This window comes from Ochotona curzoniae, unplaced genomic scaffold, assembly GCF_017591425.1.
Source record: "Ochotona curzoniae isolate NIBS_2020 unplaced genomic scaffold, NIBS_Ocur_1.0 contig_2723, whole genome shotgun sequence".
Classification (NCBI taxonomy): Eukaryota; Metazoa; Chordata; class Mammalia; order Lagomorpha; family Ochotonidae; genus Ochotona; species Ochotona curzoniae.
The window spans coordinates 25,646,856-25,789,435 of record NW_024465573.1 but is presented as its reverse complement, the minus strand read 5'-3'; the positions used below and the strand labels follow the sequence as shown (position 1 = coordinate 25,789,435).

Below are 142,580 nucleotides of genomic sequence, written 5' to 3'. Positions count from 1 at the left end.
TGCATAATAAAATAATAATAAAAGAAAAAATCATTCTCCACCTGCAGATAAGGACATGAGGCAAGTTTATAATGTTTTAGGTACCTGACCAAGAATTAGCTAGACCAAGGTGTGAGCTAGTTTTAATGCTCTAATCTGTGCTGTTTTCTGGTGCATTAAGTGGACTACCTTCACCTCCAAAAGTGCTCTTAGCATATTTCTGAAAGTTATAGGAGGCAGACTACCCCTAGAAACTGATCTTTTCCACTACAACAGATTACACCTCCAATGATGAGGCAGGCTCAGTGCCCTGATTTCTGCCTCTTATCCTTCAGAACAGCTTCAGTTGCTCAGTATGACAGGCCTGATACGGAAAGTGACATTGTTTGTGACTCAGGGGACAAGCTACATCATCAGAGAAAACCAGATTCGAAGCTCTGTTGTGATGTTCCCAACACAGTTTTGGACAATTATTACTCCGTCTCTTGAATTTCAACTTCCTCATCTGTTTGAAAATGTTTCCCAGGTTGCTGTGAGATGTTCACTCAGGTAATCCATATCAAGTCCCCATGCCACGGCTGGCAGATACTGAGGGCCCCATAAATGCCAACTATTAGTATTGTTACTATTGACATCACTTAAAAATTTGTCCAGCTTGCTTGAAGAAGAGGGAATGGCTAGGAGACAGAGAAGAGGGCTGCAAGATGGAGGAGGAGCTTTTTGCCTTCTGCCTTCTAATTACGTGAAAGGGAGCAGAAGGGTGTTGGATGGGAGTGTGTTACCAGTTGAGCTCTCAGGAAAAGGCTGAGATAAAACTTGGGGTGCCAGATGTTACACAGTGATAACAGCTGTGAAAGGAAGAAATTGAAATGCTGTGCAATCTTAACAAAGCCTTGGCCAGCCAGCTACGGGGCTCTAGAGAGAAGGTTGCTTATGAGAGGGTCCTGCGGCAGGCTGGAAATCCTGGGCTGTTCAGCCACTGAATACTGCCTGCTTGCACATTCCTCCCAGGAGGGCAGTGACCAGTCACCTAGAGCTATGCCTACCACAGCTTAGAAGCATCCTAGAAAAAGGAGCTTCTGATCCAAATTGTGAAGGACAAACCACCGGGTAATAAAGTGGGAAGAGTGGAAAGTTGGAAGTGACAGAGGATGCACCTGTGTCAAAAATTGGAGGAAGCTGACAGGTTGCATGGACTGCACTGGAAGAAGCAGAGCTCAGACTTGTGGTGGGAATGTAGCAAGCTGAGATAAGACTGGAAAGAGAGGAAATAGGAAGAGCTTCTCAGGGCCTGTGGTCTACACGAATCAGTGTAAGCAGCATCCTAACAGCCACAGAAATGTATTTAGGGCTGGTTTTAGGAAACTGCTGCGGTCTCCATGTAGAAGCATATGCTGGCATGTAAGGACACCCCAAAGAGAGGGAAGCCCCCAAAGAAGGGTGTCCCTCTACACTGAGTTGAGACCTGGCTCATGACTCCCTTAGGCATCTTGGGCCACCAGGAAGAGGCAGGCAGCTCTGTGGCCTGAGGAAGGCCTGGTAGCTTCTGCTTCCTCACTCTTGGAAGAAGTACTTCCAAGAAGAAGCTACTCTACAATGAACAAGTCATGGCCAATCCTACTTCATCTGTATTCTCATCCATTTCCCCCTTCTCTTATTTCATTGAGGAGAATCCCAGACATTATGTCATTTACCCTGTAAATATTTCAAGCTATACCCCTACTAAAAATTATTGCCACAATTTTATTGTCACCTAAAGAAACTTAACCGTTCCTTGATTATAAGTAAGTGGTCATTGCTCATTTTCTAGTTGTCTCCAAAGCACCATGAATATTTTTCACAGTGGTTTCAGTCTGAATCTGAACAAGGTCCATTTCTTCTGCTCGGTTAGTGGATCTTTTAAGTCTCTCTCAGCCTATGTTCACGTTCTGTCCTCTCTTCCACCTGCACCACAACCCTGATCCTTGAAAAAGAAAAAATTTTTTAAGAAACTGAATCATTTGTTTCATGTCATTTCCTCAGTTGCAGTTTTATTGTTTGGATCCCCAAAAGTGTTAGTTCAACAGGTTCCTCTTTATTTTTTTTTCTGTACCAGTAGCTGCATGAATGAAGATTTAAATCAGAGAAAATGGAGTTTTCAAGAGGATCAGGGTGGAATGACATTTACTACTTGAAATTCACAGGTGTCATGGAATCTGACCAACATGTTGCTAGCAGATGGGGATTCCATCATGCATGGGTGACGGCAGGGACTGGGGAGTTACTGCGAAAATTAGCTTGTATTTTGCACAAGTGCCCAAAAAGCCAACAACCACAATTGCCATCAACCCTCTGGCATTGACAGTCAGCTTAATTACAACTGAGACCATGTACAGGGGCTATGGATCCTTTCTTATGAATTCTGCAGTTTTTTGTCCCATTGGCACACTCAGGGGATTCTCTGTAATACAGCCACTACTGCTAAATATCGAGAATTTTCACATCTGTGATCCATCTCAATTTACTTTATGCACCAAATATTATTATGTGTGTTGCTAAGGAGACTAGACTTGTCCCCAGTGTCCTTTGCGTAAGTTCTTGAGTCCTCCTTATTGAAAAATAATGGCTCCCTGACAGCCATTACTTTATTTTGTAATGACTTTGTTCTGCTTGCTTTTGGTAAGGGAGAATGAGATAGGCCAGTTGTGAACTTAAAAATCAACGCACAGGGTGGCCATTGTGGCATTGTGGTACAATGTATTCAGTTGCTGCTTGTAATGCTTGCATCCCATACTGGATTGCCTGATTCAAGTCTTGCCTTCTCGATGTTTTTAATCCAGCTTGTTGCAGATGCACTTGGAAGGTAGTACATGATGGCTTAAGTATTTGCGTTGCTGCCATCTGTGTGGGAGACTTAGTTGGAGCTTCTGATCGCTGGCTTTGTCTTGGCTACTGCCAACTGTTGAGGTCATTTGAGGAGTGAGACAGCTGATGAGAGATTTCTCTTTCTGTCTCTTTCTCTCTGTCACCCTGTCTTTCAAATAAGTTATATATTTCTATATGTGTATATATAAAATATGTGTATATGCATATATGTATGTGCATGAGTGTGTGTATATACATATAATATCAATATATCAATATATTTGATATAATGTCAGTTTCCATTTGTGAAGCGTGGCTACCTGGGCTCTGTGTTTCATTACAATTATCAGACCTTTTTTTTCCACCTAGAGCCATTACATGTAATCATTCCTTCCCCAGTTTATGGGAACTATGCCAGTATAATCATCAGGCTGAACTATTTAAAGGGCTGCCAAAATGGAAACAGTCTGGAGTCTTAGAGTACCTCAGTTTCCCCTCTCTGTTGAAGGTCCTAATGATTACTGCTGATCATGTGTGAAAACAGACATGGATCAGTAATAGTAATTACTAAGGTCCATATAACACTCTGACCCAGTTGCTATTTCACTTGTTCTGTAAGGGTTGCGGATTAGAGAAAACTTGGTGAGACCATTATTTCCAAATTTTCTTTTTCTTCTTCCTTTATCTAGAGGAAGGAGGTGGGTAATGGGAGAAGCCACACCCAGCCCCCCAACTGTTCAGTAACCAGGGATAGGGAACCCACTGCAATCCCAGGGTGCCCGATTTGCTCAGGTGATTTCAATAGTTCTGAAATGCTGTCGGTCTCGCCACTCAAAAGATGAGGAAATCCTCCCAAGCTCCATTGGCTGACATACTCCTCCTTAGAGTTTCCATTTGCCCAGATATTTTCTGTCAATGTTTAGCTGGGGTAATTGACCAACGTGTTCTTCTGCCCTTCTTCCTCTGCAGGCTCCAATGGACTGCCATAGCCTCCATGTGCGTCTGGATATGCCATGCACTGCTCTAAGCCGCTGAGAAGACCCAGTTCTGTCATATGCATTGCATGGTGAGACCACAGATCCTGTGATTCTCCCCATGGTTGGACCTGAGTCGAGAAGTTCTGTGGAGAGGAGCCCAAGAAAGCCTCACTGAGGTGATCGCAGATCTCACTCATGTGTGCTTGCCATTATGGGATCTGGCTCTGTCTGTCTGTCACTGAGTTGAGCCTATGCACCCACTGGTAGTTACAATTGCTGGGTCAATTCTGTCTCCAGCCTCGCCTCTTACATAAACCAACAGATAGTGCAGCCCAGCCCAATCCTGCCCACCACATATTGTGCCTTCACATACACCAGTGGAAACTGCAGCCTAATCAGAGTGACCTTCAATAACCCTCCACCAGGCCTGCTCTGAGCCCTAGTTCTCGTGCTTGCCAGTATGCACAGCAGACTGGTCCCACATCCCATTCAGCTCTCATACATGTCAATGGGTGTTGACTAACTCAACCCAACCAACCCCACTATCCAGCCCATACTAATGCTGGTAGGTGCTACCTGTCTAGCTAGGTTTGCCTCCAGTCTTGGTTCTCATGCTCATCAGTGGGAGCTGCAACCCATCAGGGAGATGCCCACGTTTCCTACTGGGCCCACTCACAGTCCCAGATCTTGCACTCTACAGGTGGTTCCATGGTCTAACTTCACAGGATTTGCCCCCAGTCTCCAGTTCTCATGCTCACCAGTGAGGGCAGTAGTCCAACAGGGGGGCCCCCCCACAGCATCCCCACCACTGCACAGGGCTTGCATCCTCCCTGACCCTGAGTCTCATGTACTGCTGGGTACTATGGCCCAGTCTGGCATGGCTCTCTTCACCTTGGCATTAGCCTGAGGGTGCTATAGCCAGACCCAACCTGATATGTCCCCATTTCTAGCTCATGCTGATGGGTGCTGCTGCCAGAATAGGTGTTGGCCAAGGGGCACTGCAGCTATGTGTAGCCCAGATCACCACCCCCATTCTGGCTCTTATGCTCACTGGTGAGAATCACAACCTGGCCAAGTTGTCCCCTTAGCTCCCCAACCAGGCCTGTTCTCGACATCTTGTGTGTGCCAGTGGTTGCTTTGATCATGCTCAATGACTAGTCTTACTAGTCTTACCCCAGCCCTAGCTTTAGTGTGTGCTGGTGACTTGGTAGTCGGCAGTAATCCATGCTAACTAGCCCAGCTCAGGTCTCCTATGTGAGCTGATGCATTTGTCTGACCTATAAAGGTCCTCCAGCTTCTGCCCTCCAAACCATTCCATCTTAGCCCCCTCACTTACCTACAAGTACAGTAGCCTTGTTGATGGAAATCTCTCAGAAGTCACTGCTCACCTGCAACATACTCCCTCAATGGTTCTCCCTCATACCTATCCCATTTCCCTGTTCCCTGGTCAATCACAGTCCCCACACCTGCGAGCACATGGGGCCCATGGTGCCAGAGATTATTCTCAAACGGGCCAGCAGGAGCAAGCTGCCAGGTTGGGGGACCACAGCAACAGAGAGGGAGTACTGAGCAAGACGCCCTCCTATAAACTTTTTAAATGCCCCTAATATATATGCATGTGTATAATAAGTATTACATGAAAATGCAAGACCATAAGTATCTGCTTCCCAACGTTGTGCCTGAAAGTAGAGTTTATAGGATGTGTTGATGAGTGTTGAGCACTATTATCTTTTTATTTAATTTATTTATTATTATTACCAACTCTTTGTCTTGGTCAGGAGTGTTACCTGAGATTTCAGATGATGGTTGAAGTTCTACAAAACCTGATCCCCTTTCCTGATCCCAAGACCCCACCCTGTCCAGTCTATGGAAGATAAGAGAAGGTTCTGTGTTTCTGATCACCGTGTACTTTGTGCTTGCTTCAGCAGCACATATACTAAACACCGTGCACTTCACCTGAAGGCCAGGTCTTTCCTCTACCCCAGAGGATCCAAGGGGTCTGCCCCGCTATTGGACACCAGGCACGCAGGCTTTAAAGCATCTGGTCATTCTCTGGTGGATCTTTGTTTTCACTTCCCTTTACTTCTACAGTGAAGGCTGGTGTCAAATTTAAGTCTTCTCTGTCTCAAAATACTGCTGTAACACATCACAACCTTGTGCACTTCAAACAAGCCACATTTATTCCCTTCAGTTCTCTCATACTTTCTGTTTCAGATGTAGGAAAGTAAAGGTATCAGCAATGATACATTCTTCCTGGAGGCTGCAGGGGAGAATTTGTTTCCTCACTTTTCCTAGTTCTAGATATTGCAAGCATATTCCTTGGCCCAGGGCCTCTGCCTCCATCATCATATCACTGTCACATGTCTGCTCCAGTTGCCGCTTTCTCTGACTCTGCTCCTCCTGCCTTTCTCTTAAAATGGGTCATTAGGGGAGTCCAGCATAATCTCCTCAACCCCAGATCATAATTTAACCATATCCTCAAAATGCCTTTTGCCACGAAACATAACATATTCAGAGTCTAATGATTAGGAGATGAAAGCCTTGGGGCAGGGGCATTATCCAGCTGCCAGAGACCGCACACAGCTTGCTGCACTCTTGTCTGATCCTGTGAGGACCACATCTGCCTCTTGCTGCAGGTGAACCCCATCATTTCCTCTGGAAAGGTCAATCCATCCTTCCATAACCCCTCGCTTCTTGGATTCTTAAGTGTGGCTCTTTCAGTTCTCATGAATGCACTCGACTGTTTTTGCAATGCATGCTCTGAGTGAGGGTGACTAAATCCAGCACTCTTCAAATCCATAGTTGTCCCTCATCCTCTATGCAACAGTGTTGAATTGGTGCAGACTCCCCTTCCACCCATCTATTCCAGGACTAGAGAGAAGACTGTAGTGTCACATGTCAAAATGTGTAAACAAACTGACAGACACTTTCTTTAAAAAAAAAAAAAAGCCACCGTTGCTGTGGCAACCAGAGCTTAGTGGAAGAGATTCTCTCATCTATTTCCCACCTCTCTGTACATTTCCTCAGCATTCATTTGCAGGTGTCTCAGGGGCAGTCTCCTACCTAGAGCAAGTCTTCTTTCTTTCTTTCCCCTTTCCTTGTGTGGGAAAGGGTCCAGATTTCCTGAAGCTGGTAACAGAAAAGGTCTGGGTTCATTTCCCTGCATGGGAGCTCCAGTTTCTCCTGTCTGGCTATTTCTGGGAACTGTGCTTCCAAATGGTTTTCTTTGCTTTCAAAGCCTCTAAATTAAAGTGAGCTTAACCATTGTGAACTAAGAACCCAGCTGGCTTCTCGTTTCAAGGTCACCTTAAAATCTGTAAAAGCAAAGACATTCGGCTTTCCTCTGAATGCTGTGTCCCCACTAATAGCAACATAAAGGGCAATTCCTTGATGTCTTGCTTTCCAAAAATGCCTTCGTTGACCTGTCCCATTTGACTCACAAAACTACAAAGCAGCTGGGTCATCTGTCATCAGCCCCCACTTGGCAGATCAAGGAGCTACTGCCCAGGAAGCCTCTCTTACAGAGATGATCCATGGCAAGAATGAGGTCATTCCAGGGCTCATTCTCTTTGGAAAGGGCGGCTCTCTCTTGGGCCCACACTGCCAGGTGGCTATGAGACACACAATTGTGGATTGCCACAGTACAGAGAGAGCCCAAACCCTGGAGGCCAGTGATGCAGGAAAGCCCAGGTGTGGCTCCACAGTCTCTGAGACCCTCACCAAGAAGCTATCTTTGGTTCAGGTTTCTCTTTATGAAATGGAAACAGTGCCCCTGCCTGCCTCTGAAAACTGGACAATGCCACTGAGCATGTTTTCAGAATAAGACATGCCAGTTATAGCAAGAACCATGTGGGTTGTCATTGGTGTCCGTATTGAGAAAAGCTGCTCCATTGGCTAGCTGCAGCGCTGATCCGATGTAGAAAGCCTGGTACAGAGCCTGACACACAAAGGCTCTACAGGCAGTAGTCATTATTCCCATTAGATGACACCTGGTAACTTTCTGTTTAACCTCAAATTTCATATTCCTCCCAGGGTGGGTTGGAAATCTCGGTTGTCAGAGAGAGAGAGGCAGGCTGGTAGATATCTCACAGCCTCACAGAGTGGTGATCTGCAGTTCAGGCCTGACAGGGAGACCAGCCGAGGCCACATCTCCTGAGCACAAGGGCCTTGTTCTTGGCCTTCAGATTCTTCTGGTGAAGTGACAGGGCCATTCAATGACTGCAGCTGTGGCAAATCTCTCCCCTGGTGCTCCTCTCCCAGCCTGCAGGTCTTCTGTGAGTGAACAGGCAAAGACTTTCTCTGCGACACAAATCCAACACTCTAGCATGAATGGCTTTGCTATTTGGGGAGGCTTTAAAATCCTGGGCTTAAATGAGGCTCTGAACGTCTATGGAATTTTCGCTATTCATGCCCCAATTAACAGGAATACTGAAGAATTGTTTCCGTGTGTTCCTCCTGGACAAGCTGGAGGTGTCCATGACCCAGCCCTGGTGAAGCGTCACGTGGGTGGTAGTAATGGGCCTATTCTCTTGATATTGGTAATAAAGTGCCAGAATGTGAGCGTACCTCAAATGCTCATGGAAAGTAGATTTGCAAAATCAACTTATTTGATGCAAAAAGTTTTAAAATTCATGCATAATTTTTCTAATAATACACACTTTCTATAAATTTTCTGAATTCTTCAAAAATCTATCATTCAAGATACATCTTTTAAGCTTTCCTTTGAGCTAGGCTGTGGCAATATATTGATATAAATAGAGTCCTGGACTTAAGGAACCCATAGGATGTTATGGGATGCCCATAATTGACTAAGCAAGTATAATACATGCAAAAAGTGCATTAGAAACTGGAAAGAGACATTTCATTTCATTTGGGAGTATGTGTCAGGAAAGCTGGGTGAAGAACCAGGAAGGAGGAAGCTATCCCTCCGTACCCCGGGAGGCAGTGGGTAAGATGGCTCATGTGTTTGGTCCTCTGCCCTCCATGAAGGAGACCAAAACTGAGTCCTTGGCTCATGACTTTGGTCTGGGCCAGCCAAGGCTGTTAAAGGCATCTGGACAGTGAAACAGCCTATGGAAGATCTCTTTCTCTACTTTTATCTCCCTCTCCTATACCTTTCTAATAAGCATTTTTTAAAAAGAAGAAGCTAAATATGGAATCCAATGAAATAGTTGAGAGTCAAACAGAGCACAGAGATCCACAAAGGAAATGGAGTAGTTGCAGCAGAACGAGGAGAAAATGAGACCAAGAAGCAAGGAGAGAAACTCAAAGAAGGCGTTTACTAGGAATTACAAAGTGGAATATATCTGCTCGAGTTGGCAATTGGATCAATGAAGATAACTGAGGGAACAATTTCATTGGAGTGCCAAGGGGAGATTCAGATCTTGGAGTTAAAGAGAGAAAAAGTGAAAACCAGGTGTTTAAACAACCTTGGCTCAGACAGCCATTTGGTGAAGTAGTTGGCAAGAACATGTAGATACTCAAATCCCATACTGGAGAGCGGGATTCAAGTCCTGACCCTGCTCCCTGTTATAGTTCCTGTTCATTCACACCCTGAAAGGCAGCAGGGCACAGCTCCAATGTGGGAGATCCAGTTGGAATTCCTGGCTCCTCGATTGGCTCTAACCTGCCCCACCTCTGGATATTGTGGGCATTTGGGGAGTGAATCAATAAATGAGAAAGATATAAATCTATCTTAAAAAATATCCTTTCCTGGAAATGTAATAAAATCTTAAATGTGGCTAAATTCAGCCCTGCTTATACATCACACTATTCTATTTTTGCTTTGAATATGCTAAAATACTGTAACATGACTATCACTGTGCCCCAAGAGTGACCACCTGTCAATCAATGGCTTCAGTTCCCATCTCCTAGGCATACCTTTACCTCTGCAGCTGATTCAGACCTGACTGGCTGATACATAACCTCTCAGTCCAGTTCTGCACAATATCCAGCTTGTCCAATTCTGATCGCAGAACCAAAAGCAGTTGGCTTACACTGGCCCAAGGAACTGGCTGTGGTGAGGTAGATGCATGTTTTCTTAGGTGGTTCAAAGTTTTTAAGTCAGTGCTAAGTTAAGAAAATATAAGCAGGGGCCAGCACAGCTGTTTGGCAGACTAATTCTCCGCCTACAACACTGATATCACGTAAGAATTCTGGTTCAAGTCCAGGCTATATCACTTCCTAACCAACTTCCTTCCAATATGCCCAAGAAAGCAATAAAGGATAGCACAGGTCCTTGGGGCCCTGTACCCTTGTGGAAGATCTGGAAGAAGCTCCCGGCTTCAGATTAGCTCAGCTCTGGCAATTGTGACAGCTTGGGGAATAAACCAGCAGATGGGAGACCTTTTCTCTATCTCTCTTCTCCCCCCGTAAATATGTCTCAGATAAAAATAAATACTAAAACAAAGAAGGAGGAGGGGGGAGCAGGAGGAGAAGGAAGAAAGAGGAGGAGGAGGAGAAATGGCATGCAGCAGCAAGCAGAGCAGCAATGCCAGATTGTGTCTAGGCAATTAAACCATGAGAACAGCTTTTGCTTCCTGCCGATGGATTTATTACCGTCTGCTCTTCACACTTTTCCTTTGTGCTGTTCTGTTTTATCCCATAATGATAAAGAAACTCTGCACGCACTTCTTACACTTGTAGGATTGTCATCCTGACCACTGCATGAAACAGAGACTGGACCTGTCTTCTCTGTCCTTGTAGATGAGCAAAGTGAGTCTGGGCAGGGGGCATGACCTGACTAAGGCTACACAGTGAATAGGTAGTAGAACCATAACTATAGCTGTGTTCTCTCACTCCCAGTCTAGTATTCTCTCAAACACACCACTCAATTCCTAAGACACACACAAACATTCCTCCACACCAGGTGGAAAGGCCTCATTATGATCTGCAATCCCCAGCTCTCTAACAGAGATATGCCCTCTTGCTGCTATTTGACCTAACTTTCTCTGGCTCAAGTCTTACTTGGGTAGGGGGAGAGAAAGAAATGGGTTCCCTGTGTCTTGGCTCTGGGTCACCACCTGCTCCTCTGACCCGTGGTTCCCTGTGGAATTTAGGGAGGGATCAGGTCAGCCATAGCAGATGAGGCCCAAACCAGAAACTTGGGCTGCAGCTCTGTTGGCTTTATGGAGCATCTGGCATCAGGCGGTCCTCTGCGCGTGATTTTGCCTGCATTCAACATCTCTTCATGCGTGAAGCCCTTTGTGATTACTTCTACACAAACCTTCCTCTCTTCAGACATGGTAACAACCTTTCTGCCTTTAGTCCTGCCATTGATGTGGGCGCCCAGCTGGGTGGAAGTGTTGAGGAGATGAGCTTGGCCTTGTGGTGAGACAGTGTGTCTTTCCCTTAGTCTAGCTGTGGCCATCCACCAATACCCGAAACCCACAATCGCTGCCATGAGCCTCCCTGCAGCTCTGAGGGAGGGAAAAGGGCATGAAGGGAAAGCAGCTAGCTGTGTGCAGCCTCATCATTATCTCATTTCTTCCAGATATACACTGCTGCTTGCTCACAGGTACAGGGAGTGCATGTCTGCATCTGGGTTGTTCTAGAGGGAGGGTCTAGAGTGGGTTGGGAGGGAAGCTGTGGGACTGAGAGGCACTTGAGTCTTGGCTGCAGGTCTGACGGCTGCACTAGGTCCTGGTAGGAGCAGTAATCCTGTTTGGAAGGTAGTCCATTCCATGGCAGAGGTTGGCTGTCTGTGTGCAGTGCCCACACTGATCCGACAATGTGTTGACATAGCAACTACTCCCTCTAGCTGCTAGAAAACGAAGGTTTCAGAACTGAGCTGTAGGTCCTGCCCTTGCCTTGTTGTCCAGGGATGTGTGGGTGAGAGAACCTCTCTTCCAAATTTGACAATTCCTAGAAACATTGAAAGTATATCAGTAAATGTTTGAAATGCATCTTTTAAAATAAAGCCCAACGACAGTCATTTATTCTTTGCAAAATGCAGAGCAAACTTGTAATGTATCTGTCTGGATGAAAAGGAAAAGTGGTCCCTATCTTAGGTTAAACCAGCATCCTTCCAGGGCCAGCAAACTCTTACAGAAGGGGAAGAGGGAAGCAGCCGCCCTCAACTACACCCCAGTCTGCAATTCACTGGAGTTGGTTTCCATCCCAATCTCTTCCTCCTAGGGGCCTGGTAGCAGATGCAGGTTGAATTTCCCCCCAAGAAAAAAGTAACAAGGCTGTGAGCTCCAAGCCCAGCAGCAAACTCGTAGCTCTTACTCTCCAGCCAGCGAGTTTTATCAACAACTAGTGTACTACCTTTATCTGCTGGGTTCTGTGATGCCCAATGATCCTAGTCAGAAAGAAAGAACACAGACCTACAGTTCACAGGCCCTGCAGGACCTGCCAGTCTGAGTCCTCCATTTTTAACCTCCCCCTCCTACCCTGATTGACAAGCATTTCTTATGCATCCATGAACACTTAGAGCTCACAATATAAATATGGAGATAGATCCTAAGCATTTTAATAGAGTGCAGAAATATATGCTGCAACAAAAAGCCCCCATCCCATCCCTATGGTCTTGGCTTCTCATTCAGATTAGGGCAGCCTGTTAGTTGCTCCTGGTCGTGCTTACATCACATTTGGTTGGCTTCTATACAGATTAAATTGTAGTCATGTTCTATGTGAATGGCGCCCCCTGTGGGCACTCAAGGTAGTGGCTCTGCTGCTCTCATCCATCGCTGGTAGCTCTAGCTGTCCTGGCAGGGGTGCTTAAAATGCCATCTCATAGCTTTGTCCTTGAGCTTCACAGAATTGCAGCAGCCATTTGGAACTAGTAGTTGTGTTACCATCATAGAATCAGGAAACAGGTTGTGATAAGTTGGAAGAGGTACATATGCTGCTGTAATCGTTTTCCGAGCAAACCACCTGCCATGCAATGCATTCACTGCAGCAATAGCTGCAGCAGTTGATGGGCACTTCACATACACATTGCCCTGACCTGGATTCTTGTCAACATAAATGTGAATCACTCCTCCATGTTTATTACATTCTTCAATCACATCATCCTTAATCTCTGTATCCCACCCAACTTCCTCTGTTTGAGGGTTAAACATGTTAGAGAGCTGGAAACACTGTGTTGCAAAGTGGCTGAAGCAGCAGCAGCTAAAGTGAAAGTTTCAGTCTGTTGGGTAAGTCTTGTTTGCAAATCTATACCAAAAGAGAGAATTCTGTCACAGCACCAAATGACAAAGAACCACTCTTTTGCAGTGCTTGCTGTGCTGCACAAACCAGTACCCTCTGCAAGTCGTGCCTTTAATTGCAGATGACCAGTTGTTCCCAAGTCAATTCCAGTCCTTTCCAGAGGTGAAGTGAAAGATTGTCACTTAGGACTCAGACTATATTACAGCTCATGTCCTTGTTATCAAATTATATATTTGTATATATAATATATTATAATAATAATTATATATTGTGCTAAGGGAAACTTAAGAATACTACAATGTGGGGTCCGCACAGTAGCCTAGCACTGAAGTACTCACCTTACATGTGCTGAGATCCCATACGGGTTCTGGTTCTAATCCCTACAGCCCAACTTCCCATCCTACTCCCTGCTTATGGCCTGGGAAAGCAGCCAAGGACAGCCCAAAGCCTTGGAACCCTGCATGTATGTGGGAGAGCCAGAGGAGGCTCCAGACTCCTGGCTTTGGATCAACACAGCTCTGGCCATTGCGGCAGCTTGGGGAGTGAATCAATGGATGAAATATCCTTATCTCTGTCTCTCCTCCTCTATATATATCTGAATTTCCAATTTAAAAAAAAACTAAATTCTTTAAAAAAGAGAGAGAGAGAGAGAATACTACAATGTGGCAGCTGTTTGGCCTGCCAATCAAGTCACTGGTTAGAATAGCTATGCCTCACACCAAAGTACCTGGGCTTGATTGCTGACACCAGCTCCTCACTCCAGCTTCCTGCCAATAGAGATCCTTGTAAACCTCCATGGTGGCTCAAGTAGTCAGATGCTCAGCTCTACATTCCTGATTTTGACCATAGGTTATCATGTAAATAAACCAAAAGATACATTTTCTCTCTTTTCCCTTCCCTCTCTCTGATTTCCTTCCTCTCAGAATACACACACACACACACACACACACACACACACACACACAATTAAGATTTATTTATTTTATTTGAATGTCAGAAAAATAAAGAGACTCTTCCATCTGTTGGTTCACTCACCAAATTGCCACAACAGTCAGAGTTGGGACAGTCTGAAATCAGCAGCCAGGAGCTTCTTCCTGATCCCCCACAGGATAGCCCCCACAAAGCTATCCTCTGTTGCTCTCCCAGGCTGTTACCAGAGAGCTGAATCATAAGTGGAGCAGCCAGGACTTGAACCAGTATCCACATGGGATGCCACAGGCACATCAGCTTGTTATGCCACAGCACTAGCCCCCATTTATATGTTTAACCTCATGTGTTCAGTATGTCACCTGTTCCACAAAGTATATGTGTCTGCTGCTTTGAGAGAAAGAAAAGAGAGAACTAGGAAGAAACCATCTTGTTTCATATTATCTGACCCCAGAATTTGGTACAGCACTTTGCACCAATCATTTCCTGTGTGTCAAAGTAGTTGCAGTGGCCTTCCCAGCTTCCAGATTAAATTTATCTAAGCCAAGATTTGCAAAACATGTGTGAGACTACAAATTCTGCTATGGTTGTGTCTGAAAAACACAATCTGTCCCAATAATCAAAATAATTTTGGAGTGGCATTTATACTGAAGCTGATGTGCAAATATACATTAGACCTCGTCTGCCTAAGCCTAGCTGTAGGATCATAAGCTCATTTCCTACCTATTCATTCCTATTCTTTTCTCTGTCTTCTAAACTTTGAGAGTCCCAGGGCTCTTGTTTATGAATATTCACTTCCCTTTTGCCATTATCCAGTACCAAGGATCTAAAAAAGTAAATCTAAAGCTTAAAGCGTCCCTGAATTTTTCCTTTCCTTCTTACTTTTTAGATAGATAGATAATAGATAGTCTAACTGTATCCTTCTCCCAGAACTTAATATCTAAAGGTTTAATGGCCTACTCTACATGGTTTGAAAGGAGTCTCAGTTTCCCATATTGAACTCTTATGACCCTCCCCTCTTCCTCCTCCAGGCTTCTCTGGCTCAGTGAAAGAACCCTCAGGCAACATAGCAAGGGACCCAGTGACCTCATGGTGTTCACCAAGTAGCTCTGCAGGTTTTGCTGCATTTTCCTCTTCTAAAACCAGAACTGCCAAAGTCTAATCAGGGAACCTAAACAGGGTCATCTGGCCAGCTCAGTGGCTCCCCGGGTACTACAGTTGGACAGAAAAACTCAAGGTACCCACTCTTCCAGAAAATGGGCTCCAAACAGGGATGACTGAAATGTGGTCTGGGATGGGCCAATGGTATTGGCGCTGTGATCCATGGCAGCTGCCACAAAGGAGCTTTGAGAAGAAATGCAAAGGAAAATGAGCCCTCAGAATGCATCCATTTTCAGAGAAGCCTGGACGAGGGAGGAGTGTGAGGTAGAGAAAAATGTGAACTAATCGAGAATAACACAGCTCAAAACAAATTCAGGCTAAGCAGGAGAAAGGAACAATTTCATCTTCTGCAATTATTCTGCTAATGAGCTGCAGTGGAAGAAAGGAAAGAACCCTGACATGCTTCTCCAAGTGCCCTGGAAAGCAGTCTGTACCAGAGGAACACTGTTTATAAAATGCATAAAAGGAGCAGGCAGGCTCCAGGCTAGCACTGTGACTATCTGATTCACTGTGTAAATCTGTCATTTGTGTTTATAATGCAACTGGAGAGGCAGGTGGTTCCTTATGAAGCAACGCTTCCCAGAAAGCACATGACATTCCCGTACGCCAGCCTACAGCAGAAGAAAACATGATGCCTACTCTTTTTCCCTTTGAGAAGGCTCCTTACCTGAACTTGCACAGGACCTGGGATCTGGATTGTGGCATTTACAAGATAGGTAGAAGAGACTGCACCATCTCTAGTCTCAGCACTGACTGCAGCCCTCATCCACACTCTCATGACTTTGTAGTCTTTATTATGGTTTTCTTGTATGTGCCTTTCTTTGCCTTTTTTCCTCTTAGAGTTTCGCCTTGTGGAAGACAATGACTTTCTGATGTATCTTTGATTTTCTGATGTTCAGCATACTATCTGATTCTCACAGGTGAGAACAATAATTAATAAGAGTTGTGTACATTAAAAAAAAATAAAAGGCAGACCATATCTTTTAACAATGCTCATGGTAGATATATTTGTGGTTTCCAAGTGTTTACTATGTGTTAGATACTCAACTACCAAGTTTATGTTGGATTCTAAAACCAGGAAGAATGCTGCCCAGCCAGCATGAAGTGAGGTCGTCTGCCAATGTGTCTGTACTACAGCTCAAAGGTTTCAAATAGCACAACAGGACTGAAAGAGGAAATTGCAAAGGCAGAATTGTCCATAGGAGACACGTCACACAACATTGACTAGGAACATACTACTGGTAAACTTGGAACTAAATGTTTTCAAGTAGCATTTAATTTTCTCAACACCCCTGTGACTGTCATAACTTTGTGAACGAGGAAACTGAGGCACAGAGTCCATGGCAAGCAGGCTGTGGATTCAGCCTGGGACCCAGGCGGTCTGGCTCTCAATTCTTCACGCTGTCAGGAGCAGTCATTTCCCAATGAAGGTTTCAACAACCAAAGAGATGTGTACACAAATTCTTAGAAGAATGATGTGCAAATGACAAAACCTTGATGCTGGGGAGAAACTAAAGGTTGTAAAACATGGGCACTGCTTGAGGTGACTTCCAAACTGCACCCATTTAAATGCAGCCAAGCCTTCGTGCCATGGCCATGCTCCTCTAAGTCTGTTCCCAGGCAGTGATGAGACACAGCAGGAGGACACACAATTGTCCTCCCCACCAATTCCTTTAACCTTCCCAGGTTGTCCCGCAATAAACCTCTCACATATCTAATTCTCTCCTAGGATTTGATTCTCAGGGAACTCAAAATGGACAGAGAGACATCAGTGAAGTGGAATGAGGACCACCTTTTTCCCCCTTTTTTATTATAATCTACTTTAGAAGACTAAATGTACATGTAAAAAGTTGTTAGAAATCCATTTAAGGCATCCTTATCATTTCAAAAACAAAGCTGAGGAGTGGGCATGAGGCACAGTAGTTAGAACAACATAGGATGCTGACATCCCATATAACATCCTGGAAAGACAGCAGCTGATAGCTTTACTCAAATCCTGGCCACACGGATGCAAACCCCATCTGAGTGTCAAGCCCCGGCTTTGGCTGGGTCTGTCTCTGGCTGTTGTGGGCATTCAGAGAGTGAGCCAGCACTTGGAAGATCTCTTTGTCTCTCTTGCTTCCTTTCTGCCTCTTAAATAAATAAGCAAACAAAGTTTAATAAGTAAAGAGTTTGTAATCTGCCTATGAAAACAATGTGATACAAAATGGGGGTGGGGAGCAGGGCTGTGGAAAGAATCTGGGCCAAGGCAGAGAAGGTCTGAGAGTGGCCAGGAGACACCGGGAGGACAGCTGGAAGGCAAGTGAGGAGCCCACGGGCTCCAAAAGTTAGGATGATTATTTTAGACTGAAGACACTTGGTATTCAACAGAGCTAAAAGCAGTAGCTTCTAGGACAGGGGCTGCTGAGCATTCCCTCCATAGGGCAGGTCACCCCTGGGAGCACACACCTGACACAACCCCCAGGAGTTTGTTGGCCCAGAGGAAGACTCAAGGACTTACTGGTACCTGCATAAACAGCAGCACATGCTGCCTTAACTCCTTTTGTTCTCCTGAGCATTTATTTGTCTTTACCAAAGAAAACTCTTTGTTCTTCCTCCAGGCACTCTGTCTCTTCACTTTCTGTTCCCTTCTAAAGCAGATCTGTGAGTCCCTAACTTTAACTGTTTAAGATGAGGGTTAGTTTCTTACGCATAGAAACAAGCCTTTTTCCTGCTAATCTGTCTTTTGTCAGGTTAATTCCCAGAGACAAGATCTCAGAGTTTAGACTTTGCCTCTGTACTTGTTAGTGAAAGGGCCAGGCTGCTCCCAGCCTTTGAGGGACTCACCAGTCCCTGGAGTAGAATCAATCCTGCTCCTCCAGGGGAGCCACTTCTTTTCCTGGGGTCCTAAGGAAAGTCCCCACAGGTCCTGGAAAGAAGACCACAACTGGTGTAGGGACAAGATGGTGGGAGGGGATCCTGTCTTTTTTTTTTTTTTTAAAGATTTATTTTATTTTTATTGGAAAGGCGGATATACAGAGAGGAGAGACAGAGAGGAAGATCTTCCGTCCGATGATTCACTCCCCAAGTGAGCGCAACGGCCAATGCTATGCCGATCCGAAGCCAGGAGCCTCTTCCGGGTCTCCCTCTTCTGGGTCTCCCCGCGCGGGTGCAGGGTCCCAAAGCTTTGGGCTGTCCTCGACGGCTTTCCCAGGCACAGGCAGGGAGCTGGAAGGGAAGAGGGGCCGCCGGGATTAGAACCGGCGCCCATATGGGATCCCGGGCGTGCAAGGCGAGCACCGTAACCACTGTGCCACCGCGCCGGGCCCGGGGATCCTGTCTTAAACATCATCCCATGAAAGCTCCTAAGGGATATGGCCCAGGGCTGCTTTTCAAAATTCTCTGCAGTGGAGAACTGTTCAGTCAAGTGATTCCTTGTGATTCAAATCCTCTGGGTACACAGCACAGCTGCCTCATGATCTGGCTTCATTTAATGAGCAAAAGCTCACAACTTCTAGATGAGATAAAGAATGGGATGTTCATCTCTCCAAAAACGCATGTGCTCACAGATCTGACTCTTTGGGTGATTGGAATGGTGGTAGCTTTGGCAGGGTCTCAGGTGTAAGTGTTGTGTGTTGCTGCAGGGAGCGTGAGCCCTTGGCAGTCTCCTTGAAGGGGCAGGGTTCAATTTATCTTTTGAAAGTTAAAGGACTGAATCGAGACCCCTGCCTGAAAGTGGTATAAGGGAAAATAATTTCCCAGTAAGCCCCGAGTGTGTTTGCAGGGCATGTAAAGCAAAGAAAAGCGGTGGACACCGTGTCTTATTATTTCATTGTGTCAACTGGTGCCCTTGAGTGCTTTTCCTGAGGTCAACTGGCCACGAAGAGCAGAGACTTGACATATAGGCCCTTGCTTTTTCTACTTAGTTAATTTGAATGATAAGCCCAGGCACCTTTTCTAAGACAGAGCTCTGCTATTGGATCAGATTCCTGGGCTACTCTCAAGTCATCAGTAAAGCTTCAGCCTAACTTGAGAAAAGCGAATTGAGCTTTATGGAGAACTCAGGTGAGGAAAGCTAACGGATTCCAGGGTGATTGAGGTATTTCTGCATCTCCCCAAGTGTATGACTCACAATCGTATCCATTTCACTGGCCTCACAGGCCCCATTCCTCTGAACTGAGAGAATTAGAATAGAGGGATACTTTTCACAGAACATTATCTCCACATGAAGCGAGGTTGTTATTAATCTCCCTTTGTGCTTTAGCAATGGGAAACTGACAGCTCCTTCTTTTCTGTGAGGGCCAGTGCAGCCTGTGGATGGAGATTAAATGATGCCCTGACTTTTTCAGGACACACACTTTCTCTTTTAAGCAAGGAACTCCAGGGAAGGTAATGTGCTTTGAAGAAACAGCAGGTATCCAAAAGCAGGATGGGTTAACTTTCCTTTTTATTTTTTCAATAATTTATTTGAGGGAGAGAGAAAGCTCCGATCCTCTCATTCACTCCCTAAAATGCCCATGAACTGCAAACTCAATCTGGATTGCCCACATAGGTGGCTGGGACTGAGCCTAGGATGTGCACCACTGGGAAGCTGGAAGTGGGAGCAGTGCGGGGACTCGAATTCAGCATTTTTTTAAAAGATTTATTTTATTTTTATTGGAAAGGAGGATATACAGAGAGGAGAGACAGAGAGGAAGATCTTCCGTCCAATGATTCACTCCCCAAAACGGGCCGATACTATGCCGATCTGAAGCCAGGAGCCTCTTCCGGGTCTCCCACGTGGGTGCAGGGTCCCAAAGCTTTGGGCCGTCCTCGACTGCTTTCCCGGGCTACAGGCAGGGAGCTGGATGGGAAGCGGGGCTGCCGGGATTAGAACCGGCACCCATATGGGATTCTGGGCGTGAAAGGCGAGGACCTTAACCACTGTGCCATCACACCGGGCCCAAGGTCTGTTGCATTTTCTTGGATTTCCACATCAGCATGAAAGCAAGCTGACACTCACTCTGTTATAGCTATTACCTGGACTCAGTCCCTATAGTCTGCTATCTTGTTGAAGGTCATACTGTTAGAATGTGCTGCAGCTAGACTAAACCCAGTTACACAGAATTCTGCTCCTTACTACTGCAGACTTATTGGAATCACTGTGAACACAAAGTGAAAATGGTATTTGAGGACCTAAGAGAGCGATTTAAGTATGCTCCATGGTGCTTTGTAATGCAGGCACTCACAGCTCTTTGACTATAGTTTCAGAATATGGAGATGTCACTGTGGACTAACAGAAACTGAGGTAAGTTAGCTTCACTTGTGTCTTAGTCCATTTCATGCTATGACATAAAGAAGACCATAGGTGGGTCTTTTACAAAGGACATATTTTTACTTCTCACAGTTCTGAAGCTGGCAAGTCTAAGATCAAGGTGCTGGCACAAGGTTTAATATACTCTGCCCCCAACATGGCTCCTCCAGTCCTGCATCCTCCTAAAGGGAGGCACCATGTGCTGTCACCTGGCAGAAGATGGACGCGCAAGAGCAGGGAGGGGCAAACCCCCTCCATTAATCCCCTTTCCCAAAAGAAACCACTGATTTCTTTGTTATTAATTTTATTTGAAAGGCAGATTTACAGGGAGAAGGAGAGAGAGAGAGAGAGAGAGAGAGAGAGAGAGAGATCTTTCATCTGCTACTTCACTCTCCAAATGGCTATAACGGCCCGTGCTGAGCTAGGAGCCAGGTACCACTTTCAGGTTTCCCCTGTGGGTGTAGGGTGTAGGGGCCAAAGGCCTTGGCCCATCCTCAGCTGCTTTCCCAGGCCATAAACAGGGAGTTGCATCAGAAGTAGAGCAGCAGGGACTCTAACCTACATCCTTGTTGGATGCCAGTGACACATCACAGAGCTGGCCCAAGGTTGATTTCATGTGACAGAATCTGGAAGCATTTTTAAGAGGATGATAGATTTAAGCTGAACCATGGAGGAATGAGCACCATTTTGGATAGAGTTAGGGTGGGCAAAGTGGGCAGTTGAAGGAGAAGGGATTATATGAAGCAGGGCAGAATATTTGAGGAAGGACAAGCAGACTGACAAAGGATCTAAGTGCAATGGTAGGAAATGGAGCAGTTTAGAACAAGCTGCAAGTGTTGACCTTCCAGACATGTATTCATAATACAACAGAGTTCTCAGAATGAGAGCCTTGAGTTATAGGGGCAAAGGTTATCTTTCTGCATACCCAACATACAGCGCCTGAACCTGCTGTCTCCGTGGTCCCATCTACATCCATCTGCCCTCCATTCTTAGTCACCACCAAAGCTTCCTGTCTTACCTTGATTGCTCTGCTTTAGGATGGAGCTTCCTCCCACTGAGTCTGAGTCCAGACTCTTGGCCCATCCGCCACACAGCAGCCTCTGGAAGGATAAATACAGGCCTCCTGGCCGGCAGCTGAATGTTTCCTTCTCTAGGTAAAATAGAATTTCCCTCAATAGCTCCCTACATAGTAAGCTTCTAAATGCATCCTGTGTTCTTTTTTAAAAAATATTTATTTTTTATTGTAAAGTCAGATTTACAGAGAGAAGGAGATATGAAAGATCTTCCGTCTGCTGATTCACTTCCCAAGTGGCCACAACAGCCAGAGCTGAGCTGACCCAAACCCAGGAGCTTCTTCCAGGTCTTCCACACAGGCTCAAGGCCCAAAGGCTTTGGACTGTCTTTGACTGCTTTCCCAGGCCACAAGCAGGGAACTGGATCAGAAGTGGAGGAGCTGGGATCTGAACTGATACCCATATGCAATCTTGGCACATGCAAGGCAAGGACTAAACTACCACACTGGGCACCACATCCTGTATTCTTGCACTGTGTCTCTCACTGAACATCTTCTTTTACTTCTTCTAATGTGGATCTTTGCACTTGGATCCATTGCCCCACCTCCTGCATGTCAGCATGCACCCCTTTAGCCGCTGGAGATGCAACAGTGAAGAAATGAGACACCAGAGAAGGTGGAAAGAGAAGCAGGAAAGAGCTAGGGTTATCAATGGTTTGCTGTGCACCGAGCACTCTGCAAATAGATTAATCTGATATGTCCTAGTTCTTGAAAACTGGGATCCCTGTGTCTCTTTTGGAGACCAGAAAACTGAAGAGGCACAGGAAGATGAAATCACTAGGCTAAAGTCAAGTAAACATCTGTGATCTGAACTCACCTCTGACCCCAGAGAGGCAGACAGCTGTATCAAAGACTAGCTCTGGGTATGTCCCATCTTTGACTCCCCACACTTGGCACAGTATCTGTGTATGGCAAGCACTTAGCTGTAAAGCACATTTTATTACACTTGGGCTCTGAAAGCACTGTCAGTGTAATCAAACAGCCCTCTTGAATTTCATCCTCTCTCTCTCCCTCTCCTTCTCTCTGCTTCAAAACCACAGACTTTCCCGCTCAGGTGATGTTTTGCTTTCCTGGTACGCTGCTGGGCCTTGATGCTCTTAGCCTTATGACAATCTATGAAATAATTATGTTCTGATTGACTGCACATGTTTTTATGAGCCTTTTCTAGTGGCCTAGCTCAGGAACTGATCAAGGATGGATGTGGTTGTGTTCATCCAAGCTGATGGATGCACCTGCAGCCTTCATTAATTTTCAAATGGAAGCAAAACTTAAACTCCAGAAGAATATTTTTCCTGAGTTAAGCGGCCTCAAACAACTGTTTCCTTGGCTGGGATAGTCCTCAGTTACATCACCAGTTCCAGGTTCCTCTGAACTGGAGCTCCCTTGTGGTTGGTAACAAGATCAGGATGAAAAAAATAAAACAACAAAAAAGAATCAAAATGAGCTTAGAGCTTTCTGCTCTCTGAACTCCCCCATCTCATCTCCCTTTGTACTTGAATCTCAATGAAAGAGTGGAAAATGCACCAACTGTGAGTGCTATGTTCCTCTTGAAGCTCTCACTCATGACTCCTGTTATCTACATAACACCTCGTAACTCAAGTGCCAGCACATTCTCTTGATAAACTGTCTGGCTTTTCCCTTTTCCTTAAGCATCTTGCTATCCCAAAAAGAAAAGAAAAATAACGGAAAAGGAGGTGTGGAGACTAACATTTGCTGAACTCTTAGATTTTTTACAGGCACAATATCATTTAAACCTTCACAGACTTTAGCATTTGCATGACAAAGGCAGTTGAAAAAGTGGCAGTATTTCCCAAAGTCAAGGTGCTGGAAAAAGCAGAGATAGAAAGAAGAAGGGCTCCACTTATGAGATGTTTATTGAATTTGAGTTGCTATGGGCCATAGGTGGGGGGGAGGGGCTTGATGGACAATTGGGATAAAAAGCTCAGGATACAAATGCAGGCTGGAGATGCAGTGTGGAGACCAGCAGTCTGAATCTTTTGCGCCACTGCTTTCTGAAAGCTCTTAAACCAATTGGAGCAAACATCTCCCTATTTCCACTTAATGTCCACATCATTCACAGTTCTCCAAACAGCATCATTTTCAAAACGCAGGGGACTGCGACTGTTACTGTGCGTCATGCTCAGAATGTCAAGGCCCACACCTTGAGAGACACTTACAGGAAGCTCTGCAGCCTGTCCTCACAGGTGGGGGAACAATGATGTGACTGCCTTTTAGGGTGCGACTCTCAGCTGCCCTCCTGGCCAACCTGGACTCAATATGATTTGGGGGCAAATGTCCAAACCTCCTCATGTGAGTACTGCTTGGGTACTCTGAGGCTAAGATAGTATTGTTCACAGTGGAGGGAAAAATAAAGAGATAGAGAAAGAAAGTGAACAGTCCAAAAAACCAGGTGATTTTTTGGATGCACATTACTGTGAACTTATCCAGTGTTATAACAAAAACTCCACAGAAAGTACCTAACCCTATTTTGCTATGCTTTTTCATATATATATATCAGACACAACAGATTAACAGTAACTAGAAAAAATTACAATTATAAAAATATACTGTTATAGAGCCTGGTGTGATGGCTCAGTGGCTAAATCTTCACCTTGCAAGTGCCAGGATCCCATATGGGCACCAGTTCGTGCCCTAGCTGCTCCACTTCCCATCCAGATCCCTGCTTGTGGTCTAGAAAAGCAACTGAGGATGGCCCAAAGGCCTTTGGCCCCTGCACCCACTTGGGATACCTGGAAGAAGTTCCTGGCTCCTTGCTTCAGATCAGCTCAGTTCCAGCTTTTGTGGCCATTTAGGGAGTGAACCAGCAGATGGAAGATCTTTCTCTTCTATGTAGATCTGCCTTTCCAATAAAAAATGAATACAACACATACACACACATATGCAAAAGAATAATGTGCTCTATGACATTAGGAAAGCATACAGGTTCTAAATAAATTTTTAGTGTACCATGAGATGTTCTCCAAGCTCATTTATGGTTCAAGCCTGAATCCCAGCTTGGCCAGAATTATGCTGTCTACCTAGATTATGTGGGAATTCTAAACCCACAGAGCCATCCAAAAGTATTAGAATATCTGTGCTTGGGAAAGAATTTTAATGTTGGGAAATACTTATTCCTTCTGCATCTTCTCACTCACACTTTCATACACACATGATCAGCAATTGAACATCAAAAATAGGGACAGTAAAGTAGCAATTTTTCAAAAATTTAGCATCAGCAATAGGCTTTAAAAATATTCATCTTTGTGTCTTATCCCTAGATTTGGAGCCCATGAGTCTGGAGCATGGCCTGAGCCTAAGAGCTATTAAAAGTTGCAGGGAGCGCAGGGTGTTTGGCCGGTTAGGAGGTTGTTAAGACACGTGCATCCCACATCAGAATGAGGGCTCGGTCCCCAGCTCCCCCTGCAGCTTCCTGCTACTGCTACAGACCCTGGAGTGCAGCTGCGATGTCTCAAGCCGTTAGATCTCTGTCCTTCGTGTGGGAGACCAGAACTGGGATGCTGGCTTCCAGCTTCAGCCATTATCCATCCACACTGTCTGAGAACTTGGGGGAATGAGCTGGAGAATAAAGATAGCTGTCTGGTTTCTTTGACTCTTAAATTAGAAAATGCCTCTAGGTAGCTGATATGTGCAGCCAAGGCTGAGCACCACGGATAACAGAAGAGAGCTTCAAAGAACAAGAAAGAGATCTTGAAAAGCTTAAAAAGCCAAAATCAGACAAAAGAGCAGCCAAATTTTTGGAATGCAAGAATTAACAACATTCCTTATAGAGTAGAACAAAATGACAGAGATCAAAATATGAGAGAAAAAACAAGGATCAGGGTTAATGTACTGTGAAAATTCACTAGACACAGTGGGTGCCTTCCCTACCACGGAGCCGCGGGCCTGCAGGAAAACACAGGCCATCGGTTCTGCTCCAGGAGCTGTCTCATAGGCCCAGCCCACTGAAACAGCCAGGTCAACTCTCAGTATTTTTAGTGAAACCAGTTTTGGCCTGCAAGGATGACTTTAAGATTAGCTTTACAAAGTAACTGCTGCTGTTTGCCAATCAGAGCTCCCCAATAACAGACAGTGCCAACACACTTTTTTTGAAAATGGTTCTGTGTAGATTTACCTGTTTAATAACATCCTCAACCTTTGCTTTGTTCTTCAGACATACCCCGGCCTGTGCATGTGTGCCCAGACTGCAATACTATTTCTTGCATTGCCAAAAAAGTTTTCTCTATTGTATATTAATCTCTAGATTTTGTGTGACTTTGACATCTATCAACCAATTGGAGTTCTGAAGAGCAACAACAGAAGAAACAAAAGGGATTGTTATCAAAGAAATGAGAACATTTTCCAGAATTGAAGCCTGTGAGTCCAGAGTCCTCAAAGGACTCACTGAGGATCAAGCAGGATAAATGACAAAATATTCACAGCTGGGGACATCACTGTGCAATTTCAGAACAGCAAAGAAAGAGAGAAGATCTTAAAAGAAAGCAGAGATTAAAAACAAAACTAGGATATGCACTGTAAAAACACATATAAAGGAGATTGACATCAGAATTTTCAAAAGCAACCGGAATTTAGGAGAAAATGTAGCAAGTTTTAAATTATGATACAAAGTTATTCAGTTATTTTAATCTTATACTCAGGAAAACTAATGTGTGTGTGTGGTGAGGGATAGAATAAAGTTGAATGTACACATAGGCGGATTCAGCATGTTAGTTATTTCAGAAAGTACTCCACAAAAATAAGGTGGCAAATTAGAAAAGAGGAAAACGTGGGAACAGCACAAGTAGAGGATTCAACTCATTGAAGGCTAGCTCAGAATGGCATGAGTCCCTAGGCCATCACTTCAACTGCAAGGTACTACTGTTAGAGAATTGCTATGTATCTCATATAACGCAACATTTTTTTAACTGAACAAAAATATATTTTAAGGGAAGAAAAGAGTAAGAAATTAAACCACAGTATTGGCATTTTGAATGTTTCTGGTTATAATTTTTTAAAAGTAATCAGCTTTCATGATTTGTTTCCTTTATTATCATTTCTGCTCTTTTTTTTTAGTATTTATTGATTTTTATTGGAAAGCCATATTTACAGAGAGAAGGAGAGATAGAGAGAAAGATTTTCCATCTGCTGGTTCACTCCCCAAGTGCTGCAATAGCTAAAGCTGGGTTGATCCGAAGCCAGGAACCAGGAGCTTCATCCAGGACTCTCACACGGGTGCAGGGTCTCAAGGTTTTAGGCCATCCTCTATTACTTTTCCAGGCCACAAGCAGGGAGCTGGGTGGGAAGTGGAGCAGCCGGGACACAAACCAGCATCTATATGGGATCCTGGTGTGTGCAAGATGAGGATTTAGCTACTAGGCTACTGCATGGGGTCCTATGACTTCTGCTTTTAGTATAATGCTTAGGCCATCCTAGCTAAATATTAAACATATATTTCCTAATACTTCTCTCTAGCACATTAGTTTTGCTTTGAAGTCTTTAATCCACATAAAACGTATCCTAGAGACTAGTAAGGCAGCTGTAGAGAATATCTGTGTGCAGGCACCCAAGGCCTTGTAAACATTTTATAGGCAAGATTTGAACTACAGCTCACCTCCATGGGAGGTTTTGATAGCTACCAGGGCCTACTGATTTATTTAAAGATTTGTTTATTTGTATTGGAAATGCAGATTCACAGAGAGGAAGAGAGAGAGAAAGATCTTTTGTTTGCTGATTCATTCCCCAATTGGCCACAACAATCAGAGCTGAGCTGACCCAAAGCCAGGAGCCAGGAGCTTTTTCCCAGTCTCCCATGTAGGTGCAGAGGCCCAAGACTTTGGGCCATCCTCAGCTGCCTTTCCAGGCCACAAGCAGGGAGCTGGATGGGAAGTAGAGTAGTCGGGACATGAACCAGTGCTCATATGGGATCCTGCTGCTTTCAGGTTAAGGATTGGCCAATTGAGCCATTGTGCCAGACATCCAGGTTTTGATGAAATAAGACACTGTTGACCTTGCCCCTTTGGGTACAGCTAGAAACCATGAAATGTAGCTGTATCTTGACCTTGGTTCCTTACTAGGTTGTCCAGCCATTAGTTTGCTAGCAACTGGTCCTTTTTTCTCTTGTTTTGGGATTGCCCTCCCCCAAGTCCAGGGAACTGTATCTTTGGCAATCTTCTTCATTGCTCAATTAAACACTGAACTATCTGAATCTATTCCTCCACTGGCTAAATCTGTCAACCTTGTCTTGGCCTTGTGCTTGCCAGTAGCAGTCTATTTCTATCAAATGGCCACTAAAATTTTCCTGACATCATTTACTGAATGTTTCATTTCTCTCTGTGTTGATTTCCTAAGAAGTTTTCTTGTTTGTCAGGAAAAAAATGGTTTCTGGGGTCTTCCATGACCAGGTCACTGTATTCATAAGTGGGCAAGGGAGCTAAGGCAGAGTGGTTTAGAGGGGAGAATCCAGAGGTCAAGACACATGCCCATGTGGGAGACCTGGGCTGGGCTAAGTAGCATCACCTGCTGCTCACAAAAGCTGAGACTGAAGGCATGCCTGGCTTTGCTAGGCTGCAGTAATTGCCTCTAAGTGTTGGAGCAGGGCGAGGACCACATCAGGCTGGGCTGCAGTATCCACTGGAATGTGAAAAAACTAGATCTGCTGGTAGACCCTGTGGGGGAATTGTGGGCTCTCCTCTGTGGGACTGCAGCACCCACTAGTTTACATGGTGACTGGCAGAGTCAGCCTGGACCATGGAACTCACCTGATAGGAACACACCTGATATTTGTCAGGGCTGGGGCTGGGAGAAGGCTGGGCAGGGCCAGACTACAGCATCCACTGGCGCTTGCAGGAGCTGTGACTGAGGGCAGACCATGGGAAACAGGGCTGCTGCCCCTCACTGGCGCATGTGAGATCTGGGGCTGAGAGCAGGCCTGGTAGGGGAAACTTGGGGGAACTCTCCTACTAGTCTGCAGTTCCCTCTGGAGAGCATGGCAAGTGGGGCTGGGTGTGGGCCAGGCCTGGCAAGGATGCAGCACTCATCAGTGTTTGCGTGGGTTGGGTCTAGGGACAGGCCAGGCTGGGTCAGGCCTTAGCACCTGCTGGCATGCATGAGAACCAGGACAGGGTGTGGGTGACGTCTGGCTGGGCTGGGCTACAACACCCACCAGCGAGAGCTGAGTCTGCAGATAGGCCGTTCTAGGCTGGGCTGAAGTACCCACCAGCATGTGCAAGACCTAGGGCTAGGAACAGGCTGGACAAGGTGGCAGCACCTTTTGGCATATGGCATAAGTGAGAGCAGGTCTTCTGGTGGGTCAGGCTGTGTGTACGAGAGCCGGATGGGATACCAGCTAGACTGGCAAGGCTGTTGCAGAGGCTAGCACACACAAAAACCTGGGCTGGGGATGAACCTGGTGGAAACTATTGGGAGTCACCCCAACTAGGCTGTGGCACCTACTGCTCTGTATGTGGACTGCATCTATGGCAGGCAGGCTGGGCTGGGCTGTGGCATCTGTTGGTTTGTGCGAGATATGGGGCTCAGGCAGAACTGACCAAGCTGCATTCATCAGTATGTGTGTTGACTGGTGCAGGTGACAGATCGTACTTGACTCTGCACTGGCTGGGGCACATAAGAGTCAATCCGAGATCACTCCAGATGAGGCTTCTTGGGAGACTCCCTGACTAGACCTCTGTACTCAGACCCTGGCCACAGAGAAAAATCATACGAACTGTAGTCTGACCGTGGGGTACATGAATCTCCTCAGTTGTTGATGTGCCCGTGCAGTGGACTGCATGTGCAGCTGCACATGGGGGACATGACACCCAGCAGAGGACATCAACTGCCTCGTCAGAGGACGGAAAGCAGAACAGGTTGGACAATTTTCCTGGCCAAGCATTGCAACGTGTTCCTGAGTCTGTGGATGCCCTAAGGTGGACTTTGTCAATCACTGGATCTTATAAGATATTCTCAACCTTGGAGCAATGAAGCCAATGACTTCTCAAGACTGTCAAAACTGGTCCCGGCGGCGTGGTCTAGTGGCTAAAGTCCTCACCTTGAACGCGCCAGGATCCCATATTACAGTCTCTACTCCTCTCTGTATATCTGACTTCATAATAAAAATAAATAAATCTTTAAAAAAAAAAAAGACTATCAAAACGACCCTTGGAACACTCTTTTCTACATCAAGGTCTGGGGGTATCATCCAAGGACCGTCCCACATCCCCAGGTACTGAAGTGGTTTGGTGGCAAGGAGCAGTCCCTTCTACCACTTCCCCTGCAGACACAGGAGAGAAAAAAACCTGAAATATGTGTCCTTCTCATCTTCCTCCATGCCTGACCGCCCCCATCCTAACTGGAGGCCCGCAAGAGCGTGCATCCCTCGCAACTGTGTAAACACTAATATATATATGCCAAAGATATATGGGGGCTTGTTGAAAGAGCTACTGTTGGCCATTGCTGGGACAGTTTTTACAACAAAGCAAAACAATATCGAATTATAACTCAAAATATAATAAGTCATGAGTCAAAAAATATTTCTCATATATGGAATTATTTTGTTTCCAGACCTTTTACTATATCCCGTTTTCCCTCTCTCTGTTCTCGGTCCAAAACCATACTAATAAAAATAAATCTTTAAAACCAAACAACAAAAACAAATTTCCCAGGCCTCTATTCTTTTGCCTTTCTCTCTGTACATACAGGTCTGTACCAGGAGGAGGCAGTAGAGAATCCCCTGGGAGGCAGGACCTCAGGAATCACGGTTCCACCTATTACATACTTCACTGTGCCACCAGATTTCATTTGCAAAACCCACATCCAAAGACAAAATTATTAGCAATTTCAAGATGGCAATGACTAAACATTATACCCTGAGCATTATACTCTTGCCAGGAAGCTGGCTGGAATCTTCAGTTAATATTTGTTTACCAAACAAGTTAACACTTGTCTCCTCTTGCTTTTGAGTTGATTGGAAATTTTGGAGGAGGGCAAGGACTAACTCCCTCAAGAGCCTCCGATGGTTCTGTGAACTCTATCAGGTCACTTTTAGCCTTCAGCTTTGCAGCTGTTATAAAGGAAGAAACTAAATAACAGCAAATTGAAGCCAGAGTCTTAAATGAGGTTAAGGACATAAAAGTGGTGAAACTAAAATCTAGTCCAAGAACCTTGGGGTTCAGTGCGCCTTCTGCTCCACAGTGCTGCTAACTAAACAGCTAAGATCCGGGCCACAACACGTGGTATTCCGAGAGCCCTGGCACACTCAGCAAGGTCTCAGATGTTACAGAGAGGGAGGGGAAGGGAGCTCTAACCTGGGGTGTTACTGCCATGGCATCCTTCAGCTCCATGTCCATGAGCAAGCATCTCAGGCCACACCGATGCCAGTAAATGCGCTATCATGTTTCCCAGGCCCCGTCTGTTCTAGACAACTGTTCACTGGACCAGCTTTGTTTCAGAATACAGGAGCTCTGCTGGCTTGTAGGGTTGTAAGGTCAAGAAGACCGTTTTCCAGGAGCGTGAATGACCTCGAACTTGTGCTACACAGTCTCGAAGAGCAAGGTGGATAGCTGAATAGAGGGGAAATCAGGAGAGCTGGACAGGAGGCACTATTTTACTTAACGAGTCTATTTCATTTAAGTTTCTGTGACTGCCATTTCTAATTCTAGCAACCAAACAATGCATTAAGTAGGTCAGATCAAGCTTGAGAGGCTAAGGGAAGCCTTCAAACCTTTAGCCAGTCTATTTTATGATGATAAAGGAAGGAGGGAAATGTACCTGGCTGAAGTCCCTAACGTACACCTCAGATGCTCTACAGTAGTTAACCCCTACTATGCTCCCTCTAGATTATTGCTACTATTTCTTTCCTACTGTTGAGAAGATTAACATAAAGAGGGAGTCAAGAATAATTGGAATCTTAGTCCTTTCCCCTTACAGTCTATAATTTTAACTTCTTGTTTTTAAAGACTGATTTATTTTTTACAAAGTCAGATATGCAGAGGAGGAGAGACAGAGAGGAAGATCTTCCGTACAATGGTTCACCCCCCAAGTGGCTGCAAGAGCCGGAGCTGAGCCAATCTGAAGCCAGGAGCCAGGAACTTCCTCCAAGTCTCCGAGGTGGGTTCAGGGTCCCAAGGCTTTAGGCCATCCTCGACTGCTTTCCCAGGCCACAAGCAGGGAGCTGGATGGGAAGTGGAGCAGCCGGGATTAGAACCGATGCCCATATGGGATCCTGGCGCATTCAAGGTGAGGACTTTAGCTGCTAGGCCACCGCACCAGGCCTGATTTTAACTTCTTAACTTTATTTTCCTTCTCTATAAAATAGCAAAACTAATCATGCTTGTCAGCTTGAAGGATGCAGCACACGTGAGCCTAGTAGAAATTTAGTATTTGTTCTGAGTGAAGCCGGGCATTACACCCAGGCCCAATCTGGCATCAAAGCTTTGGCTCTTCCGCCCAACACCAGCATTCAAGGGTATGACAGACACCTGTTACTCCTACACAACGTGCTTTCACGAGGACACAGGGCAGATTACCTGCACTGAAAACCTGAGCATGAACACACCTGTGTGTGTCCAGGGACGATGACTTTGGACGGACGATGCTTTACATCAAAAAACCACAAGGGCAAGGATAAAGAATCACTGACATTAGCCTTCCTCTGACTCCTCCTGAACCTACCAAACTCAGAAGCTCAAAGAAATGTTTCTTTGAGTAAAGTTGCACCCGAATCAGCTGCCTCAGTTAGTGTAAGTTACTCTGCCTTTTCAGATGTCACAAAAAGAGAAAGAACAATAGATTCAGAAATCTAGTCATGCCGTTTGCATCTGTAAGTATATTTTGTGTAGTTTTAACTGCGCACATTTTCATTACATGGGTTTAACATGTATTAACTTTGATCAAGGCACTTAGCATTAGTGTCATTCTCTAACAGTTATTCCTTCTCTCTACTAATTTCATTATGAGGATGATGGAAAATGAATGTAAAAGCACTTTGTAAGTTGTAAAGTTGGAGATTAAAATATGATTTTCATACTACTGAAGGCTTATAAAAACTAGCTGAAATATTCAAAAAATGTTGTATAAGGAGCTTTTTGGAAAAACAGAGTATTAAAAGTGGAATCAAAATCTGGGATCCTTTTCCAATCTACTGCTTTTTCAGGCTACATACAAGCCTGTCCAAACTTCTACCAAAGCAAGTACTAAGGTCTTAAAAGGATTTAAGTTCATAACAAGCAGCAACAGGCCATCTTACTGTAAAAGCTTATTTTTAAACCCTTAAAGCTCAACAGCATTTACAGTTGGAATCCTATGAATGGATCTTTATGGTATGAAGACTCAACTTCTGGTAGAAATTTTCTATTGGTTTGGCTCTGGCCACCGTCATCTGACCCATCCTGCTGGCAAGGCACTCTGGGGACTTGCAGGTGTGGGCTTACAGGAGGTCCTAGGGAATGGCACAGGTCGAGGAGAGCAGGGACGTGAGGAATGACTAATGAGGCACTTCCATAGACAAGGCCACTGCACCTGCAGGTAAGCAAGGGGGCGCTGAGACTGAGCAGTGTGGAGGAGGGAATGGGAGGACCTTTAAGGGTCAGACTGAAGACCAGATCACATGGGAAACCTGAGCTGGAGCAGTTAGCATCAATGATCACCAAATACCACTCACTGGTGCACACTATAGCTAGGGCTGGGGGCCTATCTGGCAGGGGTGGATCACAGTACCCACCAGACAGAGTTGGAACAGAGGATGGGTAATGTTAGAGTAGGCCATTACACTAATCAACACAAGGGAGAATCAAGCCTGGGGAGAATCTGAAGGAGGATATGTGGGCTCACCCCTGTGGAACTGCAATCTCCACTGGCACATGCAAGATCTGTGGCTGGGAACAGGCCTGGTTAGGGAACTAAGGGGACACCCTGGCTGGGTTGGGGTTCCCACTGGTGATGGCAACAGCCGGAATGGGACCACTGGGTTGGGCTGGACATAGCTGCAGTCTCCCTCAGCAAGGGTGTGGACTGCATCTAATGTGTGCCAGAATGGGCCAAACTCCAGCACCCACTGGTACTCATGAGAACCAGGGTAGGTATAGAACAGGCTGGGCTAGGTCTCAAATCCTGCTGAACCACATGACAGCTGTGTCTTGACGTGGACTAGGTGTGGCTGGGCTGTTACAAGCAACAGTAAAGAACCGGAATGGGTGTGAGCTAGTTGGCAAGGACACTGTTCCTGTCAGGACAAGAGGTGGACAAAGTCAACCTGGGCCAAGGACACAGCAGTGTGTGTGAGAAGAGCTCTGGGAACTCCTTTCTCAGGACACAGTCCCTGCAGGTGAGCGTAAGAATCAAGGCAAGGAGGCCCATAGCAGCTCAAGTCCTGGCTAGTAGGAGCCAGGATTCCATATGGGAGCTAGTTTTTAATCCTGGCGGCACCCCTTCCCATCCTGCTCCCTGCCTGTGGCCTGGGAAAGCAGTTGAGGACGGCCCAAGACCTTGGGACTCTGCACCCATGTGGGAGACCCTAAAGAGGCTCCTGGCTTCAGATTAGCTCAGCTCTGGCCATTGCAATTACTTGGGGAGTGAATCAACAGATGGAAGATCTTCCTCTGTCTCTCCTCTTCTCTGTATATCTGACTTTCCAATAAAAACAAATAAACCTTAAACAAAAGAGAGAATATCAAGGCAAGGAGCAGCCCAGACAATGCCAGATTATAGTACCCACTGGCATACATGTGGGTCAGGTCTCAGGCGGGCCAGACTAGGCCAGTTCATAACACCCACTGGCAGACCTGAGAACCTGGACAGGGTGTAGGACAGGTCAGGTCAGGGTGCAACATCAGCCAGTTCACATCAGGTCAGGGACTTGGGGTCAGCTGGGCCTGGCTAGGCAGCAGCACCCACCAGCATAAGCTAAAGCTGGGGGCAGGCTGGACCAAGCCAGGCTGCAGCACCCAGTGGTAGATGCCAAGGTAATGTGGGCCATGCCAGTCTGGGCATGGTGGGTGCTGGGTCCGTGAGCCCTGAGATTGGATTCTGGGAAGACCCAGGTCACCTGGTCCAGGTCTTTGGACTTGCCTGTGCAGTGGGTGCTGGGTCAGCCCCGGGGGCGGGGGTCTTATGGGGCCAGAGTTACCTGGCCTGTGTGGTAGGTGCCAGGTCTGAGTGGCAGAGGCAGGGGTTCCAGCAGGCCTGGGTCCTTCGGCCTGCCTGCACAGTGAGGTCTGTGAGTGGGGGATCCAGTGGGGCTTGGTGGGGTGGCTCAGCACGCCAATGATGCTGGGTTAAGCTCATTGGCTACCCAATGGTGTGCTTGCAGAGGCGTCTGAGGAATGACACAGCCAGGGCTGTGCAGCAACCTGGGGTCCCACGTCCAGGATTGGTGGTCTGACCATAGAATGCATGTGTCAATACTAGCCCTCTTCAATGGAAAAGATGGAGCAGTGCACAGCAGGTCCTGATGCACATGAAGATATGGCAGCCCATTGGGGCCTGTAGGGAACATCTGATACCACAGTAGAGGAAGGAGGACAAAAGAAACTGGACAACTACCCCAGCCAAACAATGACAGCAAATATCTGGGTGAATGGTGACTCAATGAACATTGAAAGGGTTTCCTCATCCTTGGATGCGCGAGATCAACAGCATTTCATGACTATCAAAACCACCAAAACCACTCAGAACCCTCAGAGCATGTGCCACATCAGGACCCTGGATTGGTATCTGTAGCCATTTCCAGTCCCTGGGTACTGGGGCAGTTAGGAGGTTGGGTATGGCTTCTTCCCTTATCTCCCTACTTCCCACAGAAAGAAGAAATAGAAAATTTGAAACAATGATCTTACCCCTGCTTCCCTAACCCTCAATCCTTTCCACCCTGATCAACTATGTAAGCATCATTAAAAAAAAAAAAATTCTGGGGCTCTGTGCAGTGGTCTAGTGGCTACAGTCCTCACCATGCACACGCGGGGATCCCATATGGCTGGTGGTTCTAATCCTGGTGGCCCTGCTCCCCATCCAGCTCCCTGCTTGTGGCCTGGAAAAGCAGTTGAGGATGGTCCAAGGCCATGGGACCCTGCAACTGGATGCGAGAAGGCAAAAGATGGCCCAGGTCCTTGGTTCCTGCACCCAAATGGGATACCCAGAATCTCCTGGCTCCTAATCTTAGACTGGCCCAGCTCTCACTGTTGTGGTCAACTGGGGAGTAAACCAGCAGATGGAAGATCTCTGTCTCTTCCTCTCTCTGGGTAATTCTGCCTTTTTTTTTTTTTTAAACAGAAAGCTCTTTCAAAAGCAACATGGCAGCTAGATGCAAAGGAGAAGCAGGTGAGCATGATGAGCCTCCTAGACATGCTTCTGGAGCTTTCATCTCTGACCATGAAGTAACAGAGTGCCCGCAACTGCTTCCCTGGACACAAGCCTGGGCCACTTACTGACGACTCTTCCATGCCAACATGTGGCCCAAAATGGAATCCTTTTAATCCTTCATCACTTCTAAAAAATGCATGGAGAAGATATACATTAACCTATCTCAATCACTGTGAGAGAAGCAGGGGGTGGCAAGAAGTTACTGAACAAAGAAACACGAAGCACACAGGTTAATTTTGCTTTTAAAAAGAAATTATGCAATATTTTATAAGCTGAATAAATTGTAACAATTTGAAATGCAAATTCGGTTACTGAGATTAAAAATATTTATTACAAGCAGAGATCTTTGTTCCATATTAAAAAGAAAGCATAATTGGGAACATTGTGAATGGAATCTGGGTTAAGACTAATTCCAAATCCAATATAAAACAAGGTATGAATAAAGAAGTTATTTTGGAATTTAAAATTAGGAAAGCCAATATATATAAATGTGTATGATTTAGATGACAAGAAAGGGGTAGGTGGAAGAAACTAACCAAAGCCAAGACAATCCACAATATTTCAGTCCTTTAATTAAGCACATAAAACTGTACTACTTAATATACTTCTCCATAAACTTCTTGTGAAATTCCGATCGCAGTGTATCATTTACAAATCTTTTGTCTTTCTTCTGATCATCTACACCTTTTGCACAGTTCTTGAAGACAACATCATCGTCCCACCTAAAGGGGGGGAGGGAAAACAGACACCCTATAATGTTTGTTTTAGAAGAGTAGCACTTATACTGGGAAGCTGTTTTTACACAGAAATATGCTTGACTTGCCCGTCATTTGATGCAGCAATTATACCAGGAAGATTAAAGCAATTCTTAATCTTGCTCTATTGCAGCAGGAAAAACAATTTTTATTAGGGGACAGAAGATGCTTACCATTTCCTCAACAAAACAAACTTTGAATTGCACAGCAGAAACACACAGAGACCATACTCAGGAAGGCCCTCATAATATAGACATGACTAGATGAGAGGAACTGATCAACTTACTGTAGTTTAGAGGATGCTGTTTTGAGGATTTTACATGATCCTGTTTACCAGTTATATTTGATATTAGCTAACTATAACATTCAGAGTACAGAGCAGCAACAGGCAAAGGGACTGACCAGGTATAACAAAGGCTCATATTTGGCTCATATCTATATAAACCATGGGGAGATATTACTTCAAGAGTTCAGGATAGAACTCTGGATATTGCTGGTTGGACTTCATACTGCAGAAGCATAAAAAAACAGCCGGGACAGTGGGCTATAGAACAGATGTTGGAGAAAATAGAGCAGGATTCCATAATATGACCCAGCATATAAGATATAAACTCCATCCCAACCTTAGTCTCCATTCTTCTCCATCTCTAGTCTTTCAGTTGTTAGGGTCAAATACCTCAACTTTTGATAAAATGTCCCTTGTAAGCAAATCCTTCTTTGACTATACTATTGCCTCTGCATGCAGGGAGGTTTTCACAGCTCAGACCAAGAAGGAATGACTAGGCTTTTATCGTCAATGGGTAAAGAAGCCAATATGGGGTTTAGAAGAGCAGACAGCTCTTACGAACTTCACAGTTCAAAAGATCATGCTGCTTGCCGCATCGAGGAAAATCTGGGGGTGAAGACAGGGCAGTGAGTGTACAAGCAGGAGAAAATCAGGAGGTACTGCATGGAGTGGTGAGAAATCATGGAAATGGCAATATTTAAGCCTCCAAGATGCCTTTTCACCAAGCCTCCTTTCACTTAGCTTAGCACTTCCTATAAAACTTAACCTTTCTACATGCCATCTAAAACACTATACACACTGATTACTGTTTACAGTCCTCCCACTTCTAGCCATCTACTTCCTTTAAACACGCATACTAAACACACACACACAAAAGATTAAGACAGCAGGCCTGGGAGATTTCTCTCCTTAGGAAGGCCTGCTTCCAAGGTTAGCCCTTGCCTGGCCTCTGGAATCAGGTTTCCTGAATCCTCACCATCACCGTGCCTACAGGGTCAAAGTCACATGGTCTATGCTGAAAATTTACTCACCCTTGGGGAAATCTGGATTTTTTTATAGGTGCTATATCAAAGCTGTCTTACATGACTAACTCCCAAAAATCTTAGGGACTGAATCTTAAATAGGTTCCCTGAGTCAAAAGTACAGTCATGCTACTGCCTTTCTGTTGCTGGGAGAACAGGCTCTGTATGACTTCTCGTGGGGGAACACCAGCCCAGACTCCGCGTTACTGCCTAACGATTGGCTGTGTATCTTTCTGGGTCAGCCATGAACGCAACTCAATGCTTCTAAGTCTGAACCTCAGGAGTGGTTCTAGGGACTCTTGATGCAAAGAGTATAAAATGTAAGTTCTGTGGAGTCCAAGGTTCATCTCACTACTCTGTCCCTCATGATTGGATATACAGCTTATTCCTTCTCCTCTCACTACTCCAAAACCCGGCAGAAGAGTATCAGTGAAAGGGGGGTTTCCTTGAGGCTTCACATAATGCAATTTGTTATCCAACTCATAACCCACAGATCTATACAATCCACTACCAAACAGTACCTTCTTTTAACTTTGAAGTTGGCCTGAGGCTGGGAGGGGCCGGTAAGATTAAGCAGAGGGTTTCCACTCAGAATGTTTTCCATACGGATCCTCTCTTCTTCAGCTTTTTGTTCTTGTTCCTGTTAATTACAGGGTAAGATTAAATTATATTAACTCTGGGTCAATTCTCTTATATTCCATTCATGAAAAGCAAAATGAAACACTGTTTTTTTATAAGAACAGCATCAAAATATTTGTTTTGATTGCTACTTTTTGTTTTGATTGCTATTACTATGATAGAAAAGTCTCATCAAAACGAAGTCATTCAAAACATTATTTCATATTGGTCATCATACAGCTATTATTCATTTCCAACTTTGATATGCCAAGTTGGTTATTCGAACCTATTTTCTCTCTTAAAGCACATTCAACACGAACTACTTTAAATTTTAGGAGAATATATCAAGAAATATAGTAATGTATCATTTTATGATGTAATAACACAGTATAAACCAGCGTTTCTGTGAAGTAGTTAAACCTCTTGCTAGGCCCATATTGCTTGTTGGAGTGCTGCTCCAGTTCCGGCTACTCCTCTTAAGATCCAGCTCCTTGCTAATGCATCATAGAAAGCAGCAGATCATGGTCAAATACTTAGGTCCCTGCCACCTATGTGCTACAGATGGCATTATAGGCTCTTGGCTTTGGCTTGGTCCAGCCCTGCCAACAGTGGACATTTGCAGGGTGAAGCAATGGATCAGCAGATGGAAGAGCTCATTGATTTCTTCATAATCTTTCTCTCTCCTTTTCTCTACCTTCCCATCACTTTGCTTTCAAATCTTTATTTTTTAAATGAACATTTTAAACATAAGACACAATTGGCAATTGGCTTAATTTTAAAAGGGCGGTACATAACTGATTAAAAAAAAAATCACCTCATTTGAACTCCTCTTTCTAGAACTGATAACAAATGATTAACAGATTCCTAAAATAAAACAAATCACCATGTAAGCTCCTGATTTCCAATGGGCTAATCAGACATTACAAACATCTGGGTATGAACCAACAGACAGGAACTGTTTCTATGCTTCCCAAACAGATAAGAATTAACTACACAGTTAACGTGCACTTATTCATTTACCTGAGGGATATCCATTTTGTTCTTATAATTTACTGCTTCTATTTTTGTATTTCCCATCCTTCATCAACTTAGTTAAGTATTGCCTTTCTTGTCCTGTTTCACTATCGGGCGGAAACACAACCTAGGTGTGCCCTGTGGTTGACAGGACTTGAGTTACTTAAGCCACCACTGCTGCCCCCTAGGCCTGCAGTGCCAGGAAGCAAAGCCCTCTGAAGTGTGATGTGAGCACCTTAACCACTAGGCTAAACCCTTTGTGCTCCTTGTCTTTCTTTGCTCTTTCAATTTTGGCACTGACATCTTCAAAACCTCACATCAACCTCTCCTCCGCTCCATTTCAAAGTTAGGAATGTACTGTCTGAAAGCATGAGCTACAGCTTACAGGTCTAGCTGATAACAAGTTATCTGAAAGCAAATTTAAACCCAGTTTTGCTATATCTTGAAGAGGACAGAAATCAAGTACTTGGTACATCAAAGAAAAAGAGGCTGCTCGGATGTCATTTTTTAAAAAAAGTTAGTCATAGGGGCCCATGTTGTGGCACAGCGGGCTAAACTGCTGCCTGCAACACTGGCATCTCTTATGAACACTAAGTGCTCCATTTCTGATCTAGTTCCCTGCTAATGCTGGGGAAGGCAGCAGAGGATGTCTGACTCCTTGGACCCCTACATCCATGTGGGAGAGCTCCTGGCTTGGGTGTGGCCCACCCTCGGTCATTACACAATCTGCAGAGGGAACCTTCAGATCCACGGCCTCTTTGCTGCTCTTCCTCTCTCTCTCTTTCAAGTAAATACACCTTAAACAAAATAGGAATCTTTAATGATAAACTAATTTTCTACAAATGTTATGGATGCTTTCTTTTACTATTCAAATATCAAAACTGACTACTTTTATGAGGACAAATAAATGAGGTGGAAAGATGCACTATGACGATAGTTCCTTTTAAGTCACTGCTCAGACTTCAGGCAAATAAAGCAGCAATGATCTATCACAGTTCTATAAAAGCCTTATTTTTTAAGGAATTACACTGATGACTGAAGTGCTAGAAAACCAGTCCAAGTATGTAATGTATATAACATACAAAATTGTTGGCTGCTTCATGCTTGAACTATTCTTTCCTTTAGTCACAGGGTAACTCCTACACAGCACAATGAAGACGTGTAGCCCTCTTTCTGTGGTCAAATACAGGCAAAGCATTAGTTCTCTGGTGGACCCGCCAAGGGGCAAATCCATTTCAGAGCTGTGCTGTTCTGACAGAGCCGTATGGCTAGCCAGTCTAAAACATTTACGATTTGATTCTTCCCCCATAATGTGCAAAACCCCAATACCAAAGCTCATTTGTTTGAAGATGTCTTTGGGGATACTTATAAAAACAGTTGATGGAAAGGGAAAAAGAGCACATAAAACTATCACACGGTTTCAAGAAACACTAAAATTCTTGTATGAGAAATACGGGTAAAGCACAAAACTGCAAGACCCTCTTTCGAAAATGCTTGTACTTCATGGTCACCCAAAAGTATTTTAATCACTTGCTTTTGTATCTAGAATTGTTTTGACACAAAGAATTTGGAATGAGTGCCCTCTAGCGGCGGTCAGCAGGTATTGGGAATTTTCCCACAACTTCTAACTAGATACTAACTATTCTGAATTCTTTTCTGACCATTGTGACCCACACACTCACATTTCTCTTAAACTTACAGCATTAATCCAAGCCAGCATCCTTTCCCTTTTCAAAACAAGACAACAAACCTCAGCAATTATTAGCTCAAATGAAAGGTTACATAGTCTATAAATGAGCTACACATTTACTGAAAACAGGAGCAGATCTCTACTTGAATGACAGTGTGTCAGATAGAACAGGTTCATAACAGAATTCATCCTCTCTTGATGTCAAAACATGTTCATTTTCCTGCACTATCTGTACTAATTATGGCACAATATTTACCCCCAAACCAGTGGTATCTTTACTGTCACATGCAATTGTTCAATTCTACATTCTTAATAGTTTCGATTCTAACTCCTACTACACAAGTGAGAACTCACTTAATTAAATGTGAGGATTATTAGAACAATCTTACAACTTAGTTTTCCAATCTTCCATATTTTTTTTGTCAATAGGCCTTTTAAAAAGAACATCTGATTCCCTCAATCTCCTGATGGAATCAGATGACTTCTTACCTCTTTCAAAACAAAATCTACACTTTTGTAGCACTGATTTATAAATATCCAATGTGCTTGCCTTTCCAATTTTACCTGTTTTATTCAACAGAAATTCTTTAAACAGTGAAATGCATAATTCAAAGTTTTAGCCATCTTTGAGTAAGATAGTCTTTTTAAAACATAAATACGTATTTAATGTTTTTTGAAAGGAAGAAAGAAGGATTTCCTATTTGCTGATTTATTTCCCAAACACCTGAAATCATCAGGGCTGCGCCACGCTGAGGGCAGAAACTGGGAACTCAAGCCTGGTCTTCCAGGGACCAACGACTTGGGCTTGCACCTGCTGATCCCGACGTACACGCAGGCCAATGCCATCAGTCGGAAAGGCAGCACTGCACGAGGTACTCCGCTGTAAGGCGCAGTGTCCCCAGCAGCACCGTGATCACCGTGTGAGCCCTCACCCCGGAGTGAGACTTTCTCTTCTTCCGTTAAGGAAATGACCATTCTGAGTACCGACAGAAGTTAGGCAACCTGCCCTGAGTCACCCAATATCTGTTTACAGCTTGATTCAACAAGTGCCCAGGCAGGAGGCAGAGGCAGGTAACTTCATCTGCCACGAGTATAAATGTTAAAAAAAAAAATCAGATTTCTAGATGTATACATGTTATCGTGTTCAAATGTAGTAAAGAACATTTCAAATGTAAGGTATTATTTGGATTAAAAATATTTTTAGTTTAGTATGTGTGAGAAGACAGGGAGATAAATATAGTTAACACTGTGATTACCTTCCTGGCCTGCTCTTCAGCTCTTTCTTTTTTAATTTTTTCTAGTTCTGCAAGAAGATCTGCTGTGTCATCATCACTCTCCTCTTCAAAATCTTCATCTTCCTCCTGAAAAGAACAGTGATGCTGCAGGAGACTGGTAAGGAAATAAACACGATGCATTCCCCACTCTCCCCAAAACTGCCCTGCCAAATAACCTTGGGGCAGAATTAAGTTTCCCAGTGGGAAAGATAAATGCATCTTATTTCAAGATCAAAGCCTACAAATAGTAAAATGTCAATCACTGAGAAAACACTCTTCCAATTCACATGGCAAAAACAGAATTTATCTGAAAAGTTTTCCAAAACCAAAGGGAAAAACTTTACACAAAAACACAGTACACATGCAGAATGAGTCATTCCAAAGTGTTAAAACAGCTCAAAACAACTTGAAACTAGGAAATAAAATACAATCAATTGTGCAAAAAGGATTTTAAATTGCCAGAAAAAAATATTTTCAAATAAATCACGATTAAATTTCGCTTAAAATTCAATTTTACTTACTTACTATTAGTAGCTCCATCAGTCTAGAATCAATCACCTATACACATACACAAATACCATCCACAAAAGGCCATTCAGATTCTTTTTCACTGTAGGGTCCCACTAAGCTTCAACATTAACGGAGAGAGCTGCCTAGGGAAAGCCCACTGCAGGAGTGCCCTGTGAGTAACAGGGTAATTCAATCTCCAGGCTGCAGAGAGGATTCCACACAGCTTCCACTCTGGCTTCTTTAAAGATCAAACTTGTATGCGACGTTTTTCATGCAAAAGAACATATTTTGTTTTAAAAATAACTGCAAAGTTCTGTGTTGAGCTTAGTGTTACATTTGAGTAATAGTGAGTAAAAAATAAACACATCACTTCTTAAAGCCAAAAGCTTAAAACTGTATTTCTGAAAGCACAAAAAAGAAAAAAAGCCAAGATAAGAGACCCAAGTGGGAATGGGAACTCACGTCCGTGAGAGGGTCGTCCGCATCGAGGTTGGCGGCAGGGATCTGGTCTAGGCGAGGCTTCTTGGAGACTGAGGAGGAAGTTGTGTGCTCTAGGGGAAGTCAAACATCACTTGGCTTACTACACAAATACACATCTCTTACAACTCAGGGACTCTGGGCACAGAACGGCCACACTAAAAGCATCACAGAAGCATGGACCATACAGTGCCTGGCAAATAATACATTTGGACCGATATTTATTGAATGATTTAATGAAAGTATTGATCTCATACAGCACTGCAATCTCCTTCAGGAAACTGAGGGAATATTTTATACACACAGGTAACAGAAAGCACCATCAGCTCTAATCCAAACACACAGGAGAGCACTGCCATTCACACTGATATTTAGAAACACACAAAGAAAATAATCAGGCATCTTCAATTTCTATGTGAAAGAAAAACGAGGGAGAACTGTATGATGACCGTCTGGGCTGATGTTAGTACCTCGGGTTGGCCGATCTCTGTTTTTCTCTCTTGCAGCAGCTCGCTCTCTCTCTTCCAATTCTCTCCTGAAGTCTCGGTTACGGACCTCCTCAGGGGCATCCTGAGTAGCTTGCCTAAATTATAAGCAAATTGAGGTCAAAATGCTGCTATAAAGGAAAAAATATATATGTGTGTGTGTGTTTAGATGTTGTTAGCATTACTCTCAATACACGGTCTGTCCCGTTAATAATGTGACTGCCATGCTGACTAGCGTGACAAGTGCAGGCAGCTTCTCTGGGAATCCCATTAGCTGCCGTTCCATCTCCACGTGGAAACTCCTGGTCGATAGGGATTTCTGCTAAAGCAACACGATAGCACTTTAAAATCACAGGGTATAATTTTAGTCTTAAACCTTGCATTGCATTCTGTTCCTATAAGAACTGATTTCATTAAAGCCGATTTGTGCTATTCACATCGTGGCCGCGCAAGTCAATAGCTCAGGTCCACCTCGTGAACAAGGGAAACACGGAAGGCTTCACTACCTATATTTGATCTTGGTGTGAGAAGGTAAGTCTCTGCTGGAATACTGCTTGGAGAGCTGGCTCAAGTCACCTTCTCCTTTTCCTCTCCCACCTCTTGCAGGTTCAAAAGTTGGTCTGGCTGCTGTTGTCATCTTCAAGGCTTTGGGTGAAAAAAAAAAAAAAAAGAGGCAAACTGTCATGGTGTAAGGTATTAACCAACATCCATCCCACAGGGCTAATTTTCAAAGCCTGTTTTAATCATTTCTCGAACAAAAGTCCTGAAGGAAACCAATTCTAGGTTTCATTCTGGGGTGAAGCCACGAGGCTGTGTTCCTGTTCTCCTTCTGGCGCCGATCTCCCCTCGCTGACTCTGTAGAGTGGGGGGCTTCCTGTCTTAGAGCCTTATGCGAATTATGACCTGACGTGACAAAACCCTACACATACTCAACGGAAACCTCGAGTCTCCCAGCCAGACTCGCCCAGGAAGATACAAATTTTAAACATCACCGACAAAACGGGGTGTCCTAGAAGTGTGCGGCCGGTTAAGCGCTGTCCGCCGGCCTCGCCCCAGCCGTCCCGGTACACACGGTCACAGTGCAGGGGACGCTCCCAGGACCACGGCCGTCCCTGCAGAGTCCGTGTCCCGGACGCTGCCCGGCAGGGTTCTGTGCACGCTGCTCTGGCTTCCCCAGGGGTGACAGCCGGACGCGGAGAGGAGGACCCCGATGTCGGGGACCCCGGCCCCTCCCAAACCCATCAGCCTGGTCAGCCGGGAGCCCGCCTCGGACCGCCACAGGGACGCGGCGGATCTCAGTTCAAAGCCGTCAGCAAGCTTCGTTCCCCGCCACAGGAGGAGGCCCCTCCGCCTGCCGGCGCTCGGCACTCCACCAAGGCCGACTCTGAGCCCGAACAAAGACCCGCCAGCCGCTCACCTGGACCGAGGGCCGACGCTGCCGCCGCCGCCGCCGCCGCCGCCGAAAATCACACAGACGCCATTGTGCCTGCTGCTTCCCAGCAACCTCTGCGCCTATCGCCAAGACCAGGAAGCAAAAGCCAAGCGCTGACACCGCCCTGGGAGGCGAGGCGACGACCAATCCGGGAGCCCGGCGTGACGACAGCAGGGGGCGGGGCCGAAACGGCCGAGGGGGCGGGCGTTTGAAATCAGGGCTTCCGAGCAGAGCTGGAACATCACACTAAGCTTCGAGAGCCAATTGCTTAATGTCTGCAACGTCTCTCCCTTCCCCGACCCCGCTCCCAGACTCCTTCATTCCGGCGCTGCGCGGACGGCAGACCCGGGGTAGCCGGCCGCCCGTCCCTGTTGGCGGCAGGCAGCCAGGAGGAGGATTTCCCGCAGCAGCCTGCATCCAACGGCTCTGTTTCCGTCCTTTCTCCTCAGATAGATCCATCCAGCCTAGGAAAGTGAGCTGCGGAAAAAACTAGTGTTGTCATTTAATTGGATATGAAGAAAGAGCAAAATATGTACGGGGGCAGCCACGATCTTTATAAAGGTACCATTCCTGCCAAAATATTAAGACTTCAAAGCCAAGGTTGTATTGGTATTGTTTGCTAAGGTTTTTTGTTTTTGTTTTTCTGTAAAATGCCCTTAAATTCTAGCAGAGGGGGAGATGGCAGTATTAGGCGTTCACGACCTTGAGCGTTTAGAACGGTGGGCCCAACCGCCGGGAGCAGCGTGCGGTGGAATTATTAAGATGGCTACTGAAGCGTTATGTCAAGTTTTAATAAGACCAAGCAAAGGCGAAAAACAGACAAAAGCCAGATACCAGTCGGCTGCCCTCCTCCCCCGTAAAATAAGCACCCTGAAAGCCGTGATCTGGTTTAGTCCTTCTTGATATTGAGTCACACACAGTAGATGCTCAATGTGTGTAAAACCAGCGAAAGTCACTCTCCCAACTGCGTTTCAAAGGTGTCTCCCTACCCAGGGCCAATCTTTGAACAAGTGAAACAAGAAGCAGTAGAAAAAGTCCCATTCTCTGTAAGAGTCAAGATGAAGGTCTTGATTTCTTTCAAAGCCACTCCTCTCCGAGTCTGGCACGTGTCAGTCAAGGATGCAGCCATTGTATTGGCAACTCAAACCTACAATCCCCTGGCACCTACTTAGATTCCCTTCCCTTCGTTTCTCTGATGGCCCTTGCTCTTTCACAGGTCTTGTCAAAATTTACCCTAGGTTTCATTCCGCAGTCAGCATCCCGGCCCAACCACTGTGCCCGTCTCCCACCTGGATTGTAACTCATGATCTGGCATTCCTCCCCCACATAAAATTCCACGGCACCCCAGCACCGCTGGAGTTGGGCTCAACAGTCCCAGTCCTACACTCTGAGCGCTCGGTGGCTCTAGGTAGAGCCAAATGGGCATTTCTGTTTTACCAACCAAGGGGAAGGGAACAGCACCTTGCTTGTTGATTTAGACCTTCGTATTATCTCTTCTCTGCTCCCTGCACACCAAGACAACAATGGCCAGGTTGCACCTCCTCCGAGGCTAGCACCTCAAGGAGGCTTTCCCTGACACCTGAGTCTGTATTCCCATCCCTCCATCTCTACCTGAACAGCACCTGTGTTTAATCTGTGCCTTGTGTATTACCTTGTTCCCTGTCTGGGAACACTGGCTTTGCAGCATAGCAAAGCTAGTGAGCCAAAGCCTGTCTTGGTTCTAAACCAGTTCAGCCCTTTTGTAGCCTTTAGGGAAGTTGTGTTCCCTCACTGTGTCCTCTGAGCACAGCTTCCTCCTACATAGAGTGGAGATAATTCTAGTCCTTGGTTCTTAATGCTTCTGTAAGGATTAATACTTGTAAAGTTGCATAGAATTGGCTCAGCAAACAGTACTTGCTACGTAAATGCCAGCTGTTCCTATTATTAATAATATTTTATTGTTATTGTCTATCTTCTTGTATTAGAACGTAAGTTCCAGGAAAGCAGGAACCTTGTCTGTCTTGTGCACCGGTTGTTTCCTCTGCAGATAGAGCTGTGCGCGGCACATAATAGGTGCTGAGTAAGTATTTGTGGAATGAGTGAATGAATTCATGAATGAATGATGCACTATGAAATAGAGGAATGTAGTAGCAATGGCAGGATGATGACACAAAGAAAATACAGTTTGGCCAACTGCCCTTTCAACCCTGAATGGATCTCTTCCATTTGTTTAATTCATAGCTTACTACCCAATCTTTGGACTGCCAACTGTGACCATGTAACAACACTGTAATTTTATTAGCACAAACACCCAATATAATCAGACCACAAAATTAAGAACTTTTGACTTATTGGTTCGACAGTATAAAAACCTAGGAAATTGCTTACTTATTTGACCTGAATGTACTAATAAAATCTTTTTATTTAAGCAGTTTCAAAATATCTAGAAGGGGAAAGAACGTTTACTTAAAGCTAAACATTCACTTTATAATCTAACACTGCTGACCAAAATCATATAACCTATATACTATATATGCTATATATGAATACTGTATAATAATTGAACTTTAATTGTGTTTGCAATTATCTTACATTTTCCTCATCTGCAATGCTATTATTCATATTCCTTTCTTTCGCCAAGCCTGCATGCCTTTCCCTTCTATTTCATTCCCTTTCCCTTCTATTTCATTTTTCCTGTTAGTAAATATCTTCATTTTCTGGGGAAATAGAGGCTCTTAAACAAGCACTCCTCACCTCTTCTCTCTATCGATGTGTCTGCTCCCTTTGGCTGTGCCTGTGTTATCATTATTCGGTTGTTACTGGAGACGAGGTGACTTGTACTTTGAGTCCTAACCACTTCCCCCTTCTCACTGGCTGGCACCATGATGTACTTCCTGCTTCCCATCAACTAGGAAAACATCTCTTTCATGTCTTTCTTACCACCTTTTAGGCATGAAGTAGTATATGTTAATCTTAAACATGCTCCTTCATTTTAGACATGAGAAAGAAAATATTTTAATTTAGTAGGAAAATAATGTTTTCTATATTTGAAACTCCAAAACTGGCTTGTATATGGGAAAACAATAATGTGAAAGTCGAGCTTCAAGGATTACATAAAAGCAGTACCCAAAGGGAAGAAATGAGATCCCAAAATCCTAGAAGAAAATTGTAAAATTATTTCTAAGTAGATTTCTAGAGTTTGAAAAGATTGTTTGATCAAAGTGGAATACCCGAGTTTCAAAACATATAATTTAAATTTTGTTTCTGTGTAAAAATTATTTGGTTGTAGGAGATGTCCAGAATGAAAATCTACAGATAAAAACTGGAGTAACAGTAAGATTTTCTAATGTCTTTGACATTTAAGGGTTACTGCTACAACAGTAATACAGATAACATGAAAAATGTAAACCCAATAAAAGTGAAGAAAGGATGCAAAAAGTTCCTTTAGAAAAGACAACATAAATGTGACAGCAGATAACATGAGGTGCCCAACCTCCTGGAGAGGAAAATGAAAATTATCACATTGACAACAATTTAAAAAAAAATGCAGTTGGAGGAATTAAGAAAAGGGACAGGCAGTAGGTCAGTGGGAAAGACACTTACTGCCTGTTGCCCTTGCAGCAAAAACCCACATGCTCACAAGGGCGTCCTGGGTGTGCACCTGGCTCTCTGTTCTCATCACCTACACTTCCGGAACACATGCCTTCCTGGTGTGGTTTGAACATGAACCTTTGCTCGCACTGTCAAGCCCTTGCACTAGCTATTTCCTCTGCCCAGAATGCTCTTCCCTTAAGCTCTTTGCTGCTGGGGGAAGGCCAGCCAACCCTGACAGTCCTTTGTAAAGTTGAGCTGTTTTCCCCAACTGTCCCCTAGCACCATGAACTCCCTATCTTCCTTGTCGTGCTCTTTCTCTTTCTTGTAGCATGAATCATCTATCTCCCTGGATCCTATTTAATTCCTTTACTGTTTGTTTCTCTTCCTCTTCCATGTACAATATAGGTTCTGTAAGGTTAGAGAGGTTTCTGGTTCATGGAATAATGTAGACCAAGCATTTGAGAGCATGGCTGATACTAGCAGTTACCCAGAAAACGGCTTCCAAATGAGTGAGTGAATGAGTTTTAACAGGAAAAAAAAAAAAATGATATCCTGGTAAAAATTACTACCTCGATCTGTTTCATATTTTGAAAAGAAAAAAGTAATTTACATTCTACCACTCTGAAGTCTTGATTTTACACAAGGACATGACAAGATCCAGAAAGATTATTTCTAGGCTCCGTATCATCAAAATTAATCAGACATGCCCTCAATGCAGTGAGAATGCTACTCCACTCTCCAGCTCTTCCCATTGATTGAGTTACTCCAATTCTAGTTACCCCAGCATTACAAAGGTCTCACACTATAAAATGTGTAACTTACTTTAAGGCTTTTACTTGGAGCCAGGAAAAATCTTAATACCCGTGAGTTAGAAATTACCTTTAAAACTAAAGTAATATGAAAAATGGAATATTCTTTGAATTTTTAACCTGAAAATCACTCTCATTTTCTGATGTAAAATGCCAGTGCTCTAACCTGTTTAGACAGTGAGAAGAATAGGGAAGTAAAGCAGCTTACCTTCTTCCAACTAAATCCTGATTTTAAAATAAAGACACCATGGGGCCTGGTGCGGTAGCGTAGTGGTTTAAGTCCTCGCCTTGAATCGAGCCAGGATCCCATATGGGTGCTGGTTCTAATCCCAGTGGTCCCGCTTCCCATCCAGCTCCCTGCTTGTGACCTGGAAAAGCAGTCGAGGATGGCCCAAAGCCTTGGGACCCTGAACCTACATGAGAGACCTGGAGGAAGCTCCTGGCTCCTGGTTTCAGATTGGCTCAGCTCTGGCCCTTGCGACCACTTGGGGAGTGAAACATTGGATGGAAGATCTTCCTCTCTGTCTCTCATCTCTGTATATCTGCCTTTCCAATAAAAATAAATTAAAAAATAATAAAGACACCAGAGTTTAGGGAGATGATTCCTTGGAGGTGTCTTTCAAATAAAATGTCTTTTGCTGATGCTGCAGACTAGGTTATTGGTTAACAACTTGGCAGTTTATCTGATCTCTTGACATGGCTACTGGCTATTCTCTCGTTACTAGGAAAATCAGAAGAAAGGCAAAAATCAAAAGAAAGCCAAAATAGCACATGTAAGAGAACTTCTAGAAGTCCATGGAAAATGGGATTAAAGGCTAAGTTTATTTTGTTACAAAGAAGTTTTGCAATCCATGATAGTTTTTATCTATAAACTTTTCGCCTTGTATGCATGACTTTCAGGGTTTTTTTTGTCCCCACATCAAATTATTTCGTGATTTTAGTTTCCATGATTTTTTTTAAGATTTATTTATGTATTGGAAAGTCAGATATACAGAGAAGAGGAGAGACAGAGAGAAAGATCTTCTGTCCAATGATTCGCTCCCCCAGTGACCGCAACATCTGGTGCTGCGCCGATCCGAAGCCAGGATTCAGGAACTTCTTCCAGGTCTCCCACGCGGGTGCAGAGTCCCAAAGCTCTGGGCCGTCTTCAACTGCTTTCCCAGGCCACAAGCAGGGAGCTGGATGGGAAGAGGAACTGCCAGGATTAGAACCGGTGCCCATATGGGATCCCGGATCATTCAAGGCAAGGACTTTAGCCACTAGGCCACGCCGCCAGGCCCCTCCATGACTTGTTTTGAAGTACCTTTATAGAATTAAAAGATAGAAAAGACATGCCAAACAAATTCTAAACCAGATTTATTATATAGTAGAATTAAATACCAAAATCATTATTTATATTGAGTAACATTAGTAGAAGCAAAGAAACACATCTTAACTACATTACAAGGAGAAACCAAAGGATGTGTTACATTTATAGACATGTATGTAACTAACCACATAACTGGGAAAAATCTGCAGGAAAAAAGTAAAGAATTTAAAAGGAGAAACTGCCAAATCAGTCAGAGTTGCAGATCTAGCACACAAATTGACAACACTGACCTAATATTTATGTTGTATATGTGGGGATATATATTTATTACATGTGCATGCTGCTATTTATATATGTATATAAAATGTTATAACTAAGACCACACACATTCTTGTGGTTTAGGCCTGCCAGCTAAGCCCCGAGGTCACTGAGGGTGAGGCGATGGTGCTCTTTGGCCACAAGAAACACCCAGGGATAAGCTGGTGAGGAATGTCCATTCATTCAGCCCAAGTTCCAGGTTTATACAGGTCTAAGACAGGCAAGGGTAAGAGGGAGTTTTCAGGCGGTCCCTTCGCCCAGTAATGACACTGTGATTGGATGAAAGGCACACCTAATCCTGTTGAGCTTCCAATCATATCGGGGTTGGAAGTCACACCCTAGACCAGGGCAGGTAAGCTCTGGGTCACGCCCACCGGGTGGCAGGCAGAGACCGGAGATGATTTCCCACAGTGGAACACTTACAAAAATCAAGAATAAAATCCCAAAATAAATTTCAACAAATGCCTGTATATGAATGCCTAAATTGTAAGTCTTGTCAATTTGGGGATGTTATGTAAGTGTTCACACTTGTATGTTAATGAGTCATATTCTTTTTTTGTTTTGCATTTTTCCTCGCAGGTAGTATATGGTATGTGTAGGTCTGGTACATGACATAGAATTTTATTAGGTAGAAGTAATAGCACATGTATTAATTCTAGTAATGCTCTCCATTATGGTGATTTTGTAGAAGGTGTCACTACAAACATTCCTGTAGATGTGCAAAGATGCACTCGTGTGTGCATTTCACATGTCTGTCCCATCAACAGGATGAAAGCTCTTATTCTATAACACGATGGTTAGAGTTCAATAATCGTACTGCACTGGATACTGATGTTTCAATTTTATCTCATCTATTAAATATGTTGTAAAATATATTTGCAATGTTTACAATTACAAATTCATTGTCCATTTGAATTTCTTATGCAGGTCATCTAAGTCATTTTTTTGGTTTGTCATCATCTTAGGAATTTTTTTTTAATGCTTGGCGCACCGGTTCTATACATATATATACTGCACATATAATTTTTCACTTCCTGGCTTCCCCTTTTGGCATATTTTGATAGGGATAAATCTCTAATTTTACATTAGTTTGATTTTCAATCTTTGCTTGTTGTTTTAGCACATGGTATGTCTTGTGTGAAGTCATAATGATATTCTCAAATGCTGTTTTCTAAATGTTTAATAATCTTTTATCGTTTCACTAAAAGTTTATTTTTGTGCGAGATGAGATGGGGGAGTCCTGAGACCTGGTGGAGCAAAGCTTCTCAGCCTGATCTTTAATGAGCGTGTATTCTTGGATCTTTGGACTGCACTATAAAATTTACAAGACGATGGTCAGGTCATTTTTGAGATTTCAATTGAGATAATATTCCATGTAGGAACATAGAATAAGAAGAATTGGCATTTTTACCACATTGTCTTAGTATTTCCTAATGGGTTATATTTTTTTGATTTTTAGGATCATCATGATATTCTAAAGTTCATTTAACGTATGTGTTTTCCACAGGCATTTGTTATTGCCTTTATAGAAATCTTGCAAGTTTTTGTTAGCTGAAAGTGTTCCTTTAATGTATAATGTAAGCGGCATTCTTGGATTTTCCTCATCTAAATGTTCCTGCTATTTAGAAATACTACATATGCTGCTATATATTGATTTTTAAGTTCAGAGACCTTCCCTAAATCTGTTAACTGAAATGATTCCCACAGAGATTTGTTGGGTGTTTCACACAGAGAATCACATCATCTGCCAGCAACAGCAGCATTGTTTCTGCTCCATCATTCTCCCTTTCTTCTGCTTTTTTCTTGCCTTCTTATCTTGGTTTTTCTAGGATGGTGGGTTGAATAAAAATACTTATTATAGGTATCCTTGCCTTTTTCCTGGTTTGCAAGGAGGAACTCTCTGAAGATTTTGGGTAGATTCACTTTAAATTATTAACTTTGTCTCCAGTTATTTTTAGTTTGCTGAAAGGATGGTAGATTTTATCAGCCATTTTCCCCCTCACATCTAATGAGAGCATCTTTTAACCTCTCCATGTGAACTATTTATTGTTTTGACATTTTCTACTAACCTTTCATTCCTGTATTTAACTCATGGATCATAATGTTTTTGTTTATGGGATCAGTTTGCTCAGATTATTTTCATTTGCATTTAGTTTGAAGTATGTCCTAATTTCTATTTTTATTTTATTCTCATTTATTTATTTGGAAATGTATTATAAGAAATTCTAACTTTCCTAGTCATCCTTTTGATATTTTTAATTTATTGGTTGGTTTTTTGTGAAAGAACATGTTGTGATGTTTTTCTGCGTTTGACATTTATTCATACTTGATTTATTATAAAGTTTTTATGGTAATTGAAACAAATCATATCCCAAGGTTTGGAAATACCGTGAATATTTTTAACTACTAGATGTGCTGGTCGGCTCTTGGTTCATTATTGTTGCTGGGTCCCCGTTGCTTTCAGAATTGCCTCAGATTAAGTGATAAATGACAGGATGTAACTTAAGTTTTTCTAAAAACATCAACTGAAAATCTGAAATGAATGTAGAATTACCACTAACTCATTTAACATGCATGCATTTTAGTAGAGTTCAGATCTAGTTATTTAGGATTTCCCTTCCTGTACAGCTTGAAAGTAAAAAAGCTATGAATAATGGAAAAAGAAGAGATACAATTTAATCTTCTTAGAAATTATGATTTTCGGGCCCGGCGCGGTGGCGCAAGTGGTTAAAGGTCCTCGCCTAGCACGCCCGGGATCCCATATGGGCACCGGTTCTAATCCCGGCAGCCCCGCTTCCCTTCCAGCTCCCTGCCTGTGGCCTGGGAAAGCAGTCGAGGACGGCCCAAAGCTTTGGGACCCTGCACCCGCATGGGAGACCCGGAAGAGGCTCCTGGCTTCGGATTGGCATAGAAATTATGATTTTCATGGAAACTCAGAGCCAATGGTCAGACTAGAAGATCTATTAGGAAATAAAAGGTACAATGTTTAAAAGGGGGATATATGATCAATAAATAATGATGAAAGTAATATAAAACTGTATTCACTTATGACATACTCAAAAGGATATAAAATTCCTCAAGATAAATCTAAGGACATACATTGGGTTTTTTTGGACAAAATTCTGGAACCATATTAAGGTATACATAACAAAATCTGAATAAATAAATATCCTGGATAATGCATAGAAATTCTCAGTACTGAAGATAGAAGATAGGAAAATATATCTCAAATGTTTCTTTAATTTCAATGTAGTACTAATTCAAATCAATATGATTTTAAAACAAGTTGACATGTTTACTATGAAAATAAAGTGAATAAGAATACGGGGACTTGCCTTACCAGGTCCCTGAGCTAAATATAGCGTTGTGTTATTTAAAACAGTGTAATACTGATAAAGAAATGAAAAATTGGAACAGATGGAGAGCCATGCTGGGGCCAGCATGATCGCATTGCAAGAATACTTGTCTGCCTGTGACACTGGTTCAAGTCCTGGCCACTCGACTTTTGATCCAGTGCCCTGCTAATGAACTTGGGTCTTTGCACCCACATGGAAGACCCAGAAGCTCCTGGCTCCCAGAATCAGAACAGACAGCTCAGTTCGGACTGTTGCAGCCATTTAGGGTTGTGAACCAGCAGATGAAAGACCTTGATCTCTCTGTCTGTCTCTGTAATTCTTCCAAATAAATACATCTCTAAAAAAAAATTTAAGAAAGGAAGGAAGAAAGAGAAGAAAGGAACAAAAAGAGAAAGAAGAAGAAAGAAACAAAGAGAAAGAAAAAGAAACTAAGCAAATCCAAGTGAAAGGAGAAAATGAAAAAGATTCAATCCAAAACAAACTTTAGATCCCTGCTTTTCATCAATAAAACATTCTGAGAAATAAAAAGCTGATAGAAAAATATGACCTTTATGACTTCAAAGAAGAGCTGAATAACAGGACGTAATAACAGGGCGTAAAGAGATGTCATAATGGAAAAAATGAACAAATGTGACTACCATTTTTTTTTCAAAATATCTTTAATATTAAATCAGTTTTTTAAAAAGTAAAAGATAGGACCTGGTGTGGTAGCCTCGCTGCTAAAGTTCTTGCCTTGCATGCACCAGAATCCCATATGGGTGCCAGTTCTAATCCCAAAGGCCCCACTTCCTATCTAGCTCCTTGCTTGTAGCCTGGGAAAGCAGTCGAGAATGGCCCAAAGACTTGGGACCCTGTACTCTCATGGGAGGCTCGGAAGAGGCCCCAGGCTCCTGGCTTCGTATTGGCTCAGCTACAGCCATTGCAGCTCCTTGGGGAAGTAATCATTGGATAAAAGATCTTCTTTGTCTCTCCTCCTCTCTGTGTATCTGACTTTCCAATAAAAATAAAATAAATAAATAAATAAATAAAATCTTTTTTAAAAAATAAAAGATAGAGCTTTCAATTTATAAAACTGTAACTCAGAAATATTCCGTAAGTCAGTGTGAACACAGTATCAGCAGCAAACAGCACATGTGATGATGATGATGATAAATGGGGATAAGCAGATTTACTAACCAAATTGCCAGCACTAAAATGGTGGCACTTTATCAAGTGCTGTTGGAAGTGTGCAGAAACAGAAATTTTCCTACCTATTCGTTAGGACAGTCACTAGTAGAGAGATTAGACATTGCCCGGTGAGATGCAGCATGTAGATCACACTGAGAAGTACTTCAGGTTTCCCCCCTAGAGCTATCACAATGACATGTGTAAAAGGCTTTTCCTGTCATATCGCTTATATAGAAATACATTCATAAAATATGATAGACTAAAAATGTACACATGTGTATATAGGACTGTGTCTTGAAGTTGGTTTTGAATTTAAAAATTACAAAAATTTAGTATGAATTAGTTACATAAAATAAAAATAGCGGATGATACACATAATAGCACTTTATTAATGAATATACACATACAGAATGAAAATACATCAAAAGATGGAAAGTCACACCAAATTCATAATTATATTAATAAGGAGTGGCAAGGAGCAGAAGATTTGGAATTTGGAGCAGAAAGAGCCTTCTACTTTATTGAAATATTTGTTTCTTCTTTTTGAAAGTATGCAAGGCAAGGCAGAGATCTTTTAGGATGCCTCTTTTTACCACTCTTTTTCAACATTATAATGAATACTTACAGTCAGTGTAATCAAGCAAGGGAAAAAAACAGGTACCTAGATTGGAAGGAAGAAATACAGCTATCTTCATTAACAGATAATATTATTTTATATTTAGAAAATCCATTTAAAAAACCCTAGAACTCAAAAAGCTTAGCATAGTTGCAAGATACATAGATCAATATATGAAAAATCTACTGATTCTGCACACTAATGTGTAATCTGACATTTAACACTGGAAATTACAGAACATTATTAAATAAAAGCTGAATAGAGATATTCCCTGTTCATGGTTCAGGTGACTTAGTGCTTCTCCAATTGAACTACAGATCCAAAGCAATCCACATCATGATTCCTACTCACATTTCCTCCCCTCACAAATTAAAAGCTGTCCCTAAAATTCATATAGAAAATTAAAGTATCCAGGATAGTGAAACACTCTTGATTAACAACATGCTTGGATGGTTCATGCTTCCCTATATAAACCTTAGTACAGAGCTATAATAATTAAGACAGTGGTACACACACAGACATGTGGTTCAATGCTATCAAATTGAAAGTTCAAAATTAACTCATGTTGTGGTCAACTGATTATGAACAAAAGTTGCAAGATAATTCAATAGGAAATATGCTTCAACAAATGGTGCTGGAACGACTGGATGTCTATATACATCATGGATTTGGATGTCTGCTTCTCACTGTGTACAAAAATTAAACTTAAATTGATCATATACCTATGAATCGTCTAGAAAACAGCAAATCTTCATGAACCTGGACTAGACAAGATAAAGTTAGAGGCCACAAAAAATAGATAAGTAACAATAGCAAAAACTGATAAATTGGAAATTCATCAAAATTCAGAAATTAACTTACTTCAAAAGATATAATCAAGAAGGCAAAAACAAAAGCCCACAGATAAAAAGCTGCAAAGTATATATTCAGTAATCAGAACAATATAAAGGTCCTATGTAACTCAGCAGTAAAGCAAAAAACAAATTTTAAAACATAAACAAATATGCTTGAGCGGAAACATATTCAAAAATACAAGAATAATCAAGAATGGTGTGATAAAGGTGCTCATTGTCAACATACCAATTAAAACTACAAGGATTGCGCCCGGCACGGTGGCACAGTGGCGCCGTGGCTAAAGTCCTCCCCTTGCACGCCCCGGGATCCCATATGGGCGCCGGTTCTAATCCCGGCAGCCCCACTTCCCATCCAGCTCCCTGCCTGTGGCCCGGAAAAGCAGTTGAGGATGGCCCAAAGCCTTAGGACTCTCTGTGTGGGAGACCTGGAAAAAGTTCCTGGCTCCTGGCTTTGGATCGGCATAGCATCGACCGTTGCGCTCACTTGGGGAGTGAATCATCAGACGGAAGATCTTCCTCTCTGTCTCTCCTCTCTGTATATCTGCCTTTCCAATAAAACAAAATAAATCTTAAAAAAAAAAAAACTACAAGGATTAATGCTTTATAAAACTGGAATTGTGATGACAAAAACAACAATAACTTGGTGATGTCAAAGAATTGGAGCTTTCATATATTTTAGGTGAGAGTGTAAAATATTGCAGGTGTTTTTGAAAACTCAGTTTCTCCTAATGTTAAACAGTTATTGAGTGGCCCAGTAAATTCAATTCCTTGTATCTCCCAACCCCTCCAAATGAAAAAGTATACCCACATATAGCACACAAGTGTTTATGGAAGCCTTATTTATAATTGCTTACATATCAAATCAATGCATATGTTCTTAAACTGATCAGTGGAAACGTACCATGTATTATATCCATACCATACAGTATGGTTTGGTCGAAGAAAGAAAGTGCTAATAGGTACAACATGGATAAATCTCAAGAACATGCTGAATGAAAGAATCCAATGACAAAGGCCATGTGTTATATGGTTGAATATATATTAATTGTCTAGAGTAGATAAATCTATGGAGGTAGAAAGTAACTCGGTGGTTACTTGGAATTGTGGAAGAAATGAACTGACAGATGCTAATGGGAATAAAATTCCCTTTTGAAGTGATGGATGTGTTCTAGAATTAGGTTGTGGTAATGACTGCCTAAATTTGTAACTATGCTAAAGCTATTCAAGTGTACACCTAAAATGGATGAATTTTGTGCTACGTAAGTTCTCAATAAAGTTGTTAAAATTGCTTGAGGAAAATATGAAACATTAAGATATCAATTCCAGAGAGTTGGGATGCAGATTTGTCATAGACTGCATTTCTTGTAACTTTAGTATTTCTCAAAGACAAAAACTCACTATGAATTCCTAAGCACCAGTTTCAGTTGAGAGGAATATGTGAATCAGAGAGTCTTTTCAATAAATCTTAACCTTCAGTTACCAACAGGTGTCTTCATCCCCAACAGAAGTGCACTCTGAATGAAGCCACCAGTTAGTTATACATAGCAAATATAGCCCTTGAATGCCTAACTTCTAAGTACAAGCAAAAAATATACTAAAAATGACAGTATGTTAAGCATGGAAACAGAAGCCAAAACATCCTGGAAGGGTGGATTTAGAGAAAACAGATGCAATGTAGAGATAAAATAAAACTTTTAAATCTCTGAAACTAATATTCCTTTTTTTAAGCCTTTTTTTTTTATTAATTACATTGCATTATGTGTGACACAGTGAAACTAATATTTCTTAGTAGCGATGAGAAAATCTGCATCTATGGACAGTATCAGAAATCTGTAATGAATATTCAGAGGAAAATTTGGAAAATTTAAAATAATTGAAGTATTAGAAGTTTGGAAAATAACAGAAGAAAAGAACATTAGGAAACAGAAAAACAAAGAAAATGAGAAGGTCACGCAAGAATTTCCTGGGTTGTTTGTTTTGTCCAACTAATTGTGTTTTCTGAAAACAGAGTGGGAAGGAAGATAGCAAGCAGAGGATACATGGCAATTTCAAAGTAATGAAGATCACGAGTTTCTATATTAGAATTCTTGAATTAACAAGAGTGAATTACCAATCATATATCTTAATGAAATTTTAGAAAATAGAGAACAAAGGAATGTCCTAATGTTCACAGAATAAAGGCAGGTTGTGTAAAGACGATCAGAAAACGAATTGGTGTGCATTTCATGTAAAAAATGAAGACATCTTCCTACTTATAAACTCTGGTAAACAGTTGTGATATCATGGAAATTCAGTATCTTTAAAATTCCCTTTTTTTTGGGCCCGGCAGTGTGGCGCAAGTGGTTAAGGTCCTCGCCTTGCACGCCCGGGATCCCATATGGGCGCCAGTTCTAATCCCGGCGGCCCCTCTTCCCATCCAGCTCCCTGCTTGTGGCCTGGGAAAGCAGTCGAGGACGGCCCAAAGCTTTGGGACCCTGCACCCATGTGGGAGACCCGAAGAGGCTCCTGGCCTCCTGGCTTCGGATTGGCATAGCATCGACTGTTGCGCTCACTTGGGGAGTGAATCATCAGAGGGAAGATCTTCCTCTCTGTCTCTCCTCTCTGTATATCCGCCTTTCCAATAAAAATAAAAATCTTTAAAATTCCCTTTTTTATTTGAAGGCATTTTTCACACCATGAGTCCCTTCCCCACCACAGTTGAAGCCAGAACTCGGCTAACAGTGAAGACTTGGACTAGGACCTAGGTACACCAGTCAGATACTTCCATGGAAGACCTCAAATTAAAGAAATATGAGGAAATCTGTTTTGCAAACATCCATTCCTGGAGAGGTGGTGTGAGGCTGCATTCTAAGGCTGTAGTGGCATATATTCCAGATGGAAAAAGCATACCACAGTATGTCTTGTTGCATAATTTTGTTCTTGTCCCTGGATTCACAATCCTCAAATCCTACTTTCTATTCCTCCTACGGATTCTAAGAGGCACTTACTATCTTCTCAGAATGCTCCCGGTGGATATATTTTATCAGCACTAGGGAATAAAACCAGCAAAGAGGAAAGAGGATTGTAAGTGACAAAGAAGGAAAAGAACTATTCTGGATTAGAGTGAATCTGGATACAGACTCTGTGACAACCTAAAGACGAACCAATTCAGATTCAAATAAACAAAAGAAGATTCCAGAAAGAATATTCCTGTGAAATTTGCTTCTATACATGGTGGGCTGTTTGAGTGGAAAAGACTTACATTTCTGGAAATGAATCTACGAGTGAATATCTATCTAAACATCTAATGCCACGTTCCATGATAGTAGAAGCAGGGAAGACTCAACTCCACATTCAGTGTGTTCTATGTCACAAGGAGATCATAGCCCGACATTGAAATGTTAAATCTCGATCTCTGGGATCAATGCCATAGTTAAATCTATGCTTTCATGCCTGATGCACCTTCCATTTGTCTTTCTCCTCTGTATCCACCTTCCTGGATGTTCCTAACATAAAGTATATAACAAACATTGGCCTTTGTAGGCCCAAAGAATGAAGGAAAAGCCGTCTTTTTTGTTTTTCATATAGCTAATCAATAATGGAATTTTGAAGCTTGTGGGGGCAGAGACTTGCGGATGCCTTGCAATGAGAAGCAAGCATATCCCAAGAAGGAAATTGTCATGTTAGATGAGTACCTGCCAGAGGTGACAACTATCTATCAAGTTCAATGCCTTCTGGAGGGAGAGCTCCCACCTCAACAATTTGTGTTAAGCACCAAATGACCCAATGACCCAAACAATAGTACTGAAGGAGTGCAGAGGACAGAATCCTCACTAAGTTTATGTGTGGTAGAGGTGAATACATTCTGTAGCAGAACATTTGCTTGACCTATAATACAGGAGTTATAACACAGGAAAAAAAAATGGGGTGGGAAGAACTTAGATGGGCTCAGTGACCAGATATACAAGTAGAGCCAAAAGTATGAATAAGGAAGCATTGCGAGGGACACTTGGGAAAGCAAAAAGCAATGAAAATTGTGATTTGCTCTCTCTCCTTTAATCCAAAGTCCCACTAGAGTGGACATAAAAAGATTGCTGTTTTAAGAAATAAACTTAAGGGCGTGATAACCTTGTGGGAAAAGTCCTCGCCTTGCATGTGCTGGGATCCCATATGGGTGCTGGCTCAAATCCCGGTGATCCTGCTTCACATGCAGCTCCCTGCCTGTGGCCTGGGAAAGCAGTCGAGGACGGCCCAAAGCTGCGGGACCCTGCACCCACATGGGAGACCCAGAAGAGGCTCCTGGCTCCAGGCTTCAGATTGGCTCAGCTCCAGCTGTTGCAGAGAGTGAATCAATGAATGAAAGATCTTCCTCTCTTCTTTCTCCACTCTGTATATCTGACTTTCCAATAAAAATAAATCTAAAAAGAAAGAAAGAAACTTAAAAGATGGTAAGTGACACAAGGGAGTCGAAAAATTCTAGAAAATCAAAGTAGGTTGATTTATTAAGTCCTGTAAAATTGGATCCTAAACTGTCAAAAAAAAAAAAAAAGGAAGGAAGGAAGGAAGCTGAGAAGCAACATGGCTGTCTCTATAGAATCAGAAATGCTTAAGGGGTTATGGAATTAAGTACCTCTGGCAGAGGCAGGTGAAATGAGGCTAGAATTGGGTATAACTTCAGCTCCTCATTCTTCCTCTGGCCAGTTCTCCTGCCCTTGGCTTGGCAGGAGGTTGAGCTTCATTTTTCTAGAGTAGGTAAAAAGGATGATCTCTGCCCTGGAAGATTTCAGGAACCATTAGACTGTGTTAATCATATGAGAAGCAAATTAGGTGAACTTGGCACAGTGAGTAATGGAACTTTAAGACATCTTTTCTATTTAATTTGGAAGCCAGATCCTCTCCAGTATAAATATTGGAGGAGTCTTCACTGAGGAATATGACCAAATCTACAAATCCAAGAGTTCTCCTAGGAAACAGGCCAGGTAGATTACCAAGGCAGAGTAACAGTCACTACTCCCATCCATTCTGAGTTCTCACTCAGCTTTCTTGAGCTGTGATTTTCTATGTGAACCAACCACTGAGGATTATAACATTTTGGGAAAACCTTAAATTCAAAACGGATCAAATACAGTAATGGACAGAAAGCAACATCAAAAACAGATGTGAAAAAAACCCAAGATTTCAAAAATCATTTATGTTCTAGTATTTTCAGAGAGGTAAAACAAAAACAAAAACTAAACAAAAAACCAGCCACAAAGTAAGAACAAAATGTTAAGTATTAAAGGAAAAAAGGCATATACTCATATCAAAAAACTAAGAAAGGGGCCAACATCCCATAGCAGACTGCCCAATTCAATACACAGTTGCTCCATTTTGGTGGCAGTTCTCCGTTAATGTGCCTGGAGCAACACATAAAAAGTGATCAAAGTACTGGGCCCAGGGGAGTAGCCTAGTGGCTAAAGTCCTCGCCTTGCATACTCAGGATCCCATATGGGTGCCAGTTCTAATCCTGTCCACCCCACTTCTCATCTATCTCCCTGCTTGTGGCCTGGGAAAGCAGTCAAGGATGACCCAAAGTCTTGAGATCCTACGCCCGCAAGAGGTTCCGGGCTCCTGGCTTTGGATTGGCTCAGCTCCACTGTTGCGGCCACTTGGGGAGTGAATCATCGGACAGATCTTTGCCAGAGTCCAGCTCATGCTGAGTTCGGAGCTCGAGAAGGGTGCGTGGAGTCGGCGATAAGAAAAGACATGGCCACTGTCACTTGGTGCCCTCTTGCTACATCTCAAGACGACACTGTCCTTTTATTTACTCAGACACATTACAAGCCTCTGCACGAACGTTTGATTTATTATCTTTAACTTCAGAACTAAGCCAGCATGCATAGATGTTCAATTAATTTTTACTTCATGGTCAACCAGGTGCTCTTAAAGATCATTCTGTAAGTTACTGTACTCAGTTTCTTTAAAGCAAGCTATTATTCATTCTTCAGAAGTATCCATTAGGTGACAGCCAGAACTCCAAGGCCAAGGCACAGATGGTCACCTACTAATCAGTAAAACATTTCTACTACATTTTATTTTCACATTTATTATCACTTAATGGGAAAAATACATCAAAAGAGAAAAAAACAAAGATCTAAGACAAAAAGTTTCGAACATTAAATCCCCTTCATTTTTTTAAAATCCCCCTTTAATTGCAGGCTCTACAACCTCATACATGATCAAACAATAATCAATAGTATATCTCTATGATGTTAATAAAATCACCCCATAATTCCTCTAATTAAAAAATTATGAAAGTAGCTAAAACAACTACATTTTCTATGCTCTAAAGAGTTGCAGTGACAGGCTAGCCTTTAAGGCCACAGTAAGTATATTTTTTTGCCATAGCAGTTTCAGCTCATATTCCCATCACTTCCATTAGTTTGTAAAATTCTTATCAAGCCATTTCCCAGGAGGCATGCTATATGGTTGGGCCCAATTTCAGGGCAATGGGTAGGCATACAATAAGCTGTCCAGAAACGGCATGGGTTTAATTGTACAGCTAAAGGCCCACTCACTTAGACGTTATCAATAACATTAACTCTCAAGCTCATGTTGGTTGCAAAAGCCATCTCACAGGGGCAAACAATGCCTCAATAGATTACAGAATTCTTAGTGGGTTGGTTGAGTGTCCATGCAAAAAGGGGGTGAGACTGCATCAAGGCAGTCAGAGAGAAATCCGCCAGGCCCTGCCAAACAGCTGGAAGCTCCCCGGGCCCCGCCAAGCAGGGAGCTGTTCTCTTCACACCTTCGTGTCATCCACACCTACCGCACGGACCCCAGCAGATCTTTCTCTATCATTCCTTCTCTCTGTATATCTGATTTCACAATTAAAAAAAAAATTTTTAAGAGTAAATCAGCATATAAAAAGAAAATAATACTTACCTGCCTCTAGGTAAGAAAATAGATTCTAAAACAGAAAATATTGAAATGGATACAAATATTTTATTTTTATTATACCCCACTTTGCATGCTACACACACACACACACACACACACACACACATCTCTTCCTGGAAAGCTTAGGGGACATCCTTTTTTTAAAATAAAGGGAGAAAAGGCTTTATAATTTTCAAGAATCTGTCAAGTTTCTGACACTAAGCATTATTTTTTTTTTAACCATTCTGATAGGAAGAAAATAGTTTTCTTCAAATACCTATCTTCTTCTTTTTCTAAACAAGTCGTCAAAATGGATAGTTCTTTTTTTTTTTAAGCTTTATTTATTTTTATTGGAAAGTCAGATACACAGAGAGGAGGAGGAGTGACAAAGAGGAAGATCTTCTGGACAATGATCTACTCCCCAGGCAGCCATAATGGCCAGAGCTGCACCAATCCAAAGCCAGGAGCCCAGAGCCTCTTCTGGGTCTCCCATGCGGGTGCAGGGTCCCAAGGCTTTGGGCCATTCTCAACTGCTTTGCCAGGCCACAAGCAGGGAGCTGGATGGGAAGTGGGGCTGCTGGGATTAGAACTGGTGCCCATATGGGATCCTGGCACATGCAAGGCGAGGACTTGAGCTACTAGGTTACTGTGCCGGGTCCCAAATACCTTTCTTTGTTGTCGTTCCTTAGATGAAGATTTTGATGTTATTGTGGGTCAGAAAAATCTGAAATGGCAGACTATTTATTGGTGCTTGTCACTTCATTTGAAAGAAGCAAGAAGACAGTCTCATACAAAAGCTTTTTGAGACCACCATAGAATAGAATTTGAAGCTTATTTTAATTGAATATGCAATAAAACGTGGGGGCTTATGTTATAGTCCTAGTGAGCAGTTTATTATTTCTTGAGGAGGAAAGATCTTCAGCATAGTATTTAACTTTCAGATACTGAACTCTCTAAACAATGGCACTTTTAAAAATTCTTGTAAAAATTCTTCAGGCTGCTGTTGTAGCATAATGCATTCCGCCACTGCTGGTGATGCTGGTGATGCTGGCAACCAATATGGGCACTGATTCCAAGTCCCAGCCGCTCCGCTTCTTATAAAGCTCCATGTTAAAGTGCCTGGGGTGTCAGTGGAGGTTGGCCTGAGTGCTTGGGCTCCGGCACCCACAAGGGAGGCCCGCTGGAAGTTTCTGGCTCCCGGCTTTGGCCTGACCCAGCCCAGGCCATTGTGATCAAATGGGAAATGAACCAGTGATTAGAAGATCTCTGTAGCTCTCCCCTTTTCTCTCTCTGTAACTCAGCCCTTCATAAATAAAATGGGCCTTATAAGAAATATTTATTCCAGAGGTATGGAGAGAAAAAAATAAGAGTTAAAGAAAAAGAAAGGAGGCAAGGAAGGAAGAAAGGAGGAAAAATACTGCTCCCATTTTCTGATTCACTCCTCAAAGCTACAATAGTCAGAACCAATAGTTAAGCCAAGGCCCAAGTCCAAAAGCTCCAGATCCCCCAGGTAGGAAGCAAGGACCCAACTATGTAAGCCATCAGCTGCTGCCCGTGGGAAGCACTTGAGCAGGAAGCTGGAGTCGGGGACAGGAGTCAAACTCAGGCACTCCAAAATAAAATATAGGTGTCCCAAGTGGTGCCTTAATTTCTGTATCAAATTACTGCCCCACTTTTTTCTTTACAGCAACTTAAATAATGAAATAGCTGATTCTACGTGTAATACACAGAATGTAAAATAAAATCACTAACAAAAAATATTTGGGTGCCATTGTTATGGCATAATCAGTAAAACCCCTGCCTGCAATGCCAGCATCCCATATGGGTACTGATTCATGTTCCAGCTGCTCAGAGGCATTGGGAGATGACCCACTGTCTGGATCCCTGACACTCATCTGGGAGATCCAGATGAAGCTCCTGGCATTTGGCTTCACCTTGGGCCAACCCTGGCCATTGTGGCCATCTAGGAGAGTGACCCACCAGGTGGAAGATAGATCCGTGTGTGTGTGTGTGTGTGTGTGTGTGTGTGTGTGTGTGTGTTTCTCACTGTGTAATGCTTTAAATAACCTTGTGAAAAGGGAGAAAAATAAAATTTTTAAATGTAGGGTGAAATGGGGAGATGCCTGTGAAATAACAGGCAATTTTGTCTCTAGCATGAATGAGGACACACAGTTCATGGGAGAAGCGGAAAGCTGGATCCTTTACTTCTTTTATAAAGAAAGTAAGAAGAACCCAGGAAACATTGCTGGGATTTAAAGAGCTTCATAGTAGACTGCAGAAGTCATTGACAATATGCCTTGGAGAGAAGGATCTGATAGTTGATGGCAACTAGGACCACTGGCAGACTTTTCACACATTGGTAAAAATAAACACATCTGAAGGAAAATATTAGTTTCAAGAAGAAGAAACTGATCAATTTGTTCTAAATATGTTAAGATATTCTGTGAGCCAGTGAGGTGTATAGGGAAAGTATAACCCCAGAAACAACATTCAGGGGGAAATTTGATAATTTATGAAGAACAATTTCAACAGCTTGTTGTGGGCAGAGGAACCAGAAGCAGAATGGGGAAGAAAGATGAGAAAATGGCTTGTGAATATAGACTTAACTTCATTTGTGACTTATGTTTTTGACATGTTTGGTGCTGAAAGGAAAGCAAGAGAAAGGTCAGCAGCTTAAATATGAATAATGTCGATGGCACAATGGCTCAACTGGCTAATCTTCCAACTCCAAGCATGGCATCCCATATTGGTGCTGGTTTGTGTCCCAGCTGCCCCGCTTCCCATCCAGCTCCCTGCTTGTGGCCTGGGAAAACAAGTAGAAGATGGCCAAAGGCTTTGGGAACCTGCACCCACGTGGGAAACCTGGAAGAAGCTCTTGACTCCCAGGTTTGGATTGGCTCAGCTCTGGTCATTGTGGCCATTTGGAAAGAAAACCACTGGATGAAACATCTTTCTATCTCTCCATCTTTGTAAAGTCTGCCTTTCCAATGAAAATAAATGAATCTTTGAAAAAAAGAGATTGATAAGTAGTGATCTGATAAAAAGACAATAATGATTATGGGTACTGATCATAGTCCTGGAGTAAGCAGGGGTGTTAATTAAAGGAGTTGAAATGGATAGATCAGACCAAAAGAGGAATGTCTCCACTCTTAGTAATCATACAGAAAGGTGGATATAAACCAGAGGAAAGAAAGAAGTATGTACCAATTGACCTCACCTAATTGGTTCTTTAACAACAAATTTCCAGTGCCTATTATATGTAAGGCATTTCATAGATCCTTTGAACAATGCAGTGTTGAAAAGGGGGAAAATGCTCTCAAAATGTTTTTAGGTGAAAGACAAGATAAATATAGGCCTTCAACTCTATAGAGATTGATAACAAATGCTCTTTAAGTTAAATATCTTATTTTTTCCATACCACGGAGATGCCATTAATACTAAATTCATGCTTCACTGTGCTATTTGAAAGGGATAGTGCATAGAAAATTCTTAAGAAAGGGTCTATGGGAAATGAAGTGTTAAAAAAAAGTTTCTTTTCTGGTTTGGGGTGCTATTTACATAACATAAGGTAAAAGGGAAATGTGCCAAAAAAAAAACTATAGGAGATTTAAGATGTTGGGTTTTGTTGTTACAACAAAGGTAGAAAAACACTCAAGTTTATCTGTTCAGGAAGGTGTGTAAGTCAATATTGAGAACAAAATGTTGGAAGAATATGGGAATTGTAAATAATTTGAGGAGTAATAACATAAAGTCAAATAATTTAGGAGTACTACCGGACATCTGTAAACACTCGGATATCAACTGCCCCTCATTTGAAAAACATGTTCCAAGCATCCTTTTTTTTTTTTTTTAAGCCTACATTTCCTTCTTTCGTAAAACAATTATTTGAACTAATGGAGAAATTCACTAGTACTAAATTAGAAGTACCAATGAATTAAGGACTGTTACACTTCCTTTACCATCCATATGTTCTCAATTCCTTTTTAGCCCAGCACCTACCTAATGGTGGCGTTTCGTTACAGTCACACTGTTGCTCCTCTATCCAATCCTTGGACACCTCCATCATTCTCTGCCTAAGTTAGACTAGCATGGAAAAGCTCTGACACTCATTGAAGCTTAGCATTTTCTTTCTTCATGTATTTCGAGTGGCATTTTTCTCTACACAGAAATTCACTTTTTAATTGGTCTTGGTAAGGTTGCTACCAATTGTGTAAGTCATGGGAACAAATGTCCTAAAGTCATATGGCATTAGTCTAACAATCAAATCTATATCCTTGATATTTCTTGGATACTCCTTTCTGTTTTAAATAACATGCTGTCTTCAGCTGGATTTTTAATACATTTATTTTCAATTGTTCCTTTCATTTACATTTTAAATGATCCACTGTCTCTTACCGTGGTTTATCATTTATTTATTTATTTTTATTTAAAAAGTATTGGGACAAAGATCTCTCATCTACCATTTTACTCTATAAATGCCCACAATAGCTAGGATGGGGGAGGGGTGTGTCAAGCTAAAACCAGGAGACTGGCTCTCAATCGGAATCTCACAGGTGGGTAGCAGGGACCCAGCACTCAAGCCATTATCTTCCGCCCACCCATCAGGGTATTACAGTTTCATGAATTATCAAGAGATTAGCATTACTTGAAAATCTCATCTGTCCCTACGTACAACTTATCTGTTTTCCATAAAACTAACAGACAAAAAAAATTCATTATGCTGTCATTATGTTGACAGTTTGATTCCTAACAGGTTTGGATAATTTTTGTTCCCTATTATCTTTATAATCTATATGCCTGTATTTCACCTGACTTCCTCATTGCTTTATGGAACTCCAAGTCATGAATATACATCAGTGTGTTCATCCGTTCTACTGTTGATGGGCATGTGGATTATTGACAACAATTGGCCACTAGAAACAGTATTAAGAACATTCTTGGAAGTGACTTGGAATGTGCAACCATGGGCATGTGGATAGTTACACAACAGCACATGAACGTGGTCCATTTCAGAAAACAATGCCCTAAGAATTTTCCAAAATGATTGTAGTGCTTAACATTCACTCTAGTAAATAATTTCTGCTCTACTCCACAACTGTACCATCCTTTGCATTGATAGTCTTGTAAATTTTAGCCTATATTTCAAAGAGTAGTTTTATATTCTGCTATTCACTTTGTAACTTCCTCATGACTTTCTCCCAAACATTAATCTTCAATATTTTTGTATTCTTTCTTTCAGATTGTGTTGCAGACACTGCCCTCAGTTACATACTCAACTACATTGGTCTCACCCACCCAAGTCTGGCTGATCCAACAGAACTCCTGGAGACAGGGAGAAACATAAGAGATTGCGGACTCACTGACCCTCTGGGCCTCCACAAAGCTGCTACACTTAGTGAGTCCCCTGGTGTATCAGCAGTCTAAAAAGATTATTATTTTCTTTGCAAAAAAAAAAAAAGTTGACTGGTAGGTCTTGCTGCCTTATAGAGAGACAGCACCATCTTGACATACCCTAACACTGGTAATTGGAAGCTTGTTGAACTGCAGCTATGAAGCCTATGAGGTCTAAAGCCAACGGTGCTCAGAATCCAAATTGCAGCATAATGATATTTCATCCGACCAAAGAAGAATTTAGTGATTTTGATAACTATATTGCTTACATGGAATCACAGGGTGCACACCGCGGAGGTGTGGCCAAGGTTATTCCACCCAAGGAGTGGAGGGCCAGAAAGACCTATGAGGACATCAATGACATCTTAATACCACTCCCTCTCCAACAGATAGTCTCTGGGAAGGCGGGGGTCTTTACTCAGTACCACAAGAAGAAGAAAGCCATGAGTGTGGGCGATTATCACCAACTAGCAAACAGCAACAAATACCGGGCCCCAGCCCATCTCAGTTTTGAGGATTTGGAGAGAATCTACTGGAAGAACCGCCTTTACGGTTCTCCAATTTACGGGGCCGACATCAGCGGCTCTTTATTTGATGAGAACACGATGCATTGGAACCTCAGAAGCCTGGGCACCATTCAGGACCTCTTAGAGAAGGAGTGCGGCGTGCTCATCGAGGGCGTCAACACCCCCTACCTCTACTTTGGCATGTGGAAGACCACGTTCGCCTGGCACACGGAGGACATGGACCTTTACAGCGTCAACTACCTGCACTTTGGCGAGCCCAAGACGTGGTACGCGGTGCCCCCTGAGCACGGGCGGCGGCTGGAGGAGCTGGCTGCACAGCTCTTCCCTGCCAGCGCCCAAGCCTGCCGGGCCTTCCTGCGCCACAAGGTAGCCCTCATCTCACCCAGTGTGCTGCGGGAGAACGGCATTCCGTGCCAGCGTGTCACTCAGCAGCCCGGCGAGTTCGTGGTCACCTTCCCCTATGGCTACCACGCGGGCTTCAACCACGGCTTCAACTGCGCCGAAGCCATCAACTTCGCCACCCTGCGCTGGATCGACTATGGCAAGGCGGCCTCCCAGTGCAGCTGCGGGGAGGCTAAGGTGTCCTTTTCCATGGACGCCTTCGTGCGCATCCTGCAACCCGAGCGCTATGAGCTGTGGAAGCGTGGGTTGGACCGGGCGCCTGTGGACCACACGCAGCCCACGGAAACAGCCGGCAAGGAGCAGAGATCCCAGAGGAAAGATCGCACGTTGCGGAGGGCTGCCTTGGGTTTGAGGCACCTCCGGCACTACCAGGTTGCAAAACTGCCTAGGCCCCTGGCCATGGGTGGTGGAACCCACTTCCGGGCACCTGTGAGCAAGGTCCCCCGGCGCTCATTGGCTGCCCGAGCTTCTACAACACAGCCTAGGGCCCCTGTCCGCTGTTCCCGGAAACCGGACCCAGTCCCTCCCACTTGCCAGGGATCCTTTAGTACAGATGTCCATTCAACTGTTAGTAGTGGTCATGGTTGTCATGCTCAGGAACTGGAAGTTCAGGAGCCCAGCCACCAGTCTCTAGCCAAGAGGCGTCTCTCGTTGGGCAAAGCACGCCCAGCCTCAGCTCCCACCTACAGAAAAAGCCTTGATGGCCAGCACTGTCCCTCTCAACCTGAGGCCTCTGCTTCCTGCTAAGGTCTTGGGGTGCTGTCCTGAGCCAGTCCCTTGGGCCCAGGGCTGCCTTACCCTCCCATGCTCTGCAGAGTGGAGGTTTGCTGGCACTCTTATACGTACAGGTAAGCTCTGAGTAAGTTTGTATATCACTGGTCATGCGCAAGAGTGTCTCCCAGTTGATATTCCCACAGATCCACAGTGCTGAGTCTCTGGCAGTTGCCAGCTTGACCCGGTCTGACCATCCATTATCCTTCTACCCTGATCCCAGAATATCTTGGACTCTTTACATCTGTCTCTCCGCCTGAGGTTTCAGCCACCGCTGTGTCTCTGTTAGGGTCCCCAGTGATAACTGGAACATGTTCCCAGCCATGCTCTGGTGACATCATGGGCCGGCAGAGGAACCTGTGCTAGCACAGCATTCTAGGATTTGGTTTTCCTTCAGGGTCCCTCTTTCTCACCACTCTGAACACAATTTATGCAAAATAAAGCAGTTTTGAATTGAGTTTACAGAGTCACAGAAATTAATGGGCTAAGTGATGGTTGTATTGAAATGTAGTGTCATCCTTATTCATGAATATTAAAGGTGATTAAATGTTATCGTCTAGCTTCATTTCTAAGGATTTAAAACAGTGGGAGAGGAATGTTACTATTTTTTTATTTTGTTTCTTTTTATTATTTTATGATACAGTTCCATAGATTGTGGGATTTCCCTTACCCCTCCCCAATTCCCTCCCCCTTCATTGGGTTTCCCTACAAAATTACTATAGCGTAATTCTTCATACACAATCATATGTCCATCCTTGTGGGCATGGACAGGGCCAGAGAGTCCAGCAGAGGGATGTCACTCTTTCATTCATCATTCTCAAAATCTCAAAACATTTAATACTTGTTTTTAGGGACTTATTCCGTTGTGAAGTGTTAGTGAGTGGGCCTGAGGGGTGTAGCTGGTCTCTGGTTGGCTGGGCAGCTGGAAGAATTGACATTGCAGCTATGTTTTCAGACAACTTGGCAGTTGGCTGGCACAAATACCTGAGAGAGATCAACAACAAGCATTAAATAATGTGATCTTCTGACCTGCTTCTTCCCAAGTCTTCACTTGTTTGGAAGCCACACCTCCTTTCCTCACAACTGAAAAAATGACTCACACCAGTAAGCATGTCTAGATATACTGGAGTGGGACAGTTTCCATTAGTGTTCTGCTCTGTGAAGACCCTACTGGCAGGATAGGACACAGAGCATAAAGGACAAGTGCTGGCTTGGGTGAACCAGCATGGTTCCCAGAGTACGGAGCAGGAGCCCTGCCTAAGCTGTAATCCACAGAAAGGAGGGTTTAGAACAGAGGGTTTCCCATGCAGGGCACTGTAGGTACGATGAATTTAATGTGGGGCTTGGTGGTCTTCCTTTTCAAGGACTAGAAAAGAAGCCTCTCCAGGGTGTGTGGCGGGGGGGCAGCATGAAGAGCAAGATGAGAGAGGCAGAGCCAGAGTGGGAAGAGGCATCTCCTAAGAAATATATAACTGTTTGAGTATAAGGCACTAGAAGTGAAAAACATTGTTAATAGGTTGCAAGTTACAGATTTAAGGAATCAGCTTAATTCTGTGGAGAATATGGACAGAAAGCAGAGTAACTAATACAAATAAGAATGACATTTAGATAAAATATCCAACCTTGAAGTACACAGAGTGAACAAATAGAGTATACATTTTGGAAAATGGAAAATGTTACTTTAGATACAGAAAGACATATGACAGAGAAGCAAGCCATCGCTTTCCTGGCAAATACCCTCTCCCTTCTCACCTTCACTGTCAATAACTGCTGTAGAATTAGAAGTACTAGGTAAATCTGAAGGAGTGGCAAAAACCTCTGCCTAGTTTGCCAATATCGTAAAAGGCACTGCTTCATGTTCTGGCTACCCCACTTCTGATCCAGCTCCTTGCTAATGGCCTGACAAAACACCAGAGGATGGGCCAAGTCCTTGAGACATTTTTCCATAGGGATCCCAATCTTTCCATGGGGATGCCAAGGCGAAGCTCCTTGTGCCAAGCTTCAGATTGCCCAGCTTTGGTCTTGTGGCCACTTGGGCAATGAACCAGTGGAATGAAGTGCTCTCTTGGTTGCTCTCTTTCTCTCTCTCCTCTCTTCTTCAATAAAGAAAAAATAAATCTTTAAAAAAAATTTATCCTGTCCACTGAGTTTGGATTTCAATTGTGTATAATAAGTTAATATTCTAAGAAATCAACTAATCAATTGAAAACTATATTAACAATGCCTAAAAAGCAGAGGCCTTTTGGCTCAAATGGATTCAAATCATAGTGCAGAAAAATGGTTTAATGATTTGTGATGTAAGTACCTGTACGTTGTTATGGGAAATGAGAATAAATTTAGAAGATTTTGAGACTAACCAAGCCTCGTAAACCTTGTGAGGCCATTCTCATTGGGTCATAATCTCACTGCCCCATGTTTGCATGTACAATATTTGTTGCTTGCCTGTTTGTCCCTCACCAAGTGACCAGTAAAAGAATTTCAACTGCATAACACAGAAATTGCCCAGATATTTCCCAATGTCTGTGGCTTTCTACTCAGACAAGGAGTCAGGGAACCCTTAAACTCCCAAGAAACTTACTGAAACCCTGAGGTATCTCTCCTTTTGACATATACCCCATCTTTCATATCCTTCCTGGGAGGTACTTTAACCTCATTTTCAGGTTCACTACATAAATGAAACTTTTCAGTTGTCTGCAATAGTTTTCTGGCTTTTTATTTCTATATTAAGTTAGGGGAATAACCCACTGAACTCAGCTGGTAAAAGGTTTGTGGAAATATTTGAGTTTTTAGAGAATCAAGATGGCAGAATAAGGTAAGAACACGTTTAAATGAACAGAGAAACATTACCCAGTGTGAAGCAGAGAGCACATTCTGGGAAATAGGAGAGGACAGAACAACAGCAGAGGGGTACCTGGAAACTGAGAGACACAGGAAAGAGTGGACACAACGGTGCGGTGCTGCAGAGACTGTTGCCCCAGCAGCACTCAGCAGGCAGCAATCTGAATTAGAGTGGCAGCTGTAACTTCACCAAAACCAGGTGTGAAGGGACTTTCACCGGGAGCTCAGGAGGTGAATCCAGACAGAGATATCCCTGTCCTGCTGGTCTGTTGGATTTGACCAGGAGCAGAGACAAAGCAGCAGATTCCAGACAGGCAGTGCAGGAACAGGGTGGATTTCACAGCCCAGTCTGCCCCCTAGAGCTGAATCAGGCACCATTTTGTTTAAGCACATAAAGGCTATGGACAGGACTGTGTATGCACTGAGTTAGGAGTGAACTCATTTCTGACTCAGTGTACTGCAACAACATGGCATCCTACAGGTTCCACCCAAGACAGGTTTGGGTAGCCCTCAAACCTGACAGCCAGTAGATCAATAACTAGTAGTGGCACATCAAATACCATTTTGTATACCATGGCAATGACTTTAAGACAGCAGGGACAACAGTGAGCTGTGCATGCGCTGAGCTTGGCCAGAACTCACTGAGGTCAGTACTTTGTACTGGTCCCACAGAAAAATAATACCGACCATGGCCAAAATAGGTCCATGTGGCCCTCAGACCTAACAGCCAACAGGCTCTGGCAAAATCACAACCAACAACAACCTAACTAACTATACAGGACACCTGGCATCTTCCTAATCCTGGGACCTGCTCCAACTAAAAGTGGGAGACAGACTGTACAGACAATGTTGTAGCCTCAACACGGTATTGTAGGAGGTGGAGATTGATGAGCAAAGGAACGGGGGCTATGGAGACCATGGTGGAAACCTAACATAAGAATCCAGACCTGGAACTCACTGCAGGGAGTAACACAATTGATTGCAAAAAAAAAAAAAAAAAAAAAAAAAAAAGCCATGTACCAACTGCAGTAAGTAAAATCGAAGTGTAGACCTGTGAGTGACAGAGCTTAGAAAACTGCCAAAAAAAGAATCTGCTAACCAGAAGTACAGTGACCAAGAGCAAAAGAGACAAAGGCAAAATGAATATTACTGAATACTCCCCTGCAAAGGAACAAAACCCTTTGGCAACCTGAGAGCTAACTGAGGAAGACATTGAGAAAATGGGAGATACAGAACTTAAAACATTGGTTATAAAACAGCGAAATATTTGAGATTTTAATTGTGTAGAATAGCTTGATGAAATTAGGACTTGGGTGTTAGCGTTTTGCTCACTCTGGAGACCAGACATGCTTGTTTATATATTCCTGGTAAGAACTAACAGTGATTCCACTTAAAAGTTTTAGATATGACTATACGCATAACCAAATGAAATCTGACATGTCTCTTGAAGACCCTGGCTTACATTAATATTTTAATGTTAGGGGACCAGCACTGCTGCATAGTGAATAAATTTACCACCTGGCATGCCTATACCCAGTGTGGGCACTGGTTTGAGGTCTGGCTGCTCCACTTCTGACACACCTGCCTGCTAATATGTCTGGGAAAGTAGCAAAAGATTACTCAAGGACTTGGGTTTATGCATTCACCTAGAAACCTGAGAAGACAGTCCAAGATCCTGGCTTTATTCAGGCCAATCCTGGCCGTGTGCAGGTATTTGGGGCATGAACCAGTGGTTGGAAGATATCCATTCCATTGACAACATCCTTTCTCTTTGTAATACTTTCTAATTTAAAAAAAATCATGTTAAAAAATGTTTTTGCTATTAAAAGCCAGATTCCACCTTGTTATTTATCAAGAGTGCAAACTCTTCCCAGGCAGTTAGATTCTCTAGAAAGCCTAGAATAAAAAAATATTGGGGACCTGGTATAATAGACTAGTGGGTAAATTTCTTGTCTTACATGTGCTATGATCGCATAGGAGCACTGGTCCATATCCTTACTACTCTACTTCCCATCAAGTTCCCTGCTGTGGCCTCGGAAAGCAATAGATGATGGCCAAAGGCCTTGGGACCCTGTACCCATGTGGGAGACCTAGAAGAGGCTTCTGCTGTTTGCTTTGGATTGGCTCATCTCTGGCCATTGTGGCCACATGGGAAGAGGACCAGCAGATGGAAGATCTTTCTCTCTGTATCTCCTTCACTATGTAAATCTGATTTGACAATAATTTAAAAAATAAATCTTAATAATAAAAATATTGGGCTAGGAACATTTGAAAAGGCAACACACAGTTGTCTACACATAATAATCACAATAGTATTAAGCCACATTCAATTTTTCTTTATTCTGTTATCCTTTCCTTTCTACATAATAAGCACATTTTTATTTTTGGTGGTGTTTGAATAGTTGAAAAGGTTGCATTCCATGTGGACTACTAATCACGGTCGAGAAATGGGGGGAAGTAGATCACTACTGCCACATATTTATGCAATTTCCATTTCCATCACTTGGCTTTCAGTTCCCTATTTGACAAAAGGAAGGAGGAATAAAGACGAAGACAAAGTATAAAACAGTGATGCCGTGAGCAAGCACTGATGGCATTCGAACTCTTCCAAAGCATTGAAGTATGGGCCTCACTTTGGCTGCATCCACCAAGAGAAATCACCTCCCTGGATCCAGTTGTGTCCTCCCCTGGTTCTGGATTCTCTGCGTGTGCAGGTACTTTAATGGATGATTCTATTAAAACAAGCTTTCTTATTTGTGCTTTGGAGAAAATACATCACATATTTGCTTAATCTTTAACATGGAAAACATTTCTATATTGAGCTATTCCATCTATTGAGTCCTAATATGCATCTTCTCCTTTTTCATGTCTGAGTTAACACTGCAGATGTGTTTCTCATTCCAATCTTTGGTTACTGACTCTGTAGCCATATTTCTGCATCTGACATGCTAAAACTTACTTATTTTAAGTTGTAATTTGTGAACTCTTTAAAAAACATAATTTATTAATTTGAAAATGCTTTTCTTCAAAAAGATAAAAATTATATTTTAAAGCTTTTATTTATTTTGATTGAAAAGCCATATCTTAGAGAAAGAAGGAGAAAGAGGGCAGGGGGAGGAATCTTGAATCCACTAGGTTACTTCAACTGCTGACAATGGGCAGACCTGAGCATAGCTCCAGCCTGGTCACAGAAGCCAGGGAGGGTCCAGCACAGTCTATCACCCATATCAGCTTACACCTACTGCTAGTGGCGATCACCGGGTCAGTTTCGTTCCCAGTCCCATCCTATACGCAAACCAACAGATAATGTTGCCCAACTCAACCCTGCCCTCATGCAGACCAGCGGGAACTGCAGCCTAGTCAGACACTCCTGATAACCCTCACAGGCCTGACCCCAGCCCTGCTTCCTGCCCATGCCTGCGTGTGTAGTAGACGCATCTAGTTGTCCCACATTAATGGCCATTGCTGCCTAGCTCAGTCTGACCACCCCACTATCCAGCCCATACTCATGCTGATGGGTGTCATTGCTTGTGCAGCCAGAACTGCCTCCACAACTGATTCTCATGCTTTCCGGTGGGAGCTGCGGCATATCAGAAAGGTGCTCACAACTTCCTTACTATGCTCTCTCCCAAACCAGAGACTACACTTTCCAGGAGGTCTAGCCTCACAGGACTTGCCCCCAGTTCCAGCAGCTGTAGGCTAATGCTGTGCCAAAGCCTAAGCAGCCTACACTTACTCTAGCTCATGCATGGTCTGCCCACAGTCCCAGCTCTCACACTCACCAGCAGAAGAGCGACCCAGCAGGGGAGCCCCCACAGCCCCCCCTACTGTGCTTACCTCCCCATTTTCCCTGGCCCACATGTGCTGGTGGGTGCTGTGTCTCAGTCCAGCATGGCCTGCCTCACCTCTGCATTTGCTGCCCAGTACTGTAGCCTGGCTCAGCCCTATCTGCCCCCATTCCAGCTCATGCTGTAGAGTAATGCAGCCTAGCCCAGCCTGGATGGCCCCCAGTCCCAGCCCTCATGTAAACTGGCTGGTGTTGTAGTCCAGCCAAGCCTGGCCTGCACTCCAGCCTGATCCTCACATCTGACACTAGGTGCTATGAACCAGCCCAGTCTGGCCTGCCCCACACCTGCCCCACACGTATGCTGGCAGGTACTGTATCCAGGCTTGGTCTGGACTGATCCATACCTTGGTTTGAGCTCACCTACAGGGAATACATCTTGACAGAGGAGGTCCCCAAGATCCTCTATCAGGTTTACCTGCCAGGAGCAAACATCACACACTGGTGGGTTCTTAGCCAAGGCTGACTTGCTTTACCTCCTGTCCTGCCAGGTATGGCAGCTTTGCCTGACCAGCCCACACCTATTCTGGCCCTTATTCATGCGGGCTGCAGCCCATCCTTTCCTTGCCCACCCTCTGACACAGCTTTCATATGATTCAGTGGCTGTAGAGACCATCCTATATTCACCCTGTCTCTTGACAGCATCAGTGGGGGCTAGAGCCTTGCCCAGTCTAGCACAGCCCAGACTGAGTTCACACTCATGCCCATGGATACTGCAGCCATGTCCAGTCCAGCTCACCACCCCTCATTCCAGCTCTTGTGCTCACCAGTGGGAACTGAAGCCCAGCTGGTGTATCCCCTTAATTCCTTAATTCTCTGACCAGACCTGCTCTCAAAGAAAGATTTCTGACACAGCCTTGCACAGACCTTCCCATGACTTGATCTTTGCCATTAGAAGCTGAAGCTTGGCCTAGTCTGCCACACCCCAATTCCAGTTCTCACTGGTGGGTGCTATATCCTAGCCCTGCCCAGTATGTCCCATCCCTGGCTTGCATGCCAACTGTAGGTATGAGAGCCTAGCCTAGCCCAGCATGGCCTACACACCATCCTGGCTCTGAAGCATGCCACTGTGCTATGATTTGCTCTAGTTCTGATCAGTCTGGTCCCTACAGAGCCAACCGACACACTAGCCAACAGGTGAAGCAGCCCTGACCAGCCTGACTAACACAGAGCCCCATATCACGTCCTCATGAATGGGAGCTAGAGCTAACCATGAGAGGTCACCAAGGTCCCCAACAGGCACAATCCAAGACCCAGGTCTTACACATGCCAGCGAGTGCTAGGTCCCTACTTGGCAGTGTGTGCTGGTGGGTGTTGTGACCCAGCCAGCCTCACATCCAATTCTTGGGTGCACCTATGTATCAGAACAGACTAGCCCAAACACCAGTACCCTGGAATGTTGGTGAGTTCCACAGTCAGCCTAGTTCTGCCTATCACCACCCCAGCACACAAGCAAAACAGCTGCTCTGGCAATCCCACAGGAGAGAGCCTTTGATTCTCCACAAAAATCTGCTCCCACTGTGCTCGTCAGGGTCATGGCCACACCTAACTTAGTCCAGCCCGTTTCCCAGTACTCACTGGTGGGTATGGTGGTCGAGTCCTGCCAGGCAGTCCACGCTTCCAGGGCTTGATGCTGGTTGACACTGACAAGCCAAGCTCAGGACTCCCATGGAGGTGGGTATATAGGTTTGGTCCCAAAAAGTTTCTCTAGTTTCCCTGCTCTAAACCAACTCGGTCTTACTTCCCTCATTTCCTGGCTGGTGCAAGTCTCCAAGAAGATACTCCTCACCTCTCACAATCTCCCTCAACCGTTCACCCTCCAAAACATCTCCAAACCTGTTTCCATGAGCAAGTATAACGACCACTCCATGTCCACAAACATGCAGATCGCTAAGTCCATTCTTCCCATTGTGCACTATGTCAAATTGGAGTGATATGTGCCCACCCGGGATCACAGATGCTTGCATGGAGATCCCAAGGACATGTGTGGAGCTTATGGCTGTCTGTGCCCACGTATTCAATAGTAACAATAATAATAATGATGATGATGAAAAGAATAGGGCAATAACTGGCAGACAAGTATACTTTTTTTTAAAGATTTAAATATTTGTTGAAAACTTAGATATACAGCGGAGGAGAGACAAAGAGGAAGATCTTCTGTCGGATGATTCACTCACCAAGTGAGCGCAACGGAGGATGCTATGCCGATCCAGAGCCAAGATCCTGGAACTTCTTCTGGGTCTCCAACACGGGTACAGGGTCCCAAAGCTTTGGGCCATCCTCGACTGCTTTCCCAGGCCACAAGCAGGGAGTTGGATGGGACATAGAGCTGCTGGGACTAGAACCGGCACACATATGGGATCCCTGTGGGTTCAGGGCAAGGACTTTTGCCGCTAGGCCACGCCACCAGACCCAACACACTAGTAAACTTAACACAGGGCTGAGATAAACCAGGAAAAGAATTCCCACCAGCTATTAGATGCTTTTCTCCAGCAATGCAACATTTGCATAGGTGCAATCCAACTTAGGAAGTTGCCTACACCGACAGACTGTGCATTACTTACCCTATCATGAAAAACAGAAAGAAAGTGATAAGGCAGGAGAGTAGGAGTCAACATTGTGACCATAACACTCTGTTGAAATCTGTCTGATGCTTCACTCCTGCCGACCCAGCTTGTGTGGGTTCTTAGGGGGAATCGCAGAGCTAGAGTGTCATATGATTTGTGGGGTTTTTTTGAAAGATTCATTCATTTTTATTGGAAATGCCGATATACAGGGAGGAGCAGAGACAGAGAGGAAGATCTTCCATCCAATGACTCGCTACCCAAGCGGCTGCAAGTGCTGGAGCTGAACCCAATCCGATGCCAGGAGCCAGGAGCTTCCTCCGGGTCTCCCATGCAGATGCAGGATTCCAAAGCTTTGGGCTGTTTTCAACTGCAGTCCCAGACCACATGCAGTAAGCTGGATGGACAGCAGGACTGCCAGAATGGGAACCACATCACATATGGCATCCTGGCACATTCAAGGCAAGGAATTGAACCACTGTGCGATGCCACCAGAGTCTACAGTGCCATTTGTAACGAGCTGGTGTCTCAGGGCTGTCTTAACCATCTTAACCACATGATTTTGCAACTCTCCATGAGCCGTGATGGGAATAGCTCTTTGGTGAACACACTAGGAAAGCCCAGGCCACACCCCCATCCCCATGCTCACTGGAAACGCAGTCCCCCTGGAAGGAAGTCGCTGGGGGCACCCAGGGGCAACAAGCAATGCCCTCAGTTCTTAGGAAGGTGGGCTGCAGAAGCAGAAGCACTTGAGCAGAATTCTGCTGGCACAAAGGTCTGCCAGCATTTCTATCCTGAAGACCATAGAACTATTTCTTTGCCTGTAAGATTGAGTTCATTTTTGACTGCAAAGTCATCTATACAGACTGGAGGACAGATAGAGAGGAACATCTTCTGTCAGATACTTCACTCCCCACGTGACCTCAAGGGCCAGAGCTGTGCCAACCTGAAGCCAGCAGCCTGGAACTTCAGCCAGGTCTCCCAGATGGGTGCATGGACCCAAGGCTGTGGACTGTCCTCTCCTGCTTTACCAGGCCAAAAGCAGTGAGTTGCATGGGAAGCAGAACTGCAGGGATGAAAGCTGGTGCCCGTATGGAAAACCAGAGCATTCAAGGCCAGGATTGAGGCCGCTAGGCCAACCAGCCAGGCCCTATTTCTTTTCCACATTGCACCACAATTCATGCACGTTCACTGCAACTCAATGCTAAGTGGTAGATAGAGCAGCTGGGGCTCACCCTGGCAGTGCTATGAGATGTGAGCATCAAAAGCAATGGCAACACACCTAGTCCCCAACTTCATGACTTAAATACTTTCCAAAGGAATTCTCCTTTGGCTAAAGACCACCTGGCGCCTAAGTCCTCGCCTTGAATGAGCCAGAATCACATATGGGCGCCAGTTCTAATGCCAGAAGCTCCATTTCCCATGCAACTTTTGCTTGTGGCCTGCAAAAGCAGTCGAGGACAGCCCAAAACCTTGGGACTCTGCACCCGTGTGGGAGACCTGGAAGCAGTTCCGGGATCCTGGCTTCAGATTGGCACAGCACCAGCAACTACACTCACTTGGGGAGTGACTCATTGGACAGAAGATCTTTCTCTCTGTCTTTCCTCCTCTCTGTATATCTGACTTGGCAATAAAAAGAATAATAATAATAAAATCTTTTTTAAAAAGTATTTCATTTTTTGTACCTTGGATAGGGGGTGACTATACTGCTGCCTGAAAGGATTTGGTGATGAATCTCCAAGGAATTCCTGGAGAACCTAATCCTAAAAGGCTATTGGGAGTGGCTCTTGGGTGTGGCTCCAGCAACACCAAGGGACTCTGGTTGTAGTCCTGATGGATCCATTTCTGAACCAGCTCTCTGCTCATGCCCCAGGGAAAGCAGCGGTGCTGGGGCCAAGTACATGGAGGCTAGAACTCAAGGGACACATGAGTGCAACTCCAACCTCCTAACCTCACACTGGTCTGGTCCCAGACTCTGTACCCTTTTGGGAAGTGAACCAGATGATGGGACACTGTCCATTCTCTCTCTCTCTCTCTCTCTGGCTCTTTCCTGGAAATTCCACGGGAGACCAGGATGAAATTCCTGATGGTAGACTCCAACCTGGCTCCCACCTGGCTTCTGCTACCATTTGGGGAGTGAACCAGCAGCACCAGGGGCATGTTTTCCTGTCCCTCTGCCTTTCAAACACTCATCCACTACATCTTCTCCAAAATGACCCCATATGTTTTTGTCTGGTCCTGTGGCTCTCCAGGAACCTTGGGTTTCTATCCGTGTGCCTTGCTTCTCCCATCACTTGGCTTTCAAGGCACCCTGCTCCTTGAAAGCTGCTTAGGAATTTCACCTGAAGAGGGAGGAGTCAAGACAAAGACAGGGTGTATCAATCAGTGATGTTGTAGGCTCTGCACTGATGGGATCTTGAGCTGTTCCAAGCTATATAAAGGCGGCCCTGTGGAGCTCTGGGCCTCCATCTGGCTGTAGCCACCCAGAGAAACCACCTCCCTGCTTCCAGCTGTATCCTCAACTTGATTTTGGACTTCTCATCACCACAGGTACGTTCAGGAATGATTCTGTCAGGGCGGGTCTGCACATTGGTGCTTTGGAGAAAATCCTGATCTCGTATTTGCTGATGTTTTCACGTTGGAAAACTTTGGTCTCTGTTGAGCTCTGCCAGCTCTTGTGTGCTAGCGTGCTTTCTTCTTTGCATTCCCTCTCTTGTGACGTCTGGGTGGACACTGCTGTGTTTCCTCATCACTCCTGCCATGGGCTTTCTGTCCTGTTGCCATGTTTCTGTTTCTCACGTTGGAGAAGTTTCTTCTTGGGAAGGTATAGCTGGTGCACTTTTTGGAGTGCTTGGCTCATTCACTTCAAACTTGCTTCTCTTGTTTGAGTGACTTGTTTTAAATGTTGAATGTTATGATACACTTCAGTATAATCTTGGATTCCCCTCCCCCCAATCCCCATCCCCCGACTGAGTTTCCCCAGATTGTCTCAACACTACATGCCTTCATAAGGAGTTACAATTCCTCAAACTTGCTTTTCTCCATCAGGTAGAAAGGGGCCTCTTGGACAGGCATTAATTTCTTTCTTTTGCAAAGGCAGATTTTACACAGAGATGAAGAGACAGAGAGAAAGATCTTGGTCCTCTGGCTGTCTCTTCCCATGGCCACAGTGACCACAGCTGAACTGAGCTCCAGCCAGCAGGAAGGGAGCCACAGGCAGGAGGCAGGAGACACTCAGGGTCTCTCCCATGGGTGCAGCACCCCAACACATTGGGCCTCCTCCATGGCTTTCCACGTCCACCAGTAGGCATCCCAACATCAAGTGGGGCCAGTGCCACACGAACTGGGGCTTCTCTTTCAACAGGGATAGAGCTTATGTCCTCACCCCTGCCCCACCCCCCACACCCGCCAACACAAACCACGATCCATTTCAACCACAAGAAAATAGTGGCCCAATTTGTCTGTGGGACCTTCCCGGGAGGCACATGTAGAAGGCACACAGGACTCAGAGTCTGGCACTTGCTCTCTTGCAGCCATGCAGCCTGACAACTCTGGTGTCCAGGACCCCAACTGCGGCAGCATCATGACCTTCCGCCCCAGCTGGGAGGAATTCGTGGACTTCACCTCGTTCATCGCTGCCATGGAAGCCCAGGGTGCACACCGTGCAGGCCTGGCCAAGGTCATCCCACCCCCGCAGTGGAGCGCCAGGCAGACCTACGACGACATCGGCGACATCGTCATCCCCAGCCCCATGCAACAGCTGGTCTCCGGGAAGGCGGGGGTCTTCACTCAGTACCACAAGAAGAAGAAAGCCATGAGCCTGAGCGACTATCGCCAACTGGCAAACAGCGACAAATACCGGGCCCCAGCCCAGCTCAGCTTGGAACAAGTGGAGAGACTCTACTGGAGGAGCCGCGCCTATGGGGCTCCCCCCATTTACGGGGCCGACGTCAGCGGCTCGCTCTTCCACCACCACACCACGGCCTGGAACCTCAGAAACCTGGGTTCCCTTCTCGACCTGCTACAACAGGAGTGCGGCGTGCTCATCGAGGGCGTCAACACCCCCTACCTCTACTTCGGCATGTGGAAGACCACGTTCGCCTGGCACACGGAGGACATGGACCTTTACAGCGTCAACTACCTGCACTTTGGCGAGCCCAAGACGTGGTACTCGGTGCCCCCTGAGCACGGGCGGCGGCTGGAGGAGCTGGCTGCACAGCTCTTCCCTGCCAGCGCCCAAGCCTGCCGGGCCTTCCTGCGCCACAAGGTAGCCCTCATCTCACCCAGTGTGCTGCGGGAGAACGGCATTCCGTGCCAGCGTGTCACTCAGCAGCCCGGCGAGTTCATGGTCACCTTCCCCTATGGCTACCACGCGGGCTTCAGCCACGGCTTCAACTGCGCCGAAGCCATCAACTTCGCCACTCTGCGCTGGATCGACTATGGCAAGGCGGCCTCCCAGTGCAGCTGCGGGGAGGCTAGGGTGTCCTTTGCCATGGATGCCTTCGAGCGCCTCCAGCAACCCGAGCACTATGAGCTGTGGCAGCACAGCCAGGCCCGGGCGCCTGTGAACCTGCCAGGGCCCACGGGAGCAGCCAGCAAGGGGCCCACGGGAGCAGCCAGCAAGGGGCTGAAGGCCTGGAAAGAGGATCACGAGCTCCGGAGGGCAGCCCTGGGCCTGAGGCATCTCTCCTCGGCCCAGGCACCTTCCCTGCAGCCTGTGCAGGCCCGAGGGGGCCGAGGCCGACGCCGCAGGCGCACACGGGCAATGGAGACTTCTGTAGGTGCACAGCAGCTGTCACCTGCTCCAGGCCGTCGTGGACAAGGACGTGGGCTCAGGCGAGGTCGTGGTCAACATCAGCACCATCTTCCTCCTCTTCCTCAGGAACCAGAAACTCACCAGCCCCTCCCGCAGCTGCCAACCAAGAGGCGGCTTCAGTCCCAGTCTGCTCACACAGCTCCTGGCGCTGAAGCACAACCCCTGGCGTGGGAAGCAGCCTCACCCGCAGACTCGCTCCACTCCACGCTGGACTTTCAGTCTCCTGCCAACCCTTCTGGATGTTGCTGCGACCCCGAGCTCCAAGCCTTGGGACCACCACTGGATCCTGATGCTGCCATGCACCCTGGGCCTTGTCTGCTGTCCCTGCACAACATCCCAGTGGATTTCGCCCACTTTCTGCCTCTCCCTCCTCCTCCCAACGTCCTGGAGCCCTTGACAAGTCCCTCTGGTGTCTCTACTAGGGACTGACTGCCTGCCTGCTGGAAACCACCAGCACCATGTGCTTCAGGGCCACTCTGACAACTGTGCAACCTTGCCTGCCCCCGCAGCTGCCCAAGTCCCATACGAACATCTTCTTGCTGGGGATCCCCTCTGGCTCCAGCCACAGGGAGGTGCATTGGAAGACCTGAGTCGCCTTCACTTTGCGGACTTGTGACTATGCCAGGTAACCCATCCTCCCATCCAGGAAAGGTCCCAGCCAGGACACGACCCGCCTGGCAAGACTCAGCAGTGAGCCCTCCTCTCCAAAGGGCATTTCAGATCCTCCCCCAGCCTGGGACGAGAACCTGAGCCTTACAGAAGGTTCCTCCAGCGGACCTCCACCCTCCAGCCAGACACAGGAGGTTGGACTGACTGCCTCTTGGGGACTTGGAGCACACTCTGGAACATGACAAGTCTCTGGAACACAAAAGCCTGGCTCACGGCAATCTTGGGATGAGAAGCAGTCAGGAGGCGATTCTGCAATGCTGGCATGCCGTGCGGACACTGCCTTGAGACCTGGCTGCTCCACCTGGGACCCAGCTCCCTCTTACTCTCTAATTGAAGACAGAAGATGGCCTCGAGACAGGAGCTCTTGCATCCACGTGGCACACAAGCAGGAAGCTCCAGGATCCTGTCTTCACCCTAGCCTGGCCTGGCCTGGCCACTGCCGCCATGGATGACAGAGCCAGCACATGGAAGATGCATTGCAACTCTGACTTGAAAATACAGAAGAGGGTGTGGGCGTGTGTGTGTGATTCATCAGATCATCACCTATTCCCAGGCAAATAGATGATCTGAAAGCCTAGAAGACCAAAGAACAGTGGGCTTGGACATATGTGAAATGGAAGCACGGTTGTCTGAACATCAGCCTCTTGTGAATATTTCGCTACCGTTATTCTGTATTTGCTTGCTTTCCTTTTCTTGTCAAATAAAGCACACAATTGTACAACTCAACCAGTCTCTCAAGTAGTCTTTTGGCGAGGTCGGGGACTCGGGCAGGGTTGTTTGTGGAGGGCTGCTTCCAGCATGCTATGCAGCAGGATGCACTGCTTTGTCGTTGACACACTGTGTGGGGGGCACTCTGCATGGGAAAAGTTGCCCGGGCCAGGCTGATTTCCTATGGTCAGCCTTCATTGTCTCTTAGCCTGCCTTTGGCAAAAGCCAATTAAACGGCTCAGAGCAATTGTACCAAGCTGAAGGTAGACCCATCCGCCCCCATCCCTTAACCTCCAGTCCTAGGCTTCCATCCAATTCTGACCATCACAAGTGTGAATTCAATGAATCTTGGCGATCGAGAAGGAATCCCAAGAGCCCAAACTCGCAGGTATGTATCTGTTTGGAAAATTATTCTCCTTTACAAGCACCTTTGACACGTCACTTCATTTTACAAGACCTCAACAGGAAACTGCCTACATCTGTAGGCCTAGGGATTCAGTTTGCCAAACATTGTTGTCTACTTCGGGGCAATGATTTCTCTGTACATTGGAAATGCAGGGTGAGATGCAGATGCTCCATTGGCCTGGACACTTTCCGAAATGGCTGTGACAGGTGACTCTTTTTTAAATAAAGATTTATTAATTTTTGTTGGACAAGCAGGTCTACAGAGAGGAGCAGAGACAGAGAGGAAGATCTTCCATCCAATGGCTCGCTACCCAAGCGGCTGCAAGTGCTGGAGCTGAACCCAATCCGATGCCAGGAGCCAGGAGCTTCCTCTGGGTCTCCCATGCAGATGCAGGATTCCAAAGCTTTGGGCTGTTTTCGACTGCAGTCCCAGACCACATGCAGGGAGCTGGATGGACAGCAGGGAGCCAGAATGGGAACCACATCACATATGGCATCCTGGCATGTTCAAGGCAAGGAATTGAACCGCTGTGCTATGCCACCAGAGCCTACAGTGCCATTTGTAACGAGCTGGTGTCACAGGGCTATCTTCACCGCATGATTTTGCAACTCTCCATGAGCCGTGATGGGAATAGCTCTTTGGTGAACACACTAGGAAAGCCCAGGCAGCACCCCCATCCCCATGCTCACTGGAAACGCAGTCCCCCTGGAAGGAAGTCGCTGGGGGCACCCAGGGGCAACAAGCAATGCCCTCAGTTCTTAGGAAGGTGGGCTGGAGAAGCAGAAGCACTTGAGCAGAATTCTGCTGGCACAAAGGTCTGCCAGCATTTCTATCCTGAAGACCATAGAACTATTTCTTTGCCTGTAAGATTGAGTTCATTTTTGACTGCAAAGTCATCTATACAGACAGGAGGACAGATAGAGAGGAACATCTTCTGTCAGATACTTCACTCCCCAAGTGACCTCAAGGGCCAGAGCTGTGCCAACCTGAAGCCAGCAGCCTGGAACTTCAGCCAGGTCTCCCAGATGGGTGCATGGACCCAAGGCTGTGGACTGTCCTCTCCTGCTTTACCAGGCCAAAAGCAGTGAGTTGCATGGGAAGCAGAACTGCAGGGATGAAAGTTGGTGCCCGTATGGAAAACCAGAGCATTCAAGGCCAGGATTGAGGCCGCTAGGCCAACCAGCCAGGCCCTATTTCTTTTCCACATTGCACCACAATTCATGCACGTTCACTGCAACTCAATGCTAAGTGGTAGATAGAGCAGCTGGGGCTCACCCTGGCAGTACTATGAGATGCTGGCATCAAAAGCAATGGCAACACACCTAGTCCCCAACTTCATGACTTGAATACTTTCCAAAGGAATTCTCCTTTGGCTAAAGACCACCTGGCGCCTAAGTCCTAGCCTTGAACGCACCAGAGTCCCATATGGGCTCCGGTTCTAATCCTGGCAGTTCCACTTCCCATGCAACTCCTGCTTGTGGCCTGCAAAAGCAGTCGAGGACAGCCCAAAACCTTGGGACTCTGCACCCGTGTGGGAGACCTGGAAGCAGTTCCGGGATCCTGGCTTTGGATCAGCACAGCATCAGCCATTACACTCACTTGGGGAGTGACTCATTGGACAGAAGATCTTTCTCTCTGTCTTTCCTCCTCTCTGTATATCTGACTTGGCAATAAAAAAATAATAATAATAATAAATTCTCTATAAAAAAACAAACTGAAATTCGTTTTTTGTTCCTTGGCTAGTGGGTGAGAGTACTGTTGCCTGAAAGGATTTGGTGATGAATCTCCAAGGAGTTCCAGGAGAATCTTATCCTAAAAAGCTATTGGGAGTGGCTCTTGGGTGTGGCTCCAGCAACACCAAGGGACTCTGGTTGTAGTCCTGATGGATCCATTTCTGAACCAGCTCTCTGCTCATGCCCCAGGGAAAGCAGCGGTGCTGGGGCCAAGTACATGGAGGCTAGAACTCAAGGGACACATGAATGAAACTCCAACCGCCTAACCTCACACTGGTCTGGTACCAGACTCTGTACCCTTTTGGGAAGTGAACCAGATGATGGGACACCGTCCCTTTCTCACTCTCTCTCTCTCTCTCTCTCTCTCTCTCTCTCTCTCTTTCTCACTCGCGCACGCGCTTTCTCGCGCTCTCTCCCTTTCTCTTTCCCCGCCATCTACATGGGAGACCAGGATGAAATTCCTGCTGGTAGACTCCAACCTGGCTCCCACCTGGCTTCTGCTACCATTTGGGGAGTGAACCAGCACCAGGGGCATGTTTTCCTGTCCCTCTGCCTTTCAAACACTCATCTAATACATCTTTTACTTAATGACCCCATACGTGAATGTCCAGTCCTGTGGCTCTCCAGGAACCTTGGGTTTCTATCCGTGTGCATTGAATCATGCCATCACTTGCTTTCAATGCACCCTGTGCTTTGAAAGCTGCTTAGGAATTTCACCTGAAGAAAAAAAAATTTTGTTAGTCTTGAGTTATTATATTTCAGCAAATGCTACTACATGGCTGTGTGCATGACTCTTAGCTCATTCTGAGATAGAATGACAAGAACAGTGGCTCAACAATTTTGTTTCCTTAACCATCTCACTGATCAAGGAATTAATGAGGCTTTTATTCAACACTGTCATGCCACATGATGGGCTTTAAGCTTCAAGGGAGCTTCCTCTGTGCCTGCCTTTAACAAGAGATGTGATACCTGTTACTCAGTGTTACTAGGACAGCAGGACAATCAGAGACTGAATCTTGCTTCTCAAGCTCTGTGCAATATTCTAACTTTTGTTTTAATAGCATCTTTGAAAAGATGAGGATTCTGGGCTCCTTTACAAGTCATTCAGGGGTTTCAAAACATAGTATTCTTCTGATATTGTTAAGTTCCAAACTCAAAGTTTGTTCTTACTTAATTGTAGTTTGCCCCAAATTTCTGATTTTCTCATGCTCAATAGCACAAGTGACAGAGCAGCTGCTTGGGATTTTGTTCCTCTGACGAAAAAAAACCAGAAAACCACAGGTTACTATTCGCCTTCACTTCCTTCCTGATTCAAAAATGTGTGGTATATTGTATCACTGTTCTGGTCAGACTTCTACCAATTTAAAAGGGACAAGGAGGGTCAGGTGACTCCACAGACGAATCACTGTAACCACAACGGTTCTACGATATAAACGCAACACTGTGAGGCTCAAGGCCTCCGTTTGGCTGTAGCCACCCAGAGAAACCACCTCCCTGCTTCCAGCTGTATCCTCAACTTGATTTTGGACTTCTCATCACCACAGGTACGTTCAGGAATGATTCTGTCAGGGTGGGTTTGCACAATGGTGCCTTGTAGAAAATCCTGATCTCGTATTTGCTGATGTTTTCACGTTGGAAAACTTTGGTCTCTGTTGAGCTCTGCCAGCTCTTGTGTGCTAGCGTGCTTTCTTCTTTGCATTCCCTCTCTTGTGACGTCTGGGTGGACACTGCTGTGTTTCCTCATCACTCCTGCCATGGGCTTTCTGTCCTGTTGCCATGTTTCTGTTTCTCACGTTGGAGAAGTTTCTTCTTGGGAAGGTATAACTGGTGCACTTTTTGGAGTGCTTGGCTCATTCACTTCAAACTTGCTTCTCTTGTTTGAGTGACTTGTTTTAAATGTTGAATGTTATGATACACTTCAGTATAGTCTGCGATTCCCCTCCCCCCAATCCCCATCCCCCGACTGAGTTTCCCCAGATTGTCTCAACACTACACGCCTTCATAAGGAGTTACAATTCCTCAAACTTGCTTTTCTCCATCAGGTAGAAAGGGGCCTCTTGGACAAGCATTACTTTCTTTCTTTCTTTTGCAAAGGCAGATTTTACACAGAGATGAAGAGACAGAGAGAAAGTTCTTGGTCCTCTGGCTGTCTCTTCCCATGGCCACAGTGACCACAGCTGAACTGAGCTCCAGCCAGCAGGCAGGGAGCCGCAGGCAGGAGGCAGGAGACGCTCAGGGTCTCTCCCATGGGTGCAGCACCCCAACACATTGGGCCTCCTCCATGGCTTTCCACTTCCACCAGTAGGCATCCCAACATCAAGTGGGGCCAGTGCCACACGAACTGGGGCTTCTCTTTCAACAGGGATAGAGCTTATGTCCTCACCCCTGCCCCACCCCCCACACCCGCCAACACAAACCACGATCCATTTCAACCACAAGAAAATAGTGGCCCAATTTGTCTGTGGGACCTTCCCGGGAGGCACATGTAGAAGGCACACAGGACTCAGAGTCTGGCACTTGCTCTCTTGCAGCCATGCAGCCTGACAACTCTGGTGTCCAGGACCCCAACTGCGGCAGCATCATGACCTTCCGCCCCAGCTGGGAGGAATTCGTGGACTTCACCTCGTTCATCGCTGCCATGGAAGCCCAGGGTGCACACCGTGCAGGCCTGGCCAAGGTCATCCCACCCCCGCAGTGGAGCGCCAGGCAGACCTACGACGACATCGGCGACATCGTCATCCCCAGCCCCATGCAACAGCTGGTCTCCGGGAAGGCGGGGGTCTTCACTCAGTACCACAAGAAGAAGAAAGCCATGAGCCTGAGCGACTATCGCCAACTGGCAAACAGCGACAAATACCGGGCCCCAGCCCAGCTCAGCTTGGAACAAGTGGAGAGACTCTACTGGAGGAGCCGCGCCTATGGGGCTCCCCCCATTTACGGGGCCGACGTCAGCGGCTCGCTCTTCCACCACCACACCACGGCCTGGAACCTCAGAAACCTGGGTTCCCTTCTCGACCTGCTACAACAGGAGTGCGGCGTGCTCATCGAGGGCGTCAACACCCCCTACCTCTACTTCGGCATGTGGAAGACCACGTTCGCCTGGCACACGGAGGACATGGACCTTTACAGCATCAACTACCTGCACTTTGGTGAGCCCAAGACATGGTACGCGGTGCCCCCTGAGCACGGGCGGCGGCTGGAGGGGCTGGCTGCACAGCTCTTCCCTGCCAGCGCCCAAGCCTGCCGGGCCTTCCTGCGCCACAAGGTAGCCCTCATCTCACCCAGTGTGCTGCGGGAGAACGGCATTCCGTGCCAGCGTGTCACTCAGCAGCCCGGCGAGTTCGTGGTCACCTTCCCCTATGGCTACCACGCGGGCTTCAACCACGGCTTCAACTGCGCCGAAGCCATCAACTTCGCCACCCTGCGCTGGATCGACTATGGCAAGGCGGCCTCCCAGTGCAGCTGCGGGGAGGCTAGGGTGTCCTTTGCCATGGATGCCTTCGAGCGCCTCCAGCAACCCGAGCACTATGAGCTGTGGCAGCGCAGCCAGGCCCGGGCGCCTGTGAACCTGCCAGGGCCCACGGGAGCAGCCAGCAAGGGGCCCACGGGAGCAGCCAGCAAGGGGCTGAAGGCCTGGAAAGAGGATCGCGAGCTCCGGAGGGCAGCCCTGGGCCTGAGGCATCTCTCCTCGGCCCAGGCACCTTCCCTGCAGCCTGTGCAGGCCCGAGGGGGCCGAGGCCGACGCCGCAGGCGCACACGGGCAATGGAGACTTCTGTAGGTGCACAGCAGCTGTCACCTGCTCCAGGCCGTCGTGGGCGAGGTCGTGGGCTCAGGCGAGGTCGTGGTCAACATCAGCACCATCTTCCTCCTCTTCCTCAGGAACCAGAAACTCACCAGCCCCTCCTGCAGCTGCCAACCAAGAGGCCGCTTCAGTCCCAGTCTGCTCACACAGCTCCTGGCGCTGAAGCACAACCCCTGGCGTGGGAAGCAGCCTCACCCGCAGACCCGCTCCACTCCACGCTGGACTTTCAGCCTCCTGCCAACCCTTCTGCATGTTGCTGTGACCCTGAGCTCCAAGCCTTGGGACCACCACTGGATCCTGATGCTGCCATGCACCCTGGGCCTTGTCTGCTGTCCCTGCACAACATCCCAGTGCATTTCGCCCACTTTCTGCCTCTCCCTCCTCCTCCCAACGTCCTGGAGCCCTTGACAAGTCCCTCTGGTGTCTCTACTAGGGACTGACTGCCTGCCTGCTGGAAACCACCAGCACCATGTGCTTCAGGGCCACTCTGACAACTGCGCAACCTTGCCTGCCCCCGCAGCTGCCCAAGTCCCATACGAACATCTTCTTGCTGGGGATCCCCTCTGGCTCCAGCCACAGGGAGGTGCATTGGAAGACCTGAGTCGCCTTCACTTTGCGGACTTGTGACTATGCCAAGGTAACCCCATCCTCCCATCCAGGAAAGGTCCCAGCCAGGACACGACCCGCCTGGCAAGACTCAGCAGTGAGCCCTCCTCTCCAAAGGGCATTTCAGATCCTCCCCCAGCCTGGGACGAGAACCTGAGCCTTACAGAAGGTTCCTCCAGCGGACCTCCACCCTCCAGCCAGACACAGGATGTTGGACTGACTGCCTCTTGGGGACTTGGAGCACACTCTGGAACATGACAAGTCTCTGGAACACAAAAGCCTGGCTCACGGCAATCTTGGGATGAGAAGCAGTCAGGAGGCGATTCTGCAATGCTGGCATGCCGTGCGGACACTGCCTTGAGACCTGGCTGCTCCACCTGGGACCCAGCTCCCTCTTACTCTCTAATTGAAGACAGAAGATGACCTCGAGACAGGAGCTCTTGCATCCACGTGGCACACAAGCAGGAAGCTCCAGGATCCTGTCTTCACCCTAGCCTGGCCTGGCCTGGCCACTGCCGCCATGGATGACAGAGCCAGCACATGGAAGATGCATTGCAACTCTGACTTGAAAATACAGAAGAGGGTGTGGGCGTGTGTGTGTGATTCATCAGATCATCACCTATTCCCAGGCAAATAGATGATCTGAAAGCCTAGAAGACCAAAGAACAGTGGGCTTGGACATATGTGAAATGGAAGCACGGTTGTCTGAACATCAGCCTCTTGTGAATATTTCGCTACCGTTATTCTGTATTTGCTTGCTTTCCTTTTCTTGTCAAATAAAGCACACAGTTGTACAACTCAACCAGTCTCTCAAGTAGTCTTTTGGCGAGGTCGGGGACTCGGGCAGGGTTGTTTGTGGAGGGCTGCTTCCAGCATGCTATGCAGCAGGATGCACTGCTTCTCGTTGACACACTGTGTGGGGGGCACTCTGCATGGGAAAAGTTGCCCGGGCCAGGCTGATTTCCTATGGTCAGCCTTCATTGTCTCTTAGCCTGCCTTTGGCAAAAGCCAATTAAACGGCTCAGAGCAATTGTACCAAGCTGAAGGTAGACCCATCCGCCCCCATCCCTTAACCTCCAGTCCTAGGCTTCCATCCAATTCTGACCATCACAAGTGTGAATTCAATGAATCTTGGCGATTGAGAAGGAATCCCATGAGCCCAAACTCGCAGGTAGTGTATCTGTTTGGAAAATTATTCTCCTTTACAAGCACCTTTGACACGTCACTTCATTTTACAAGACCTCAACAGGAAACTGCCTACATCTGTAGGCCTAGGGATTCAGTTTGCCAAACATTGTTGTCTACTTCGGGGCAATGATTTCTCTGTACATTGGAAATGCAGGGTGAGATGCAGATGCTCCATTGGCCTGGACACTTTCCGAAATGGCTGTGACAGGTGACTCTTTTTTAAATAAAGATTTATTAATTTTTGTTGGACAAGCAGGTCTACAGAGAGGAGCAGAGACAGAGAGGAAGATCTTCCATCCAATGGCTCGCTACCCAAGCGGCTGCAAGTGCTGGAGCTGAACCCAATCCGATGCCAGGAGCCAGGAGCTTCCTCTGGGTCTCCCATGCAGATGCAGGATTCCAAAGCTTTGGGCTGTTTTCGACTGCAGTCCCAGACCACATGCAGGGAGCTGGATGGACAGCAGGGAGCCAGAATGGGAACCACATCACATATGGCATCCTGGCATGTTCAAGGCAAGGAATTGAACCGCTGTGCTATGCCACCAGAGCCTACAGTGCCATTTGTAACGAGCTGGTGTCACAGGGCTATCTTCACCGCATGATTTTGCAACTCTCCATGAGCCGTGATGGGAATAGCTCTTTGGTGAACACACTAGGAAAGCCCAGGCAGCACCCCCATCCCCATGCTCACTGGAAACGCAGTCCCCCTGGAAGGAAGTCGCTGGGTGCACCCAGGGGCAACAAGCAATGCCCTCAGTTCTTAGGAAGGTGGGCTGGAGAAGCAGAAGCACTTGAGCAGAATTCTGCTGGCACAAAGGTCTGCCAGCATTTCTATCCTGAAGACCATAGAACTATTTCTTTGCCTGTAAGATTGAGTTCATTTTTGACTGCAAAGTCATCTATACAGACAGGAGGACAGATAGAGAGGAACATCTTCTGTCAGATACTTCACTCCCCAAGTGACCTCAAGGGCCAGAGCTGTGCCAACCTGAAGCCAGCAGCCTGGAACTTCAGCCAGGTCTCCCAGATGGGTGCATGGACCCAAGGCTGTGGACTGTCCTCTCCTGCTTTACCAGGCCAAAAGCAGTGAGTTGCATGGGAAGCAGAACTGCAGGGATGAAAGTTGGTGCCCGTATGGAAAACCAGAGCATTCAAGGCCAGGATTGAGGCCGCTAGGCCAACCAGCCAGGCCCTATTTCTTTTCCACATTGCACCACAATTCATGCACGTTCACTGCAACTCAATGCTAAGTGGTAGATAGAGCAGCTGGGGCTCACCCTGGCAGTACTATGAGATGCTGGCATCAAAAGCAATGGCAACACACCTAGTCCCCAACTTCATGACTTAAATACTTTCCAAAGGAATTCTCCTTTGGCTAAAGACCACCTGGCGCCTAAGTCCTCGCCTTGAATGAGCCAGAATCACATATGGGCGCCAGTTTAATGCCAGAAGCTCCATTTCCCATGCAACTTTTGCTTGTGGCCTGCAAAAGCAGTCGAGGACAGCCCAAAACCTTGGGACTCTGCACCCGTGTGGGAGACCTGGAAGCAGTTCCGGGATCCTGGCTTCGGATTGGCACTGCACCGGCCAAAACACTCACTTGCGATGAAGTGAAGATCTTTCTCTCTGTCTTTCCTCCTCTCTGTATATCTGACTTGGCAATAAAAAAATAATAATAATAATAAATTCTCTATAAAAAAACAAACTGAAATTCGTTTTTTGTTCCTTGGCTAGTGGGTGAGAGTACTGTTGCCTGAAAGGATTTGGTGATGAATCTCCAAGGAGTTCCTGGAGAATCTTATCCTAAAAAGCTATTGGGAGTGGCTCTTGGGTGTGGCTCCAGCAACACCAAGGGACTCTGGTTGTAGTCCTGATGGATCCATTTCTGAACCAGCTCTCTGCTCATGCCCCAGGGAAAGCAGCGGTGCTGGGGCCAAGTACATGGAGGCTAGAGTTCAAGGGACACATGAATGAAACTCCAACCGCCTAACCTCACACTGGTCTGGTCCCAGACTCTGTACCCTTTTGGGAAGTGAACCAGATGATGGGACACCGTCCCTTTCTCACTCTCTCTCTCTCTCTCTCTCTCTCTCTCTCTCTTTCTCACTCGCGCACGCGCTTTCTCGCGCTCTCTCCCTTTCTCTTTCCCCGCCATCTACATGGGAGACCAGGATGAAATTCCTGCTGGTAGACTCCAACCTGGCTCCCACCTGGCTTCTGCTACCATTTGGGGAGTGAACCAGCAGCACCAGGGGCATGTTTTCCTGTCCCTCTGCCTTTCAAACACTCATCCACTACATCTTCTCCAAAATGACCCCATATGTTTTTGTCTGGTCCTGTGGCTCTCCAGGAACCTTGGGTTTCTATCCGTGTGCATTGAATCATGCCATCACTTGCTTTCAATGCACCCTGTGCTTTGAAAGCTGCTTAGGAATTTCACCTGAAGAAAAAAAAATTTTGTTAGTCTTGAGTTATTATATTTCAGCAAATGCTACTACATGGCTGTGTGCATGACTCTTAGCTCATTCTGAGATAGAATGACAAGAACAGTGGCTCAACAATTTTGTTTCCTTAACCATCTCACTGATCAAGGAATTAATGAGGCTTTTATTCAACACTGTCATGCCACATGATGGGCTTTAAGCTTCAAGGGAGCTTCCTCTGTGCCTGCCTTTAACAAGAGATGTGATACCTGTTACTCAGTGTTACTAGGACAGCAGGACAATCAGAGACTGAATCTTGCTTCTCAAGCTCTGTGCAATATTCTAACTTTTGTTTTAATAGCATCTTTGAAAAGATGAGGATTCTGGGCTCCTTTACAAGTCATTCAGGGGTTTCAAAACATAGTATTCTTCTGATATTGTTAAGTTCCAAACTCAAAGTTTGTTCTTACTTAATTGTAGTTTGCCCCAAATTTCTGATTTTCTCATGCTCAATAGCACAAGTGACAGAGCAGCTGCTTGGGATTTTGTTCCTCTGACGAAAAAAAAACCAGAAAACCACAGGTTACTATTCGCCTTCACTTCCTTCCTGATTCAAAAATGTGTGGTATATTGTATCACTGTTCTGGTCAGACTTCTACCAATTTAAAAGGGACAAGGAGGGTCAGGTGACTCCACAGACGAATCACTGTAACCACAACGGTTCTACGATATAAACGCAACACTGTGAGGCTCAAGGCCTCCGTTTGGCTGTAGCCACCCAGAGAAACCACCTCCCTGCTTCCAGCTGTATCCTCAACTTGATTTTGGACTTCTCATCACCACAGGTACGTTCAGGAATGATTCTGTCAGGGTGGGTTTGCACAATGGTGCCTTGTAGAAAATCCTGATCTCGTATTTGCTGATGTTTTCACGTTGGAAAACTTTGGTCTCTGTTGAGCTCTGCCAGCTCTTGTGTGCTAGCGTGCTTTCTTCTTTGCATTCCCTCTCTTGTGATGTCTGGGTGGACACTGCTGTGTTTCCTCATCACTCCTGCCATGGGCTTTCTGTCCTGTTGCCATGTTTCTGTTTCTCACGTTGGAGAAGTTTCTTCTTGGGAAGGTATAACTGGTGCACTTTTTGGAGTGCTTGGCTCATTCACTTCAAACTTGCTTCTCTTGTTTGAGTGACTTGTTTTAAATGTTGAATGTTATGATACACTTCAGTATAGTCTGCGATTCCCCTCCCCCCAATCCCCATCCCCCGACTGAGTTTCCCCAGATTGTCTCAACACTACACGCCTTCATAAGGAGTTACAATTCCTCAAACTTGCTTTTCTCCATCAGGTAGAAAGGGGCCTCTTGGACAAGCATTACTTTCTTTCTTTCTTTTGCAAAGGCAGATTTTGCACAGAGATGAAGAGACAGAGAGAAAGTTCTTGGTCCTCTGGCTGTCTCTTCCCATGGCCACAGTGACCACAGCTGAACTGAGCTCCAGCCAGCAGGCAGGGAGCCGCAGGCAGGAGGCAGGAGGCAGGAGACACTCAGGGTCTCCCCCATGGGTGCAGCACCCCAACACATTGGGCCTCCTCCATGGCTTTCCACTTCCACCAGTAGGCATCCCAACATTAAGTGGGGCCAGTGCCACACGAACTGGGGCTTCTCTTTCAACAGGGATAGAGCTTATGTCCTCACCCCTGCCCCACCCCCCACACCCGCCAACACAAACCACGATCCATTTCAACCACAAGAAAATAGTGGCCCAATTTGTCTGTGGGACCTTCCCGGGAGGCACATGTAGAAGGCACACAGGACTCAGAGTCTGGCACTTGCTCTCTTGCAGCCATGCAGCCTGACAACTCTGGTGTCCAGGACCCCAACTGCGGCAGCATCATGACCTTCCGCCCCAGCTGGGAGGAATTCGTGGACTTCACCTCGTTCATCGCTGCCATGGAAGCCCAGGGTGCACACCGTGCAGGCCTGGCCAAGGTCATCCCACCCCCGCAGTGGAGCGCCAGGCAGACCTACGACGACATCGGCGACATCGTCATCCCCAGCCCCATGCAACAGCTGGTCTCCGGGAAGGCGGGGGTCTTCACTCAGTACCACAAGAAGAAGAAAGCCATGAGCCTGAGCGACTATCGCCAACTGGCAAACAGCGACAAATACCGGGCCCCAGCCCAGCTCAGCTTGGAACAAGTGGAGAGACTCTACTGGAGGAGCCGCGCCTATGGGGCTCCCCCCATTTACGGGGCCGACGTCAGCGGCTCGCTCTTCCACCACCACACCACGGCCTGGAACCTCAGAAACCTGGGTTCCCTTCTCGACCTGCTACAACAGGAGTGCGGCGTGCTCATCGAGGGCGTCAACACCCCCTACCTCTACTTCGGCATGTGGAAGACCACGTTCGCCTGGCACACGGAGGACATGGACCTTTACAGCGTCAACTACCTGCACTTTGGTGAGCCCAAGACATGGTACGCGGTGCCCCCTGAGCACGGGCGGCGGCTGGAGGGGCTGGCTGCACAGCTCTTCCCTGCCAGCGCCCAAGCCTGCCGGGCCTTCCTGCGCCACAAGGTAGCCCTCATCTCACCCAGTGTGCTGCGGGAGAACGGCATTCCGTGCCAGCGTGTCACTCAGCAGCCCGGCGAGTTCGTGGTCACCTTCCCCTATGGCTACCACGCGGGCTTCAACCACGGCTTCAACTGCGCCGAAGCCATCAACTTCGCCACCCTGCGCTGGATCGACTATGGCAAGGCGGCCTCCCAGTGCAGCTGCGGGCAGGCCAGGGTGTCCTTTGCCATGGACGCCTTCGAGCGCCTCCAGCAACCCGAGCACTATGAGCTGTGGCAGCGCAGCCAGGCCCGGGCGCCTGTGAACCTGCCAGGGCCCACGGGAGCAGCCAGCAAGGGGCCCACGGGAGCAGCCAGCAAGGGGCTGAAGGCCTGGAAAGAGGATCGCGAGCTCCGGAGGGCAGCCCTGGGCCTGAGGCATCTCTCCTCGGCCCAGGCACCTTCCTTGCAGCCTGTGCAGGCCCGAGGGGGCCGAGGCCGACGCCGCAGGCGCACACGGGCAATGGAGACTTCTGTAGGTGCACAGCAGCTGTCACCTGCTCCAGGCCGTCGTGGGCGAGGTCGTGGGCTCAGGCGAGGTCGTGGTCAACATCAGCACCATCTTCCTCCTCTTCCTCAGGAACCAGAAACTCACCAGCCCCTCCTGCAGCTGCCAACCAAGAGGCCGCTTCAGTCCCAGTCTGCTCACACAGCTCCTGGCGCTGAAGCACAACCCCTGGCGTGGGAAGCAGCCTCACCCGCAGACCCGCTCCACTCCACGCTGGACTTTCAGCCTCCTGCCAACCCTTCTGCATGTTGCTGTGACCCTGAGCTCCAAGCCTTGGGACCACCACTGGATCCTGATGCTGCCATGCACCCTGGGCCTTGTCTGCTGTCCCTGCACAACATCCCAGTGCATTTCGCCCACTTTCTGCCTCTCCCTCCTCCTCCCAACGTCCTGGAGCCCTTGACAAGTCCCTCTGGTGTCTCTACTAGGGACTGACTGCCTGCCTGCTGGAAACCACCAGCACCATGTGCTTCAGGGCCACTCTGACAACTGTGCAACCTTGCCTGCCCCCGCAGCTGCCCAAGTCCCATACGAACATTTTCTTGCTGGGGATCCCCTCTGGTTCCAGCCACAGGGAGGTGCATTGGAAGACCTGAGTCGCCTTCACTTTGCGGACTTGTGACTATGCCATCCTCCCATCCAGGAAAGGTCCCAGCCAGGACACGACCCGCCTGGCAAGACTCAGCAGTGAGCCCTCCTCTCCAAAGGGCATTTCAGATCCTCCCCCAGCCTGGGACGAGAACCTGAGCCTTACAGAAGGTTCCTCCAGCGGACCTCCACCCTCCAGCCAGACACAGGATGTTGGACTGACTGCCTCTTGGGGACTTGGAGCACACTCTGGAACATGACAAGTCTCTGGAACACAAAAGCCTGGCTCACGGCAATCTTGGGATGAGAAGCAGTCAGGAGGCGATTCTGCAATGCTGGCATGCCGTGCGGACACTGCCTTGAGACCTGGCTGCTCCACCTGGGACCCAGCTCCCTCTTACTCTCTAATTGAAGACAGAAGATGGCCTCGAGACAGGAGCTCTTGCATCCACGTGGCACACAAGCAGGAAGCTCCAGGATCCTGTCTTCACCCTAGCCTGGCCTGGCCTGGCCACTGCCGCCATGGATGACAGAGCCAGCACATGGAAGATGCATTGCAACTCTGACTTGAAAATACAGAAGAGGGTGTGGGCGTGTGTGTGTGATTCATCAGATCATCACCTATTCCCAGGCAAATAGATGATCTGAAAGCCTAGAAGACCAAAGAACAGTGGGCTTGGACATATGTGAAATGGAAGCACGGTTGTCTGAACATCAGCCTCTTGTGAATATTTCGCTACCATTATTCTGTATTTGCTTGCTTTCCTTTTCTTGTCAAATAAAGCACACAGTTGTACAACTCAACCAGTCTCTCAAGTAGTCTTTTGGCGAGGTCGGGGACTCGGGCAGGGTTGTTTGTGGAGGGCTGCTTCCAGCATGCTATGCAGCAGGATGCACTGCTTTGTGTTGATATACTGTGTGGCGGGCACTCTGCATGGGAAAAGCTGCCCGGGCCAGGCTGATTTCCTATGGTCAGCCTTCATTGTCTCTTAGCCTGCCTTTGGCAAAAGCCAATTAAACGGCTCAGAGCAATTGTACCAAGCTGAAGGTAGACCCATCCGCCCCCATCCCTTAACCTCCAGTCCTAGGCTTCCATCCAATTCTGACCATCACAAGTGTGAATTCAATGAATCTTGGCGATTGAGAAGGAATCCCATGAGCCCAAACTCGCAGGTAGTGTATCTGTTTGGAAAATTATTCTCCTTTACAAGCACCTTTGACACGTCACTTCATTTTACAAGACCTCAACAGGAAACTGCCTACATCTGTAGGCCTAGGGATTCAGTTTGCCAAACATTGTTGTCTACTTCGGGGCAATGATTTCTCTGTACATTGGAAATGCAGGGTGAGATGCAGATGCTCCATTGGCCTGGACACTTTCCGAAATGGCTGTGACAGGTGACTCTTTTTTAAATAAAGATTTATTAATTTTTGTTGGACAAGCAGGTCTACAGAGAGGAGCAGAGACAGAGAGGAAGATCTTCCATCCAATGGCTCGCTACCCAAGCGGCTGCAAGTGCTGGAGCTGAACCCAATCCGATGCCAGGAGCCAGGAGCTTCCTCTGGGTCTCCCATGCAGATGCAGGATTCCAAAGCTTTGGGCTGTTTTCGACTGCAGTCCCAGACCACATGCAGGGAGCTGGATGGACAGCAGGGAGCCAGAATGGGAACCACATCACATATGGCATCCTGGCATGTTCAAGGCAAGGAATTGAACCGCTGTGCTATGCCACCAGAGCCTACAGTGCCATTTGTAACGAGCTGGTGTCACAGGGCTATCTTCACCGCATGATTTTGCAACTCTCCATGAGCCGTGATGGGAATAGCTCTTTGGTGAACACACTAGGAAAGCCCAGGCAGCACCCCCATCCCCATGCTCACTGGAAACGCAGTCCCCCTGGAAGGAAGTCGCTGGGTGCACCCAGGGGCAACAAGCAATGCCCTCAGTTCTTAGGAAGGTGGGCTGGAGAAGCAGAAGCACTTGAGCAGAATTCTGCTGGCACAAAGGTCTGCCAGCATTTCTATCCTGAAGACCATAGAACTATTTCTTTGCCTGTAAGATTGAGTTCATTTTTGACTGCAAAGTCATCTATACAGACAGGAGGACAGATAGAGAGGAACATCTTCTGTCAGATACTTCACTCCCCAAGTGACCTCAAGGGCCAGAGCTGTGCCAACCTGAAGCCAGCAGCCTGGAACTTCAGCCAGGTCTCCCAGATGGGTGCATGGACCCAAGGCTGTGGACTGTCCTCTCCTGCTTTACCAGGCCAAAAGCAGTGAGTTGCATGGGAAGCAGAACTGCAGGGATGAAAGTTGGTGCCCGTATGGAAAACCAGAGCATTCAAGGCCAGGATTGAGGCCGCTAGGCCAACCAGCCAGGCCCTATTTCTTTTCCACATTGCACCACAATTCATGCACGTTCACTGCAACTCAATGCTAAGTGGTAGATAGAGCAGCTGGGGCTCACCCTGGCAGTACTATGAGATGCTGGCATCAAAAGCAATGGCAACACACCTAGTCCCCAACTTCATGACTTAAATACTTTCCAAAGGAATTCTCCTTTGGCTAAAGACCACCTGGCGCCTAAGTCCTCGCCTTGAATGAGCCAGAATCACATATGGGCGCCAGTTTAATGCCAGAAGCTCCATTTCCCATGCAACTTTTGCTTGTGGCCTGCAAAAGCAGTCGAGGACAGCCCAAAACCTTGGGACTCTGCACCCGTGTGGGAGACCTGGAAGCAGTTCCGGGATCCTGGCTTCGGATTGGCACTGCACCGGCCAAAACACTCACTTGCGATGAAGTGAAGATCTTTCTCTCTGTCTTTCCTCCTCTCTGTATATCTGACTTGGCAATAAAAAAATAATAATAATAATAAATTCTCTATAAAAAAACAAACTGAAATTCGTTTTTTGTTCCTTGGCTAGTGGGTGAGAGTACTGTTGCCTGAAAGGATTTGGTGATGAATCTCCAAGGAGTTCCTGGAGAATCTTATCCTAAAAAGCTATTGGGAGTGGCTCTTGGGTGTGGCTCCAGCAACACCAAGGGACTCTGGTTGTAGTCCTGATGGATCCATTTCTGAACCAGCTCTCTGCTCATGCCCCAGGGAAAGCAGCGGTGCTGGGGCCAAGTACATGGAGGCTAGAGTTCAAGGGACACATGAATGAAACTCCAACCGCCTAACCTCACACTGGTCTGGTCCCAGACTCTGTACCCTTTTGGGAAGTGAACCAGATGATGGGACACCGTCCCTTTCTCACTCTCTCTCTCTCTCTCTCTCTCTCTCTCTTTCTCACTCGCGCACGCGCTTTCTCGCGCTCTCTCCCTTTCTCTTTCCCCGCCATCTACATGGGAGACCAGGATGAAATTCCTGCTGGTAGACTCCAACCTGGCTCCCACCTGGCTTCTGCTACCATTTGGGGAGTGAACCAGCAGCACCAGGGGCATGTTTTCCTGTCCCTCTGCCTTTCAAACACTCATCCACTACATCTTCTCCAAAATGACCCCATATGTTTTTGTCTGGTCCTGTGGCTCTCCAGGAACCTTGGGTTTCTATCCGTGTGCATTGAATCATGCCATCACTTGCTTTCAATGCACCCTGTGCTTTGAAAGCTGCTTAGGAATTTCACCTGAAGAAAAAAAATTTTGTTAGTCTTGAGTTATTATATTTCAGCAAATGCTACTACATGGCTGTGTGCATGACTCTTAGCTCATTCTGAGATAGAATGACAAGAACAGTGGCTCAACAATTTTGTTTCCTTAACCATCTCACTGATCAAGGAATTAATGAGGCTTTTATTCAACACTGTCATGCCACATGATGGGCTTTAAGCTTCAAGGGAGCTTCCTCTGTGCCTGCCTTTAACAAGAGATGTGCTACCTGTTACTCAGTGTTACTAGGACAGCAGGACAATCAGAGACTGAATCTTGCTTCTCAAGCTCTGTGCAATATTCTAACTTTTGTTTTAATAGCATCTTTGAAAAGATGAGGATTCTGGGCTCCTTTACAAGTCATTCAGGGGTTTCAAAACATAGTATTCTTCTGATATTGTTAAGTTCCAAACTCAAAGTTTGTTCTTACTTAATTGTAGTTTGCCCCAAATTTCTGATTTTCTCATGCTCAATAGCACGAGTGACAGAGCAGCTTCTTGGGATTTTGTTCCTCTGACAAAAAAAAATCAGAAAACCACAGGTTACTATTCACCTTCACTTCCTTCCTGATTCAAAAAGGTGTGGTATATTGTATCACTGTTCTGGTCAGACTTCTACCAATTTAAAAGGGACAAGGAGGGTCAGGTGACTCCACAGACGAATCACTGTAACCACAACGGTTCTACGATATAAACGCAACACTGTGAGGCTCAAGGCCTCCGTTTGGCTGTAGCCACCCAGAGAAACCACCTCCCTGCTTCCAGCTGTATCCTCAACTTGATTTTGGACTTCTCATCACCACAGGTACGTTCAGGAATGATTCTGTCAGGGTGGGTTTGCACAATGGTGCCTTGTAGAAAATCCTGATCTCGTATTTGCTGATGTTTTCACGTTGGAAAACTTTGGTCTCTGTTGAGCTCTGCCAGCTCTTGTGTGCTAGCGTGCTTTCTTCTTTGCATTCCCTCTCTTGTGACGTCTGGGTGGACACTGCTGTGTTTCCTCATCACTCCTGCCATGGGCTTTCTGTCCTGTTGCCATGTTTCTGTTTCTCACGTTGGAGAAGTTTCTTCTTGGGAAGGTATAACTGGTGCACTTTTTGGAGTGCTTGGCTCATTCACTTCAAACTTGCTTCTCTTGTTTGAGTGACTTGTTTTAAATGTTGAATGTTATGATACACTTCAGTATAGTCTGCGATTCCCCTCCCCCCAATCCCCATCCCCCGACTGAGTTTCCCCAGATTGTCTCAACACTACACGCCTTCATAAGGAGTTACAATTCCTCAAACTTGCTTTTCTCCATCAGGTAGAAAGGGGCCTCTTGGACAAGCATTACTTTCTTTCTTTCTTTTGCAAAGGCAGATTTTGCACAGAGATGAAGAGACAGAGAGAAAGTTCTTGGTCCTCTGGCTGTCTCTTCCCATGGCCACAGTGACCACAGCTGAACTGAGCTCCAGCCAGCAGGCAGGGAGCCGCAGGCAGGAGGCAGGAGGCAGGAGACACTCAGGGTCTCCCCCATGGGTGCAGCACCCCAACACATTGGGCCTCCTCCATGGATTTCCACTTCCACCAGTAGGCATCCCAACATCAAGTGGGGCCAGTGCCACACGAACTGGGGCTTCTCTTTCAACAGGGATAGAGCTTATGTCCTCACCCCTGCCCCACCCCCCACACCCGCCAACACAAACCACGATCCATTTCAACCACAAGAAAATAGTGGCCCAATTTGTCTGTGGGACCTTCCCGGGAGGCACATGTAGAAGGCACACAGGACTCAGAGTCTGGCACTTGCTCTCTTGCAGCCATGCAGCCTGACAACTCTGGTGTCCAGGACCCCAACTGCGGCAGCATCATGACCTTCCGCCCCAGCTGGGAGGAATTCGTGGACTTCACCTCGTTCATCGCTGCCATGGAAGCCCAGGGTGCACACCGTGCAGGCCTGGCCAAGGTCATCCCACCCCCGCAGTGGAGCGCCAGGCAGACCTACGACGACATCGGCGACATCGTCATCCCCAGCCCCATGCAACAGCTGGTCTCCGGGAAGGCGGGGGTCTTCACTCAGTACCACAAGAAGAAGAAAGCCATGAGCCTGAGCGACTATCGCCAACTGGCAAACAGCGACAAATACCGGGCCCCAGCCCAGCTCAGCTTGGAACAAGTGGAGAGACTCTACTGGAGGAGCCGCGCCTATGGGGCTCCCCCCATTTACGGGGCCGACGTCAGCGGCTCGCTCTTCCACCACCACACCACGGCCTGGAACCTCAGAAACCTGGGTTCCCTTCTCGACCTGCTACAACAGGAGTGCGGCGTGCTCATCGAGGGCGTCAACACCCCCTACCTCTACTTCGGCATGTGGAAGACCACGTTCGCCTGGCACACGGAGGACATGGACCTTTACAGCATCAACTACCTGCACTTTGGTGAGCCCAAGACATGGTACGCGGTGCCCCCTGAGCACGGGCGGCGGCTGGAGGGGCTGGCTGCACAGCTCTTCCCTGCCAGCGCCCAAGCCTGCCGGGCCTTCCTGCGCCACAAGGTAGCCCTCATCTCACCCAGTGTGCTGCGGGAGAACGGCATTCCGTGCCAGCGTGTCACTCAGCAGCCCGGCGAGTTCATGGTCACCTTCCCCTATGGCTACCACGCGGGCTTCAACCACGGCTTCAACTGCGCCGAAGCCATCAACTTCGCCACCCTGCGCTGGATCGACTATGGCAAGGCGGCCTCCCAGTGCAGCTGCGGGCAGGCCAGGGTGTCCTTTGCCATGGACGCCTTCGAGCGCCTCCAGCAACCCGAGCACTATGAGCTGTGGCAGCGCAGCCAGGCCCGGGCGCCTGTGAACCTGCCAGGGCCCACGGGAGCAGCCAGCAAGGGGCCCACGGGAGCAGCCAGCAAGGGGCTGAAGGCCTGGAAAGAGGATCGCGAGCTCCGGAGGGCAGCCCTGGGCCTGAGGCATCTCTCCTCGGCCCAGGCACCTTCCTTGCAGCCTGTGCAGGCCCGAGGGGGCCGAGGCCGACGCCGCAGGCGCACACGGGCAATGGAGACTTCTGTAGGTGCACAGCAGCTGTCACCTGCTCCAGGCCGTCGTGGGCGAGGTCGTGGGCTCAGGCGAGGTCGTGGTCAACATCAGCACCATCTTCCTCCTCTTCCTCAGGAACCAGAAACTCACCAGCCCCTCCTGCAGCTGCCAACCAAGAGGCCGCTTCAGTCCCAGTCTGCTCACACAGCTCCTGGCGCTGAAGCACAACCCCTGGCGTGGGAAGCAGCCTCACCCGCAGACTCGCTCCACTCCACGCTGGACTTTCAGCCTCCTGCCAACCCTTCTGCATGTTGCTGTGACCCTGAGCTCCAAGCCTTGGGACCACCACTGGATCCTGATGCTGCCATGCACCCTGGGCCTTGTCTGCTGTCCCTGCACAACATCCCAGTGCATTTCGCCCACTTTCTGCCTCTCCCTCCTCCTCCCAACGTCCTGGAGCCCTTGACAAGTCCCTCTGGTGTCTCTACTAGGGACTGACTGCCTGCCTGCTGGAAACCACCAGCACCATGTGCTTCAGGGCCACTCTGACAACTGTGCAACCTTGCCTGCCCCCGCAGCTGCCCAAGTCCCATACGAACATCTTCTTGCTGGGGATCCCCTCTGGCTCCAGCCACAGGGAGGTGCATTGGAAGACCTGAGTCGCCTTCACTTTGCGGACTTGTGACTATGCCAAGGTAACCCCATCCTCCCATCCAGGAAAGGTCCCAGCCAGGACACGACCCGCCTGGCAAGACTCAGCAGTGAGCCCTCCTCTCCAAAGGGCATTTCAGATCCTCCCCCAGCCTGGGACGAGAACCTGAGCCTTACAGAAGGTTCCTCCAGCGGACCTCCACCCTCCAGCCAGACACAGGAGGTTGGACTGACTGCCTCTTGGGGACTTGGAGCACACTCTGGAACATGACAAGTCTCTGGAACACAAAAGCCTGGCTCACGGCAATCTTGGGATGAGAAGCAGTCAGAAGGCGATTCTGCAATGCTGGCATGCCCTGCGGACACTGCCTTGAGACCTGGCTGCTCCACCTGGGACCCAGCTCCCTCTTACTCTCTAATTGAAGAGCAGAAGATGGCCTCGAGACAGGAGCTCTTGCATCCACGTGGCACACAAGCAGGAAGCTCCAGGATCCTGTCTTCACCCTAGCCTGGCCTGGCCTGGCCACTGCCGCCATGGATGACAGAGCCAGCACATGGAAGATGCATTGCAACTCTGACTTGAAAATACAGAAGAGGGTGTGCGTGTGTGTGTGATTCATCAGATCATCACCTATTCCCAGGCAAATAGATGATCTGAAAGCCTAGAAGACCAAAGAACAGTGGGCTTGGACATATGTGAAATGGAAGCACGGTTGTCTGAACATCAGCCTCTTATGAATATTTCGCTACCATTATTCTGTATTTGCTTGCTTTCCTTTTCTTGTCAAATAAAGCACACAGTTGTACAACTCAACCAGTCTCTCAAGTAGTCTTTTGGCGAGGTCGGGGACTCGGGCAGGGTTGTTTGTGGAGGGCTGCTTCCAGCATGCTATGCAGCAGGATGCACTGCTTCTCGTTGACACACTGTGTGGCGGGCACTCTGCATGGGAAAAGTTGCCTGGGCCAGGCTGATTTCCTATGGTCAGCCTTCATTGTCCCTTTTTTTTTTTTAATAATCTTAGTTTATTAGGGTACAAATGGTCACGGGCTACAGGGTGAAAGTGGGTATTATCATTGTTTCCACAGTAATATAATCATTTTGCCATGTATCTGGGGTGAGGGGAGTAACAAAGGGAAAAGCCCCACCCTACCTCCCACCCATCCCCGATCCCCAACATGAGGCACTCTCCAAGGGTCCTGCTCTAACAGTTTTGATAGTTCATCACTTGTGGATCGCTGCCAATCTCACCGTCCCAACCGCAATGAAACCTATTCAGAGTCCACTGCCTGACAGTCTCTTGATGGTTGGGGTTCCAAATCAGCAGTTCAGTTGGAGAAATATCCAAAGAAACTTCATCTGAGTTGATCCCAGTTCTAATTCTTGAGTGAGTTTGCTAGTACAGACTCCAACACTGTTCGTCATACCAATCAGCTTATGCATATGCTGGTCGTTGTGATTGCTGGGTCCGTTCGGCTTCCAGCCCTGTCTTCCTTGTGAACCAACGGGTGTTGTAGTCCAGCTCGATTCTACCCACTTCATACTCGGTCCTCATGCAAACCAGTTGTAGCTGCAGCCTAGTTGGGGCGACTCCCCAAAACCCCTACCAGTTCTGCCCCCTACCCTGGTTCCCATGCTTGCCAGTATGCACCGCAGGCTTGTCCAGTCTGTCCCACATCACATTTAGCTCTCGCACATGTCAATGGACATTGAAGCCTGGTTCAACCCAACCAACCTATTATCCAGCCCATACACCCACTGGCAGGTGTCTTTCTGTCTAGCCACCCCTGCCCCTATCCTGGTTTCCGTACTGTCCAGTGAGGGTGGTAACCCTGAGGGAGGTGCCCACTATTTCCCTACTAGGCCACACCCACTCCCAGAGTATGCAGTCTCCAGGTGGTTTTGGCATTTGACTTGACAGAATTAGCTCTCAGTACCAGCCTCTGCCAGCTAATGCTGTGGCTAAGCCCAAACACCCCTCAACCCACTCTAATTTTAACTCGCACCAGTCAGAACAGTCAGTTCACTGTGAGGCCCCCAGGTGCTATAGCTCTGCGTAGTCTGAACTTCCCCCATCCGTATTCACACTTTCCAATGGAAGTAGTTATCCAGCAGGTGTGCCCATGTTCCCCTGTCGGCTTTGCCTCCTCCCCGATTGTCACATGTGCTGTTTGTGTGCTGCAGCCACATCTGATACGGCTCATCTCATCTTGGCATTACTTGTTGTGTACTGGTATGTGTTGCAACCGAACCTGGCTCGACCCACACTCTGTTCTGCTGCTCGGATTCACCAGAAGGTAATATGAACAGATTCAGGCTGGTCTGCCCCCAACCCATGCCATGTGTATGCCAGTGGGATAATTTTCATTGCCTGTTCTGGGTTGTTCCCTATTGTGCTTCTTGCGCTTACCTGCATGGGACTGTGTCCTGCCAGAGAAGTTGCCCAGGCTCCTCCACCAGAACCTCTCCCAATGCCAGTTTTCACACATACCAGTGGGTCCATGAGCCAGCACTACTCAGTTCGCCTCCTATCCTAGGAGGAACAGTGGCTTTTCCTGACTGGCCTTCGACCCAAGCTGGTTCTTATTGTTGGATATTTCAACCCAGCCATGGCTCTTCCATACCCCCACACAGCTCACACATGGTTCAGTAAGGGCTGAGACCTAGCCTAGTCCGTCACACATCTCTTCCCGGTCCTCCAGAGCACCAGATGGTGTTGGAATCTGGCCTGGCTTGGTGCTTCCCGTCCCAGTCCACACTTGTGCCAAGTGAGATTACAGTCATATCCTAATCAGAATGCAGCCTCAGTTCCAGCCCATGCGCTCCTTGGTGGGAAACTCAACCCAGCTAGGGTGTCCCGTTATTTCCCCAACCTGGCCTCTTCCCTGCCATAGAGCAGGTGTAGGCCAGTGGTTGTTCTATCTCCGCTTGGCAGAGCCTCTCACTTGGATGCTGGCCCCTTGGATGCTGTGGCTTAGTGCCTCTGCCTCACGCAGATCAGTATATGCAAGGACCTACATGGCATGAGCTGTGCTCCAACCTGATTTCTGTTGTTTCTTTGAGTCAAGGTTTGTTCAGCCCTGCCCATTCTGCCCCCTTCCAGTGGCAGCCCGGCCCACCCCACATCCTGTTTAAAGATGTACATTTGGGTGCTGCTGCCTTGACCTACCCTGACTGTTGTGGATTCCTTTACCCATGAGTGATGGTAGGTGGCATGGTCACACCTAGCTTAGACCATTGCAACCCCAGCTTGCGAGCTAACCCGGGGGACTTGTATTCCAAAGGGTTGGGCCCACACAACCCCACAGAGTCTACCCCCAGCCCAAGTTCTCTTGCGTGCTGGATAGTGTCTTGATCCTGCCAAATGTGACCACTCCACAACTCCAACACTCAGTGGGGCAATGGTACCCAACACTGCCAAAGAGGCCCCCATCCATAGCTTCAGTGTGGGCTAGTGTGTGACGATCAGTGATGTTCTATACTAATATCCCATCTCTGTATTCATAATTGAGCTGTTGCATCTGTCTTACTGAAATTATCTTCTGGATACTTCCCTAAAACCACTAGGTCTTGGTCCCCTCGCATGCTTAAATCTTTCAAGACCCTGTCACTGAGAATACCCGAAAATTCACTTTGCACCTACACTCAACCTAGTCTTAGTCATGAGTGACCCCAGGCAGCAACTACATATCTTGAAAACCCTAGAGTTCGCCCTGCAGGGCGGCCAGCAGGCAAAGCCTGGCACCACTTGGTGCACTGGCCACCCTGGGGGAGGCCAAGGACTCGTTCACTGCCTTGCGGCAGTGTCTTTGGCATGAGTCCCCCGCATTGGGTCCGAACCTGCCGGGGCACCCCCCTACAGTCGTCACACTGCAGGGAGCGTCAGTTGCCCCCGAGCCCAAACCAAACTCCTCATCATTGTCTCTTAGTCTGCCTTTGGCAAAAGCCAATTAAACAGCTCAGAGCAATTGTACCAAGCTGAAGGTTGACCCATCCGCCCCCATCCCTTAACCTCCAGTCCTAGGCTTCCATCCAATTCTGACCATCACAAGTGTGAATTCAACGAATCTTTAGGATCGAGAAGGAATCCCATGAGCCCAAACTCGCAGGTCATGTATCTGTTTGGAAAATTATTCTCCTTTACAAGCACCTTTGACACGTCACTTCATTTTACAAGACCTCAACAGGAAACTGCCTACATCTGTAGGCCTAGGGATTCAGTTTGCAAAACATTGTTGCCTGCTTCGGGGCAATGATTTCTCTGTACATTGGAAATACAGGGTGAAATGGAAATGCTCCATTGGCCTGGACACTTTCCCAAATGGCCCTAACAGGTGACTCTTTTTAAAAAAAAAAAAAAAAAAAAAAAGATTTATTTATTTTCATTGGACAAGCTGGTCTACAGAGAGGAGGAGAGACAGAGAGGAAGATCTTCTATCCCATGGCTCACTTCTTAATTGAGCCCAGTTGGTGCCTCTTCATGTCCCGGCTGTCCCACTTCCATCCAGCTCCCTGCTTGTGGCCTGGGAGAGCTGTTGAGAATGATACAAAGCCTTGGGAACCTGCACCTGCATGGGAGACCTGGAAGAAGCTCTTGCTCCTGACTGTGGATCAGCTCAGCTCCGCCATTGAAGCCACTTGGAGAATGATGCAGTAGATGGAAGATCTTTCTCTTTCTCTCACCTTCTCTCTGTAAACCTGCCTTTTTGTTACGAAAAAAAAAAATAAACAAACAAAACACAAAATCAAAACAGGGATACAACACACCCAGCACCCAGGACACAGAGCAAGAGGAGGCAGCACGAGGCCACCAGAGGGCGCATGCTATGTGCTGCTGCTGCTGAGTTCTGGAACACACACAATGACACCTGAGAAGCACATGCATGCTTACAATAAGGTGAAACACAACTATTTCCAAAACAAATTTTTCTCTTGTATAATGAGAGTTGCCTGTAAAAAAACATTTAAAGCATATTATCAAAACACTGGGCACAAATTTTAGTTTTATATTTAAATTTGCCCTCACTTCCATCTCCGCACAGACTTTCTGAGGCAGCCTGATCAACTAGAAAACACACAAGGGTCTGGTTCTCTAGCAGAGAGAGTAGGTGTTCACAGGTCTGCAGGCAGTGCTGTGGGTGTATGTGATGGTGCTGAAGGAGGACGGAGTGTGTGTGTGTGTGTGGGTGTGGGTGTGTGTGGGTGTGGGTGTGTGGGTGTGGGTGTGTGTGGGTGTGGGTGTGTGTGTGGGGGTGTGTGTCTGTGAGAGGGATAGAGAGAGGAATCCTGAGGGACTCAAAGAGCATCCCCCAAGGCGAAGGCAGGAACCAGCAGCAGGAGTCTCAGGGAAAAGGCAGCATGAACGAGGTCAGAGTATCCAAGCAGGGGCTGGAAAGGCAAGCACTGGGTCAGGGACACAGGTGCAGTTCATGTCACCCCAGGAAGCCCAGAGCACAGCAAAAGAGCTTCCATCATCCAGATGGTCTCCTTCAACCAATATCAGGACAATATCAGAAGCAATAAACAACAAGAATGAGGGGGAAAAGACAAGATGTTAACCTATACCTGCAATGTCTCATGGGCTTGAGGATTACATTGAGTAAACAAGCTTTAGGAACTGGGGGTCAAGATATCCAGGACACAGAACCATCTCCACGCTCTCATATTCACAATCTCCATCACCAGCTCCAGCTCTAGCTCCATCTCCAACTCTAGCTCTAGCTCTAGCTCTTCTTTCCCAGTTTCCCCAACCCCTTGTGGGACATGTCCCTCCACTGGCCTTCATTCAAAACACACAGATTTCCCTCACCTGAAAGGGAGCTTCCACTCCTGAAACGTCCGCTTCCTCCCAGCTTGGAAGCCTGATGTGAACGTGAACCTCTTTCTGTTCCCTGTGCTGCTGAGAGTTGCCTCTTCTCCACGGAGAACAGCGCTGTGCCAATATCCCTGTCATCACCAAGGGGAAGCCACCTCCCCAGCCAGGGTTGGGCCAGGCTTTCAGAGCCCAGCAGTGCTGAGCTTGTGGGGTCCACCCAATCCTGGGCAAGAAGCCCATGCTGCCTGTGGAGAGCCCCTTGGAAACTGCAGGCAAAACCACTGCTTTCCACTCCGGACTGTGGTTACTAGGCTCATGTCTCAACTGGGAGGAAGCTGAACTGCCCTGGGGAAAACGCAGGTCCTGAAGATTCAGCACGAGGTTGCTGGCAAGAGTTGGATCTGCGTTAGGCAGATCTGTGAGCTTAAGACTACTGGGACCACAGCCACCACCAAGGAGGGGATCAAGGCTATGATGCGGTCTGCAGGAGGATCCTCAGTTCCGACAGTCCCCAGACAGACACCCCAGCCTGCACACCTACAAAGTGACTCCAGAAGGCTCTCCCTGGGGCAGGTGAAGATGAATCTGCAGCCTGAGCTCCCTGACAATTTCTAGTCTCTTGAATCATTTGCATTGTTTCTCATAGAGGAAAGTCCTAACTGCATGGATGGATCTGGTCTCATGTGGTTTCTGGTCCCTTTGTACACATTGACACAGTCCGATAGACTTGACCAAGGGATGTGCCTCAGAGACTTGGGGTAGGGGAGACCCAAAGCATACACAGGACACATGCATGGCAAGGATGGCTTCTGAGGTCTATAGCACAACAAGCAGTTCCAACCTACAATGATGGGCATTACAGCAGAGCTGACAGAGTTCCTATCCAATAGCCTCCCACCATTGTCAATGGAGATTAGCATTCACAAGGGTCATGGACTTCAACCTAATTGTGTATAGCGCACCAGCTGGGCATTCACATCTGCCAGGGGGACTGGGACAGGAACTCCATGTGGCTGTGTTCCTGGGACACCCTGTGTGACGACTTGGTTCCAAGGACATGTGTGGAGCTTATGGCTGTCTCCGGACACATATTCAATAATAATAAGAATAAGAAGAAGAATAGGGAAAAACTGGCATACTAGTGTACTTAACACTGATCTGGGATAAACCAGGAAAAGGATTGCCACCAGCTATTAGATGCTTTTCTCCAGCAATGCAACATTTGCATAGGTGCAATCCAACCTAGGAAGTTGCCTACACCGACAGACTGTGCATTACTTACCCTATCATGAAGAACAGAAAGAAAGTGATAAGGCAGGAGAGTAGGAGTCAACATTGTCAGCATAACACTCTGTTGAAATCTGTCTGATGCTTCACTAATGCCAACCCAGCTCGTGTGGGTTCTTAGGGGGAATCGCAGAGCTAGAGTGTCATATGATTTGTGGGGGTTTTTTTTTGAAAGATTGATTTATTTTTATTGGAAATGCCGATATACAGGGAGGAGCAGAGACAGAGAGGAAGACCTTCCATCCAATGGTTCACTACCCAAGCGGCTGCAAGTGCTGGAGCTGAACCCAATCCAATGCCAGGAGCCAGGAGCTTCCTCCGGGTCTCCCATGCAGATGCAGGATTCTAAAGCTTTGGGCTGTTTTCAACTGCAGTCCCAGACCACATGCAGTAAGCTGGATGGACAGCAGGACTGCCAGAATGGGAACCACATCACATATGGCATCCTGGCACGTTCAAGGCAAGGAATTGAACCGCTGTGCTATGCCACCAGAATCTACAGTGCCATTTGTAACGAGCTGGTGTCACAGGGCTATCTTAACCACATGATTTTGCAACTCTCCATGAGCCGTGATGGGAATAGCTCTTTGGTGAACACACTAGGAAAGCCCAGGCAGCACCCCCATCCCCATGCTCACTGGAAACGCAGTCCCCCTGGAAGGAAGTCGCTGGGGGCACCCAGGGGCAACAAGCAATGCCCTCAGTTCTTAGGAAGGTGGGCTGGAGAAGCAGAAGCACTTGAGCAGAATTCTGCTGGCACAAAGGTCTGCCAGCATTTCTGCCAGCATTTCTATCCTGAAGACCACAGAACTATTTCTTTGCCTGTAAGATTGAGTTCATTTTTGACTGCAAAGTCATCTATACAGACAGGAGGACAGATAGAGAGGAACATCTTCTGTCAGATACTTCACTCCCCACGTGACCTCAAGGGCCAGAGCTGTGCCAACCTGAAGCCAGCAGCCTGGAACTTCAGCCAGGTCTCCCAGATGGGTGCATGGACCCAAGGCTGTGGACTGTCCTCTCCTGCTTTACCAGGCCAAAAGCAGTGAGTTGCATGGGAAGCAGAACTGCAGGGATGAAAGCTGGTGCCCGTATGGAAAACCAGAGCATTCAAGGCCAGGATTGAGACCGCTAGGCCAACCAGCCAGGCCCTATTTCTTTTCCACATTGCACCACAATTCATGCACGTTCACTGCAACTCAATGCTAAGTGGTAGATAGAGCAGCTGGGGCTCACCCTGGCAGTGCTATGAGATGTGAGCATCAAAATGGCAACACACCTAGTCCCTAACTGCATGACTTGAATACTTTCCAAAGGAATTCTCCTTTGGGTGACCTGCAACATAGCCTAGCACTTAAATCCTAGCCTTGAACGAGCCAGAATCCCATATGGGCTCCAATTCTAATCCCGGCAGTTCCACTTCCCATCCAGCTCCTGCTTATGGCCTGCAAAAGCAGTCGAGGACAGCCCAAAACCTTGGGATTCTGCGCCCAAATGGGAGACCTAGAAGCAGTTCCGGGATCCTGGCTTCAGATCCCCAATTGCACCGGCCATGACACTCACTTGTGGTGAAGTGAAGATCATTCTCTCTGTCTTTCCTCCTCTCTGTATATCTGACTTGGCAATAAAAAGAATAATAATAATAAAATCTCTGTAAGAAAAAACAAACTGAAATTATTTTTTTGTTCCTTGGCTAGAGGCTGAGAATACTGCTGCCTGAAAGGATTTGGTGATGAATCTCCAAGGAGTTCCTGGAGAACCTAATCCTAAAAGGCTATTGGGAGTGGCTCTTGGGTGTGGCTCCAGCAACACCCTAGGGACTCTGGTTGTAGTCCTGATGGATCCATTTCTGAACCAGCTCTCTGCTCATGCCCCGAGGAAAGCAGCGGTGCTGGGGCCAAGTACATGGAGGCTAGAACTCAAGGGACACATGAATGAAACTCCAACCGCCTAACCTCACACTGGTCTGGTCCCAGACTCTGTACCCTTTTGGGAAGTGAACCAGATGATGGGACACTGTCCCTTTATCTCTCTCTCTTTCTCTCTTTCTCTCTCTCCCCACCATCTCTTGAACTTATTCTGGAAATTCCACGGGAGACAAGGATGAAATTCCTGATGGTAGACTCCAACCTGGCTCCCACCTGGCTTCTGCTACCATTTGGGGAGTGAACCAGCACCAGGGGCATGTTTTCCTGTCCCTCTGCTTTCCAAACACTCATCCACTACATCTTCTCCAAAATGACCCCATACGTGAATGTCCAGTCCTGTGGCTCTCCAGGAACCTTGGGTTTCTATCCGTGTGCATTGAATCATGCCATCACTTGCTTTCAAGGCACCCTGCTCCTTGAAAGCTGCTTAGGAATTTCACCTGAAGAGGGAGGAGTCAAGACAAAGACAGGGTGTATCAATCAGTGATTGTTGTAGGCTCTGCACTGATGGGATCTTGAGCTGTTCCAAGCTATATAAAGGCGGCCCTGTGGAGCTCTGGGCCTCCATCTGGCTGTAGCCACCCAGAGAAACCACCTCCCTGCTTCCAGCTGTATCCTCAACTTGATTTTGGACTTCTCATCACCACAGGTACGTTCAGGAATGATTCTGTCAGGGCGGGTCTGCACATTGGTGCTTTGGAGAAAATCTTGATCTCGTATTTACTGATGTTTTCACGTTGGAAAACTTTGGTCTCTGTTGAGCTCTGCCAGCTCTTGTGTGCTAGCGTGCTTTCTTCTTTGCATTCCCTCTCTTGTGACGTCTGGGTGGACACTGCTGTGTTTCCTCATCACTCCTGCCATGGGCTTTCTGTCCTGTTGCCATGTTTCTGTTTCTCACGTTGGAGAAGTTTCTTCTTGGGAAGGTATAACTGGTGCACTTTTTGGAGTGCTTGGCTCATTCACTTCAAACTTGCTTCTCTTGTTTGAGTGACTTGTTTTAAATGTTGAATGATATGATACACTTCCGTATAGTCTGCGATTCCCCTCCCCCCAATCCCCATCCCCCGACTGAGTTTCCCCAGATTGTCTCAACACTACATGCCTTCATAAGGAGTTACAATTCCTCAAACTTGCTTTTCTCCATCAGGTAGAAAGGGGCCTCTTGGACAAGCATTACTTTCTTTCTTTCTTTTGCAAAGGCAGATTTTACACAGAGATGAAGAGACAGAGAGAAAGTTCTTGGTCCTCTGGCTGTCGCTTCCCATGGCCACAGTGACCACAGCTGAACTGAGCTCCAGCCAGCAGGCAGGGAGCCGCAGGCAGGAGGCAGGAGACGCTCAGGGTCTCTCCCATGGGTGCAGCACTCCAGCACATTGGGCCTCCTCCATGGATTTCCACTTCCACCAGTAGGCATCCCAACATCAAGTGGGGCCAGTGCCACACGAACTGGGGCTTCTCTTTCAACAGGGATAGAGCTTATGTCCTCACCCCTGCCCACCCCCCACACCCGCCAACACAAACCACGATCCATTTCAACCACAAGAAAATAGTGGCCCAATTTGTCTGTGGGACCTTCCCGGGAGGCACATGTAGAAGGCACACAGGACTCAGAGTCTGGCACTTGCTCTCTTGCAGCCATGCAGCCTGACGGCTCTGGTGTCCAGGACCCCAACTGCGGCAGCATCATGACCTTCCGCCCCAGCTGGGAGGAATTCGTGGACTTCACCTCGTTCATCGCTGCCATGGAAGCCCAGGGTGCACACCGTGCAGGCCTGGCCAAGGTCATCCCACCCCCGCAGTGGAGCGCCAGGCAGACCTACGACGACATCGGCGACATCGTCATCCCCAGCCCCCTGCAACAGCTGGTCTCCGGGAAGGCGGGGGTCTTCACTCAGTACCACAAGAAGAAGAAAGCCATGAGCCTGAGCGACTATCGCCAACTGGCAAACAGCGACAAATACCGGGCCCCAGCCCAGCTCAGCTTGGACCAAGTGGAGAGACTCTACTGGAGGAGCCGCGCCTATGGGGCTCCCCCCATTTACGGGGCCGACGTCAGCGGCTCGCTCTTCCACCACCACACCACGGCCTGGAACCTCAGAAACCTGGGTTCCCTTCTCGACCTGCTACAACAGGAGTGCGGCGTGCTCATCGAGGGCGTCAACACCCCCTACCTCTACTTCGGCATGTGGAAGACCACGTTCGCCTGGCACACGGAGGACATGGACCTTTACAGCGTCAACTACCTGCACTTTGGCGAGCCCAAGACGTGGTACGCGGTGCCCCCTGAGCACGGGCGGCGGCTGGAGGAGCTGGCTGCACAGCTCTTCCCTGCCAGCGCCCAAGCCTGCCGGGCCTTCCTGCGCCACAAGGTAGCCCTCATCTCACCCAGTGTGCTGCGGGAGAACGGCATTCCGTGCCAGCGTGTCACTCAGCAGCCCGGCGAGTTCATGGTCACCTTCCCCTATGGCTACCACGCGGGCTTCAACCACGGCTTCAACTGCGCCGAAGCCATCAACTTCGCCACCCTGCGCTGGATCGACTATGGCAAGGCGGCCTCCCAGTGCAGCTGCGGGCAGGCCAGGGTGTCCTTTGCCATGGACGCCTTCGAGCGCCTCCAGCAACCCGAGCACTATGAGCTGTGGCAGCGCAGCCAGGCCCGGGCGCCTGTGAACCTGCCAGGGCCCACGGGAGCAGCCAGCAAGGGGCCCACGGGAGCAGCCAGCAAGGGGCTGAAGGCCTGGAAAGAGGATCACAAGCTCCGGAGGGCAGCCCTGGGCCTGAGGCATCTCTCCTCGGCCCAGGCACCTTCCCTGCAGCCTGTGCAGGCCCGAGGGGGCCGAGGCCGACGCCACAGGTGCACACGGGCAATGGAGACTTCTGTAGGCGCACAGCAGCTGTCACCTGCTCCAGGCCGTCGTGGGCGAGGTCGTAGGCTCAGGCGAGGTCGTGGTCAGCATCGGCACCATCTTCCTCCTCTTCCTCAGGAACCAGAAACTCACCAGCCCCTCCTGCAGCTGCCAACCAAGAGGCCGCTTCAGTCCCAGTCTGCTCACACAGCTCCTGGCGCTGAAGTACAACCCCTGGCGTGGGAAGCAGCCTCACCCGCAGACTCGCTCCACTCCACGCTGGACTTCCAGCCTCCTGCCAACCCTTCTGGAGGTTGCTGCGACCCCGAGCTCCAAGCCTTGGGACCACCACTGGATCCTGATGCTGCCATGCACCCTGGGCCTTGTCTGCTGTCCCTGCACAACATCCCAGTGCATTTCGCCCACTTTCTGCCTCTCCCTCCTCCTCCCAACGTCCTGGAGCCCTTGACAAGTCCCTCTGGTGTCTCTACTAGGGACTGACTGCCTGCCTGCTGGAAACCACCAGCACCATGTGCTTCAGGGCCACTCTGACAACTGTGCAACCTTGCCTGCCCCCGCAGCTGCCCAAGTCCCATATCCTCTGACTGGAGATCCCCTCTGGCTCCAGCCACAGGGAGGTGCATTGGAAGACCTGAGTCGCCTTCACTTTGCGGACTTGTGACTATGCCAAGGTAACCCCATCCTCCCATCCAGGAAAGGTCCCAGCCAGGACACGACCCGCCTGGCAAGACTCAGCAGTGAGCCCTCCTCTCCAAAGGGCATTTCAGATCCTCCCCCAGCCTGGGACGAGAACCTGAGCCTTACAGAAGGTTCCTCCAGCGGACCTCCACCCTCCAGCCAGACACAGGAGGTTGGACTGACTGCCTCTTGGGGACTTGGAGCACACTCTGGAACATGACAAGTCTCTGGAACACAAAAGCCTGGCTCACGGCAATCTTGGGATGAGAAGCAGTCAGGAGGCGATTCTGCAATGCTGGCATGCCGTGTGGACACTGCCTTGAGACCTGGCTGCTCCACCTGGGACCCAGCTCCCTCTTACTCTCTAATTGAAGAGCAGAAGATGGCCTCGAGACAGGAGCTCTTGCATCCACGTGGCACACAAGCAGGAAGCTCCAGGATCCTGTCTTCACCCTAGCCTGGCCTGGCCTGGCCACTGCTGCCATGGATGACAGAGCCAGCACATGGAAGATGCATTGCAACTCTGACTTGAAAATACAGAAGAGGGTGTGCGTGTGTGTGTGATTCATCAGATCATCACCTATTCCCAGGCAAATAGATGATCTGAAAGCCTAGAAGACCAAAGAACAGTGGGCTTGGACATATGTGAAATGGAAGCACGGTTGTCTGAACATCAGCCTCTTGTGAATATTTCGCTACCGTTATTCTGTATTTGCTTGCTTTCCTTTTCTTGTCAAGTAAAGCACACAGTTGTACAACTCAACCAGTCTCTCAAGTAGTCTTTTGGCGAGGTCGGGGACTCGGGCAGGGTTGTTTGTGGAGGGCTGCTTCCAGCATGCTATGCAGCAGGATGCACTGCTTTGTGTTGATATACTGTGTGGCGGGCACTCTGCATGGGAAAAGCTGCCCGGGCCAGGCTGATTTCCTATGGTCAGCCATCATTGTCTCTTAGCCTGCCTTTGGCAAAAGCCAATTAAACAGCTCAGAGCAATTGTACCAAGCTGAAGGTAGACCCATCTGCCCCCATCCCTTAACCTCCAGTCCTAGGCTTCCATCCAATTCTGACCATCACAAGTGTGAATTCAATGAATCTTTAGGATCGAGAAGGAATCCCAAGAGCCCAAACTCGCAGGTCATGTATCTGTTTGGAAAATTATTCTCCTTTACAAGCACCTTTGACACGTCACTTCATTTTACAAGACCTCAACAGGAAACTGCCTACATCTGTAGGCCTAGGGATTCAGTTTGCCAAACATTGTTGTCTACTTCGGGGCAATGATTTCTCTGTACATTGGAAATGCAGGGTGAGATGCAGATGCTCCATTGGCCTGGACACTTTCCGAAATGGCTGTGACAGGTGACTCTTTTTTAAATAAAGATTTATTAATTTTTGTTGGACAAGCAGGTCTACAGAGAGGAGCAGAGACAGAGAGGAAGATCTTCCATCCAATGGCTCGCTACCCAAGCGGCTGCAAGTGCTGGAGCTGAACCCAATCCAATGCCAGGAGCCAGGAGCTTCCTCCGGGTCTCCCATGCAGATGCAGGATTCCAAAGCTTTGGGCTGTTTTCAACTGCAGTCCCAGACCACATGCAGGGAGCTGGATGGACAGCAGGGAGCCAGAATGGGAACCACATCACATATGGCATCCTGGCACGTTCAAGGCAAGGAATTGAACCACTGTGCTATGCCACCAGAGCCTACAGTGCCATTTGTAACGAGCTGGTGTCACAGGGCTATCTTAACCACATGATTTTGCAACTCTCCATGAGCCGTGATGGGAATAGCTCTTTGGTGAACACACTAGGAAAGCCCAGGCAGCACCCCCATCCCCATGCTCACTGGAAACGCAGTCCCCCTGGAAGGAAGTCGCTGGGGTCACCCAGGGGCAACAAGCAATGCCCTCAGTTCTTAGGAAGGTGGGCTGGAGAAGCAGAAGCACTTGAGCAGAATTCTGCTGGCACAAAGGTCTGCCAGCATTTCTGCCAGCATTTCTATCCTGAAGACCACAGAACTATTTCTTTGCCTGTAAGATTGAGTTCATTTTTGACTGCAAAGTCATCTATACAGACAGGAGGACAGATAGAGAGGAACATCTTCTGTCAGATACTTCACTCCCCAAGTGACCTCAAGGGCCAGAGCTGTGCCAACCTGAAGCCAGCAGCCTGGAACTTCAGCCAGGTCTCCCAGATGGGTGCATGGACCCAAGGCTGTGGACTGTCCTCTCCTGCTTTACCAGGCCAAAAGCAGTGAGTTGCATGGGAAGCAGAACTGCAGGGATGAAAGCTGGTGCCCGTATGGAAAACCAGAGCATTCAAGGCCAGGATTGAGGCCGCTAGGCCAACCAGCCAGGCCCTATTTCTTTTCCACATTGCACCACAATTCATGCACGTTCACTGCAACTCAATGCTAAGTGGTAGATAGAGCAGCTGGGGCTCACCCTGGCAGTACTATGAGATGCTGGCATCAAAAGCAATGGCAACACACCTAGTCCCCAACTTCATGACTTGAATACTTTCCAAAGGAATTCTCCTTTGGCTACAAACCACCTGGCGCCTATGTCCTAGCCTTGAACGAGCCAGAATCCCATATGGGCTCCAATTCTAATTCCGGCAGTTCCACTTCCCATCCAGCTCCTGCTTGTGGCCTGCAAAAGCAGTCGAAGACAGCCCAAAACCTTGGGACTCTGCACCCAAATGGGAGACCTGGAAGCAGTTCCAGGATCCTGGCTTTGGATCAGCACAGCACCAGCAATTACACTCACTTGGGGCGTGACTCATTGGACAGAAGATCTTTCTCTCTGTCTTTCCTCCTCTCTGTATATCTGACTTGGCAATAAAAAGAATAATAATAATAAAATCTTTTTTAAAACGTATTTCATTTTTGGGGAGAATCAAGATGGCGGAATAGGGTAAGGACACGTTTAAAGGGACGGAGAAGCATTTAACCAGAATGAAGCAGAGAGGACATATTTCAGGAAATACGAAAGGACAGAACAACAGCAGAGGGGGTACATGGAGACTGACAGACACAGGAAAGCAGCTGGCACAGCAGCGTGGTGTTGCAGTGAATGATATTCCAGCACGGGGATCTAAACTTCACCAGCAGCCGGAACTCCACCAGCAACCAGGTGGGAGGCGCACCCAGACGGGGAACTCTCTGCCCTGCTGGTCCGTTTGATTTGACCAGGATCAGAGACAGAACAGCAGGTCCCAGGCGGGCAGTGCGAGAACAGCGAGGATTTCATAGCCCAGTCAGCCCTCTAGAGCTGAATTGGGCGCCATTTTGCCTAAGGAGGAAAGGGCAAGGGAAAGGACTGAGCATACTCTGAGAGGGAGTGAGCTCATTTCTGACTCGGTGAACTGCAAGGATGTGGCATTCTACGGGTTCTCTCCAGGGCAGGTCTGGGTAACACTTGGATCTGACAGCCAGCAGATCAAGAACTGTTGTGGTAGCACATCGGGCACCATTTTGTGCACTGTGGCAATAGCTTTGGGACTGCAGGGGACAACAGTGAACTCCGCATGTGCTGAGCTCATGAGAACTCGCTGAGGTCCCGCCGGAAAATAATACTGACTGTGGCATCATCCCGGTCAAAACCGGTCCGTGTGGCACACAGACCTAGCATCCAACAAGTTCCGACAAGATCAGCGCCACCAACAAGCTAACTAGATAGTACACCTGGTGTCTCTTTAATCCTGGAACCCACTCCAACCAGAAGAGGGAGAAAGGTTGCAGAGACAACAGTGCAGCCTCAGCACGGTATCACAGGAGGTGGAGAGAAGTGAGCCAGGAGCTGAGGCTGTAGAGACCGTGGTGGATATCTGACATAAGAACCCAGACCTGGAACTCGCTGGAGATTGTGGCACAAGTGACTGCAAGCAAAAAGTTGAGTACCAACTACAATAAGTAAAATCACATTGTAGACCTGTGGGTGACAGAGCTTAGAAACCTGCCCCCAAGAAGAAGACTCTGCTAACCAGAAGTACAATGATCAAGAGCAAAAGAAGAGACAAAGGCACAATGAATATTACTGAAAACTCCCCTGCAAAGGAGCAAAATCCTATGCTAACCTCAGAGTTAACGGAGGAAGACATTGAGAAAATGGGGGACACAGAATCCATAAGACTCATTTTAAAGATTCTGGTCAAAAATGAGAAGTTAATGCAAGAGTTCAAAGAATTTAAGAAAGCAGTAAAGCAAATCAAGACTGGAATATCAGAAATTAAGAACACAGTAGAGCAAATTACAAGTACAGTGGAGAGTCTCCAAAATAGAATGAAGCAAGCAGAAAAAAAAAATCTCAGAATTGGCAGATATCTCCTTTCACCAAGGAGAAACAAACAAAAAGCTGGAAGCAGAGCTGGATCAGGCCAAAAAAAGTATTCAAGAATTGAAAGACACTATTAAGAGGCCAAATATAAGAGTTATGGGAGTCCCGGAAGGTGCAGAAAGAGAAGCTGAGTTTGCAAATGTATTTAATGAAATAATCAAGGAAAATTTCCCTAATCTGGAGAAAGAATTGGGAAACAAGATCCAGGAGGGGCACAGAACTCCCAACAGGCTTGATCAAAAGCGATCTTCACCAAGACATATGATTATCAAGCTCTCTTCAACTGAACATAAGGAAAAGATCCTTAAATGTGCACGTGAAAAACATCAATTGACATATAAAGGAATGGCAATTAAGCTCACAGGAGATCTCTCACAGGAAACTCTACAGGCAAGAAGAGAATGGAGTGACATATTCCAGATTCTAAAAGAAAAAAATTGTCGGCCTAAGATAACATACCCTGCAAAGCTTTCTTTCATCTTTGAAAATGAAATAAAATTCTTCCACAGTAAAGAAAAGCTAAAAGAATTTGCCTCTTCCAAACCTGCCCTACAAATGATACTTCAAGATGTTCTTTTGACAGAGAAGAGGAATAGCACCTACCAAAACCAAAGGCAAACGGAAAGAACATCCCAGTAAAATGACAACAGAAGACTAAATCAATGAACAACCCATTCCTAAAATGACAGGATCTAAGTACCACCTATGTATATTTAACTCTAAATGTAAATTAAAAAACAAAACCCATCTGTTTATTGTCGGGAGGGGACACACTCCAACAAAGATCAGTGGAAACTATATCACATGGATTTGGTTGTTTTCTGTTGGTTTCATCTCTTCAAAACACTTTCTTCTGATTAAATCATTCAATGACTCGTAAATCATACAGTGGCATCATTTTCTTCAAGAAGGTTCTTGATTTTCACTTCTTCAGCTACACGTTAGACATTTAATAGCATGTTGTTTAACTTTTTGGTGTTGTTAATTTCTTTTTTCCCCCGAGAGTTGATTTTGTTTTGTGGCTCTTCATTTAAGGGGAGGTATAGTAGTTGTATAATGGAGACTGTCATATCTAGTAACATGTCATTTAACTTCATGGCATTGTAAATTTCTATTTTTCTTTCTATTTTGATTTTGTGTCATGAATTTTCATTTAAGGAAATGTACAGTAGTTATGTAATGGAGACTAACAACCAGATGTGAGGATGCAGTGTGGTCGGCATCTCTGTTTCAAGACAAAGATGGACTTACAGTGAAACTGTTTATATTATATTTTGACAATAGGATTCTGAACTCTCTGCCATTGTCCATGCCCGCAATGATGAACATATGACTGAGTATGAAGAACTATATGTTAGTAATGATATAAAGGAACTGGGGGGAGGAGGGAATTGGGGAGGGGATAAGGGGATGTGGAACTGTATCATAAAATGATACCAATAATAACAAAATGTGAAAAATAAATAATTAATTTTTAAAAAGAAACTTAAAATTTTTAATTAAATTTAAAAAAAATATTTTATTTTTTGTTCCTTGGCTAGGGGCTGAGAGTACTGTTGCCTGAAAGGATTTGGTGATGAATCTCCAAGGAGTTCCTGGAGAATCTAATCCTAAAAGGCTATTGGGAGTGGCTCTTGGGTGTGGCTCCAGCAACACCCTAGGGACTCTGGTTGTAGTCCTGATGGATCCATTTCTGAACCAGCTCTCTGCTCATGCCCCGAGGAAAGCAGCGGTGCTGGGGCCAAGTACATGGAGGCTAGAACTCAAGGGACACATGAATGAAACTCCAACCGCCTAACCTCACACTGGTCTGGTCCCAGACTCTGTACCCTTTTGGGAAGTGAACCAGATGATGGGACACTGTCCCTTTATCTCTCTCTCTTTCTCTCTTTCTCTCTCTCCCCACCATCTCATGCTCTTATTCTGGAAATTCCACGGGAGACAAGGATGAAATTCCTGATGGTAGACTCCAACCTGGCTCCCACCTGGCTTCTGCTACCATTTGGGGAGTGAACCAGCACCAGGGGCATGTTTTCCTGTCCCTCTGCTTTCCAAACACTCATCCACTACATCTTTTACTTAATGACCCCATACGTGAATGTCCAGTCCTGTGGCTCTCCAGGAACCTTGGGTTTCTATCCGTGTGCATTGCTTCTCCCATCACTTGGCTTTCAAGGCGCCCTGCTCCTTGAAAGCTGCTTAGGAATTTCACCTGAAGAGGGAGGAGTCAAGACAAAGACAGGGTGTATCAATCAGTGATTGTTGTAGGCTCTGCACTGATGGGATCTTGAGCTGTTCCAAGCTATATAAAGGCGGCCCTGTGGAGCTCTGGGCCTCCATTTGGCTGTAGCCACCCAGAGAAACCACCTCCCTGCTTCCAGCTGTATCCTCAACTTGATTTTGGACTTCTCATCACCACAGGTACGTTCAGGAATGATTCTGTCAGGGCGGGTTTGCACATTGGTGCTTTGGAGAAAATCCTGATCTCGTATTTGCTGATGTTTTCACGTTGGAAAACTTTGGTCTCTGTTGAGCTCTGCCAGCTCTTGTGTGCTAGCGTGCTTTCTTCTTTGCATTCCCTCTCTTGTGACGTCTGGGTGGACACTGCTGTGTTTCCTCATCACTCCTGCCATGGGCTTTCTGTCCTGTTGCCATGTTTCTGTTTCTCACGTTGGAGAAGTTTCTTCTTGGGAAGGTATAGCTGGTGCACTTTTTGGAGTGCTTGGCTCATTCACTTCAAACTTGCTTCTCTTGTTTGAGTGACTTGTTTTAAATGTTGAATGTTATGATACACTTCAGTATAGTCTGCGATTCCCCTCCCCCCAATCCCCATCCCCCGACTGAGTTTCCCCAGATTGTCTCAACACTACATGCCTTCATAAGGAGTTACAATTCCTCAAACTTGCTTTTCTCTATCAGGTAGAAAGGGGCCTCTTGGACAAGCATTACTTTCTTTCTTTCTTTTGCAAAGGCAGATTTTGCACAGAGATGAAGAGACAGAGAGAAAGTTCTTGGTCCTCTGGCTGTCTCTTCCCATGGCCACAGTGACCACAGCTGAACTGAGCTCCAGCCAGCAGGCAGGGAGCCGCAGGCAGGAGGCAGGAGACGCTCAGGGTCTCTCCCATGGGTGCAGCACCCCAACACATTGGGCCTCCTCCATGGATTTCCACTTCCACCAGTAGGCATCCCAACATCAAGTGGGGCCAGTGCCACACGAACTGGGGCTTCTCTTTCAACAGGGATAGAGCTTATGTCCTCACCCCTGCCCACCCCCCACACCCGCCAACACAAACCACGATCCATTTCAACCACAAGAAAATAGTGGCCCAATTTGTCTGTGGGACCTTCCCGGGAGGCACATGTAGAAGGCACACAGGACTCAGAGTCTGGCACTTGCTCTCTTGCAGCCATGCAGCCTGACGGCTCTGGTGTCCAGGACCCCAACTGCGGCAGCATCATGACCTTCCGCCCCAGCTGGGAGGAATTCGTGGACTTCACCTCGTTCATCGCTGCCATGGAAGCCCAGGGTGCACACCGTGCAGGCCTGGCCAAGGTCATCCCACCCCCGCAGTGGAGCGCCAGGCAGACCTACGACGACATCGGCGACATCGTCATCCCCAGCCCCATGCAACAGCTGGTCTCCGGGAAGGCGGGGGTCTTCACTCAATACCACAAGAAGAAGAAAGCCATGAGCCTGAGCGACTATCGCCAACTGGCAAACAGCGACAAATACCGGGCCCCAGCCCAGCTCAGCTTGGACCAAGTGGAGAGACTCTACTGGAGGAGCCGCGCCTATGGGGCTCCCCCCATTTACGGGGCCGACGTCAGCGGCTCGCTCTTCCACCACCACACCACGGCCTGGAACCTCAGAAACCTGGGTTCCCTTCTCGACCTGCTACAACAGGAGTGCGGCGTGCTCATCGAGGGCGTCAACACCCCCTACCTCTACTTCGGCATGTGGAAGACCACGTTCGCCTGGCACACGGAGGACATGGACCTTTACAGCGTCAACTACCTGCACTTTGGCGAGCCCAAGACGTGGTACGCGGTGCCCCCTGAGCACGGGCGGCGGCTGGAGGAGCTGGCTGCACAGCTCTTCCCTGCCAGCGCCCAAGCCTGCCGGGCCTTCCTGCGCCACAAGGTAGCCCTCATCTCACCCAGTGTGCTGCGGGAGAACGGCATTCCGTGCCAGCGTGTCACTCAGCAGCCCGGAGAGTTCGTGGTCACCTTCCCCTATGGCTACCACGCGGGCTTCAACCACGGCTTCAACTGCGCCGAAGCCATCAACTTCGCCACCCTGCGCTGGATCGACTATGGCAAGGCGGCCTCCCAGTGCAGCTGCGGGGAGGCTAGGGTGTCCTTTGCCATGGACGCCTTCGAGCGCCTCCAGCAACCCGAGCACTATGAGCTGTGGCAGCGCAGCCAGGCCCGGGCGCCTGTGAACCTGCCAGGGCCCACGGGAGCAGCCAGCAAGGGGCCCACGGGAGCAGCCAGCAAGGGGCTGAAGGCCTGGAAAGAGGATCACAAGCTCCGGAGGGCAGCCCTGGGCCTGAGGCATCTCTCCTCGGCCCAGGCACCTTCCCTGCAGCCTGTGCAGGCCCGAGGGGGCCGAGGCCGACGCCGCAGGTGCACACGGGCAATGGAGACTTCTGTAGGCGCACAGCAGCTGTCACCTGCTCCAGGCCGTCGTGGGCGAAGACGTGGTCACAGGCAAGGTGATGGTTGGTGTTTAGGAACCGTAAGCTCATTAGCCCATCTTTGATGTTTCATTGTTGACTGCCTACCTAGCCCCTGGCATGGGATGCACATCAGCGCCCCACTTCACTGTGCTTCAAGCTGTCAGAGTCAGTCTTTTGGCATACACTGATTTTTGCCACAACCCCTCGTGCCAGCACGCCTCACATTCCCCTCCCTGACCCTGTTTCCCACCCACCTGCAACCACTCTGCTCATGCTCAAACAGACCTACAGACCAGTGCAGTCCACCCGAGAATTCTGTCTTCATGTGTTCTGTAACTTTTTATCTATACACTACATTTTTCAATTTTCATAGATGTTTAGAGAGTGCTAATCCTAACACGTTTTTTTACATCCAAGATGCATATGTGTCGTAGCAGATACAAAGTCGTTGCAGAAAATACAAGAACTGTATTTAATTGTACAAGAATTGAAAGACTTCCCTTTGTTTCTGGCAGAATTAAATGAACAAATCTATGTGTTCAGCTGCTAGCATTAACAAAAAGGATGCCATGTGCTGTTCATAGGGGAAAGTTCCTCTTCTACAGCATTGCAAAATCATAGATTCAAGATTACTTTGAGATGTGGAGACAGGGAAATCTTGAGACAAAGTAAGATAGATAGGCTTTCTGCATTACTATGTAGTAAGATTGCACCTGTATTTTAAAATCAGATTGTGTAAAGTTACTATGATTTAACCATATGTAAGTGGGAAACAGAGTCCAAATGCGTTGTTATCCCTTGAAACAGAATAAATAACACGTAGCCTGTGCATTTTGAGATGGAAGAAGTCAGTGATGGTTTTGTTAAATAATATTTGTAGGATCCATTGTTATGGACCAGGTTTTGGAACTCTGCACAACACAGCAAACCAATAGACGGTTTCCATACAGCTGGTGGGCCCCTGTCCATTCTAGCAGGCTCTGTCGCGCAGCAATCAATCGCTGAACAATCATGTTTGTACCTCGCTTCTGTTTGTCTTCATATACTGTTGGATCACATTGTTGACTGGGATTTTCTGTAATTTTTTTATTTGATAAATGCCAGATTTGTGAATTACTTTGGCTTCTTTCTACTTGAGTCACTGTGGGTTTTTTAATTATTGTCATTCAAAAAAAAAAACCGCGCCATTGAATAAATTTTATCTAAGGCTTTTTCTTATACTGCTTCAACTGGGAAAACCTAGAAACACAGCTTATCCCAGAAATACACACAGGAAGGACCATCCTCAAATGTTAGCGGGTGCTTAAATGCATTTGACAAAATTTGAGTTACAAGCTTGTTTTATGTTTTTATTATTTCTTGAAATTCATTTATTTCTATTGGAAAAATAGATTTAGAGAGAGAAGAGAGACAGAGAAAGCAATCTTCCATCCACTGATTCACTTCCTAAATGCCCACAATGGCAGGAACTGAGCCAAACTGAAGCCAGGAGCCAGGAGTTTCTTCTGAATTTCCCATGTGGTTGAAGGGTCCCAAGGCTTTGGGCTGTCCTCTTTTTTCCCAGACCTAAGACAGGGAGTAAATGGGAAGTGGAGCAGCCAAGACAGGAACTGGCACCAATATAGGATGCAGGCACCTACAAGTAGAGGATTAGCCACCTGAGTCATTGCACCGGGTACTCGGCTTGTTTTAATTGCTGACTTCAAGGAAGCAATGTATACGCAAATAAAAAAGAAAACATTTCACCTGGTTATTTTAGTGTGAAACTCAGTAGTTTACTTAACAAGAAATAGTTGAGACAATTAGTTTGGCCAACAGTTTATAGAACTTAAAGGCATTAGCTAATACAAATTTTAGAGTTACAAGTGCTTGGAAGGCAAGAGATGGAATTCTGTTGTTGTGGGTGACACAAAACCAAACATGGGGACAACCATGTAGGGGACTAGTCACTATTCCTTTTTGCATCTGATTCTTTACCCTAAGAGACCTCCTTTTATGCCCAGAATTTATGGCCTTAGACTCCTTTTTTTTCCCTAAAGAGATTTACTTATTTTTATTTGAAAGGCAGATGACAGAAAGAAGGAGAGAGGGAGAGAGAGATCTTCCACCTGCTGGTTCACTCCCCAAATGGCTCTGAGAGCTGAGCCAAGTCTAAGCCAGGAACCAGGAGTTTCTTCTGGGTCTCCCTTGTGCATGCAGGGCCACAACTCGAGGTATCCTCTGCTACATTCACAAGCCGTAAGCAGGAAGCTGGATGGGGAGTGGAGCAGGATGTGAAACAGCGCTCATCTGTGATACCGGTGCCAGCAGGCAGAGAATTCACCTGTTTACCCAGCGCGCTGGCCCCAGCGTTACTCTTTAGTAAAATCATCAAGAATGCTTGTACAATGAGGCAGTGACATGAAGACTCTAGGTTGAAGGGAAATAAAGCAAAACTCAAACAGAAACTTTTCTTTTAAGTCAAATATACAGAGAGGAGGAGAAACAGAGTGGAGGATCTTCTGTCGATTCACTCCCCAAGTGACCACAAGAGCCAGAACTGCACAGATCCGAAGCCAGCAGCCTGGAGCTTCATCCAGGTCTCCCATACAGGTGCAGGGTCCCAAAGCTTTGGGCCGTCCTGGAAAACTGCTTTTCCAGGCCACAAGCAGGGATCTGGAAGGGAAGTGGGGCAGCCTGGATTAGAACCGGCGCCCATATAGGATCCTAGCACATGCAAGACGAGGACTTTAGCCGCTAGGCTATGCCGCCAGGCTCCAAGCAGAAACTTTTTGTGCACTCTAGTTACAACAGTGGCTTTTAGCAATTCTTTGAGAGATGAAGAAACATTTGCTCTTCAAATATAGAAAAAGGCAAGGAGAGAAATCAAAGAGTGGGAACATTGTTGTACTACTCGTATCCAATAATGTGTTCATACACAGCGTATAAAAAGAGCAAGAACAGGGCCTGGCAGCGTGGCCTAGCAGCTAAAGTCCTCGCCTTGAACGCACCGGGGTCCCATATGGGCCAGTTCTAATCCCGGCAGCTCCACTTCCCATCCAGATCCCTGCTTGTGGCCCAGGAAAGCAGTCGAGGATGGCCCAAAGTTTTGGGATCCTGTACCTGTGTGGGAGACCTGGAAGAAGTTCCTGGCTCCTGGCTTCAGATCGGGATAGCATCGGCCTTTGCGCTCACTTGGGGAGTGAATCATCTTACGGAAGATCTTCCTCTCTGTCTTTCCTCCTCTCTGTATATCTGACTTTCCAATAAATAAATAAATCTTTTTTAAAAAAAAAAAAGCAAGAACAAAAAGACAGTAGAGAATGGGCAAGATACTTGGAGAAGCACATCCTGAGTGATGCTATGCAAAATCAATAAGCCTGTGATTCCCCCAAGGAATCAGGGCAAAGCAAATCCTAATGAGATATCACCAGGCTCTAGCTTGGGCAAGCAAAGCTGGAAAGGGAGATATCATTTAAAGCTTAAAAAAAAAAGTTTGAATTGGTAAAACTTTGGGAAGAGCAGCTTGGATGTTCAAGCTTGAACTCACATAACACATTATAAGCACTATTCTTAGCTATGAGAACACAGGCGCTCCTGTACAGTCGTGTGGCACTGCACCGTGGTGATGTCCAAGCAGAGGTGAATCATGATGGGTTTTTATCTTGTATTTCTTATCAGTAATAGTAGTATTATTATTATCATTTTATGATACAGTTCCAGAGGCCCTGGGATTTCCCTTATTCCCTCTCCAAATCTGCCCTCAACAAGTTCCCCTGTATCATTACTAAAGTATAGTTCTTCATACACAGTCATATGTCCATCATTGCAGGCATGGACAATGGCAGAGTCCAGCATTCTATTGCCAAGAAACAGTAAACAGTTTCAGTGGGAGTCCATCTATGGTCTAGAAGTAGCGATGCATACTGCATTGTATCGTCACATCTGGATATGTTAGTCTCCATTACACAGTTGCTGTGCATCCCCTTAAATGAAAAGCCGCAATACAAAATCAACAACAGGAAGAAAAATGAAAATTTACAATGCCATGAAGTTAAATAGCATGTTACTAGATATGATAGTCTCTATGACACAGCTACTATACATCCCCTTAAATGAAAAGCCACAAAACAAAATCAACAACAGGAAGAAAAAAGAAATTAATAACACCATGAAGTTAAATAACATGATATTGAATGACTAATGTGTAGCTGAAGCAATAAAAAAGAAAATCAAGAACTTTCTTGAAGAAAATGATGTTTCTGTATGATCTATGAGTCACTGAAGATTTAATGAGATGAAGAGATGAAGCTAACAACAACAAAAAAATCAAAATCCATGAGATATACTTTCTGCTGATCTTTGTTGATGAGATTTGTCTCCTGTAGGCAACAAATAAATGGGTTTTGATTTTAATCCAGTCTATTAATCTATGACATTTGATTGATGAGTTTAAGCAATTTACACTCAGGGTTAATACGTATGGCTGGTAATTTGGTCCTGTCATTTTAGCAATGGGTTGTTCATTGGTTTAGTCTTCTGTTGTCATTTTGTTGGGATGCTCTTTATATTTGCCTTTGGTTTTGGTGGGCTGTATTCCTCTTCTCTGTCAAGAAAACATCTTTAAATATTAGTTGTATTGTTTGTAGGGCAGGTTTGAAAGAGGCAAAGTCTTTTAACGTTTCTTTACTGTGGAAGAATTTTATTTCATTTGCAAAGATAAAAGAAAGCTTTGCTGGATATGTTATCCTGGGCCAACAATTTATTTTTTCTTTTAGAATCTGGAATATGTCACTCCATTCTCTTCTTGCCTGTAGTTTCCTGGGAGAGGTATCCTGTGAGTTTAATTGCCATTCCTTTATATGTCAGTTGACTTTTTCACTTGTACATCTAAGGATCTTTTCCTTATGTTCAGTTGAAGAGAGCTTGATGATCATGTGTTGTGGTGAAGATCACTTTTGATCAAACCCTGTTGGGAGTTCTGTGCCCCTCCTAGATGTTGTTTCCCAATTCTTTCTCTAGATTTGGGAAATTTCCCCTTATTATTTCATTAAATACATTTGAAAACCGGCTTCTCTTTCTGCAACTTCTGGGACTCCCATAACTCTTATATTTGGCCTCTTAATGGTGTCTTTCAATTCCTGAATACTGTTTTTGGCCTGATCCAGCTCTGCTTCCAGCTTTTTGTTTGTTTCCCCCGATGACAGGAAATAGCTTCTAATTTTGAGATTCTTTCTTCTGTCTCCTTCATTCTATTTTGGAGACTCTCCACTGTACTTTTAATTTGCTCCACTGTATTCTTCATTTCTGATACATCGGCTTCCATTTGATTCATTTCCAGTGTGACATATTCCTTGAATTCCTTGAACACCTGCGTTACGTGCTTCTTATTGTTGATAAGAAGCTTTAAAGCAATACAGAATTTTGAATTTTATATCTCTCATATTCTCGATGTCTTCAGTGAACTTCAGTGAACTCTGAGGTAGCAAAAGGTTTTGCTCCTTTGCAGGGGCAGTAACATAGGGTCTTCAGTCATATTCATTGTGCCTCTGTGTCTTCTTTTGCTCTTGGTCATTGTACTTCTGCTTAGCAGATTCTTCTCCTTGGGGCAGGTTTCTAAGCTCTGTCACCCACAGGTCTACAGTTCGATTTTACTTATTGCAGTTGGTACACGGCTCTTTGCTTGCAGCCAGTAGTGCCACAACCTCCAGCAAGTTCCAGGTCTGGGTTCTTACGTTAGATGTCCACCATGGTCTCTGTAGCCCCAGCTCCTGGCTCACCTCTCGCCACCTCCTGTGATACCATGCTGATGCCGCACCGTTGCCTCTACAATCTTTCTCCCACTTCTGGTTGGAGCAGGTCCCAGGATTAGGGAGACACTAGGTATCCTATATAGCTAGGTTGTTTTGTTGGTTCATATCCCGGTTGCTTCACTTCCCTTCCAGATCCCTGCTTGTGGCCCAGGAAAGCAGAAGACAGTCTAAGTCTTTGGGTCATGGCACCTCTAAGAGAGACCCAGAAGAAGAAGCTCCTGGTACCTGGCTTCAAATTGGCTCAGCTCTGGCCAGTGCATTTACTTGAGAAGTGAACCAGTGAATGGAAGATCCTTCTCTCCCCTTCTCTATGTAAATCTGACTTTCCAAGAAAAATAAATAAATCTTAAATATATATGTGTGTATGTAGATATATACATATACATAATTGTGTTAAATAAATGTCCTGAAATATTTAGCATTTTATTTTGATGATCACCTTCAAAAATCCTCTCTTTTGTTTTTATAAACAGACTGCACATTTCCTGTGGTCACTCTAGTTTAACAGGACTAGACTTCTCACTGCTGCCTAGCTATTACGTGGTACCAAAGTACCAACTGTTTCATGTTATTTATTTTAACTTACTTATTCTTAATAACATGTTTTTGTCAACTTTTATTCATTCCCAAGCAATGGGAGAAATAGAAAGTTGATTCTGCCGGTGGGGGGCGTGCATAGTGGTTGTGCCAGTCATAACTGAGGCCAGAAACAGGAGCCAGGAGATTCATGCAAGTCTCCTGCGTGGGTAGCCGAGACTCAAACATGTGAACCTCACACTTTCCATTGCTCAGTCTTCATCATTGTCATCAGACCTTTATCTTGGTTTTTCTTTAAAAGTAGCATATTTCACCTTCATTAATCTTGTTTTGTGTCGTCTTCCTCCTTTTTGATCAGACATTTCATTATATCTTGTTTTGTGCATGTTTTGCATAATTTTATTTTATGTGATTTTTGCTTGTCTTTATGTTTCGAATTGGATATAGGGTAAATTCATTTTTAGAAATGTGGATATTACTTCTCAAGCTAATGCCCATGGTTGCATTTTGTTATTTCTACTGTTGACTTTCCATTGATTTTTTTCAAGTGCATGATTCAGTATCTTTTCTTTATGTTCAACTGAAGAGTGCTTGAGTATGATGTGTTGTACAAAGGTCCCCTTTTGGCAACTCTGTGTGGAGCTCTGTGCCCCTCCTGTATTTTGCATCTCAATTTTTTTTGAAAGCTCTAATTTATTCTCAATTATTATTTCACTGAGCGCATCTTTGAACCCAGCTTCTCTTTCCATGCCTTCTGGAACTCCCGTAACTCTTGTGTTTGGTCTTTTGATGGTGTCCTTTAATTCCTGAGTGTTCTTAGCTAGACTCAGTTCCTCTTCAAGTTTTTTGACAGTTTCAGGGTTATTGCAGGAGTTGTCTTCCAATTCTGAGATTCTTTCTTCTGCCTCGCTCATTCTACTACTCAGGCTTGCCACTTTGATTTTGTTTTTTTTGCTTGATTTTGTTTCAATGTTGCTATTTCCTATGTGACATATTCCTTAAATTCCTTAAACTCCTTTATGTGCTTCTCCTTGCTTTTAGTGAATTTTAGAACAATTTTAAAAGTTCTTTATCACCCAGTCTCTCAATGTCTTGCTCAGTTAACTCTGAAGTTCATACAGACTTTGGCTAATTTGTCAGGAAGGCATCAGCAACCTCATTCATTGTGCCTGTGTCTCTTCTTTCACCCTTGTTCACTGGAACTCTGATTAGTAAATGTTTCTCCCTGGGAAATTTTTTAAGCTGTTTTGTCCACAGGTCAAGACATTAACTTAACTGATCCCATTCAGTGCCCAGTTCTTCATCTGCTGTAGCTCAACCTCTAGCAAGATTCAATCCAGTCTCTTGCGCTACACTTCGACCATGGTATCCGCAGCCCAGGCTCCTGGTTCACCACTCTCTACCCCCTATGATACCATGCTGTGACTGCATGGTACCCTGCTCATCTTTCTCCCAACCCAGTCTGGCTGTCCTCACTCTCTCCTCTTCACCATGGTCACAGAACCTTTCTAATCTACTGACCGAGTCTAAGAACAGGAACAGGGCTCCCTGAACTTTCTGTCTTGATTTGACTCCAACCTGCCTACTTTCCCCAGGACTCTTTCCTAATAAGGTTAATGCTCCCACCTCAGGCAACCCAGCCAGCCGGGACTCCGCCGCTATGCACCCTTTGCGGCAAGGCTGCTGTGAGGCCAGGTTCCTGCTCACTTTGCCCAGAGCTGCAGCATCAATCTGGGCTGTGGCTGCCACCCACAAGGTGCACATAGGAATGTTGATCTTCCTACTTTGTATCTCTGGCTGCTTAGGCTTCATCCTAGAGAAATTGTAGCAGCTCTGTGCCCTTTGGAGGACATCTCACTGCATCCCAGGATGGTGGTGCACCAAGACAACATGGACTGGGACAGGCAGTGGGTGACAAACAATATCCAACTCCATGAGAGAGAGTGTGTCAGGGAAAGCTCTGGTCACCTCCACAAGCGCAGCCCCCGGTGGCATTCACAGAACTAGCCTGACATACGTCCAGGGCCAGTTCTACCTCTGAATCTCCATTGCAGTCTGGGCAGCTGCCAAGATGCAGCCACAGCTAAAGAAAATCACACCCTGTTCTCATACCAACCTCACCCCACACCTGAGCTGCTTCTTGTTCTACTGCCGGATGTGCTGCATCTTGGCTGCCTTCTGTTGTTGGGAGTCATGGATGCCAAGGCTGAGCCCATCTCTTCTTCCCTTCCCCACTCTTACACTTAAGCTTCACTCCCCGAGCAGCAATGGTTACCATCACAAAACCCATTTTCCAGCCTTTCAACTTGACCTGCAGACTGCACCCCCATGTGTGAAATTCATCTCTCTCTCTGCACCAGTGGAAGTGTTTGTTGTTGATGGAGAAAATATGGCCTTGAGGATCTGCCAGATTTGAGTGTGAGTCCAAGATTCACCACATGGGGGCAATGGTGTCTCACTCAGCAGGCTGGTATCTCTGAGCCTAAGTTCTTACTCTTGCACCCAACAGCTCATCAGTTCCATCAACACATAATGAACCACTCCAGGACTTCCCAGTTCTGTGTCTCTACTCTCTCCTACATACAAACTTACCGTCAGAGGAAAATGGCATAGTGGACTATATGCTTCCTAAACTCTCAAAGATCTTGGTCACTGTAAAATACTGTAAATCATGACCAGCCCCCAATCCCATTCTTCCCCCTGAAATGTCTCAGTAGCAGGATTCTTCTAAGCACTCAGATGGCTTCCCTCTCCTCCCACACCTTGGGTCACTCAGTTCTCACTGTCCCAGCAGCTATGGTTTAGCAGCATGAACAACACCAGATGCCCCACCCACCCCCATCCCCAACAGGTAGATCCTATAAGAAGATCCCTTCCGAGCCTTCTGCTTCTCCTGGGCTTGGCTCCTGCAGGAGTCACCGAATTCTCACCAGAACTTGCATCATAAACTCTTACAGCCCTCCCTCCCTGCTGGACTGGAAGATGAGTCTGATGAGCCAAAAATACCATTTGCCATTCGCACCCACAAGTATAGAAAGGGGCAGCCCCTCTGCTGGCTTCCAAGGAAAGCAGGTACAAAGGGACTGAAACAGACCGATTTGCCTAGGAGTGATTGCTAAGCCAAATTGCGGTGCCCCACACTTGAAGTTTCCTAAAGGCAGTCAGTGTCACTCAGGTGGGAGTCACAGAGAGGGAACAGCATAATAGTTCCACTGGCTAATCCTCTGCCTGCAAGTGCCACTGTTCCGTATGGGCTCCTGTTTGTGTCCTGGTTGTTCCACTTCCAATGCGGCTGTCTGCTTATGTCCCAGAATAAGCCCCTAGCTCCTGATTTCAGATCAGTTCAGCTCAAGCTGTTGCAGCTATTCAATGAAAGAGAACCAGTAGATGGAATATCTTTCCCTCTGTCTCTCCTCTCTGTAAATCTGACTCTCCAATTACAACACATAAATCATTTTTATTTTTTATTTTCTTTTTAAATATTGTTTACATAATTACAAGTGATGTGTGGGGCCAGCACAGTAGCCTAGTGGCTAAAGTCCTCGCCTTGCACATGCCAGGATCCCATATAGTTACCGGTTCGTGTCCCAGCAGCCCCGTTTCCCATCTATCTCCCTGCTTGTGACCTGGGAGAGTGGTTGAGGACGTCCCAAAGCTTTGAGATCCTGCACCCATGTGAAAGATCCAGAGGAAGCTCCTGGATCCTGGCTTCGGATTGATTCAGCTCAGCCAGTTGCGGTTGCTTGGGGAGTGAATTGGCGGACAGAAGATCTTCCTCTCTGTATATATAACTTTTAATTATAATAAAAAAAAGATGAATGCATGACATGTAGGCATCTAATTAAGGTAGGGATGGTCAGGTATAGAGGAAGGTGGGTGGAACAACTGTGTCATTATTTTTTTCCTTGCCAAGCCTGGTTTGCCCACAGCCTTGGCTCTCACATTCCCCAGTGGAGCTTCAGCCCAGCAGGGGAGTCCCCAGAGTTCCCCTAGAGTGCCTATTCCCATCCCTGGGTTTTCACATGCTGGCAGGTGCTTCGACTCAGCCTGACATGGACCGTCTGCAGTCTCAGCTCTCATTGGCAGGTGTTACAGCCTAATCTAGACCAGCCAGTAGAGCCCACACCCTGTCCTGGCTCTCATGCATCCCAGTGGATGCTGTGGCTTAGCCATCCAGGCCTGCCTCCAGACCCAGCTCATACAAATGGCCTGATCTGGACCACACCCTGCTCTGACACTCACGAGCTGGCACTGACCACCAGCCCAGCCAGGCATGTCCCCTTTCCCCAGATTTTCTGTGTGCCAACAAGCAGTGCATGATGCCATTTAACCCAGCCCAGTCTCCCACATGTTCAGGTGCCTTGTCCTGACCCAGACATGCCCTCTGGGACTCCCCTTGTAAATCATTCTGTCTCAGCTCCCTTGCCTACATGTGAGTATAGTTGCCCAGTCCACGGAAAACTCAAGAAGTCATTATGCCCCCTGCCAAATATGCCCTCAATGCTCCCATTCCATTACCTCCCCAGACCACCTTCCCTGGGCAATCTAGAGCCACTGTCCCACCAATAAAAAGAAAAAGCGGAGCCCCAGGGGTGGGAGGCAGAAAAAGCAGCTAGACTGGCACATTGGTACAGTTACCACAAATACGACATTAACCAGAACCATGATGTTTGCAACCTACTGACTGCTTTTCTACCAGAAGTATAATACTTGCCAAAGTACAAGACACCCTAGGCAGTTGCCTATTGCTGGGAAGTGATGTGTCCCTTTAGGGATGGTACCAAGGAAGGCCCACCTCCAGAGGAGGCCACGCCACCCCCATCTATGTGTCTGCACATCCAGCCACTCACTCACCCCATACTGAATTTGTTTCCAATGCATGGACCCTGGAAAACCCTCTCCAGCCATAGGACCTTTCCTTGGAACTCCCAGGATCTTCAGAGGAAACAACGTCCTCCACCAGGCATTGGAATCCCAGGGTTCCGCTCAGCACACCATTAGTGATCTTGGGCTAATGGCCGGGATGGGTCTTTCAATTGGGAGTTGTGCACTGAAGGAAGTGCTGGGGCACTGGCTCCTTACCTGAAGCTCTAATAAGAGGAAGGGCTGACACAATCATTCAAGTGGCTAGCCCTCCCCCTGCAAGCACCTGGATCCCATATGGGCACCAGTTCATTTCTGGCTGCTCCACTCCTGATCCAGCTCCCTGGTTATGACCTGGGAAAGCAGTAGGAGATAACCCAAACCCTTGGGACCTTGCACCGATGTGGGGGACCTGGAAGACACTCCTGGTTCCTAGCTTCAGATTGGCTCAGCTCTGGCCAATACAGCCATTAGGGGAGTGGACCAGAAGTGGGAGATCTTTCACCATCTCTTCTTCTTTCTATAAATCTCCCTTTCCAATAAAAGTATATCAAATCTTAAAAAATAAGAAGAGTCAACAAGAGGACTCATGCACATGCACTTCCAACTCATTGTTCTGTAAAGGCACATTTTTATTTTTATTTTATTTTGCATTTAGGCCTTTAGCAGACAGGTGTGGGCCCATAACAAATAGCCCTGGCACAACAGAGCTTGGAGAATGACTGTCAAGTTCCCGGCAGCTGCAAGTCCCTGGCTTGCCAACCATTCCCTCTATTCATTCTATTGAGCATTTGGCTGCAGAAGGAGGTTTGGGAAGTACAGCCTGTCATTACAGCAGGCTTCCTTCCTCTGGCAGGGAATGGCTCAGCACCCCATTAGAGTTACAGAGTAGCCTCCCAGGGAATGGAGAGGCGAGAGAGCTGGGCCTCATGGGTCGCCTTGGGTCTTGCAGTCTTAAGGTCAGCCAGGCACTGGCTGGTGGTCTTCCCACCCAATGTGGTGGCAAGGGCTGTAGAAAAGTCCCAAGCTTTGGAAATCCCACACTGATGTCTGAGCCACCACTGGCCATAAGGTCACAGTTCACTGGGGTGTCCACAGCACAGTAACCAGGTGAGTGCAGGACAGTTGTGTCCAGCATCTTGTGTGTGCTGATAGTGCCTGGCAATAAGTGCTTGCCCAGGGGGCTGCCAGGGTGCTCCCCGGTGTACAAGCAGAGCCCAGGGAAGTGAGCTCCACACCTTTCACCAGCCTAACAAAAGATCACACCCATGGAAGCTACAATAACAGAAGGATCTTTTTATCTTTTCTCAGAATCTTGGACGCTGGAGGTCTGGGATCAACATGTCTGCAGAGTTGATCTTTTTCTTTTTTTTTTTCTTTAAAGAGAAAATTTTTCCATCCGCTGGTTTATTCCCCATTGGGCCACAAATATGGGATGCTGTCTTGTAGGTGGCAGCTATGCACACACTACACAACTGGTCTCTGTCACAGCCTCTCTGCTTGGCTGGCAGGTGGCACTGTCTCCTTGGACTGTCCTCTGAGCCTTCCCCGTGCACTCACATACATCACTGACCACATCTCTACTTTCCTTAAGAACAGCAGTTATACAGAGGTCTATATTAGTGTCCTTGTTTTTCCTAAATTGTCTCTTTTTTAAGATTTATTTTTATTGCAAAGTAAGAGAGAAGGAGAGACAGAGAAAAAGATCTTCCATCCACTTGTTCACACCCAGATGACCACAGACCACAGTGACCAGCACCAAGCCAACATGAAGCCAGGAACCAGGAACTTGGAAGAGTCTCCCACATTATACCAGGGTCCCGAGGACTTGGACCATCCTCCACTGTTTTCTCTGGAATAAGTTATAAGCAGGAAGCTGGGTGGGAATCAGAGCAGTCAGGACATGAA

The 142,580-nt window shown here is 46.6% G+C and overlaps 8 protein-coding genes and 1 long non-coding RNA gene across 9 annotated transcripts; 8 read left to right on the top strand and 1 right to left on the bottom strand.

Annotated features, from left to right (window-relative positions):
- Positions 1-35,965: 35,965 nt before the first annotated feature.
- On the bottom strand, positions 35,966-45,390 carry CWC15 (CWC15 spliceosome associated protein homolog). The gene is made up of 7 exons (XM_040977125.1): positions 45,280-45,390; positions 44,369-44,507; positions 43,848-43,960; positions 43,363-43,451; positions 42,373-42,477; positions 38,316-38,434; positions 35,966-36,453 (listed from the first exon to the last, which is right to left on the bottom strand). Exons 2-7 carry the CDS (start codon positions 44,497-44,499, stop codon positions 36,324-36,326), a joined length of 687 nt encoding a protein of 228 aa, XP_040833059.1. The 5' UTR covers positions 44,500-44,507; positions 45,280-45,390; the 3' UTR covers positions 35,966-36,323.
- Positions 45,391-45,465: 75 nt separating this feature from the next.
- LOC121154324 lies at positions 45,466-69,636 on the top strand. Its single transcript, XR_005883477.1, has 4 exons — positions 45,466-45,644; positions 45,744-45,855; positions 47,259-47,353; positions 69,433-69,636. It is a non-coding gene; the product is annotated as an uncharacterized LOC121154324 (long non-coding RNA).
- Positions 69,637-69,742: 106 nt separating this feature from the next.
- KDM4D (lysine demethylase 4D) lies at positions 69,743-71,585 on the top strand. The gene is made up of 2 exons (XM_040976746.1): positions 69,743-70,942; positions 71,574-71,585. Exons 1-2 carry the CDS (start codon positions 69,743-69,745, stop codon positions 71,583-71,585), a joined length of 1,212 nt encoding a protein of 403 aa, XP_040832680.1.
- Positions 71,586-79,846: 8,261 nt separating this feature from the next.
- On the top strand, positions 79,847-85,936 carry LOC121154000 (lysine-specific demethylase 4D-like). The gene is made up of 3 exons (XM_040976745.1): positions 79,847-79,876; positions 84,093-85,307; positions 85,856-85,936. Exons 1-3 carry the CDS (start codon positions 79,847-79,849, stop codon positions 85,934-85,936), a joined length of 1,326 nt encoding a protein of 441 aa, XP_040832679.1.
- Positions 85,937-91,395: 5,459 nt separating this feature from the next.
- On the top strand, positions 91,396-93,266 carry LOC121153999 (lysine-specific demethylase 4D-like). Its single transcript, XM_040976744.1, has 2 exons — positions 91,396-92,637; positions 93,186-93,266. The coding sequence occupies exons 1-2, from the start codon at positions 91,396-91,398 to the stop codon at positions 93,264-93,266; spliced, it is 1,323 nt and encodes a 440-aa protein (XP_040832678.1).
- Positions 93,267-98,723: 5,457 nt separating this feature from the next.
- On the top strand, positions 98,724-100,689 carry LOC121153998 (lysine-specific demethylase 4D-like). The gene is made up of 2 exons (XM_040976742.1): positions 98,724-99,965; positions 100,642-100,689. The coding sequence occupies exons 1-2, from the start codon at positions 98,724-98,726 to the stop codon at positions 100,687-100,689; spliced, it is 1,290 nt and encodes a 429-aa protein (XP_040832676.1).
- A 5,345-nt stretch (positions 100,690-106,034) lies between these two features.
- Positions 106,035-107,905, top strand: LOC121153997 (lysine-specific demethylase 4D-like). Its single transcript, XM_040976741.1, has 2 exons — positions 106,035-107,276; positions 107,825-107,905. Exons 1-2 carry the CDS (start codon positions 106,035-106,037, stop codon positions 107,903-107,905), a joined length of 1,323 nt encoding a protein of 440 aa, XP_040832675.1.
- A 10,657-nt stretch (positions 107,906-118,562) lies between these two features.
- LOC121153996 (lysine-specific demethylase 4D-like) lies at positions 118,563-120,272 on the top strand. The gene is made up of 2 exons (XM_040976740.1): positions 118,563-119,779; positions 120,266-120,272. Exons 1-2 carry the CDS (start codon positions 118,563-118,565, stop codon positions 120,270-120,272), a joined length of 1,224 nt encoding a protein of 407 aa, XP_040832674.1.
- A 7,938-nt stretch (positions 120,273-128,210) lies between these two features.
- LOC121153995 (lysine-specific demethylase 4D-like) lies at positions 128,211-137,498 on the top strand. The gene is made up of 2 exons (XM_040976739.1): positions 128,211-129,427; positions 137,441-137,498. Exons 1-2 carry the CDS (start codon positions 128,211-128,213, stop codon positions 137,496-137,498), a joined length of 1,275 nt encoding a protein of 424 aa, XP_040832673.1.
- Positions 137,499-142,580: the final 5,082 nt, after the last annotated feature.

Bases quoted from the DNA above. Each gene is read 5' to 3' on its own strand.
- LOC121154000 (XM_040976745.1), top strand. From the start codon at position 79,847: ATGCAGATCGCTAAGTCCATTCTTCCCATT. The intron at 79,877-84,092 runs GTGCACTATGTC...TCTGGTGTCCAG, and splicing joins CTAAGTCCATTCTTCCCATT to GACCCCAACTGCGGCAGCAT. The intron at 85,308-85,855 runs GTAGGTGCACAG...CTGCCCCCGCAG, and splicing joins CACGGGCAATGGAGACTTCT to CTGCCCAAGTCCCATACGAA.
- LOC121153996 (XM_040976740.1), top strand. From the start codon at position 118,563: ATGCAGCCTGACGGCTCTGGTGTCCAGGACCCCAACTGCGGCAGCATC.
- CWC15 (XM_040977125.1), bottom strand. From the start codon at position 44,499: ATGACAACAGCAGCCAGACCAACTTTTGAACCTGCAAGAGGTGGGAGA. The intron at 43,961-44,368 runs GTAGTGAAGCCT...CTTATAATTTAG, and splicing joins CACACCAAGATCAAATATAG to GCAAGCTACTCAGGATGCCC. The intron at 42,478-43,362 runs GTGAGTTCCCAT...TGTTCTTTTCAG, and splicing joins CGGACGACCCTCTCACGGAC to GAGGAAGATGAAGATTTTGA.
- LOC121153998 (XM_040976742.1), top strand. From the start codon at position 98,724: ATGCAGCCTGACAACTCTGGTGTCCAGGACCCCAACTGCGGCAGCATC. The intron at 99,966-100,641 runs GTAGGTGCACAG...CCTCCCATCCAG, and splicing joins CACGGGCAATGGAGACTTCT to GAAAGGTCCCAGCCAGGACA.
- KDM4D (XM_040976746.1), top strand. From the start codon at position 69,743: ATGAAGCCTATGAGGTCTAAAGCCAACGGTGCTCAGAATCCAAATTGC.
- LOC121153997 (XM_040976741.1), top strand. From the start codon at position 106,035: ATGCAGCCTGACAACTCTGGTGTCCAGGACCCCAACTGCGGCAGCATC. The intron at 107,277-107,824 runs GTAGGTGCACAG...CTGCCCCCGCAG, and splicing joins CACGGGCAATGGAGACTTCT to CTGCCCAAGTCCCATACGAA.
- LOC121153999 (XM_040976744.1), top strand. From the start codon at position 91,396: ATGCAGCCTGACAACTCTGGTGTCCAGGACCCCAACTGCGGCAGCATC. The intron at 92,638-93,185 runs GTAGGTGCACAG...CTGCCCCCGCAG, and splicing joins CACGGGCAATGGAGACTTCT to CTGCCCAAGTCCCATACGAA.
- LOC121153995 (XM_040976739.1), top strand. From the start codon at position 128,211: ATGCAGCCTGACGGCTCTGGTGTCCAGGACCCCAACTGCGGCAGCATC. The intron at 129,428-137,440 runs GTGCACACGGGC...CTCCCACCTCAG, and splicing joins GGCCGAGGCCGACGCCGCAG to GCAACCCAGCCAGCCGGGAC.